A 117,111-nucleotide genomic window follows, 5' to 3' on the forward strand; every position below is an offset into this window, starting at 1 on the left:
CTTTGTAAACAGGACGGAACTGTTCTCACCGACGCGTTCTAGGTCTGACGTTTTGTAGCCGAACTAAAATCACGATGACTTCAAAAATGTCCAAGATTGGTATAAGTCCTAATCTCTTTAGTCAAACAACTACCAACACAAATCTACCTAGATACCGGAACTTCCAATTACTTACCACCAAGGGTGAGTGCAGACAGGCTCATGTCAGTCTTGTAGAAGTACCTTTTACTTAGGAGGTACAAGGTTCATACAATACCTGAGGACACTGATTGTCGACCCATTAAATGCAATTTGTATAACTTTGATATGATTGCATGTCAAGACAATATTATCTGCATACTAAAGATAGAAAAGTCTTTCTCCAAGTAACAAATCTACACCACACCTACCCACTTCCATCAGGTGTTTCCAGTATGCGGTCGATGAGAAAGCTGACTGGATAACCCTGCCTAACCCCACTGCTTAAACGGAGAGATGGTTGTATGCCATCGCTCTGCCTGTGGTGTTGATATATAGAAACTACGAATTGTTCATAAACTTTTCCAACACATCCTTCGACAAAATAGCAGTTATGTCTTGATATCAAGAAACATAACGATCTTTGGTCCTCATGTATGATGCTCTACCATTTGGTGGAAGGTGAACGCATAATCAATACTTCTATGGCTAGAACGCGCGTTCTCCACGCGAATCAATCTCCCTCCGGTTTTGAACTATCTGCAGAATATGATAGGATCTAATAGTTTGGACACGGTTGGAAGTAGATTTATACCGCCTAAAATTGTTGCCTAGATAACGTAGACCCTGTTTATAAATAAGGACTGTCGCTTCATTTTAAGATAATAGCTCCCTAAGTTTGCTATCATCCTTAGGAAGAGTCGGAAGTAAATTGTCTTGGTCAGGTGACTCATTGGGCTTCACAAGTAAAGGTTTCTGTGAACCCCTGTCTCGTTAGCCGGATTGGCTGTAACTGGCCAGGGAGGGCTGAACAAACTGGTTGACGTTGCCGCCACAGTAGATTAGTTGGTTTGTTTCTCGAAGGACCCCGTCCCCTTTGTTAATCAGTGTTCAAGTGAATTAGGTATCATATTCGCGCTGAATAAAAGTATACTCATTATGAAGTACCTGTGTGAATCTACGTCATAGCAGTTACTTGGTCATTTAAGTTATCTCAAACTTACTGCTCATAAGGAATACTCAGGAGTTGTATAATTTATGATACCACAGGCATTTTGTATTTATCGAAAAAGTTCAGAACACATTTCAGAAATAGCTAGGAAAGTTATTTAACCGTGAGTGGTATCTGAAAGGCTGTGGAAACAGCAGTGTTCGTCAGGGCTTATCCACTTCCCCAATTTTACTTTTGTAATAGACATGCTTTTAGATATAACACTTTCATCGTCTGACATTTCTTTAGTTGATCTTCCATCAGGAGATCCACTTGTTGACGCAAGTGATATAGTTCTGTTCGGTGAAGACGCTGACGAAATGTAGTCTTCCGACCACCTTAAGCAGCAATGAAAACATGTTTAAGATGCGATCTACCTATCCAAATGCAAAATGCTACTTCAGGATGAACTTGCGTCAACGCCCAAATTAATAGTAGAGAGTGAAGTGGTCAAACCCACTTACCGCTTCAGTTCTGACATTTGAAGAAATGCCGACTAGCTTTTGTCAACGTGGGTCACCGGTGGTATGGGCGAGATATCCGTCTCACGATCAGTCTGCCTTGTTCTATTTTATGGATGTGTCCACTAAGGATAGAAGATATACGTGGGTTACTGGCATTCGCTCATAGGTGTCGTCGACAAAGTGCTCATGTATTTTGGAACCACGGAGCGAGCAATGTGTAGATTAGGCATAGGGTACTAGGTAAGGACGGCAAATCGATTGAAGGTGATCTTAACGTATCTCCAATAACTGCCTATCTCGACGGGCGATATTGTTTGGTGGAGTAGGCTGAAATGAAGCCAAGAGCGGCAAGACACGGCTTTGGTTAACGAAGTCAACGATAGTTGGACTGAGCAATGATAAGAAGTGTAGGCTACCTCGAATAACATGGCTCAAAATCGTTTGCAATGGTGCACACGAGTACACTCTTTGTCTTTCCCCAAATTCTAAGCTTTTGAATTGCTCATAAATTTTGTTTTTATTCCATTAATTTATATTCTCTCGAATCATATCTTCGATGCTTAATCTTTCCTATTACCACCGATACTATTGCTACCCCTAGTATTACGGGATCTGACCTGACAATTTCATCTCTATGTGCTAACGGGATGTGGGAACTTGGGTCAATGTACATACATACCAGGTTCTATTGTGACTGATTTAGTATTTATTAGTTTTGTTTATCACGTTTAATAAGTCATAATACAGTGCAGGTTATAAGTATGATGGCAATTAATTGTGAACAATAACATTATGTCAGTTATTAAATCAGTCGACATCTTTCCAAAAAAAGTTTCTACGATTATTAAAAGTGTACCTTATGGGTCTTGAATCTTACTAATACCTCCACAATACCAATTTATTGGTAATGAAGCATTGTTGGTGCCATATTGTCAGAATTTATGTACTATAAATGTTTTTAGTTAAGATTTAGTTGTCACGGGTCATATTGCGGGCTAGTTAACTGTCTTCCTAGTTAAAGTGATATGTATGCGATTTGATGAATTGCTTTAAATGGAGCATTTCATTCATAATTTGGTTTTTATAGTTAGGGAGAAGCTAGTTTTTACGGTTTAATAACCTGATTTTAGTGTCAGAAATTCACCTTAAACTGGCTCATGTACAAAATTGTGACTTTCAATCAATTCTCGCATGTTTACTAAGTGTAGTCACTATATTTGCTTCCTCGTTGTCGTCATTTTGGCGTGGAAAATGTTGAGTGAATTAGATAATTTTGAGTGCAGGTGTTTTATAGAAAAACCTATCTACATATTGGTATGCAATAGATTTGGGGTAATTTTTTCAGGTTGAAAGGGAAAAACTGTCACCTTGATGATAGCAGTGAGTTGCCACTTCCTTCAGAAATAATGATTCATTCTGGTTGTCTTGAGATTTGTATCTCTTTCCTTTTGATGACTATATATTTAATCAACCGTTTTTGCCCCACAATAATATACTTCTTTAAGCTCACTTTATTAATGGTGTATTGGCCTGAAAGAGCGGTGAATGACACGCGAAACCTTACTCCTAGTTGCAAACCTGCTGACATACAGTTGTGATTTCAGAAGACTAATAAGATTACGAAAACGCTATCACATTCTTAATGTAGTTTACACTTTTTTAGGACGACACCGTTTTTTCTGTTGTCTTTTCATTTTTATTTGTCTTTTGCGTTCTTTTTTACTTAGCCACACTGGGTAGGTTCCATGTTCATTACACAGTATTTTTGGCAAGCTTTTGGGAACAACTAGAACGTTCAAATAAAGCATATTGTAATCTTACTATCCATGTGATTTGAAGTTGAGTCAACCAACTGTTCGGAAGAGACTGAATTTTCTTCACTTTTCTTGGTAGATTTTATTAACTGATCCTTGATTTTCTTAAAGCTACGTCTACGTCTAATCGCACGAAACCGTCTTTTTGATTTACTTCGAATACTTTTGGTCATTATAAACAGATCCTTTGATTGCCAGGTAGTCCAAAAATGTATGTCACAACTTGAAACGAAGTTTTAGCTTGTTTCCTAGATAATTTGGGTACTATCAAGCTGACTGCGAAGGATAATTAGGTATTGAAATGGTCGGAATGTACTTGTTTAAGACGAATATCTGAAGAGAAAATGTAGAGTAAACTCAGCACATAATACAAAACTGAGATGATGTAACAATCAACAAGAATTGATACAACAATAAAATCAAATCCAGCACAGTTACTTTTCAGAAAAGAATTAAGGATATTTTATGCTTTGTGAAGCATCATGGAAAACATTCATAAGCAAGAACAACGAATATAGGAGTATGTGACAGTGAGAAATGATTGGAGCCGTGAGATAACATTTTTTAAATAGTATTTTTAATTATCTGGTCACATTCGTTTCACTTTAACTGTTTTTTTCTCGCCACAGTTTACATCATTTCTTAAACCCTGACTCGCCCCCAAATGCCCTGGTACGGCCGAGAGTGGGGAGAGTACGCTCTCCTCGAAATGCTCTCACATGGCCACGCGTATTTAGCCTCTGCCAAGGAAGTCCTACTAACTGCCTTCTCTCAGGGGGTGTTGTTTACGAAGATGAGAGGATGAAAAGCGAATGTTCGGCGCTTTAACCGGATCCCAAACCAATGGTGCACATGGGCTCCAGTATCCTGAGGGAACAAATGGCGTACGAACCAATCGTTGGTCACCGACTATCATGGGACTGCATCTCCTTACGACGCCCCACTGCCTTGTGGATCAGACCTATAGGTCGAAGGCTCGGAGCGTGGCCTCCTAGGAAAACCACCTGCTTCGGTTTGGGCACCCGGGCAGTACCACAGCCCTCACAAATATCGAATGAGATTTGTGTGGCGCATATGTATTTGGTGCCTCCTTGTACCAATATCTATGTGTTAAAATAAATAAATAAAACCCTGACTCAGTTAATCTAACTTGAAATATTACATCACTGGTCTAAAACTTCCATATTTAGTAACCCAAAACTTGCTACTCTGTTGAGCTTCAAATTAGCAGTAATGAACGTTTGGCCTAATAGCAGGGGCAAAATTTTAAACCGTCAAACTAGGTTGCAGTAATTTTAGTTATACATTAGTCCTTGAATCTACATAACAAATGTGAATAACCCTAACAATATGAGATAGGCTTTTTGAATGTTCCAATTTTATATACTTAGGTATTAGTGACATTTATCACAGTCCGCACAAAAGAAAGATTATCACGGGAATCAGCATATCTGAAATAAACAAAGCACCCTCTCCCAAATATAATGAGCCTTGAGAATACAGTTTACGTAAGTGACTGGTTTTTTATTTCTACCTTATTTCTCTCAAGTGTCACACTATTTTTGATACTTCTCACAGTGCATATGCACTGGTAAATTACAACAATTAGAAGCCTGTGTCTCTAATAACACGAAACGTAATAAGTTGAAAGAGATCAGTATGGACAGAAACTTATAGAACCACCAAATATATCTTTGAGTGGTGAAAGAAATGGACAATAAATTATAAATATGCGCCTTCATGGATCACCAAGAGCATTTAGTGAATGACTACATTCCAGGAAGTTTTTTCTCCAACAGTTTACTGGTATCAAAATTTATAGGTTTCGTTAGAAGTTCATCTAGTGGTCGGTTTCTAAAATAGTTTTACTCAGAACGCCAATAGATATTCGGGCAGTCGATTTTCCATGAGTTGTTTTCATTAAATTTACTTGTCGTGCAAAATCGATATTAAAATGGTAAATCCGTACATAACAAGCTAACTGACCTTAGTGAAATTTTCAACAAAATTACTTACACCAGGTCAAGTTCAAAGACGGAGAAAACTACTTAAATATTCGGCAATTAATACTTGGTTTCAAGTACATAAGTTTTGTTGGATTAAAATTGACAAAATCCCTTATTCTGGCCAGACAATATATATATATATAATATATAGGTTTGCTGTTAATATATTTAGGCCAGAACTGACCTTAATAGCAATTATAATTCTGTATGTCAGTAACTTGTAGAGACAATATTGATTTGTGCTTTTGAGGACCAAAAATTAAAAACAACAAGTTCCAAATAAATATTCTATACAGTTGGAATCACATCCACAAGATCCATATATACAACTGACCTGCAATTTTATTTAAGTGAGGAACCACCAACTTTTTTTCATTGTAAGGCCCTTGGCTAGAGTCAAGTTACTATGATTCAAGAACGGAAAAAAGGTATATAATGCTTATCATCTAACATTTGAGACAAGACTAGGGTGATGCTGGCCTTAAGCATGCTACGTAACGTACCAAACAAATTTAGCGGTAATAATAGACAAACACAAAACGTTTCAGACAGAAAATGTCTTAACGAACAAAAGGATAAAGTATGATAATGCTCACATTCTGCTTCCCTTAGTACTAACGAAATAAAAGTAAACGTCGAGCTTTGGTTTGTAAAATTCAACACTACATGACACCACTAATCCTTTTGGGTGTAAATTCCGAAACTAACAGTTTCTAACCAGAAAAAATCACACTGAAGTGGTCTTGCTTACAGAGGATTTGATGATACTATTGAGGATGTCACAGGTATTCAGTGTTTGACAACGCTTTTACCAGTAACACCTAATATATTTCGTTCCTACCCAGAGAAATCAAAAGACAGAGTCGAGGAGATCGGAAGAGTATATTTGGCGATAACCAATATATCGGAATTCTCTGATCTAATCTGGCTAGCGACTGCGGTAGATGTTGAGCACGGCGTTACCACACGTGATCTGGTGCGGATGCATGACCGAGCGCCTTCAGCTAGATGAGTCCACTAAAACATCTTGTCAGCATCCAATGTCGAAAACTTACAGAGCTATTTATTTTGGGTATTTATTTACCGCTACAGATCACTCCCCCCTAGTGGGGCAGTGACGACCCTAAGACGTGGCCAGCCAGAAGTTTAAACCCAACGAGTTTGTCGTTGGTAAACACTTCTCTGATAGCTTACTAAGCTTAGCAGCATCTGGTCGTCTTTCCTTACTATATGGGACCGAGGTACAACATAGTAAAAAAGGAAAAAGTTACAACGAAAACTTCGACTCCTCATAAACTTCATCGTTCTTTTCCAGCCGCCCTGGAAAAGAAAAAAGGAAGTGTAAGTGCATGTCGAAATACACTCGTATGTGCGTAAAAACACAATGTCGGCGAAAATATGGAAAATACACTCAAGCACACGTAATAGCGTTAAAAAATGTTTTGTTTTGTTTTTTTTAAATAAAAATAAAAATATATAAGCATATTAAAATTGTCTATTTTTAAAAAATATTATATATCGTAAAAAGAAAGATCGAGATAATATGAAATGTCGAGTAGTGCCTTACGTGCTGTAGTCGTTTAAATGTTCTGGAAATCTTACTCTTCTTCCAGAACGCGGTAATATAAGTTTATTTTCAGATACTGTCGAAGTATCATCGTGCGTGTTGGTTGTCAGATGAGGTATTATGAATGTCAGCGTCATATCACTCGATTGTATCGAAGGAAAATGGACGTAAATAGGATTTCCTTATAAATACACTGCTTTGAGGCGATAGATGCTGGTGCTATCGTTAGTGTCGTTTTTATCGACTATATGGTACTTATATTCACGTTGAAGAACTTTGAAAGGTCCTTCGTACGCTGGTTCGAATGGCCGTGGATGCGAGTCTCGACGAACGAAAACGTGTGTACTATGTCGTAAGTCAGGTTGAACGAAAACATCGGTTGATTGTGGTCGGGTGGAAGCAGGTTTAACTGAACGCATGTTAAGCCTGTTCGTGTAGGAGGTTAAATCCATGTTCATTGAAGAGGATGAAGGATCCACGAATTCTCCTGGAAGTTGAAGTGTTGTTCCATAAACGAGTTGAGCCGCAGTGTATCCAATGTCAGCTTTCACAGCATTGCGAATACCTAGTAAGACAAGTGGAAGAGCGTCGGTCCACTGTGAAACGTTTGCAACTGGTAGTGAAGCTTTTAGTTGTCGGTGAAAACGTTCTACCAACCCGTTCGCTTGTGGATGGTAGGCGGTCGTTCGGAAGCGAGTGATTCCTAAAAGTGTGGTCAGACGTCGGAAAAGATCAGATTCAAACTGACGTCCGCGGTCTGTAGTGATGGTTGAAGGGCAGCCGAAGTTTGCTACCCATCGTTCGACGAAGGCGCGAGCCACTGTTTCAGCAGTGATGTCCTTGATAGGTACTGCTTCTGGCCATCGAGTGAAACGGTCTACGCAGGTTAAGAGGTAAGAGTATCCATTTGAATCTGGTAAAGGTCCTACCAAATCCAGATGAACATGGTCGAAACGAGCATCGGGAGTTTTAAACGAGCCTAAGGGACATTTATTGTGTCTGATAACCTTAGATTTCTGGCAGCTTACACAGGGGCGTGCCCACTCCCTCACGTCTTTATTCATGCCAGGCCAGCAAAACCGATTTGCTATAAGTTTGATGGTTGCACGAACACCTGGATGAGAAAGTTTGTGCAATGTATTAAAGACGTTGCGTCGATAAGGTTTCGGCACGATTGGGCGATCCCTACCTGTAGATGTGTCACAAAGTAAGGTTTCCTTACTCGTTCCCATCTGTTTGATGCGTAGTTTGAGTGTTGTAGATGATAACTCGTGCTGAAGATCAGTGTCTTTTTTAAGCTGGGCGAGTTTAAGAAGATCGATTTCCTGGAAACTGTTCCAGGAAGTTATGCGAGATAAGGCGTCTGCAACTACATTGTTTGCTCCAGAAATGTGTTGAATATCTGAAGTAAACTGCGAAATGTAGTCCGGTTGTCGAGACTCACGTGGTGAGTGCTTGTCTGAAGAGGAGCTCAAAGAGAAAGTAAGAGGTTTATGGTCAGTAAAAAGGGTGAATTCTCGGCCTTTGATATAGTGTTGAGAATGCCGTACAGCACAATACATAGCTAGGAGTTCCCTACCGAATGTGCTGTACCTCGATTCGGTGTCTAGCAACCTTCTAGAGAAAATGCCAAGGGTTGCCAGGAGTTGTTAACCCATTGTTGTTAGACGCCACCGATTGCCGAGTCCAATGCGTCTACTGCGATACTAATGGGTGCTTCAGTGTCCTGATGTGCGAGCAATGTTGCTTTAGCGATCAGTTCCTTAACTGTGGAGAATGCTTTTTGTGCGGTGTCATCCAAAGTGATGGATTTCGCATTTCCACGAAGTTGGTCGGTAAGAGGTTTCATAAGTAGCGTGCATTTAGGTATGAATCGTCTATAGAAACTTACAAGGCCGTTGAATGTTCATAATTGCTTGATCGTGATCGGTTCTGGGTAATCCAGAATGGCGGCAACTTTGGTTCTAAGGGGTCGAATGCCTTGCGAATGTATAGTGTGTTCTAGGAAGTCTAATGAATTAGTTCCGATTTGGCATTTCTGAATGTTCACAGTAATGCCATGTTTTTGTAGTCGATCGAAAACAAGATCCAGATGCTTGAGATGCGATTCTCTGTCCGGACTTGCTATTAGATAGTCGTCAACATACGCATGTACGAAGTTGAGACCTCGAAAAACGTCGTCTATAAACCTTTGGAAGGCTTGTGCAGCGTTTCTTAGACCGAAGGGCATTCGCAAAAATTCGTAAAGTCCGAGGGGAGTTATGATAGCTGTTTTCGGTATGTCGTCAGTGGCCATAGGGATTTGGTTACACGCTTTAACCAAGTCGATATTCTAAAAGACTGTTGTATCTTTCAAAGTAGCTGTCAAATCGTGAAGTGAGGCAACGGTTAACGATCAGGAATGGTTCTCTCATTCAATCGCCGGTAGTCACCAGTTGGACGCCAATCGCTGCTGTCCTTTTTGGGGGCCATGTGCAACGGAGATGCCCATGGGCTGTTTGACGGTCGTATGATCCCTAAGTCTATCATGTGATCGAATTCGTTTTTCGCTAACCTTAGCTTTTCGGGAGCTAGTCGTCGTGCTTTAGAAAATACTGGTGGTCCTGTAGTCGTGATGTGATGTGTAACATTGCTGGTTACACACGGTAATCTCGGTTGCGTTTGTTGTATCCCAGGATACTTATCGAGTAGTGGTTGATAGAGTGGGTCTATCCTATGTTTAATTGTGACTGGGGATAATTTGAAACCAGAAAAGGAAGTTACGCAAACGGACAAATTAGTGTTTCCGTCTACTAGCCTCCGTTTGCGCGTATCGATGATCAGACTATGGTGTTGTAGAAGGTCTATACCAATAATTGGCATAGAAACGTCTGCAACAACGAAGATCCAGTGAATGGGTTTGCGTAAACCCACGTTAAGGTAAACGTACCTTTTGCCATACGTAGCGATCGGTTTTCCGTTTGCCGCCTGTAAGTTTAGGGTCGATTCGTGAAGACGGTCGTTGGAATTCGCTGGGAGAACGCTAACTTCTGCGCCAGTGTCGACGAGGTAGCGAACTCTCGTTGTCACATCTGTGACGTATAACAGACGGCTATGTTCGCCGGCTACGGTTGCCGTTAACGCGTGCCGGCTTGGAAGTTTCCCGAGTTGTTTTTCGAGTCACTCGGTTTCGTGTTGGGAAAATTGCAGGGTTTTCTGCAATTTCTGGAGTACTTTGGGTGTCTGTTCAGTCATGATGAAATATGAAGTACGATAATGAACGAGGGGAAATATATATATATCCAAGAAGAAAGCACGAAAAAAATCACAATGTTTAAAAAATAAGAAATAAGGCAGTGATATATAAAAAAATCCCAAAAAGGAACAGACTCACAGTTGCAATTAGGCGTACCAGATCACGTCGGTCTCACCAATGAGGATGTCACAGGTATTCAGTGTTTGACAACGCTTTTACCAGTAACACCTAATATATTTCGTTCCTACCCAGAGAAATCAAAAGACAGAGTCGAGGAGATCGGAAGAGTATATTTGGCGATAACCAATATATCGGAATTCTCTGATCTAATCTGGCTAGCGACTGCGGTAGATGTTGAGCACGGCGTTACCACACGTGATCTGGTGCGGATGCATGACCGAGCGCCTTCAGCTAGATGAGTCCACTAAAACATCTTGTCAGCATCCAATGTCGAAAACTTACAGAGCTATTTATTTTGGGTATTTACTTACCGCTACACCATCACCGAAGTGTCTTTTAACGAAGTGATTTCAAAACCAATTATTAAGTAAGCTGAGGATATTTGAGTGGAAATATATATTTGAACTAATGTTAGATGCATCGTCCAGTATAACATTTAGACTGGATAGTTATCAGAGATGAGTCCCTTGGTGTATTGAAACGTGATCCGGTGAAGAAATGTGGCGTGGTGCCATCAGTGGTGTTTCTAATATTACTGAAATGTCACACATTAGTTTCGGACACTTACATTATGTAGGTTTGTACATTACCTACTGTCTCAGCTCACTTTTCCCCCTTATAAAATCATATGGACCTTGTGAACTGATAAACAAGGGGTTCAAAACCAAGTAGCTTGTCTTTGCTGAATACCCTGTTGATAGCTTTCTATTCTGAGGAGCACATAAGATATCGTATTACTATTAGTAAGTGCATACTAACAAATAACTAGGTCTTTCAATATCTTCCTGGATTTCTTCAGTTTTTACTAGTCTATTAAGAAGAAATTTAGGTGCCAGTAGAGTTATGGCAACACTCCGACGATCAATGTCAATTGTGGTTCATTTTTATTAGGTTCTTTTATTGACTTATCGAACAGACTACGTTATTCAGGCAGTAGTATCTTTTTTTCTTTTTGCTATTGTGCTCACTATTTTGTCTGTATAAACTTTTACGCTTGATCGTAGGGTAGCCTACGCACATATTTCTCTAACTTAAATGTTGACAGCTTAAATATCGCTCAATAAATAATTCTCTTCCTCATTTGTAGACGTACTTGAATCCTATTAATATCCCTTGCCTTGCTCTGCCTTTATTCGATTTGACTACAAATTTGCCTCTGTATTTGCTCACATATACTTAATCGCCACTCCGCTTCAAATCCGCCCGATGCGCTAGTAGATCTGTGGTCTGAGCTATCCGCAAACAAACTGTAGTTGCTGCTTGTCATTGCCTTTTGATTTCAAACACTGTTGGAATTTATATAATAGCAGTTACGAAGGCGATTGATTAACGAAGCTGAGCCACTACAAGACAAGGTCATGCTTATGCAGGTGTTAGCGATCACTCCGTGAGAAAGATGTTTAAATCCACATATGTTTACAACGATACGGTGTAGATTATACCTGCAAAACGGTTTTACCCGTTTTTTGATATTTTCGATATTTTTACACCTAATCTGCATTAGGTTTTGTGCGAATCCTTTCGTGTTTTACCTCACTTTGATTTCCTCCCAGATGTAGTTTATTTCGGCACGGAATAACATAAATATCCTATTGCACCGAAATTTAAGAACCTTATATATTTTATGAATAGGCCAAATCAGTGATAAAAGAACCGAGACGATCAAGAATACAATTGATCAAGAATTCAGCAGTCAGAATATAAAATTAAACGAAACAAAAAAGAAACAATTGTTGAAATCTCAGTGACGTTAAGGGTTTGGTCAAAATTCACAACCTTAGATAATATAAAACCAATAATTGACAACAAACTCGGTGATGAATGTATTGTAGGTGAATTCAGAGTGAAATACAAGGTCGTTATCTATGAAAAAAAACAAAGAAATACGGGGAATGTGTACACGAAAAAGTTTCCATACACATCAGCATTCATCGACAATACCTCTCTAGCTCCGCCTGAAACACTGGCTACTGCCGGTCCCGAGTCCGGATGAAGTAGGAGGGCTGAACGTGGGTTAGCGACCCCATCCCATAGAAAACCAATTCATTTAAAAGCGCTTGTAGTAGTCGTTGGGTCACGGTTGACTATAATCACCAATGCCGATAGACTATGTGCCAGTTACCAGGTTAGATTCCTCGTAGGGTGAACATCAGAAAGCAGTTGAGGGTTGTTGTTATGATGTATTTGTTGGCGACCTCGTGGTATCGAAATAATACCGAAATCGTGCCAAAATCTACAAGAGAGACTACTGAGCGTACGAGAGTTCGTGCAAGGTCTCAAAAAACGGAAGAGAGTTTTTTGGTACACTTAAACAAACAGGTACAGTAGAACAACCACTGGTACAGTTGGTTATAATAATAATTTTTTCCATCATACCAATCGCGTTCTCTTCACTACACACTAATCAGAAAAAGCAATTCAGACCATTTAAACTTTGCCATGGGAGTCACAAAGCCTTCATTTAGAGGAGTTATGACGCCTCATGATGAAAGCCGAGTTCCTTCGGAAGTCACGAGGCCGATGACCCTTCTGACAACCAAGGAAGCTATCGATTTAGATACATAGGATGCCCGTACAATGTAGGAGACCGGGAGAGTCATACAAACTGCAGAAGAAATGAAAATACATGACCCGAAGGTACTTGGATTCAGTGAAACACATTGGAAGCTGGTTGGACAACAAAGACTAGCTTCAGTGGAATTGCTGTTATACTCCGGCAATGAAGAAGAAAATGCTCCACATACACAAAGAGTTACACTGATGCTTTTCAACCAAGCAGAAATGCACTTATAGGTTGGGAGTCTCATGGAACCAGGATCATCAGAGCCTCCTTCAAAACAAAGAAAGACGGCATTACAACGAAAGTCATCCAATGCTATGCGCCTACCAACGACTACAATAAAGACGTTAAAGGTCAATTCTACGATAGGCTGCAGGCAATTGTCGAGAAATGCCCAACAAAGGGCTTGAGCATTCCGACAGGGGACCTAAATGCCAAGGTTGGGATGGACACCACCAGGTATGAAGAAATAGTTGAGCGACATGGACTAGGAGAAAGGAACGAAAATGATGAGAGATTTGCGAACCCATGTGTCTTCAATAATCTGGTCATAGGCGGAACTATATTCCCACATAAACGCAAACATTAAGCCACATGGACTCTGTAGGATCCAAACCACGTTTGGACTGCTGGACAGCTGCCTGGATAAGTTGGATACGCGCCCTCGCCCGTTTGAAACCAAAACAAGGTAATTGGGTAAGATAGCGGTTCTATAATTTATCATAAATTTAAGTATACATTATTACCTAAACAAATATAACCACACAGCTATCCAACCAATAATTGTTTAATTGATCAAATCTAAACTACAATAAATAAGAAAGTTGATAAAGAATGCAAGAAAATTACCAATCACCACAAATAAATGTTATTCTATCCTGTCTGGATAGATCACGTACAGATTCGTTCAAAAGGTAATAATTGGTCGCTCTATAACACAGAGTGTTTTCAATTCTGGAAGAGTGCTTCAATTCACAACCAAAATGCACAATTCCAGTCAACACAGGTCAAGCAATCAAAAGCAGGAACCAACCAAAATGGCTGCCGCTCAGACTTAGTATAAAGTAAAACAACATAAGTGCAGTTCGGGAAGAAACATGGGGAATTAGTGAAGGTGTGGTAAAAACAAAAACTATAATAAAATACAAATATTAACAATTCAAATGTAATCCAAAAGTTAACAATGTACAACTAAGAAGATCAATAGGAACAAAGTGCAAGTATATACATGGAGGGATTTTCACAAACACACAAGGCATTCAAAATGGATCTTACAGACTCCACCGGATCACACTACACAGGAGCAAATCGACCATATCTGCATCAACAGAAAGTTCAGGAGGATGATGAAGGATGTGAGAACAAAGAGATGAGCTGACATCGTGCCAGATCGTCACTTGCTGGTCGCCAAGATGAAATTGAAACTCAAGAAGCACTGGACAACGAGGCGGACCACATCACAAAAGTTTAATACGGCTTTTCTTCGGGATTTCGACAAACCCAACAAGTTCAAGATAGCCCTCAGCAATAAGTTCCAGACCTTTCATGATCTACTCAATGGAGAAGGAACTACTGTGGAGAGCAACTGGAAGGGGATCAAAGAGGCAATCACTTCAACATGTCATGAGGTCCTGGGTCACAAGAAGCACCATCACAAGGAATGAATCACTGTTGATATACTGGATAAGATTCAAGAAAGGAGGAACAGGAGGACAGTAATCAATACCAGCCGCACATAAACGGAAAAACCAAGGCCCAAACCGAATACACAGAAGTAAACAAGCAAGTGAAGAGGAGCATCAGAACCGACAAACGTAAATATGTGGAAGATTTAGCAACGACGGCAGAAAGGCTGAAAGAGAAGGAAACATGAGACAACTGTATGACACGACAAAGAAACTCTCTGGAAATTATCGTAAATCAGAACGACCAGTGAAAAGCAAGAAAAGCAATATAGTCACCGACATTGCATAACAGCGAAACAGGTGGGTAGAGCACTTCGAGGAACTCTTGAGTCGACCAGCCCCACTAAACTCCCCAACGTCGATGCAGCACCCACAGACCTCCCAATCGATATTGGATTGCCAACAATTGAAGAGATCATCATGACTATCAGACAAATCAAGATCTGCAAAGAAGCGGGTTTAACTGACATTTCAGCAGAGACACTGAAAGCAGACGTAGCAGTAACTGCAAAAATAATCCACATTCTCTTTAGCAAGATATGGGATGAGGAACAAGTACTAGTAGATTGGAAAGAAGGATACATGATCAAGCTACCGAAGAAACGCTATATCAGCAAGTGTGAGAACTAAAGAGGCATCACTCTCCTTTCAATACCAGGAAAAGTCGTCAACAGGGTATTTTTAAACAGAATGAGGAACTCCGTAGACACCCATCTTCGAGACCAACAGGTTGGATTCCATAAGGATAGATCCTGTACAGACCAAATCGCAACACTACGGATCGAATGGATTATGAAGATGTCAACATCTGGGGAGAAGCATGGGATACACTGGACAACTAGGATGCAGTTTGACGATCTAAACTTCACAGATGATATGGCTCTTCTATCGCACACGCAAAAGCAAGTGCAGAAGAAGACGACCAATGTAGCAGCAGCCTCAACAGAAGTAGGTCTCAACATACACAAAGGGAAAAGCAGGATTCTCCGATACAACACAACATGCACCAATCAAATTACACTTGACGGAGAAGCTTTGGAGGATGTAAAAACCTTTGCATACCTCGGCAGCAACATTGATGAGCACAGTTGATCTGATGCAGATGTGAAGGCGCGAATAGGCAAAGCAAGAGCAGCATATCTACAAGTGGTGAACATCTGGAACTCAAAACAACTGTCAACCAACACCAAGGTCAGAATTTTCGATACAAATGCCAAGACAGTTCTACTGTATGGGGCGGAAACCTGGAGAACTACGAAAGCCATCATCCAGAAAATACAAGTGTTTATTAACAGATGTCTACGCAAAATACTTCGGATCCGTTGGCCGGGCACTATCAGCAACAACCTACTGTGGGAGAGAACAAGTCAAGTTTCATTGCAGGAAGAAGCACTGGAGGTGGATAGGAAACAAATTGAGGAAAGCACCCAACTGCATCACAAGACAAGACCTCATTCGCAATCCACATGGCCAATGGAGGAGAGGGAGACCAAAGAACACATTACGTCGAGAAATGGGGACAGATATGAGAAGAATGAACGACAATTGGATTGAAGTAGAAAGGAAGGCCCAGGACAGAGTGGGTTGGAGAATGCTGGGAGTAACAGGTGTTAGTAAGTGGGTAAGTAAGCAAGTGAGTATGCAACAAGACGTCTCTCACTAAGCTCTTTAAATTTCTGGATCCCAAGACAGAGTACTTTTATTGGAGCCGAAATGCCAATAGGAAGGGATATCTCTGATATCACAAAAGATAATTTCCGAGTCATTTAAGATACTATACAGTGTGATCCTGTAATCATGCTGTAATTATGAGTTCTATGTAGCATTACTGCTCACCATTTTTATCCTAGATTTACTTATGCTAAGAGGAATAGAATCCTTAATGATCCGATTATTTTTTCTATACAAGTCATCTTGATGAGTTAAAATATGTGAACAACCTCGTACCTTATTCCAATATTTCATCAATCAATAGTTAATTATGTTTACTATCATCGAACAAATCTTTAAAGTTAAAAATATCATTATTCTCAGCTAGACTGTAGAAGAAATTCTGTGTAAGTCATTATGGTATCATAATTTGGTTATAATTGAGATCAATTTCATTAACAGGAATAAATTCAATTTAATTTGGTTAGATATAGCACGGATATTTAGGATTTGACAACGATTTTATCTGTAGCATCTTTATAATCAAAAGATATCAACCCAATCAGATCAAAAGTCAGGAATGTATATTTACATGGCAAATTAATAATGAATTATAATAAATAAAAGTACTACATAAATTAAGTAGTAGTATAAGTTGTTAACTTTTCTAAATCATTAATTATAATAATAGGTATAAACATATTACAGAATTAATTAATGTACCATCTTCCAAATGAATATTGTTTTACTGGAATTACATATATATATATAGTTTCAAACAAATTCATTTACTATAATATTCCTAAATAACATATAAATGAAAATGTGTAAATAAGGCGACAATTGACATATTCAATATTTTCATATAATCTCATAATAATAATAATAATAATAATAATAATAATAATAATAATAATAATAATAATAATTAATATAAACAAATTGGTCATTTTTAATTGATTAAATTAAAATTTCACATCACATAAAACGCCGGTTAATAAATTTTTAATACTGTTTTGGTTGATATGCCTTTCAATCGAATGGACTTAACTCATAGGAATTAATTTAGATACCTTTGTTAAAAAAATATAATAATAATAATAATAATAAATGATTCACTTGGAATAATGAATAAAAAATTGATTGTAATAATAAGTATACTTATACTAATTCTCAGCTGTTGGTATGTTAAAGTAAGTTAGAATTTATTATTATTTATTATGAATAGTTATATCTTTGATTTAATGATCCTAGTATGATTAAATTACATAACATGATCCCTTTCTTTTTTGAGGGGGGTGGGTGGGTAGTGGTGAAATTCTGTGAAAATTCATTACAAATTACATTATAAACTAATAACTAATAGAGTTTATTTTATAGTTTGTATTACATAATGATCTTAAATAACCGTTGAAAATCAAAGAGTACTATGCAGATGTTTTTCATGCTAATATGGGACTTCTCAACAATGCGCAATTATTACCCTACCAGGATGTCGAACATGGGACATTCAGGTCTTGCAGCAAGTGTTTATTTTCAATCTAGAATCTAATGATTAACATTTATAACTTTAGTCAATTCATGATACTGCGGAGTCATCTACAGGTGCCTACATATTTTTATATTTAAGGAGTGATGTATTATGAGAGAGAAATAGAATGATTCTAAATGATGACATACATTGATACTGTCTAGGGCTCTACAATTCTGTAAATGAAAAATAGATTATAATCATATGTTGGATATATAATTGTAACAAATAATTGCTACAACACGGCAAGCTGCAAGAAGTCAGAAAGGAAACATTTTAATTGAATATCGTATAACAACAATTCAGTATAAACAGTTGCTAACTGATTTAGACTTTGTAATCCATAGGTTGGCTTAAAACAGACTGTTTTTCCAATATTGATCTGGTCAGGATTGTAGTAATTAAACAAAATCGACAACCAAAGGTTAAGTATTTAGTCTGACTTGAGTTTAATGTTTTTTATTTCATTAATTCGTCTCCCTATCTCTTGAAATAAATTAAGTTCAGACGATATAAACTTATTCATTCATTGAAAAAAGTTATTTCAGATAAATGAGCCTATATCTGAACAAAGGAGTTCTAGTGAGAAGCTGTGACCACTTGAGTTCAACCAGTTCTGTTGTGAAGTAGCTACTCACTGAAGACAATGATGGACGGTGGCTTGATTTCGTGGATTGGTTGAAGTTAGACATTAGCACCATTGGATGCTGACTTAGTGGTCTAGGTGTTAAGCGATCGCGCGCGAGACTGATAGGTCCCGGGTTCGAATCTCGACAGGCGGGAAATTGGCTTCACACTTCTGAAGAGTCCTATACTAGGACGAAACGGCCGTCCAGTGCTTTCAGGTCTTTCATGGTGATCTAGCTTTAATCGACTGATGAATTCAACTATTAAAAGAATATTTACTGAATCTGAAACAATAACTAATTACCGTTCTGTTATTTCATATCTATTACATTGTCAGTAAAGTATGTTATAAGTATCTACTATCTTAGTAACATCTTTTGTATAATGTTTTATGGATCAATGAAATTTTCACAATTCTCAAACTTGCTACTTTGATAAATGTCAATAATACCAACTATTAAGTTTATGCTGTGTAATGTAATGGACATATTACCATGAGTAATATTGAAAGGTTTAAATGTTATACTTAAAAGAAGTATAAGTTTTCTTTGGGGATGAAGAATATCGAACCGCAAAGTTCGTTATGTTATTTAGAAGATTTTTAACTTTGATTATTTTATTTTATGGAGATATGTTAAAGAATTCAAATACATACAAGACCTTATAGAAAATTAAGTGACTGAAATTTCTTTAAAGAATCATAATAATGAGACATACAGCTGTCTGTTTATAGTATTTCAACCATAAAATCTTAAAATCAGATGGTTTATTCTAAGTGAAAGCGTAGATATATTGTGATAATTAGTATACATATATATCCTTATGTTATGCGAGTAATCTTCTGAAGTCAGTTTGTACAATGTAGTTCGAAAAAACTAATTTCTAATATCATTAGCTGAATATCATTTTATACAGCAAACGTTTTTTCTATTTTGCTTGGAATACCGAAGAAAAACTCTTAGGTGAGAAATAAATAACTAATGGACTCATTTCAATGTACATCTACGAGCGTAATAAAACCAATTTAATATTATATGAACAAAACTATTCAGTAATTCATTAGTTAATGAAAATCCAGTATCATAGTTCTAAAAGAAACATCAAAATTTAGTTTGTTACTAACTTCCATTTAATGATTGATGGTGGTGTATTTCTGTGAACACTTAATATGTTATGTAATAAACTCATCATTCTACAGTGTTGCTTAATTAAAAAAATAGAGTTGTTTCACTCATATATAAAGGTATTTTAAAAACTTTAATGAAGCATTTACACATTTATGAAATAGAATATACAACAAAAATATCAGATTTCTCTCTAAAAATAATCAAGTAATATTTACATGATGATTTCAAGTTTGGATTAATTGTACAAAGTACTTTTGTAACGTACATCTTTATGGCTTTGCGTATAAATGTACTCTCTCTGTGCATTGATAATATCCTCCATAATAATTTATAAGGATCTGAGTAAAATCAGGTTTTTATGTTTCCTCAGTTATTGGATTCTGTTAATAATAAATATAATATTTTGTTATATCCCAATGAATGGAGAAATTGTATTTCCGACGTTTCGTGACTTGATGCAAGCCACTTCTTCAGAATAAACAAAACAAACAAATTAAATTAACATAAATATAAATAATACAAAGGGAACATACTTGTGTTGATTTAATTAAGTTATTTATTTACCCTGAAGTGGCCTACATTAAGTCACGAAACCCCGGAAATACAATTTTTCTACTCATTCGGATATAACAAAAAAATATGTTTACCATTATCTTTGTACTCATTACTCAATTTATGTGAAAGTATCAAGTTCAACCTTGGCATTGACATCTATTTAGATTTTGTTATTTTATAAAAAAATGTAATTTATAATTTTTATTTCATTTTAGACTGCTTCCATCAAAAATGATGATAGTAATGATGTGGAAACGTCTGAATCTAGTGAAGTTACAAATACTTTAGAATACGAAGGAAAAGAAGATGAAGTAGGTGAACAAGATAAAGTTACAGAAGAAATAGATTTTAATTCAATAGAATTATACAATTCTTCGGGTGAGAGTTTATTGTTTTATTCAATTTAATTAGAAATAACATGTAAATCACTATGTACAATAGGATACCAAGAAATGAACCATAAAACAATCAAATTAAACCGTTATGATGGAAAAAAGGACAGAAACCATACATTTAGCAAATTGATAAATAAAGTAATATACACTAAGAGATACAACTCAAATAATAACACAGTCAAGATAGATTTCATTCATTTCTATTATTCGCCTTGTTGATGTAAAGAATACAGCAGAAAGCTACAGTGGAATTATTGGTGAATGCTGTTCCGAGTAATTCTTGGTAATATATCAATACACAGAGTTTCGGGGCCTTAAAGATTGTAAAATAGGAGTCGTCATGGGCCTTGGGATTCCATCCCATTCTGATTATCTCTCATTTCACTAACCTTTAGCATGAACTAACTACCCGTACTTCTTTTAAAGTTATGGTAACCAAAAGGTTGGCATATATAGAATATGATCATGATATTTAAGCCTATCTTTCAAAATAGTAGAACTATTAAAATTCCCAACTTCATTATGTTCAAATGCATGCTGATAAACCTTAAATATGTATATATTATACGGTTAGATTACTGCTTGTAAGTAGTCCTTTGAGCCCAACCATGATCAAACGCAGAAAGCTCTCAGACATCTTCAGCTTGCAATGAGTAATTTTAATGGCCATAAGGTATGGCTGCTAGCAGAGACACATTTCACAGCCAGATTGCAATTGGAACACCACAAAAGAAAACCAAGATCGATATGAAATAATTTCGAAACTATAAGTATATATTTTGTTTAGGGTTGTTTTTAAAGTATCATTACTGGTGAAATCAATGAGAAACTGTCAGATAGAACAAGTTGTTCTAACCTGACTTCTGGTTTGAAACCATAAAGATAGTACATTGTATCCCCTCATTGTTCAGTAAGTCGTAAATGGCTTAGATTTAGAGAAGCCTTACTATTTTCTACCTGCACTATGTGTGATAATGTCTAAGCAATTGGAATTTAGTAAAAATATGATTCCAGATTCGAACAACAGAGCAGCATCTTCCTAGTAAGTCAGGTACTTGAGAGTGTATGATCAAAGAAGTAAGCAATTTATACATTAAACATAATAGATATATCTTGATTACTGCGTTGTGTAATCTATCTTTTAAGAAAACGTACACAAACAGTTAATCTCGGAAGATTAGAACTCTCATAGCTTACTATATTCTTTCAGGTACCATTTGGTTCTTTAACCAGCATTTCACGAATAACCTAGAGGGAGGACCACAGAAAAAGCTTTTGGTCCCCGTAATAGATAATGTGAAAAATCCGACTGTTCTCTTGGTCCTCACTTCTCAAGGTAGCTAGCAATAGTTTGTACTTCTCTGCTGTTGTTACTCAGGACTAAGTCCTTGGCAAATCTACATATATTACCCTCTGATTACATACTTTTAGTTAAACTATGACTAGCAATGGAATTTATAACAGGTGTTTCGTCCTATTTGGGACTCGTCAGATAGGCAAATTGGCTTCCAGCTGTTGATGTTCACAGTGAGATCCGAACATGTCATCTGTTGCTTTAAACATCAACGGATTATCCACTAAGCCATTGAGTCCAGACGAACTTTGACCTGTTTAACAAGTTTTAAGTTATTAGAAGAAATTTTTGTTTTTCTGTTACCGGTATTTGGGACTTCAGTTGGTCAATGTAATAATAACGATCTAAATTCAGAATAAACCTTTCTTACAGTATTATCTGAGCTGCATTTCGTCAATTTTCTCAATTACAAGTAGTTTGTTGCAAATGAAACCAATGTGAACGATTGACTGAGTGTAAATTTATGCATTTGTTTGAAAATATCTGAATACCATCAATATAAGAAACTATCAAATGTTCTAAACTGACCACTTGGTGTTTGAAAATTAAATACTTAAATTGTTGAACTTCAGTTCTCACATCGCCAAATAATAACGGTTCATTTAACTGGTTTGTTAACATAAAAAGTAATTAAGACTTATTTCTTCTATTTAAAAGGATACAGCCTACTATCAAGTATTATATTAAATGATATTGAGAAATATATTTCATCAATATAAAGCAAACTATGTTTAAACTTTTTATTTAAATTTCAGCTGACGAAGAAACTCAGTTAGAACCATTAAACCAAAATCAGTAAGTTATTTAATGGATTATTGTAATTAAATACTTCAGAAAGTGGCATCAATAAGTTGTAGTGAAGATATTCTTCTCAACAATATAATTCACCGATAACCATTCGGTCGTATTTGTAGTTATTTAATATACACGAATCTAATAATAAATAAATAATAGTCATTTCAACCTTGATCAGTATTCAAAAATGATACCTTCATTTTCTCATCTTATATTAGTCCTAGTAATCACCACATTTTGTCTTAGACGTTATCATCACTCATTTGTTTCTTCTTCACTTTTTCCTTTACTTTTACACATTCATCAAGTGGCGAATTATCCTTCACATTAAACTTGATAACCTCGGGTAAAACTGTATAGCTTGAATAAAAAGGACATCATCGTAAGAAAAGTTTTCTTCGTTGAATTATCTTAATTGTTATATGCAAAGATGGATAGTGGCTAGCAGTGGAATCCAGGATGCGCGTTTCGTCCTATTTGGGACTCGTCAGCTGGATGTACATGCACCTCAGAGTTGATGTTTCCTCTAGGGCTCTAACTCAGTACCATTCGCTTCAAAGGACATCGCGTTATCCACTTGGCTGCTGAGTCCTGATAGCTACTTGCTTGTGAAATGGGGTGGAGTTTAAATCCACCTGGTATTGTTTGTTTGAATCTTCACATTGATGTTTAGGACTGCAATTGATCAGTCACTTATTAGCATATGTACATACTGTGCGTACTGTTTCGATATAGCCTTAATTCACAAGCATTATATGCAAATATGGATAGTGGCTAGGATGCGCGTTTCGTCCTATTTACGCACAGTATGCACATATGCCAATATGTGACTGATCAATTACAGTCCTAAACATCAATGTGAAGATTCAAACAAACAATACCAAGTGTATCCTGATTGTTCCCTAATTTTGCAATGGGTTTCTCCCGTTTTTCTAATGATTCTTATTAATGGCTTGTAGTTTATTCCAGAATGATCATTTCATTCTACTTCTTTTGCCTTTGTTTGAGTATTTTCAAACTGTTAAGACAACTCATGTTGTCTACCTTTGTTCATCAGTTTTGGCTCATCGCTAAGAAGATGATCAAGTAAAAAGACAATAATCATATTGGAGACTCAACAATGAAATGTTTTCACGCTCATTATAATTTATATGAATACAGGTGTATGTCAATGTGAATCTTTGTGGAAAATAAATTATTGCCTCCATTAAAAATACTACAACATAAATCCTAATGCAATAACCAGAACTATGAGTAGAGAAAAGTGTGGCAGTTTAGTAAAAATATAATAGTTTCACTTTTGTGTTTCGTCAAAAATCCCAAGAAAATAATTTAAAAGAGGTTGTATTAACAATAAACTGTTATACCATTTTTGCAACCCATTATAGTCAATAATGATCAGTTATGAAGCTTTACCACTGATAAAACTACCCAAGCTCTTATGAGAAGAAAAATTCAACCACTGTTAACTGGAGAGACTACTATGCTAGGAAAATGATATTAAGTTTGGTTTGATTTTCCATTCGACAAGAAAATATAAACATTAGTTGATTTCACTTGATCTTGATTCCAGCTTATAAACTGTCTCTTGAAGGTTAGGAAAACAACATATTGGACACTACTTCAAGCTCGAAAAAACGGTGGCATAAATTATGAAATCATTTAATCAGAATAGAAAATAATAGAATCATTTGATTGAATATATCATAATTTATTGAAATAGTATTAACCACTAAATACATTGAAAAGAAGCGAAACGCTTTCCACCAATCATTCCGTGTAAACGTAAAGCTATACTTACCCAACATATTTCTTTCATATCCAAAGATAAATCTGCGAAATCAAGTGAATGTATTATAATTTAAGAGAAATTTAATGCCATAAACTAAAGTTGTATTTATAAGATGACCTTTGAGATTATATGACACTTCACAACTTAATACTACATTACATACAATCTTCTAGAATTAGTGAAGAACATTATGAATGATTAGCTCTTTTTCACATGCTAAGTTAACTTGGATTATGTTAATTACTGATGAAAGGAAACAGTCAAAATTATTTATTTTTCATTATTCACGTTTATATTTTAGCACCCTAAAGTTTTCAACACAAATCGGATACTTAAATCGTTATTTATTACTCATTATTTATTACTTGAATAAAGTCTTCGGTGGTTAATATAAGATGTTTAAATGTACTCCTAAAACATTTTATATGGGTTTCAAGAGGTGATTTCAAGGACTATATCTAAAGAACAGAGTTTATTAATCACGCATATATGACGTGAGCAAGATTTCTAGTTTGAAATCGTTGTAGTTGATACGCTTAGTATAACAGTCGAGTTCAAAATGTGGATGATATGTACTACTGAGGCAAAAGGTGATGAGTCATTATTTTATAAATAAATAATATCAAGAATCCATTTCAGAGATTTGGAATGTTAGGCTATTCACCATTTTGAAATTATATCAGTAAATGAAGTCAGTATGAAATGAGAAAAGAATTTATTGAAAACATGTTTCTACGAAAATAACTTTTGGTAGCCATCAGAAACTAGGTGATTGATTCATGAAGATTTTCTGAACTTTTTATGACATAAGTAGATTTAGTCTACGAGTGACATACCTATTAGATATACTGATGATGATATACGGGTTTATAAAAAGCATCTGCTTCTATTAACATTACTTTTGCTTTTAATGAAAGAGACTTGAGGTTAGCTGGAGAAAGTGAACTTCATATTCTGTGTTTAGTTATGACAGATATTGTTATATCTAGAAGGTTTTTCTTGATATACCGCATATAACGTGAGCACCAGAACGCCAGGACCCTTCCAAGTTGCAATGAGAAGACGGAAGACTAATCAAAGGAATATTATTCCCAGGCACTGTCAATTATGGTACGAAATTGTCGGGTATTTATAGTTTTTAGTAAGAATAAAATTATCATTACAGTCCACCAATCAGCATACAGAGGGTTATTAGCATTATCCGATCGGGAAGCTACACGTAGGAATTCTAGAACATTCTTCCAAAAGGAATATCTTCGCCTCCTTCTGAGTCTCCTACAGTTTCCTCGAGTTCACCCGCGGTCCGTCGTCACAGATATACTAATGGAATATAAGTTCGATGGAATTTAAACTTTATAATAGTTAATTCCGGAATTTTTCGCTACAAATGAGAGATTCAATGATAAGTTTTAGAAGCTTTTATGAAGTAAGCATGAATAAAATAGAAATATAAGTCTAGTTTACGTTCGAAGTGTGATAACGTTATTTCCCCTTTACAACTCAAAACTAATGGTACTGACGAAATGGTTGTTAAATGTTAGTTTTTGATAATCTGATTCTTGATTTTAATTCAACATTGTCAAACAATTATTGATGAATATGGTGAAACTTAATGAAGCATTACGTATGTTAGTGGATACACCGTACTCTTAACAAAATATGAGTGCCAAAAATACGAAATGGGAATGAATTTAGATTTTTGGATACCGCTATAAGACCAAATTCACTGTCTGATGAGGTTTTTTTCTAATATCCACATTTTTACGAAATCATATAAGGTTACAGATTGGTCATAATGATGAGCTTTGAATCATTTGAAACCTAGATGTAAATCAACTTATCAGCTATGTTTATTATCTGAAGCTAAACACAACTAATAAGTTAAATATATTTCAAGAAATAAAACATTCTTCCAGCATCTATATTTCTCCTCTCTTTACAGGGTTGAGATTCCAACAAACGACTCGAATGATAATGAAGAAATAATTACTGCTCTACACATCAAATCAAGTAACTTTGAAAATGAAAATGAAATCGTTATTACAGAAAGTAGTGAATCACAACCATTACTAAATACGATAACTGAAGAAATCTTATCTTTGGTTACAACGGATAATAATCTAGATGTTTTAAGTCCAAGTACTGATGATCACATACCTTCCAACCACTCTATTGAAACAGATGAAAGTTTTTATACTGAGTTTATGCTAGAATCAAACGATATTGTCGAAATACCTAGTCAGTCGCAAGAGCACGTTGGTGTAACGGAAGAAATTTTAGGAAACAAAAACGAAACTATTCTGGACAAAATTGAGGAACTTGAAGGCACTGATCAAAAATTAAATCAAACAACCATAGTGCCAGAGGTATTCACTAATGAAATGGAAGTTTCAGCGAATACAGATAAATCATCCTCAGAGTTATCCAAACAAGATATCAAAGTTACTGAAATTTTGACTGATAACATCTCTTTAAGCTCATCATTACAAAATGATACCAATACCAGTGCTCATGAGAAGTTATCTGTAGTAAAATTTGTAAGTATCTCCACCAACCGTCAACCGATTGAACGAGCCTACGAAAGAAATGTATTGATAGGTATGTTTGTCCATCTACTTTCTATAAAACTTAATATTTCAGTTATGTTTTCACTGCTTGTTTTACATTGGAAAATTTATTTTACTTTAGAGGAACATAAACGACTACTTATCCAAATATACTTTCAAACATACTGTTAATTAATGGGACTAATTTAATCATAGGTTCTTCGACACATGAATTTCAAGCATTTTTCGGGTAATATTTCAGAACATATCAATAGATTCCGGATTGCGAATTCCAGTCGAGCTGTTGGTTTTATTAATCTGTGGTGGAACTTCTTAGAGCTGATACCTATTCTTCGTACATCACTCGTCCTGATGACCTTTATTAAGTTACTCTCAACGGTGTATAATTTTCAGAAAAAAAATGAAGCGTTAACTACGATTTGTTATTGTACAGCGTAGATCATAAAGCCACATGTACACGAATCGGATAAGAACAGAAATGTGAATGTGAATGAATGAACTTCAGAAGCACATACATGTAGACAAGTAAATAAAACGTCAAATAACCTAAGTAAATAACAATTATGCTAGTAAGAGAAAAATGTATGTAGGCTCTAATACATGATCAAGCATAGGTGCTCATATAAAAATGATGATAAACATACAAAGATATAGACTGATTTTTACTGACTGAATGACACTGTCTGTTAAATAACTTAAATGGTCTTAATAAAGTTAAATGTATGCGGACTCAAGTAAAAGTGAGATTTTATAAGCCTTCGTAAGTTTTCATCCTTACCAAAGCATTTTAAGAAATCTAATGATTCAGATAGTATCTGTCAGTTGACGTTGAACTGTTGAAGAATTACTGGGTCTGGATATTGGGAATGTAACGTCATACCAAATTATACAAAAAGTGATTTTACTATGAACAGTACTACTGCAGATGATGAAAGTCACCCATACATTTAAGCGCTAAACCACACAAATAATTAATAATTGTTTCATTCTATTTTATACTTTCCCAGAGAATTAGAAGATGGACATTTCTAAAGTTCACAGTTCCGGTGCTTATTCACATCTGATCCCATATCTTAACTCCAAGCAATTTAGAACTTCGAAACCAACTGACTAACCCTAATCTAAATATTATCCTCACTTCTTATTCATAACATGTATATTAGAAGGGATTAACAATTATCTTCCCTAAAATTCCCACTTGTATTATAAATGAAGGATTTCATATCATTTTTTAATGCCACTTACTACAATCAAATGCATTTTTCGTCTAAATCTGAAAGTAATTTCTACTAAAAATAAATGAGCGTTTCTATAAATTGTGACTGACTACCTGAAGGATAGACAGATATATAGATGATCCTATCTTCTAGGTTTAAAGTTTTTAACATTAAACATGAAAGTAGATTATTTTAGACTTTCGTGGATATATAACTTGTTTTGCAGATGTCATCATTACGATAGTATGTACTTGCATTAAGTAAATGAATATTATTAATCACTTTTATAGTCTTAAGCTTGTAGTGTAATTAACACTAACACGTTCACCTGTTTTCTAGTATCTATCTATGAAAACTGCTGATATTCTCTTAGTCATTTTGAAGAAAAGAACGAACCATCGTGTTATTTTACCTTTTCTGATTTACTGCAGTAGTATTTTCAAAAACGTTTCAACTGAATAGTTTACAGATTATCATTCTGTAACAATAACGAAACTCTTTCTGTCATAAAATCGTTCTTTTCGATAATAACTTTATAATGTCTTAACGTTGTACTCTTTGACAAAATTAATTTACTGCATATGAGAATAGGTATTTTTGTCCCAGTTATAATTAAACTGGAATAGCTACCATATTCTAACTAATATCATTTAACTTATCGTTTCTCAAGATGAAATTTATTATTATACAAATAGTTTGTAGCCAAAGGGATTGTGATGAGTTAATCAAATAGAGTTAAACATAATCAAGTCATGACTACAGACAAACGTTCATAATTCGCATGACTAGTGTTCACGAAAATCATATTTCATGAAGAACCAAATATCAGTATTTCATAATAACTACATATCATTATATTATGAGTTGCTAACAGTCGATGCTATCCAGTCATCTACATACCATTAAAATGAAATTATTAATTGACCGACCGAATGAAAATTCCGACAATATTTAAATTGAATTCATGATCTTAAAAAAAAGTTAAGTCAGTCATCATACCAATTGTTCTAATTATATAAACTTAATCATGTGTGATGAACTCTACTATCGTTTATTTTGTAAATTTATCGGCTACATAAAATATTCGTACATATAATTAAGGTTAACTATATTCATAGAACTATATGACCTTGTAATACAATACTATTTCCTATTTAATATCAGATGGGGTTTGTGGATATTATAGTAATTTCAATGGTTAAGATCATGAGCCAGTTGAAGCTAGACCACTATGGAAAACCTGGAAGCACTGGACGGCCATTTCGTCCTCTTGTGGGATTAGTTGAAGTTAGACATTAACACTGTTGGATGCCGGCTCAGTGGTCTAGTGGTTAAGTGCTCGCACGCGGAAGCAGTAGGTCCTGGGTTCGAATCCTGCGGGGGGTGAGGTCTTGGATGCGCACTGCTGAGGAGTCCCGCAATAGGACGAAACGGCCATCCAGTGCTTCCAGGTTTTCCATGGTGGTTTGGCTTCAAATGACCCATGATCTTAACCATTGATATTTCCTATTTGTACGAAATATATGTACGAATAATTTTTCACTGATATTACAGGGTTAATTACAGAGTTCAATAAGAAATGTAACAGCAATTAAGAGTTTATGCATTAAATATATACAAATTTTATTTTAAATTAATTTAATTGTCATAAAGTCTTTTTCTATAAAATAAGGTTTCTCATTATTACCTCAATAGTTTTATATTTATGAATAACTTAAACATGCTGTTGTTAACACGTTATAAGCATAAAGTCATAAGCTCAAAAAAATTTGGAATATGATGTCGGAAAAATGAAACTTTCTTATCAGATATCATCTATAGTTGAAAGATATCTATTTATGGACTGTAAATTAGCAGTTAAATGGTATCAAATTGAATCTAAAACTAGAAATAAACCATTTTATTCTCCAAAGTTTTAAAATATCTAAACTGCTAAAATGAGCACACTTTTATATGCTAAGGCCTTTGTTTTCAACCTTCTTATTGGCCTTATGCTTGTGCTCAAAACGGTCATCAAAATGAAACAGCATAAGTTTCATTTTTGAGTTAGAAAATGTTAGCTGTCATAATTAACGCAACTTTAATTCATAATTGTCTGTCAGTTATACAATGTACTTATGCCAACGAAATGTTCAGTTTAAAAAAACAAACAAAAACTAAATTCTATATTACTAATATATTGTCTAATTATGCGTTAAATATTACTTACTCCATAAAGGACTTTATATATTTTGTGTACAAATAACTAGTAAGCTGTAAGTGATCGATCATAATGACGGGACTTAAATGTTCTTCGTAAACCTCATATTTAACTAATTATCATAGATTTATTATTAACATCACCTTTATTAGTTCTGTTTCTAGGAAATATTATCATTCTAGGCTTTTTAATTTGTTCATTCTTAAAATATCTCACAAATCTAACATATTTAATTATTAGATAAGATTTAACTTAATTCATTTCAATTAAAATTAGATTATTTTATAAACAATTAAAAATTTATTAATTTTTCAATATAAATTCTAATTATCATTTTATCAATTAAACATTGTATCCAAGTAATGAAAAATTAACAAACATACAATTGGCTGTATTGATTCGCATACATTTAATGATAGGACTTAGTAACAGTAATAATTAATTAGGATAATAATAATAATAATAATCAATATCATAATCTTTATAAAATAAACCTAATAGTTCTTAGCCAACCATATAATTGGATTAAACTATGAATATAATAAGAATAAAAATGAATAGATTGTATGATATTATATTATTGCATCTTATAAGAATCACATGGTTAATAAATGGTAAACATTATGATTGAGATATTCGATTTGTATGTTTTGTATTAGGTTTGTTTACAATTGTAATTACATTTATCATGATTTATTTAACCAATAGTATCATTATTAATAGTTGATATTCATTATGCCTAATGTCTACTAATCTTGTAATATGACTGAAGTAATGCAGAATTCGACGAAGTATTATATATATATATATGTGCCTACTGAAGGATTTTATTCTAACCTTTGCTTACTCATTAATTATATAATGAGCTCAAAATGAATACCCAGATATGTTAAGAATCATTAAAGAAACTCGAGTTATTTGACTAAATATAAATTAAAGTTGGTGGCGAGTACATGTTTTATATTTATTTGGATTTATTGATATCATAGATTTATAAACTGTAATTAAAGTATCAACATTTTTTGAGAACGTTATAGGTCTAACACATAGGACTGTGCTATTCATAGTTTAGAATATGTATAAATCCAATTTAAAATTGATTGCTGAATACTTTAACCTATCGAATATTAGTTAAAAACTTTTGAAGCATTATTCTCTATAGTATACCTGAATAATTATAAATCGCATAAATATTAAAATCTTTCAAGTTTAAAAATAAATTGAAAACAGTTCATGGATTTTTGCACGAATATAATTGTAAACGGAGGTAAATCTCACTGGTTCATGTTATGAAAGATAGCCGATGAAGTGCTAGACAGTGAAAATAAACAAAATGATGGTCGACATGTAATACACAATTATATGATGTGCCCAACAAATAGCTGATCACGCATTCGAACCATCAATTCAGTTCCTTGAATAAACTGATATTAAAAGTCAAGAAAACTAGACAATAGGATTGGTTTAGTTTTCAAACAGAATTACTCGATTTTACACAAGACATTGGACAGAAAACAGACGTAGTTAGATAAACAATTTCTAAATAAGCGATCGGTGAATATGAGTTTTCTAGATCACACATCCGTCAGTGGAATTACGAACTGGTTACTAATCTTAATTCTCTTTCATCGTGTCAGTTTACACAGGTTCTAATCAGTTTAATCTGAGAAAAAAATTAGTAAATTTAGCTTTCACACAATGCATCTCGCTTAAATCCAGTTAGACGAGACTGTTTTCTGTTATTCGGTTAATCCTCCTATTTCTTATTGATAAACTAAAAATACTGATTGTACACTAATGTTTGAATTATAAGGTTGTTTGTCATTATCTCCATATGATCCAATGAGATTTATAAGCTACATAGAGAATAAATTCTCTTGTTTAAAGGTATTAAGTTACAGCAGACTATTTAAAACTAACTACATTCAATCATAATATCATGGTCAAAATATTCTTTCAGTTATTAATGAATTTACTCAGTAACTAGTTAATAACCTGTCAAATTTTGATCTTTTTTACTAGTGACTACAGTTATAAGACTCAGATTACCCCGAAAAACATAGATGTATAATTGTCAAATGAAGAATCAATATAATTAACTAAATGAGTTATAAATGCCTGACCTACTCGTCCAATATTTAGTAGTATAAATGTTTTGATCAAAAGTTGTTGCCATTCTGTTGAATTCTATTGTCACATTGTTAATTATTTTCTTTGTTTATAGAGAAATGTTATCAATATCCAAGAATAAAAAATTGTGCTAAACTAACAGATATGGAAATAAAACATCAAGGTGGTTGGTATTACAATCCAACTGAAATGCAATGTCAATATACATCTGATTGTATTATAAATGATAATTATTTCAAAACTAAAAATGAATGCGCTGAAACATGTGAATACTGGAGAGGTATAACTTGGTATATTTAGTTTCTTTTTCCATGATCATATGAAACAGATGCAAATAAATTATAGATAATGTCTTAGAAATTACAGATATCAAGATGCAATAAATTATTATAAAAGAATAGGGATTTATAGATTTTCAATGATATGGTTCATCTGAATATTCAACACAAATGATAATTTCTATCAACTGGATTTTATCATCAATAACCAGACATGCTTAATAAGCTAATAACCATTTTGTTTTCTAATAATTTACTTCATAGCATAGAATGAACGTTAACCTTGTGATAATAATAAACGTCAGTAATTGAAATTGAAAGCAACTGAGATAAGTTCTGGTGGGGTTTATATATATATATATATATATATATATATATATATATATATATATATATGTATATAGACTCCCAGTCATTATAAAGAGCCTATGATAAATGATTATTGTGGAAGTATTTTCTTAATGATATAGGTACTGCTCGATGTCTAGCTCCACCTCAAGCTGGTCATTTTCATTGTTCCGCTGTGAATACGGAAAAGACTATACGACCAATTCTAATGGTTTATTTCGATAAAGTCTCTGGAAAATGTCGCTGGTTTACCTATTATGGATGCGGAGGCAGTGCAAACCGTTTTACATCTATAACAGAATGTGAAGATACTTGTGGAAATAAGATTGCAGATAAAATTGTACTTGGTAAGTTGATATCAGTTAACTTGTGTTTTTAAATAGTTTCATCAAATTTTGTGGAATATATTTTGTAGATGAATAAAGCATTATTAGAATTATTGTAGTTCGAACGTTATAACGCGAACATACAGCTTATAGAAAAAAGATTATTATGATAATAATGTAAGTCTTAAAGACCTCAAGCTTTGTGATATACTGGTATCTTGAAATCATAGTTCACTTTGTTTCACTCAGTAATTTTGAAAGCTGAATTAAGCCCTTATATGCTTGTTCAAAAGTAATATGTGTTCACTTATCATTTATACATGGATTCTCCAGAAATTCAGTATTTGATGTAAAATTACTTACTTTTAAGGGGAACTTTTCAGTCATATTTGATAATTCATAATATAACACGTCAAATATTTAGATGTATCCGTCATACTAAGTTGTAAGATGGTCAAAGATAGATAAATTTCTTCGAAAATGAAGACTTGTATCATATTTACTTGTTTAAGAGAAATTTTAGTAAGGTTATGTTCAAATGGCATGGATTAGTTCTCTCATTCATTATTTTAACTTATTCTTTATCAATTTCTTGAGCAGAAATGTAGCTCTTTTCGTGAACTTACATAGACTAGTGAACCATCGAAAACCAAGAAATCACTAAATATCTATTTTCTTCTAGTTTGAGACTCCACAGGAGAGAGCACTTTCGATCACGTCAACAAGCGCTTCACCCTTTAACAACGGATTTGGAATAAGACAGTTCATATTTTTATGTTTATTCTGATCACTTTTTGTTTTCAGTGGCCAATCAGCTTTGTCAAGTGGCTCCAACAACCCAGTTATTTCCACAATGGTCAAGAATAGAAATGGATACATGGAGTGAAATAGGCCAAGATGGTCAATTTTTTTCTAAAGAAACATCTGAACCGATTCTATTTGACAATCTTACCTATATTGACGCTATGCGCATTGAACCGGAATGCTCAAATGTCGGTCAGCATGAATCACGTTGGTATCTTGATGTTGAAACAAATCAGTGTCAGGAATTTGCATATTCTCACTGTGGTGGGTCTTCAAATAACTTTTTAACACGAGCTGATTGTGAACAATTTTGTGGGGCTGCAAAACCTGATATATCAAGTAAGTGAACCAATAACATTGTGGTGGCCGGTATTCGATATAATCCTTAAACTTCGTATACAGTTCGTCTTGATAATCGTCCTATACAACGCCCCAACTGTATATTAATCAGAAGGCGAATACGAAGTGTTGGTTCCGTTTATTATGGGACCACACACAGATATCCAAAATTACAGATGCGTTAAACAAGCACAGAAGAGTTGTGCCGAAAGGCAAGCGAGCAAGCGAGTGAGTCAGCAAATATGAGTACGAGTAAGCGAGATAGACCAATGAACATGAATAACATGGACATATATATACATAGCGAAATGAATGAATCATCGAATCAATTAAGCGGTTAGTAGAAGGCTAGCAGCGTGAATAAATGCATGGGCGGTAAGAAATGCTCAAGCATACATGTTCATACATTTGCAACAATAATAAAGATACAATGATACAGATACGTTGTTGTTATTGTTGTACGGATGACTCAATTCGTTAGTAAGTTAACGAAATAACTTAATCGAATTAATTGTGGACAAACTCAATTTCACGTGAGCTGTTATAACATCTTTAGATTAAAGGCGGTATCTGGGACTGTTATAATTTCATTTAATTATGTATCTCTTAGTTCAAAAATTTACTTACTGCTACCCCTCGTAAAGCATAAGTCGCCAAACGGCCATCTCCAACCTACCATATACTGGGCTCTTGTTCTCAGACGTTGCCAAGTACCATTCATTCTTCTGATGTCTGTCCCCAATTCCCTATGTAATGTGTTTTTCGATCTACCTCTTTTCGTTTTACTTTGAAGATCTGAAGTTGAGGCTTACCTCGTGATGGAGTTTAATGACGTTCACCTTCAGCATCTTTTTTAATTTCCTACTCAGCCGAAAGTTGGTTTATTCTCTGCCATAGTACGTTTTTGCTGATGGTTTCAGGAAAACGTGTCAAGAGTATCTTGCATAGATAGCTGTTTGTAAACACCTATACCGTTTTGGTCATGGTTGCATTAGTTGTACATGTTTTAACTCCGTACAACAAAACTGTCTTGAGGTATTTTTAGCAGAGTTTCTTTCTGTTGGATGGAATTACTAGCCCCTCCTCCAACCCTTCTCTTTTTATTGGGCTTGAGACCAGCAGTAAACCTAGAAAACCTCCATGAATAGTTTCGTTAAAAACTCGATAAACATTAAATTAAAGGCTGCTTAATACTAATGAGACTGATTAACAATATATTAAGGGGGTTACTACGATTACAGATTCGTCATTTAATATTGGTTAGGAAAGTAATGAATAATAAATTAGGAATCTCTTATCGTAGTAAACCCCTTGATATTTTGTTTACGAATAACTCATTACTATTAGACATCCTATTCTTGCACTTAGTTTAAACAAGAAAATGAATGTCTTTGTTATAAATAAGAGAGAACAATTTGTTTGTATCGCACTGATACCAGTTTATTTATATTCAAAAAGTGTCCAATTGGTTAAATACTGACTAAAACTGTGAAGCAGTTTCAACGTTTACAGTTATCAATCTGAGTAAATAAATAAATTATAAAACAACATTGTGATAAGATCTTGGTAACACAGATATCCTGTGATAATGATTTTAAATATGATTATGAGCTATATGATGTTACCAGTATTCATAGCATATCGTGATACATGTATCACTTTTTATTAGTGAGATAAAAGGTTATAGGAAAGTTCAATTTACTTATATAATCAATTTTCTGTGTTCATTTATGTAAAAGCGTAGATTTGAATATGTATTATTTGAAAGACTATTACATAATGTATAAGTTGCAGCATTTGTCACTAGCAATAGGAAATATATCAAATGTATATGATCGTCTAAAGTATGTTTTTGTAAATGACAACAATGTTTGAAATTAGTACTTAACAAATCGTTTTGTTAGTGTCAGAAGGGGTTTTGTGGAGATTGTAGTAATTCCAATAGTTGAGATCATGAATCAATTGAAGCTAGACTACCATTACAAACCTGGAAGCACTGGACGGCCGTTTCGTCCAATTGTGGGACTCTTTAGTAGTGCTCATCCACAACCCCACCTCGCGGGGTTCGAACCCGGATCAGTGGTCTAGTGGTTAAGCGTTCGCGCACGAGACCGGTAGGTCCTGGGTTCGAATCTCCCGAGGCGAGGTCGTGGATGCCTACTACTGTGGAGTCCCACAGTAGGACGAAAAGGCCGTCCAGGGCTTCCAGGTTTCCCATGGTGGTCTAGATTCAATTGACTCATGATCTCAATTATTGAAATCGTTTGTTATTTATTTATTACAGAAAAACAGTTTAAGATAGGCTTTTTACGCTTAATAATGCCTATGTAAACTATCGGTACTCATCTAAATTAGATAAAGATTGAATTAATAATCTTCATGTATATAATGTACAAATCTTCTTGGAGAACATTATTTAATCTAAAACCCGATTTATGCCGTTGATCTTTTATATATAGTAGTATCATAGGTTTATTTTCAAGCTCAGTATGATGCTCTGTGGATTTTTGAATTTATTTCAAAAATTGATTTTTCCTCAGCCTTCAATTATTTCGTTCGTCTCGTATTATGAACTCGATATATTATAACTTTTTGCATATGCCTTACATTAATAGTATGATTTAATTTAGAAGTACGATAAACGAAACATTCTAAAATGCCATATCTATTCATTTGTACCGTATTTATTGGAAAAACATTACTGTTACATGTGTAAGGCTCATGTTTTAATAAATTTTGGTTAATTTAACTTTTTCATAGTGATTATTTCGACGAAAAAAAACCTGAAAAAATAAAAATAAAAACAAAATTTCTTATTATTTAATAGCTATCTGTAAATTGAAACCTTCATTTGGCGAATGTACCGGATACAAAACTATGTGGTATTATGATCCTAATTGGGTAATGAATATGGATGGACAAGATCATTACTTAATTGGTGGCTGTAGACAGTTCAATTATTCTGGTTGTGGCGGAAATAGTAATCGATTTCCAACTCAAGCTGCATGTGAATTGACATGTCAATTTAATACAAAGGTTGAACTACAAATTAATATTGATCCTGTGGAACAACTGGGTAATGTAACGACACAATCTGAACCTAATCGAAATAACGATAATAATCAGCCAACGATAGTAATCACTGAATCAAACAAAACTATACATAATAATTTGGTCAAAAATATGATAAAGTTAACTTTAATGAATATCGGTAGGTGTTTATCAATTTACACTTCTAATTATGTTACGTTTCAAATGATTATTCATTTATCCGTTTGTTCAGCATTATCACTAGATGGTCATAGACTATAACATAAAATATGGATTAGATAAAACTATTCACTTTATTAAACGAAAGCTGTCCCCTCAAAAAGACAAAACATCCATTTGTAATTTTATCATTATTAATAATGGCTTTATACCTTTGGTACAGTACAGATTTCTCAACACAAAGTATTTCAACAAGTTTCTTTTACAGAAAAAGAAAAAAAGTGAAACTAATAACTGCCTATATATAACTTAAGTAGATAAACTACTTAGGACATAATGAAATGCCTTCTTGGGAATTGAATCTGTATAACTTTTTTCAATTAGAAACATGTTTCAGAATACAAGTTATTGACTAGGTCAATTCTAACAACCTGTTTGTCACATAGCATATTTGCTAGACAAGGCATTGTGGAGCTTTTATACCTTTGATTTCATACATCGATTTGGATGTATTGACGTCTTGTTCTGCCAGAAGACATACGAAGGGAAAGATATGACTGAAATGGATGGTCAGTATTTGATAAGATAACACCTGTCAGGAGGTCGCAAGATTTTAGATGTCTATCTACAAACATATCAGTAATGACCTTAAAAAAATTTACCAAACACCTTGCTAACTGCCTTCAGCACTCTTCGCAATACAGCATACTCTTTTCTCTAAAGTTCGGGAAAGATTGATGAAGAAAAGTAAAGAATATGCAAGAATTGACAAATCGTAAGCGTAAATGTGGAGTAATGACAAAAGCATGCAGCCTCTTTATGTAGTAAGTCAGTCGGAAAACTTTCTTTAATAACGGTGAAACATGAGAAGACTGAGAAAGATCTGAGGAAAAATTTACACCAAGATAAATGACATTTTACACTAGGTTTATCAAAGAATTTCCGACTGTACAAGTTTTATGGGATTCTAACAAGGTGTTTTGGTGCTGTCCATGTCTCAGGCTAAAGTTAACAGTTCAATATTTAACAACAGACCACCATTCAATACGAGACAAGAACTCATCCAATTCAAGGGGATTTAAATAATTTGCCTAGCTGTAATCTAAAGGGATTGGTGACTTGATACATTTAAACTATTCTCATCAATAACTGATACTACAAAAGTTGAGATGAAATGCATTATATTTCCAGCGAAAAGTTATTTTAATTAATTCAGTTATATTATCATATTAAGGGTATTTGTAATAATATGTTAGAAGATATGAGGCGACATGAAGAACAATATATCCAATGGGTTTATATGAAAATAAAATTTATAACAGATGAAAATATAAGTACTATTACTGAACACAAAACTCAAATTTTACTCTGTATGTAAATAAAATAGCTCAGTAGTAGAAGCTCCATCAGCTTGAATATGTCTGTGACACGTTCAAAGTAAATTAGATAATCTATTGTATGTGATTACCGTAAATGTTTTTGACAGATCAAACCTTATAGCATTTGCTACCAAAGTAAAACCGGTCAATTTTTCTTTCTAGCAAATGTAAATTACAATATTCAGTTGATGTGTTAAATAAAGTACTGGTTGTAAGCAATAAAAGTTTCTAAGATATTGAATTAGAAAATACTTTGCACAATAAATGAAGAGAATAAATATTTGCCAAAGAAAATGTTTCAAAAAGTGACAAAGATTAACAAAGGACTAAGCGCTATAAAATATTAGAGATGATAAACGAAATGTTTAAAAGCAAATTACTCCATAGAATGACAAACGCTAATTCTTTTTAACTTGGAAAAGCCACTAATTCCTGTAAATAGACAATTACTACAAATAAGTAGAAACATTCAGAAGATTTGTTTAATGTGAAACTGTGCATATGAAAAATGTATAAAAACATTTATAGATGAGACGTGTATTATTTTTTAGTAACAATGTGGCGTGTGCTACTGATGTCGACAGATATAAGTAGTATGTACCACCAGTCGAAGGTGAAATACCTGGAGGCAGAAGGTTAAGAAGATCGAAGAAAGGAGAGCGAGAATAGAGAATGATTACTATAGAAACGAAGGGACAATCAAGTCTGAGACGATTGATTGGCATTTTGCAAATGAACTATTTATTATATGGTTCTAAGATTTTAATAAAACGTGTAATTTTGTGTTCAAATACATTCGACTGCCCCCACTTGTGTTCTCATTCACTATAACAGATTTTCAGAAATTCGGACGAATTATAATTTTTGGCGCTTAGTCATTTAGGTTAAGAGATACAAGGTATATTTTAACCTGTTGTCTGCAGTACTCACTTTTTCACAAAGCTTTCAGTTCAGTGAAATAAGTCTCAGTAATTTCACATTTTAGAAACTGTTATGTGACACTCGGATTTTCACTTCTACATGAATGGGATGCTAATTTACCTTAGATGAATATCTGCACTAGATTTCCTCCCAGTGTTTATTCTATAGGACTTCAACACAACTCAGATGAAGAACATGTGACTAGTCTGTTTAGAACGTCAATATATTTCCACACCAAGAACCAACAATACGACACAATCCAAGAATAATCAATAATAATAAGGATAGGAGAATATATAACTCATATAAAGCCTGTTAGATCACCTACATGTCTGACTAAGCAAACAGCCAATCATTATCACCCTCGCCCACAGATCAGAAATATGTATAAATAGCATTATCAACTGTTCATGAATAGAATTTATCGTATACGTAGTAATCGTGAATCATTGGCTATGATTTACTATCCCATCCATTTAGTGATTTTGTGACTGGCTAATGTTAGTAGTTTTTCAGGTATAGATTTAAAAACTGGGTCTATATCTGTCTGTTAGCTCATTCTTAGATGATCAAATTTTATGTATAGTGATATTATTAAATATTCAAAGAATTTCTTCAATCCAGAATTTCTGATCTTCCAGTTGAATTATTGTCTACTAGTTTCTATGTGCATTAATGCTGAATTTGTGTCTCAGTATCGTTTAACTATTATTTTGTGTAAAATAATTAAATACAGTTAGGATGACTGTTTTGTTGTGTTTAACGTTAAAAACCGAACTACTTCTATTAACCAACAACTTTCATTCTTAAACTTTCCTATTGATGACGGAAGCAATAGACAGAAACGTTGTTTTCCTTAAAACGTGACGTTATTTAAAACATTGTCAAGTAATCTATAACTGTTTTTCAGTTAACGTTTTATGTGGGCTAAATTTGACAGTGTTGCCTACATATTTTATGTTCGAAATAATTGTTTACAACTTTGAAATCGTTTGTTCATCCCTTAAAAGGAAATTGCATTACAATCAGAATAACTAATAGATGATAACTTATATGATAGTAACTTCTTTGTCTAGGTTGAAAATTATTGCTAAACAATAAGAATTTAGTATCAGAAGGGGTTTTGTGGATATTATATTAATTTTAATAGTTGAGATCATGAGTCACTTAAAACAATGGTGGATGTGTCGCTCGATTTCGTTGATTAGTTGAAGTTAGACATTAACACCGTTGGATGCCGGCTCAGTGGTCTAGAGGTTAAGCATTCGCGTACGAGACCGGTAGGTTCTATGTTGATGCGCACTGCTAAGGAGTCCCACAACAAGACGAAACGACCGTCTAGTACTTCCAGGTTTTCCATGGTGGTCTAGCTTCAATTGACTCATGATCTTAACTAATAAATTAAGAATTTAATATAATTTATTTTATTTTTCATCATAACTTACACTGAGATCTAGCTATGTTTCAATAGTATCATAACCACTTCAATTGATCATGTATTGTTAAATTGACTGTTTATGCAAAAACTGACTAATAAAATATTAGATAAATGTATAATTTAATCTAATAACATTTAAATGTACACAAAATTATTTCATTTCTATACTCAAATCAGTATATTGTTATGTATTATGGAAATTTTTCGCATATTTCCAAGCTATACATTTTGTTGTACAAACAGTTTCTTTCATCATTTGAAGATCAGAAAGCATTTTTAAAAAAAAGTTGATTGTAAACAGAACATGGATACTTGTTGAAACATAAGTCTAAGTTAGTTTTTATCAAGAATCTCTTTAAATCGTCAGAATGACAGTCAGCTAACAAGTGTAATAATAAAAGTGAACTCAAATGGTAAATCTTTTTATCCAAGTTTCAGCTAAAAGATAAATTCATCAGTTTGTAACCAATGTTTTTGAATTAACAAATGATGTTTTCCATAGTAGGAGATTTGTAGCTCAAGTGGATGATTTTGATGGAGTTTTGTTCACTGAGCTGGTTGAAGTAAATATTTTTACTCCAGATTATTTGCAGTATTTAATATTGATAAAAACTAATCTATCTTTTCACATTAATTAGATCTTGAACCCTGTCGGCGACAACCTGTTTTTGGCTTTTGCCGACCATTAAATTGCTCTGAAGAACATCGACGAAATCAGACATGCCACTTTTTAAACTTCCAAAGATGGTTTTTTAATGCTCATACTAGTAATTGTGAAGCATACAGTTACAGTGGATGTGGTGCTTCAGAAAATACATTTGACGATGCTCAAGCTTGTCAGGCGGCATGTAAAGCTAGAATTGTCAGGCCTGATAGTAAGTTCCGTTATATTTTTAGTACAAAAATTAGTCTAATCACGATTATCCCATAAGTTAATTTTCGGTATAATAAACTGCTGTCATTATAAACAATAATGATACCAACAGTATTATTTCATCTAAATAAATAAGGCTAAGGGAACAAATAAAAACTAAGAATAAGATTTAATAACATAGTATATGACAGACGAAAATAAAAGCCGATGTTTTCAGGTCATTAGGATCAATTTTAAACTAGATTATTTAACGTCGGCAACTATATAACATCTAAACAGTCCAGCTCAATAAGAGGGACTGTTTACTATAAAACTAGTTTTTGATAAAAAGAATAAAGGAAATATTTCAACTAGATGCACATCTAAGACGAATTTTGATAAAATCAGTCGTAGTGGATCACTGTAGTTAGTTGCCACAAATGATAGCTCATCATTAGTTTACACTTAATCACGAACATCAAAATATGTCTCTTTCAACTCCTTGATATACTTGTTAATAAATATTTCTTTTCCATTATTAGTATAGATTTAATTAACGTTACAATCGTATTTAATGACTTAGAATAATTTCTATTTGCTATGTTCTATATAATTCAATATTTAGGGGATCAACGTTGCGATTCAAACCCACATATCAAAAAATGTTACACACTATCAGTAAGTGGTAATCAACAGGATGTATCAAGTGAAAAAGATGTCATTGCATTTCATTTTAGTGTGTCCAGTGCTACATGTAAAGCATTTCATTTAAATACAAAACGACCTGGTTGTAGTATGGAACAATACTTTCCAAATGGTTACGATTGTTTACGAGAATGTGTCAAATCTTCACCAAATGAAAAACATTTACAAAGTAAGTTTTATTTATTACTGTATTAAAAAAACCACATAAAATAGCAAAAAAACTTACCAATGGTTACTAATTTCTATCCATATAGTAGCAACGCTACTTCGTTTAATTTAAAGTAGATTGATTATAAGTAAATAAAAAATGTTATCAAAAGAGAAGTACGATTACCTGATAACTCTTTTAAATATTGTTTAGCATAATTTTGATTCAAAATCAAATATATATATCTGAAATTCACATTCAATCCACATCTGACACTAATGATTCGATAAAAGCTTTCTTTCTCAAGCCATTCGTAGATCGCACAACATAAAAAGAAAGTTCATAGACAAATTAGTAGATAAAAAAAATTATATCCAGCGTAAAAATGAAGTTTCTTGAACTGAGATGTTGAAACATTTCAGAGTAAGGCATTAACATTTTGAAATGAACAAATTATTCAATAGTATCTAATAGAATCAGTGTACATTCAAATGTTCTTTTGAAAGCCTACTGATATTGCTGATTGATTTCCAATATTTCCTCGATAGATATCTGAGCTAACAAGGATTAAGTGAGAGTAGCTCAATCAATTCCGAACTGAGCACACAATCCATATTTTTAGAGTTAATACTTTACGTAGTTGATATTTGCAATTTTTTTGTTGGTGCATAAGACGAAGAGAAAATGTAATCCAGATGATATGTCACATTCATAATTAAAGTATGAAACTCTAGCTAGCTAAATAATTCATACTGTCTAGTGGTTAACACTAACATAAGAATAAAGTCCTGAGTTTGTGTTCCAGTCTTCAGATTCAGAAGACATGAAGGACAGTTAACTAAAGCAAAAATAAGTTTAAAAAATTTTCTATCAAGTAATATTATATTACTCATTATAGCAATGTATAACAATTTGTTGCTCAAGTTCTGTTTTCTCAAATTTTCTCGCCTATTTAAGATCGCTGTTTTGCTCGGAAAACTCATGTCATGTGGAACTGCACAGATCAAAGTATTAAAACTTATCGTTGGTCATATCTACCTGAAATTAACCAATGTGTACGTTTTTCTGAATGTACAAATCCCGATCAAATAATTGAACAACCTGGAAATAATTTCGCTTCAAGAAGTGAATGTGAAACTACTTGTATGGCATCTAGTTTTGAAGGTCAGTTGATATTCAAATAAATAAGGTTAAATAAAAGTGTGATAAATGAAGATAAATTATGATCATTTGTTAAGGGTAACCGATTTCCAAGTGTATACGAAATTACCGAGTTGATAGAAAGTCTCGGTAGTCTTGAAGTAACTAGGAAATCAACTCAGTCACAAGAAACCAAAATCCTACGACATTTAAAAACCTTATTTCTAAATATTATCCAAAATTATTCAACATGACTAAGAACAAAAGGATTTTTATCAAAACTGAAAGTCACAAGATCCCGTGAACTCATAGACATAAACTCTGTTGACTTTCTTGAAATATAATACTAATTTCAATGAATTTAGGATATTCACGGTTTCTGAGTAAGTCATTTCTCGATTCATAATATTTTCATATTTAAATGTTCTTTTAGATAATCATGATGACTGCACTACTATAAGTAGTAGGATATTGACTTTCAAATACAAAGTACAGCATTTATAAATCTATATACGTTATAAATTGATGTTTTTTAAAGAAACGAGTACATGTGGTTAACATATTATCTTTATTCATGTAGAAGTTTGTCAACTTCCAAAAGATCCTGGTCCATGTACAAGTTTTCAAACTCGTTATTTTTATGACAGCAATACATCAAAATGTCGAGTATTTTTATACGGAGGTTGTTTAGGCAACTTTAATCGATTTCTTTCGCGAAAAGAATGTGAACTAGCATGTTCTCAATTTTCAACACATATTTTAAGTACATCAAATCATACGAAATCACAACAAAGTTTAGTGGAAGAAACATTAGTTGATTATGATGAATCTCCACCGTTAAGTGCACAGGTATTTGAGAAGATGAAACAAATTACACAACATCATGCAGATCGTTATCGTAAGTTATTTTATGAAATTTCATGTTTACTAAATAATTCTAAGTATGTTGTGTAGTCATTGTGATAATACTTTGAAATCAAAACATAAATCTCAGTAAAGTCACCAGATTATTGTTTTGGATACTATAAAATATATTGAAAATAGAAAAGACATTCATACCATGTGATGGTTCCAAACCATGCAGTCTATTGAATTTAGACAAAACTACTTCATTATCAAACTTATAAACTATCCATCTAGACATTTTGACTCAGAAAAATGGCAATTATTTCTTATTCTATGTTGATTTATTTGTATCATATTTACCTACCAATATGATGGCCCTATTCAATGATGATAAGAGAATCAAGTGATACTCAAACTCTGAATCATTTAATCCAACCCTTCTTGTCCTTCAGAAGGTCCCCTTGAAAGTATTCGTCAGAATACACCAGTTAATATTGGGACAGTTGCTGTTAAGAAATTAAAGAAAAGCTAGCAAGGTTTTAAATCTAATTATTTTGTATCATGCGATTTTGTGAAATTCATTTTAAAATTTTGAATTATCATAACTCTTTCTATCCATCATCTTGGGCCATATTCCTCATCAATAACCTGACTTTCTGTACCTCTGTGATTAAAAAGGTTGTTAAACAGCAAACAATAACGAGCTTAACTCCTATTTCTTATATGAATCTGATTCCAGCAACATTCGCCCAAAAGGATAAGAAACATATGTATCTTCATAAGCAGAGATGAGTGATCGCTAGCAGTGAGATCCAGGACGTACGTTTTGTCCTAGGTGGGACTCTCCAGCGGAATGTACCGGCATCCCAGAGTTGGTGTTTACTCATGGACTCGAACCAAGTACCGTTCGATTCAATTCTGAGTTAAAGACTTTTGATAATACTACTGTCGGTCAAATAAATTCTCAATCTGTAAGGTAACTATGACTGACCAAAAATACTGTTAACCAGAATAAACAAATAACTACGAAGATGACAACTTATCAAAGCGTATTACGTACTGCATTTTTCAAGAATCTTATGTAATATTCGATCATTTTAGGATAATTAAAACCTGATATCTTTTATCACTGAATTACTATTAAGGAAATATTTATTGATGTTTCTGAAAATTAACAGAAAGATCTAATTAGACCAAAATCTTATTTTACCCATCGCCCCCCCCTCAGTTAGAAAAAAATAGCAAAAATAGAGTAATCGAACAAGGAAACTTTTAATAGAATGAACAGATATTAACGGTATCATTTAAATTGTAATACACCATTAGGATTTTTATGTAAAGTTTCGAATAATTATATTCTTATCAGACTTCTATTTAACGGTACCTCATATCTTTCAGTGCAAACTGGAATAGTGAATTGTCAAAACTTATAAACAGTTGATTTAATCAACGGTTAATTGTGTTTATTAATTATGTATGCATATTTAGCTTGGGATATTTGTTTGGATAGTCATAGTTATGGTACATGTTCACTATCCGGTGGTCAATATCAAACAACAAGTGAATACCCTTATGTACCATTAACTCGTTATTATTATGATCGTCGTTTGGGTCACTGTCAACCTTATACATATACCGGTTGTGGTGCCCGTGGAAATCATTTTGACACATTAGAAAAATGTCAAACAGTGTGCGAGAATCGTTTGAAAAATCCAAGTTAGTTATAAATTATATTCATTTGTTTTGTTTATCAACAGTTTTCTTAGGTGTTAACAATCACATCCATCTATGTTAATATAAATCAATTTTATTATTAATCTAAGGACGTTAATGATTGAGCAATCGCTTTCCGATTAGCCGTTAACAAATAGACTATAATTTAGCAAAACGTGAACTTTAACTTTTTAAGTAAACTGACAGCTTCACGAAGCAAAGGGTTAATGTAACTTTTATGAAGAAATGGCGGCAAAAAGTCATGTATTAGTTTTTCATGAATATACTAAACGTTGCTAGCTTCTAGAAACGATCTCTTTTTCGAAGCTATGGAACAAGCAGTAATTAATCTTAAGGTTTACTTCTGAATCACCTATGACAGAAAAATGCACCCCATTCTCTTCAAATCTAATACTGATTCGGTTATTTATTAGCCTTCATACATCACAATTTAACTGAAAGTAGTTTAGTTCAACCAAGGTAAATGTTTCTATTCAATCATCTTTTAAAAGTAAGAGTTATAGGCGTTTTTCAACAATAACGCATAAATTTAGACTAAACAGATTTACAGTATACCTAGTTCATCAATGGTTCATTAATTGATATTGTTAAGTGATGAAAACTATCAGCAAACAGTTACTGTCTACTTATTTTTCAACTTAAGAATCACCATGTTTTGAACAGTGAATAGCACAGAAATTGATATCTCGAAATTTCCTTGGAGGTCTTAACTTTAGGGAATGACCAAATTACAAATAAAGCAGCAATTCACTAATGATCTTCCATGGTGATTAGATCATATAAAAACCCAACCAAATTTTAAGACGTAAAGTACTGAATTTATACTTGCCTTTTAATATTGATGTTTTGGGTTAGATTTTGTTTAGGGTCATTCACACCCACTTCTATCTGTAAATTTATCTATTTCATGATTACTTTTCATCTCGGTTTTTAAGTTTGTTTAGTTTTTTTAGTTAACACCAATAAAGCTACAAATTTCATAGTGAATCATAAATACTAACAGTTCCTAAAGGATAATGAATAAATAAGAATATACAGCTTAAGTAAATGATTTTAAATAAGAAGTTACTTTGCACAATCCATTTGATTTATGACTATCTATTTGAAAAAAAACTTATTACTACCTTTTCTTCTTTTTCTTCCATTTATTACTATTATTAATACTATATACATCGTTACTAGAACCTTACTACGGGTTACTAAGTCAGGACGATGGGTTACATTCTGATTATAAGTAAAAGAATGATGATTATATGAATGTTTTGTATTAAGTTTCCCTATACCAAAATCGAAACAATAAATTTATGTGTAATGACGGTTATCTTAACTTTGTACTATATATTTAATATATTTGATCTGAAATATAGACTTTCCAATTGCATTTCATGTAATGATTGTAGTTTTACGGTTATTTAATAAGTCACTTAGATTACTTTAAGTTAACTATAAATATATAGTTTATAAGAATAGCTAATAAAGTTATTATATGTGAAAATTTTATTTGAAATAATCTCAGCGATTGAAATTTAAAATAGTTCTAACGTTTCGACCAGGATTATTATCCTGAAGAAGTTTAGACAAGTTTGCTGGACGAAACGTTGGAATTATTTTAAAATTCAATCGTTGAGATTAGTTCAATTAAAATTTTTCTATACTCGGAGCCTAGTTTTTGTCAAACTAGTTTTTCTAATATTGACGAATATTTGTTCAAGTTAATAAAGTTGTGTTTTCATGACTTATGCGCAGTTGCAAAGAAATAAGATTTGATTCGATAAATAATGTCAGGTAGTTAAAATAACTTTTTAAATGTAGTAATGGATTGATTATATTTACTAGGAAGAAATAAGTTTATATTGTAACACGCAAAACATGTATTATATAAACTGTGTAATGTAATAAATTATTCATTTTACCATTCACAAATGAGAATGTAAAGAAATTTTTCAGTGAATTCCAGTTAAGTTTCTGACGTTCTTTGAAACTACTTAAATCATGTTTTTTTTAATAGTGGGAGTCAATAGTTCAACTATGAATGGTTTACAGTCAGTGATTAGGATTTTCAAGTAGTATCTGAGACACCATATTTCATTTATTGAAGACTGTTTTAGAATTATTTTAAAATAATGGAAGTGAATGATGTATATTTGATTACGTTTCATCCATTTCATCTATGTATGGTGAATTTTGAATATGATTCTTTCACAATAAACATCTCTGTATAATACGTATATTATGCTGCCTTAAACCATCGTGGAATAATTTTTTTCAGTTAAACGCTATTTTTTCGTCTCTTTTATCGGAACGGTGTACTACAACTTTCCAGTGTTTATATCACAATTAAAATATCAAATAAAGGTATTTTAATTAACGTGAATTAATGTTTATAATTTTATAACACACAAAACAATGATATTCATAAAGGGGATTTTTAGAGATTGTAGTATTTCTACTGTTGAAATCACAAACTGATCGGAGCTAGATCATTACTGAAAACTTTGAAGCATTGGATAGCCGTTTCATCATGATATAGGACTCTTCAGCAGTACGCATCCACGACCTGCACACGGAGAGATAATGAACTAGATTCCACTTAAATAAATTCAATAGTTGATGATAACCTAGTTGATAGATTTTCGATTATCAGGTATCTATTTTAAAAAGTCTGTCTTATTAAATATGGATATGAAATTAATTTATACTAACTAATATCAGAACGCACTTAAACAAATGTTTTTCAATGTTGCAGATTGAAAAAGTTGCAACTCGATGTGTGTGTGTATTTTCCACTCATTTATTTGTTAGAATGATGTACTTTTACAACAGCGTACTGTTAATCTTCATTAACTCGATATTATTTTGATGTAATTATATCACATGTTAATCTGCTGTAATTGAAAAACTTCTAATTTAAATCTTTTAATCATTGTTTCCAAAAGAAACTTTACCTAAATCATAATTGTTCTACTGTCATTTTGAATGTAACCGATAAAAAGATGTAGGGAAATACTTATGGACAAATACCTTAATAAATAGTAAATTGTACTACTATCAATTTATTCCTAACAAATCATTTTCTTAAGTATACAAATTTTATGTTTTTACAACATAAAGTATCCAACTAGATTGATCCAAGATAATACAGTTTTTACAGATAATTAACTACCAACTGAAGTTTATAATAAACTTTGTTTCGCACCGCTGATATTCCAAATATTCGTTAAGTAAATTCTATGTTGAACTGTTTTGATTGATATCTCATAAGAAATAATCTTTGTGACATTCGGATCGAGATTATTTTAAAGCTTCTGTTGTTAGCAGAACATGGGTGAGAACAATCGAATATATTTAACGCAAACTTACAGGACTTGTTAATAAAATCTAACAATCATAAAGTAAATGCTTAATTTGCAAAATGTCCACCAATTGTCTCAAAATGACTCAGACTTCATTATTCTTGGATTTTCATACAAATTGCATTCTGTTTCCATTCTTTACTGTTTGACCCTCTTGTCTCTCTGCTGCCAGACTTTCTGTTCACAACTAACATCATCTACTACTTATGTCAATATAAGTAGCATACATCACACTTCCATCATTGCCTGTTTTTAAGAGCTACCAAGAACTTGACATTTCTTAGCAATATGACAATTACAGATGATTGATCACTCTGAAGGTGAACGAGTCATTCGTGTTTTGGGAGAGCTAGAGTTTACAATACTTAAAGCACTACAACTGACAAACAGATGTTTTACAACATAACAGTTTTAGCAAGATATACATCATGAAAGCTCTTTACGAAACTCAGGACTCTATTAATTGAAAATAGGTATGGTGGTGCCTGACTGCAATAAGACTACCATCAGTGACTAGGTTTACAAAACTTTCAATGTTTTCTAGTTATTTTTTTCAGTTTTTATTGTTCATGTAAATAACTCAGTACTTATTAAAACAGTGTTCACTCTTTTACTGGAAGAAAAGAAGACGTTAGGTTTAGATTAAGTACTCTGAACTGGTTTACCGGATATGCTTTCATTTGCAGCTTCATTATTATTCAAGAAATTATCAGCTTTTTAGATCACAAAGTGCTGGTTTGTTTAAAGTTTTGTATTTGACTAAAGAGATGAATCAAGGCTAGCACTGGAATTCAGGACAAGTATTTTGGCTAACTAGGAACTCATCAGCTAGATTTATGTGCTACCTATTGTTGATGCCCGCATAAAAACTTGAATCCTTTACTTTGCTCTTTAAATAAAAACCCACTATTCACTAAGCTACTTAGTGCAGTTAGTTACTCACCTTTTTAACGAGGATGATATTAATACAGTTTTTAAGAAGGTTTGAGTAGTCCCGTTGTTGATATTGTTGACTACACTTTTCTCAGTGTCGGCTGACAGATGCTTATCCTATGTCAATTGTCTCTATTTAACCACTTTTCACAAGTTGGGTTTTGGCTGGCACTCTAATTCATCTCTTCCAAAATGCGTAAAAATTGTCTGTACCGAAATAATTCTTATAAAACACATATACCAGTTAAGACTGATTAAACTACTCAGGAATATTAATAACGGGATAACTCAAACCTTTCTAATAATGATATTTTTGTATTTGGCTTATCTGTAGATTAAAGATATATAGGGATCATTATCACTTCTATAAATTATACCTGGAATTGATCGCTTTTAAAGCCTAAATTTGAGATGGTAAAGATTTGCAGTTCAGGATGATTTTTGGTGGAGTTTTATTCTCTGAACTGGATGGTTTAGTTGTGGAGCTTTTAACGTTATTCTGAAAGACATCATCAGCATAAAATTCATGTAGATTTGATTTGAGTCTTGGAGATACAATCAAAATGGAAAAGTAGACAATGAGAGGTTAAAGGTCCTCAATAACCAATCAAGAACGAGATCGACAGGAAAAGCTGAGAGTCATATGTGGAAAAATTCGAACACTTCACTTCCACCTGAAGGTTTTACTGATGATGTCGTTCATAATAACGATGAATGCCCCATGACTAAACCATCCTGTTCAGAGAACTAAACTTTATCTAAAAGCTTAAATTTAACTGAGAACTAATGTACAAATAAAACATGAGACCTAATAAATTCGTTCACATGGTAGATAACTTAAATGATTTGAGGCTTCTAAGTAATGACATTTTCCAGAAATATTTGTTATTAAGCAGAGGAAATAAACAAATAGATAGGTTGCCAAACTACTTATTTTTCTCTGGTGCGTTAGACTTGATATAAAGCAAAGTTTCTGCACAGTCGGCTAAGAAAGGTTACTAACTATTCAGCTATTACTAATGATATTTTATTCTGACACGTTTATTCAAAGAGTTTGCCCGCTGCCACTTTGATAAACCAATCACAAAATGTCCTGGAAGTGGAATTCAAGCATGGGCCTATAACCACACCATCGGAGATTGTTATTTCTTTGAAATTTGTGAACCAGACGAAAAAGAAAGCGAATTTCAAATACCTCATAAAAAATTTTCATTTCGTTTGAGAAGAACAAGTCAATGGCTTGGAGTATGGCAAGCAAGGACTGGAAATCTACCTGAAGGTGTTTATGCAACTCGTAGTGCATGTCAGTATCACTGCTTACCAAAACCACCCCGAGGAACAGACACACAAAGTTAGTTTACCAATTGCTTTATAAAGTGATATGATTCATTAAAGAATAATTTATGCGACGTTTAACGTAGAGTATTAAAAGGACTATGTGAGCTTGTTTCAAGTGACATAGATTTTATATGATGACCAATGGTTAGTCAGTTATACAAAGTTAGTATTGCATGATAAATCCGACCACCAAACTTATAAGCTCGAACAACCAACGTCACATAAAACGATTAAAATATACACTGACTGTATTTGGATAGTTACTTTCTAATTTGGCCTAATTCTTAACGGATTTATAGCCAATCTTGAAAAGATACTCCATTGGAGACTAAACGTCTGCATGAATTTCGGGAATCGTCTTATCCAGTATTATTTGTTGTGTAGTTCTAAAAAGCGGAATCAGCCAAACTAACCAAATTTAAAGAATTTTTCAGATAGATAAACAAAGCTTCCAACGTCTTGAAGTAGTTTGTCATGGTTTAATACTAGCAGACAATAAATATTCTTAACCGAACTAGAATTTGTTAAGAATAGTTTAGATTTTAGTGGTACCCTTCCCTTTGACATCAATCAGACCGCACAATGTGGTCGGCGGCGGCGGGCTCGCCACTTTAGTGGGACCCCCTATTTTGTCGTCATTTAGATCGGACGATATTGTTGACGGGCTCCACACTTTAGTGACCCGGGATCTGACTCCAATTTGATTTAAGGAATGATTGTTATTGACATAGATTTTATATGATGACCAATGGTTAGTCAGTTATACAAAGTTAGTATTGCATGATAAATCGACCACCAAACTTATAAGCTCGAACAACCAACGTCACATAAAACGATTAAAATATATGTCGTCTATCCTCGTATATGATCATCGGCTTAAGTCGCGTTAGTCATGACGGAATTAAATAAGTCAAATAACGAGAATAGACTTTTGAATACATATATTTTGTATATAAAGCGAATAGGATAGAGCTAAACGAAACGACGCACAGTGGAAATGACGAGTAAGCCAACTCAATTTAGTTAAGCGTGAATCAATATTTATAGGCACACGAAAGTAGGCAACAGACATGTGATGAATAAGATAACAAGTGTACACACACATAAGCTCATATAAAAACAGTCAAGATTGGTAAGCGAATAATTAACAAGGTCAGAATGTGACTCAGGTAGAATGGGCTGTCCAAAAGCTAGAATAAGGTATGTGGGCTTAACATAATAACCGACACTACAAGATAACCATCAGTTCACCACTTAGTAAATTAAATTGGCATGATACAAATTTTGCATGTAAGAATATGTTTAATAGACAGTGATGTCTTTGAAACATTTCATTTCTATTAGATTTATTCTTGAGAATGATCTTTGGCAATTTACGTTTGTTTGCTTTAAATAGCAAAGCTTATGAGCTAATGATTGATTGTATAGTTCGTTTTCCTGTCTTCAGTAAATTCAGTAAGGATTCAATGAACATGAGTATTAAGCTGTAGGAATAGTTTTGTTTTAATTAACAATTGGTAACGAAAGATCTTCTTGTCTACTTATTTCATTTTGTTTTGGTCTGTAACTTCTCAGAAATCTGTCTATATAGTGCGATATAAACAAACAATACAAACACGGTATGGTAACTTAAATTGGTTATTCCGAACGTTTTTTGAAAAAAGTATACAAGAAGCTCGATGGGAAGTTTTAGTTGACACATTAGACAAGTATGCCAAAAATAACGTTTAATACAGTTAGTTCTTGTTTGTTGTTTACTAGTCGATCAAAATGTTTTCTCAAACAAGGGATAAGTTACCCAATTTTGTCTTCACAATGTGAGTTTATAGATTCAGCTGTTTCCGTAGAAGTGGATATTGTGGATGTACTAGTTCCTCTAAAGCACAAATTCAACATCCCCATTAGTAACTCAGGAAGGATCACTTAAAGTTAGTACACAGTTTCGTATTATTCGTATACTGTGACTATGGGGTGCATTCATTATTCTTACCATTACTATTATCACCAATACTGCTACTACTAAGCATGTCATCAAACATTCGATTTATGACTATCTTTTAATATGGTTGATGTTTAGTGTACATCATTGTAATTGTTAACTAACGCATTACCTTAATATATTTATTGTTCTTCATGCACGAGAATAAATATAACTGTATTTTAAAGTAAAGCCGTAAGAGGATGTGAATTAGAATAATATTCTTCATTTATTAGTTTTTTTTAAAGCTCGAAATCGCTTAATCTTTTTGTCTTTATTTTAGACGTCTGTCATATGAACCCGATTGTAACAGTACCATTTGGCTGCAATGCTATGGTTACTAGATGGTATTTCGAACCTAGAGAAACACAGTGCAGAAGCTATATAACTTGTCCACAATATGGAAATAACTTTCCTAGTCATAAAGCTTGCCAAGATATATGTACACCTGGACATCCTATAGGTTTGTTTTTGTCCTCAGAAGTTGAATAAATTGGTTAATGTTTTTGTATTTAAAACTTTTTTATAAGAAAATAAATTCAATGGTTCATTGAACAACCATGTTTTGAACATTTCGTGTCTATTAACCTTTTACAGACGATCTTACTGATTATCGATATGGGAAAAAGTCAGTCAGTCAGTCAGCTACAACGTAGGACCAGGCACATATATGCATCCGTCCAAGTTGCCATACCTCATTAACACAACAAGATAGACACCGGATTCATAAAAGTAGTTAATTCAGAGGTGGTAATATATAAAAGAAAGATTGCGATAAGGATATAGTACAGGAAGAAAGAATTAGTTAGTAGAAAGAAAGATATGAAGTGATTTTAATCTCTTAGTTTAAGGGAAGACAGAGAGTGTATACACCGACGCCATTGTGATGGATTCTGAGCCATGTCACACACAGTCTCCAACCATTGGTTACGGTAGTCACGCGGACCCCAACCAAGTAGTCTGCATCTACCAACATGGTTCAGACTAGAAGTTAGTGACTCCAAGCACTGATACCACGTTTTGGTTTGGCCGCCCCTAACTTTCTTTCAACCATCTCGAACACCGGTTAGAATTGCACGTTGTGGTAATCGGTGTTCGGGCATACGTAACACGTGGCCCAACCAACTCAGTCGATGAAGATTCACAACCTCATCGACTGATTTATCATCATTCCCTAATACCCTCCGTCTAACCTCACCATTACTTACCCGCTGATCCCAGAAGGCGCCAGCAACATTTCTAAGGCATCTGTGGTCAAATACTAGTAGCTTAAGAGTGTGTTCCACTCTTAATAGCCATGTTTCGCCGCCGCAAATTCTGTTAATAAACGTGTGATGGATGAGTGTTATGAGTTGGACTTCAGAAGAAGTAGATTTTTAAAGATGTATTCAATGAAAACACATTTTAAATAAAACTTACATACCAAATGGTTTTCTATTAACTAGAATAAACGAAAACCAGTGTGTAACTAGACTCTTTTACCATAATTTTTAATATGACTGAAGTTCGATTGAAAATTTAATTCACTATGAAAAAATCCAATGAACCACTGTGAAAATCTCATTATTGGTGAAATCAAACACACTAAGAGTGGATTGGGTTTTATGGAGAAGTATTTAGGTTATGTAAAGTTTCTGACTGACTTCCCCTAAATGAATGATTAAGCTTTATCAAGAAATAATCAGAATTGAAAATTTGGGGGCATTGCATCATGAAGAGTCTGGGTTTTTAATAAAACTATTCCATGTCAAGTGATATTTACACGTTACTGAAAAATTGCTAATTTAAAGATGATTCTCTTCATTGATTAATAGGTCTATGTATGATTTCCATTTGTTCTGAAAGCTATTTTGACTATTAATAGATTGTGAAGCTAATGTAATCAAGATTTAAATACTTGTATAAAAACCTTTTAAATTAATATTTACCAAATGGTAAAATCCATTGTATTTTATGCGCTTGATAAAGTATTTTAACCAAAATAAAACGTAATTGTTTAATCATTTGAAATTTAAGTACTCTGTTTATCGGTTCTACTACCATTAAAGCCAGTTTTGAAATGAAAACAACCATTTTATTTAGGGTATCTATCAAGTCTACTTTAATTGCTACTCTTGGTGTTCATCTAACCGACTTCAAAAACATTTGGAAAATTTATGCTTTACATTTTTAGATGTCTGTCGACTTCCATATGATCATGGTGGATGTTCAAACTTTGAAAAACGATGGTACTATGACATGCATAAACGAATGTGTATGCCTTTTACATACGGTGGATGCTTTGGAAATTCCAATCGTTTTGTAACAAAAGCAGAATGTGAAGGATTTTGCATGGGGAAAGATGTTTGTAGACTACCTTTACAAGCAAGTTTCATCTTCACGTTGTTACAAACTGATTAGTATCTTTATATTTTCAAATTTTATTCACAAATATTTGATTAGAACAGAGATTTCTGCTATTTATTGTAATATCGTTTTTGTAAAATTTATTGGTTATATATCGTAGTTTTCAGAGGGAGTTTATCAACTGCAGTTAATTAGGTTATCATGTTTATAGTAATATTGTAGTGATTTGATTTCTAGCGGTATTTGAACATAGTAAGAAATATGACCGTGCTTATTTATTTATGGAACTTACTATTTGTGTTCACTTGGATCCCATTATTGATGTTCTTACTGAAATATTTATACTGTAGAGGCTAGTTTCCTCTATATCTGACTTCAATGAATGATATGCCGTTAACTGAGTATTTAAGGCAGGCTAAATCTCCTAGTAGAATTCAGAAGCCTGAACACCAGTTGTAGGGATATTTTATTGTTAAAGATAAATAAAATCCGCAAGCGTACAGCGAGCAATCACACTGTGAAACCAAGAGCATGTGTGTGTCTGTGTATGAGTTAAAAGTCCATATATATTTTTGAGTGTTAATCAACTATGGATAAATTACTGATTATCTGTATGTTACAACCAATAGGAGAATAGATTAAGGATTGATGTGTAGACACGCGCTCAATCAAACACACTCTCTCCTTGTTTCACAGTGTGATTGCTCGCTGTACACTTGCGTATTTTATTTATCTTTAACAATAAAATATCCCTACAACTGGTGTTCAGGCTTCTGAATTATCTCGAGTAAATCCATAATTCTACTAGGAGATTTAGCATGCCTTAAATACTCAGTTAACGGGATATCATTTATTGGAGTCAGATATAGAGGAAACTAGCCTCAACAATACTAAGAACGCCATTTTAGGCAATGAGACCACTATCTAGGCATTCATTTGTTAGCGATAACTTACTGTGGTAACTATCAATTATATGACATACATTAGTAATTTCACAATCAAATAGTCGTAAAATAGTTAACAGTGGTGTTTTCATTTAATGGATGTAAAGCTTGTTAACAATTAATTTCTTATATTTCGTAAATAAGTCGATTGTTTACATGAAGAAAACATTTGTAAAATATACTTTTGTCATTTTTTTTCGGAGATATCATTGCTAATTTTTTTTTATATATTTTACTATGTTCAGAAGAATTCTACCGACACAAGTTACCCTCAAAGATTCTATTATGATCATTCTAGAAAACAGTGTCTTCCATTTCGTTTCACTGGTCTACTGGCGCATGGCAACAATTTCCCATCACTTAGTGCCTGTAATGCAACATGTATTTATGTACCAGACATTGAAGTAATTGCCGAAAAAATTATGCTAAGTTCTAATTTAAATACTGATAAAAAATCGGAAGAATCAAGAAAAACATTAATTCAAGCATCATCTATGGAAAATCCTACAAATACGCAACAAATGACAGATGAAAGCACTTCAATAAATGTTCATAGAATACCAAATGATAATAAAAGTATGTATATAGCTGTAAAATATTTTGCATGACTTGCTAAAAAATTTTAATCCTTATGGTTTTAAGCACTTTCGTATGGGTGGCAAAATATAATATAAACTCGTGATATGGTTATATAATAAATAGGTTATATTTTCCCAATCTTGTTTCTTTGTCTAAATGACATCATTCTTTGTTAGTCATTATTGGGATTCGCATGATATTCTGCTGAACATGGCTTATTTATGTTGATTACATAATACCATCAATAAGATGAATTTGTGTTTGGATACTTTATCATTCAACTCAAGTAATATGTAGTTGATAATTGTTTCCATATTAAATTTCAAGTTTATTAATGTATTCGACTAGAGATAAACAAAGTAAAAAGCAGAAAAGTTCATTCAAAAATTAACGTATTTGGTTGTTAAAAAGCAACAATATCTATGAATGATGACTTGTTTGAAATGAATTTCCTTATAGTGTTTAGTGTCAGTAAAACTGACTAGATTTACATACTTGCAGTGGAACTATCAGAATTTGTTCAATTTATCTTAGGTAAAATATGGAAACGCAGATTTTGATGTTTGTAGTGTCGGTTGCTTTTTTAAGTTCATATAGCTTATTCTAGCTTCCGGACAGTTCAATCTATTTATTCTTCTTAAGCCATATTTTTACCTTGTCAGTTATTCGCTTATCAATCTTGACTATTTTTATGTAAGCGTATGTGTGTGGATTTCTTAACCTACTCATCACATGTCTGTAACTTATTTTTGTTCGATTATGAATATTGATTGGCCAAATGGAGTTGGCACACACGCTTTCTTCACTGCGCGTCATTTATCTTCGCTCCCTTCTCTTCGCTATCTTCACTTCGTTCCCCCAATTGTTCGTCTGGATTAACGATTGTATGGAGTATATGTATTCGAAGTGTATTCTCGTACCGGACTTATTCAATTCCGTTATTCACTAACGCGAGTTAAGTCGTTAATTGTAAACAAGGTTTGACGACATGTATATTCCAATAACAATCAGAAACGATCCAAATGATGTCAGATATTAGGTCACTAAATGTTCAGCTTCCGGAAGTTATTCAAAGTCGAACCAATTTTTATGATTATTTAGTAAAAAGTTAAAATCAAAAATCATTATCTTATTTCTGTTGAAAGTTACACATACTTATTAAAAAGATTCTTACATGAAATATTTATGTCCCATATAAATTTACGAAAGAAGTACCTTAATATTGAATGTGTTTAGTGAAATTTACCATGTATACAATTAATTATTTCCAAATTGAATATCTGTTATTCAAAACATTTGCGAAAAATTGTAGATTATTCTTTCTGGTGTGATTTTTTCTTTCATTCAATAACTAATTACCTTAAATTGTTATTATTTCAGTAGTAAAGGTATTAATCAAAGAAATTTTATGCTAAATTACATTTATCTATATAAATAGATTGTGAATAAAAAGTGGAATGTTAAGTAGTTATAGTCTCTTCTATTCTATGGATTGAATGTAGTAAAGATAGTGAATTGTAATAGATTTATGATTACATATTCAATATTGACTTATTGGAGGCATAAAACTAGGTAATTTATCTGTTACCTATTTCTATCGGATAATATATAATCCCTGAGAAAAAAATTTAGTTACCATGATGATTAAATCCCATTCAATTTAATACCTCATTCAAACATGTTGTTACTGAGGTCATGAGATATTAATTTATTAAAATAACACATAGTTATTACACAAACTATAAAGATAAAAATATTTCAATAATCATAGTGTAGTAAACGACAACACAAGTGGGGACAACCAAATGTATTTGAAGACGGAATTACGGAACGTGTTAAAAAAATCTGAGAACCACTCATATACCAAAATGTTAGTCAGTCATCTGATACTTCATTGTTCTTTAGATTCCACAGCAATCATTCTCTGTTCTCGTTCTCGTCTCTTCGGTCTTCTTAACCTTCTGCTTCAAGGCATTTCACTTTCGATTGGTGATACATACTATCTACATCTTTCGACATCAGTAGCATATACCACAATAGAAAAACAGTCTTAGCCTAAAATTACATATTATTGTTATATTTTTAGTCGCTTAAAAATCTTAAACGTCATTTGTTTTCATAACGTTTTTTGTATTCGTTCCAGATATCTTGTCGGAAAAATTTCCATGTTTACCGTTCATAACTAGTAGTCAATATGATAATATGGATAGACAAACATTTTGTAACAGTGAAGATATAATTCATGAATTAGGTTATCGATTTCAAGTAACATCAAGTGTTCAAGCAACGGATGAAATAATTGATGGTATTTGTGTACCCATTCTAGTACCTATTTGTTTAAATGAACCAAAAAGATTGTACGGGCAGTTAAATATATATGAAAGTCAAATGATTGGACGTGTCTTTAAAACTGAAGCAGAATGTGAAGCAACTTGTCTACTTAAAAGTAGATTTAAAAGAAGTATTATTATAAAGGAAAAGTCATTTAACACGACTAAAAATATACATCAATTATTAAGTACCATTTTGGACAGGAAATCTAAATCATTAGGTAAGCTACAGTAATCTATAAATAATACCATATGATTTGAGAAAACCTATCAAAACTGACATTTTTATACATTTAATAAGAAGTTAGCATTTTATCCATTTATATAAACAATAATTGTCTAAGCATTACATCAATGACTTTGTGTTTTTTTCCAGAACAAATATTTAATACTAGTTATGTTTTTGAGATGTTAAGAAAGTCGACATTTTTAGTTTGATGATAAATCTATAACTGAGAGATGAGCTTACTAGAAAGAACTCAATTAAAATATGGATCTGTGAACTGAGCCTTTACATTGAGTAGCGTTTGAGAATCAAAACGGATTTTTCTACTATTATCTATACACTGACAAACACCATAGCATCGCCATACAGAATCTGTCAAAAGTGTTCTAGACTAAAGAGTTTACAATTAAATGAATAACCATCATTATTACTTATTTTTTTCCGTGTTTGGTGATGGAAATCGTTCATTAAGAATGTTTATTTTCAGCCTCATAAAGACTAATGTCTCTTGACAGTCTCAAGCATTCCTCATTCTTTTGTCGCAGAAAGTGACCTTACTGCTAAGCTATTTAGGTCACGATGTACTACCAAAGAAAACGTTTTACGAAAATTATCATGTTTTCTTGTCACTAGTACTGCTGGCATTTTATTCAATACATTTGTGGTTCACCAGGTTAAGTAACTAAACAACGTGATAGGTATGAGTAATAATCAACACAATTATATTTTAAACAAATAATTTCAATTAAAATAACACATTTAGGACCCATCCAGTCATTCTAATTAAATTCAATTTTTTTCTCAAATCACTCGGAAAATGCAGTAAATTACAAACGTTGCTATTAAGGATTCAGTTCATACTGAATAGTAAATCAAGAATTCCATTATTATTTGGTGAGTAATATACAGAATCTTTAATACGAACATCAAGACAATTCTACTCTACGGAGCTGAAACTTGAAGAACTGCCACAATCATAATCAAAAATATATAAGTGATTCTGATTAACCGTCTACACAAGACACTCAATGTCCGTTGGTCGGATACTATCAGCAACAACCTACTGTGTGACAACACAAACCAGCTTCCAATTGGAGAGAAAACTAGGAAAAGACGTTGAAAGTGGATAAGACACACACTGAGGAAATCATCAAACTTCATCACGAAGCAAGCGCTAACTTGGGATCCTGAAGGAAAATGAAAAAGAGGAAGGCCAAAGAACACACTACATCAGGAATTGGAAGCAGACATGAAAAGGATGAATAACATTAGGAAGGAACTAGAAAGAATTGCTCAGGACAGAGTTGGATGGAGAATGCCTGTGCTCCTCCACGAGGAGTAACAGGCATAAGTAAGTAATGTACATTATTGAAGTAGATTTCATCGTACAAAAGTCAAGCCTTTTTGTTGGATGAAAACAAATAATATATATGGTAAGTCGGACAGTGATTATGAAAACAACAATCAAAACGTTCAATTTAACATTTATGGACAACTTCAGAATTAGCGATCTTTAATTATGTTATAAAACATAAAGCAAAGAATTTGTGATTACCTTTGCGATGGTTTTATTAAGTATATCATTATGTCAATCGTTACCTTAGAAATTAGAAAAAGACTTGGAAACGTATCATTATTGTAGTAAACTTTTATACATTAATGGTAAAGTATATTGCAGTTAACCCGCGTCAGTTCAAGATTTTCGATTCACATGAGTGGGCTGAAAAAAACAATACAAGTTATTAACATTTTCGTGAAAAAGAACCATCCGGCTACAGTCCGATGATATCATTTAAAATAATGTATGTTTCTGTTTCACTCAACGACACCAATTCTTAACAGTGAATATCAGCACTAACCTAAAGTATCCAAAAATTTATTTCTGATCAATACATTTATGTTTCCTAAAGAATGGATCGATTGTTTAAGTACAGGATCTTACATTTATCGTAAATAAAGTGAAAATTACTGAACATACATTTCCAGGGACTTTGGTTCTACTGCATCAGTTGATAAAAGTGAATTCACAAAATAAACACTCGTAAATTACAACAAAAGCCATATATATATATTTATTTGCCAGAAAATTATGTTGAATCATCACTACTACTGATAAACAGTAAATGTAAATAAACTGATACTGAATAGACATTTAAACATTGATTACTCTTAAAGTAGTATAAGTGAATTTGAAAAAAAATCAGTGATTGTTTTTGGTTATAGTGATTAGAAAAGTGATTCACTTTGTATACATATTTAAGATTCATGATCTATTAAGTCAAAAACATAAAGTAGAATTATAATATCTTGTATGTTTAGACGTAATGGATATCTTAAATGATTCAGACACTAGTTAATACTAACAACTGATAACATTTCCAGCCAAAGTAAAATAAACTAAATACGTCTGTAAATATAAACAATTAAGCAGGTTTCTACTGAAAATCCAAGGGACTTTTTTACTTTTTTAATATACAAAGCTTCTTTAGATGAAGATCATAGAAAGAAAATAAATTAAAACCCAGGACATAAACTGAAATATTTGTATAAATCTACTCATAAACATTTCAGTTTCAGTTTGGTAAGGACAGGAGGCTTAATGGCCTGTTTTACTCGTGGCAATGAAGGTTTCTCAGTTAATCAAACTTTCTTCAATCACATGTTGAGGTAATGAATTCCACTCGTTGATGATTCGTCGGGAAAGTCGGTAGTCAGCTGACAAGTAATTTGTTCTGGGCTTGTGAAATTTTGTAAGACAAGAAAAATGAGGGCATATCAGGTGAAAATGTATCAAAAAGCAATTTGAAAACTGTAATTAAGTCACTTGTAGTTCTTCGGTATAACAACGGGAATAGGTTTAGCTTGGCTAATCGAGCATCATACAGGAGCTTCGCTATTCTGCAATCAACTCAGTTGCTGTTTTCTGAACCTTTTCCAAAAGCTCACTGTCTTTTTTAAGCAGGGGCTAGCCGTTTGTATTCAGTACTCAAATTTAGGACGCACGAATACTGTATGCAAAGATAAAAAAGTTTTAGCGTCAACATGACTAAAGGCCCTACGTATTGACCATAGGGTTCTTAAACCTCTGACGGCTATGTCTCGGCTAACTATGACCACTAAGTCATTGTGTATCTGGACAACAGATAGCTCAGTGTTATTGATCATGTATATATCCGCACCTTGATAACCAATAGGAATCACAATACACTTGGGATATTTATCAGCAACTGCCAAGTATGAGACCATTCAGACAATTATCCAGGTCATTTTGAAGCTTTAAGTTATCACCGTTACTCTTTATCGCTCTCCATATCTTGCATTGTCAGCATATAGCAAGACCGATGATGATAAAAGACGAGGAAGGTTATTTGCATACAGGAGGAATAAGATTACATTTAACAAAAAATAAGGAAAATATTGCCAATGTACTACCAAGACGCTGGAATTTTAGGTGTATAAAATATTCATTGAATACATCTTCCCAAATTTCTTTTAAATGAAATATTTAAAAAAATGTAGCCATCTAGTTATCAATATGAACTAGAAATATTTCTTCATTTTAGGTATAAACGATATTGAACTCTTAGTTGTTTCATTATCCATGTTCGTTAGTAACAGTTTACTGGAAATGTAACATAAATAGAAAAGTCACACTTTTTATTAAATATCTGTTTTTCTTTATTTGGTTACTGACAAATTTTGGAAATACCTGTAGGTAAATACAACTTAATTGTCACTATAGTTATTCAAATATGACTCAAAACTAAATGGTGATTGGATCGGATTGATTTCAATGAAGTTTCAAAATCCTTGTGATGATTTGACTAAGCTAATTTCAGAAAACAGATGTTACAACTAACCGTACGTTGTTGTGTAAGAGATGATTCAGACTGTTTTGAATAGTTTTTACACAGAGTTTACTTCACGTTGTATTTATTCTTTTGAACTGCTTTACAGAAGTATCTTCAACGTTCCAGGTTAGTGAACACAGTGTCACAGAATATCGCTTATTAAATTCATAAACATACAATAACCATATTAACGAAAAGCTTCAAAGAAATCAAGGATTAATAGTTGACTGAAACTTAATTAACATTTAGACATTAAAATCGTCGCCAAAAATTGAATTCATTTAAAACTTATTGTTATCAATAGTGTAGCAATGAACTTTTACATAGCGTGCACGATATCAATATGTTTTGTTCTAATTTATAAACCCATAGTTTTGAATATTTGCTTTTTATCTTTCCCGTAAGTTGTCAGGATACCTTAATATGCAACACTGTATGTTCGAGCTTCCAACCTTTCATTTTTCAATTGAACAATTTCGATTCTTATTTTCAAACTTTAACAGACAGTGATTTTTGAGACAATTTTTTCTAATAGTCAGCTGTATTTGTGTTAGCTGTAAAAGTACTATAATAAAAATATTTGAAACATTCATGGTATTAAAAGAAACCTATTTCATTTTGTATTCAATTTCATTTAGTCTTTACATCATTGAATAACTGCTTTTAAAGCCAGTTTAGTCAATGAATATACTTTAGTGTCACTGCATTGTTTAGTATATCTTCATTAGTTTTCTGACTAGAAGAACTATTCACTGCCATTCCTTGAAACTCTGTGTTTAGTGAAAATAGTTATGAATTACATTTTTCTAAACCTGTTGAATTAGAACTTAATGTTCGACTTTCAACTTCAAACTAAACCAATTTCAAAGCATTGAAGTATCGAGAGCTGGGTAGATCGACAAATCAAAATTTTATATCAGTCATTATCACAATGATCAGAAACGGTAGAAACAACAGTGTTCATCATTTAGAACGCCATTACATCGGCATACATTGAATAATTTGGAGTGGATAACTACAACGTTTTTAGTATAGTAATCGCAGAGAGGAGATTTAGAACCATTAATCTTTTCCATTACTTACAAATCGTATATCAGTCAATATGTTGGTTGGAGGCGACAGAACTTAAAATAAATGCTATCAATGAAAACGGTTCCCATTATTGAGGTTCATATTTTCCATGTTCTGACGTCTGTTTGAGGACCATCAACAATCAGATAGCTTAAAGTAGCTAATCTTTCTTAATTTTAGGCTTTCTCTACACGACACCTGATGTTCCTAAATAAAAATCTCAGCATGACAAGTGACGTTGGCTGCTGATGTAATAAATTCCTACACTATTTACTATTTCTATGCTCCTCTATACTATCTTCATCTGTTTACTGAAGCATACCGAAAATCGAAAATGAAACAGAGTAATTAAATGTTTTGTAAGGTAATCTTGTCATTGAAATTCAAATACTTTCCTGTAAGTCATGAACTTGAAAGCGGTCAGTCAAAACACATCATACACTTGGAATATATTTATAGACGTAACGTAAAAAGTACTAAACATTGTTGTCAAAACATAGCAAACTTCCGAATTCTATATCAATTCTTAACTATCAGTCCTTTGATCTGCATTCATATTAACGACACCGCTAAAAATTATCAACATCCCATACATTCCAGGATGTTAATGATTATTTTAAAATAAAAGTATATAAGAAATGAAATGTGTAGAAATACTAATTCGACCGAGGTCAATTGAAACTACTTATGTATTTAATTATCTAACCTCATTTTTATTGTAGAGAATATGTGTAGAGGAGCTGATCGGTATCTGTGATTGACTTATATTGTTAAATCAATTTAGACAGACACAACTAGTAAATATTATTTTACGTCATAACAATTCGTACAAATTCGTTAACACCATAAATTACAAGCTTAAAATGGACTAGGCTTTTAAGTATGCAGTAAGAAATCCATTGCGACCACACAAATCTCTATTTGACTTAGTAAATAAAAGTATTAATTTCCTTCCTTCTCTTGAGTGACTATCGACTAACTTGAACGGTGAATAGTTTGTTACCAAATAATACATTATGATGTGTTGTACTACTGTTTAATCAAACTTTGGTTTTCTACATGTCGAAAAATCCCTAATGGCTTTTGTTCTATTCTAACTTGAATCGATAACTTTTAGTTAATAATATTTTTACAATTCTTATGAAGACAATGTCGTATTCTCAGTATTATCCAACTGTTATTGATGGGAGTCTGTCATAGTATTTTTGAACAAGGAGACATAATTGCATCATTTTTTGTGAGATTGTCAGTTTTTAAGAGGAAATACATTATTGAATTACATTATTTTTCGGAATTTTTATCTAAAACGTACTATATTAATACCCTGTTGTACTAAATAGATTTGTCTTACTTCAAGACTCTTCAATAATATGCTTCATGATATTGAAGTAATTGGTAAAGAACTTATTAAATGTATTTTTAAACACTGAAAAGTTTAATTTTCCAAGTTATTTTTCCATTTTACAATAATGTAGTGAAGGAGAACACATGTGAGGACAACCGATTGATTACCTTTAGCATAAAATTGCACAGTTACTTGATAAAATAGAAAAGCCATACTGTAATACTTCATTTGCAAAATGTTCATTAATTGTCTCGGACTTAATTGTTCCTGCATTTCCATAACAATTGCTTTCTGTTCCCGTTCTTCCCTCCTCCGTCTTCTCAACCTTTTGCTGCCAGACATTCTGTTTCTGACTAGCATTATATACTACTTATGTCGACATAAGTAGCACACAGAATACTTTCTCTGACTATTCACAAATCTTATATTTTGCTTGTAACTGAGACATAACTGAATATATCTTCTGGTTATATATATATATATATATATATATATATATATATATATATACATATATATATATATATATATATCATGAAAAAGTATATTTAACTTTAACAAGAAATAAAATTCCTTTCTTTTGTTGAAGGTGACTTAAATGGTTTAGTTTATCCAACATTAAACTACAAGATGATAACAAACAAGCGGTAAGTTAAACTTTAACAAAAGAATATAAATTTCTCATAAATTGTTATTTGATTTAAGAATTCGTATTCTTTTATCTTCTACAGTTTAATAAGTATCCCTTTTGATAAATTTTATAAATGGGAATTAATGCAATGTAGACTAGATATGTTACATTTTAAGAAAATGGGTGTGCAAATGTGGCGTATACTTATACATTTTTATCGTAATAGAAAATCAAACTATTCCTAATAAAGAATACAACCGTTTTTGATGAAAGCCATCTTTACTGACTTGTACAGTCACTTGAATTTCTTCGAAATTTAACAAACGTGCCAATGCAACTTCGATTTTGTGAAAATAGCTTACTCACTGGAAAATCAGATGGGAATCTGAGACAGCAGCCAGGTGAAAGTTAGTTCTAACTATTTAACCTCATACAGGAATAACTTAGTGACTGTGATATATGAATAAATATGTTGAGTCTTATATACGAATGAAGATGAATAGCAGTATGAATAAACCAAAGTTGTAGCGTTTATATAATATATATTCTGTGGTTAACACAGTCCACAAGTCAAGTAGTAATTATGAAGTATTTACTTCCTTCTAATATTTTCAGTAAACAGTTTAGGATTATTTGTATTCATTTTTAGATACAACAAGATATTCCATGCTGTCACACACTTTTTCAACCAGTCAAATTTTAAGAAAACTTTGACATTAGAAGTGTTAGAAAATGAACAAATTAAACTCCCATGTTGGGTCGTATCTCAAAACAAACCATATGTTCAATGGATTCATATACTATCAGGAAAAAGGTTAGCTTTGTCAGCGAACTATGTTGATGAATTGTGTTTGTAATTTTAGATTACTGATTCGTAATTTGATTCATCATGTAAAACTACCAGTATAAGTATTTCAACATTTGGTGTGTCAAAGCATATTTCTATGTTAAAATATGATTAGTTTCGACATCTTGATAGTTTTTTTAATTTTTATTACTAAAAATTCCTGTGCTATACAACACAATAATGAAGAATTAATGGAGTTCTGAGGGACTATCAAACGCTAAAAATCATTTAAACCAGCAGTTGTACGTTGCCAGCATCAGTCTGCTTCCAAAAGATAGTCTACAAAAATACTTTGACTTTAAATCATCATTGGATGAGAGACAAATTTGTCGGTAAAAACAATTGTTGAAGATATTGTATTATGTTGAAGGGTGTAATACTTTACTGAACATACCTCACCTTTAGCATTTATATTCAAGTGATCCAAGTTGGAGTAGACAAAGTGGACACTAAACTTACAACGCATACCATATGAGTTCATAAATATCAGGTTAATTAGATATTAAATTTATCGTAATTTAGTCATAGTATTCTATAATACGAGTCGATCATTCTAATATTTTATACATGTTAAATTTATTTGGCTCGAATAGCGTTTAAATAAAGAGAATGTGTTTCAACCTTCATGCCATAATATACTATCAAGTTATTGTTAATATAAATCAGTATAATGTTGTTAGTAACGTTTAGTAAACTTATAAGGACAAATTGGAAGCATAGTTTAACCTGTTATTTTCAAGCAAATTACAAGGACAATAGATAGGCATATATATTAAATTTTATTCTGCAACTAAGGTAACGATGAAAATACAATGGTCTACGTAGCCATATTGCCTATTATCTAAACATTTTTACTGATCGCCTGGCTGTAGATGATTATTATGTTGACACAAATTCGTTTCAATAGAGGATCACTTACCTAAGATAGTAAATCTGAACAGGTTTATCCTCTCCTTTATAATCAGTGGACATTACTTAAATACTATACAGAAATATCTGGTTCTCGGCACGAAAATGCACTTTTCTGTAAGACTGTTTTTAGCTGGTTTACATGACAATCATTCTCTCGACACTTTTGAAGGAACAAATCACGACGTTCTGAAATGTTTTTTTCTACAACACTTGGTTTATTAATTATTTGCAGTTTCTTGAACTCAACGACTTTAATATGAAAGTTTTACTCGATAAAATGTAGTCTTACATTACACAAATCTTTCTATAAAGTAATTTTACATTATAAACAAGTCGTAAACGGTTCCCATAATCCAGGAGTATAATTCACAATCATATACTGTTTAGTCATAATCGTTTGAAAGTATTTTTTCAACAAACATTAATATAAACCTTCCCTAATAGTTCAAGGGTAAACAAATTAAAATGTCGTCTGATTCAAAGATGCGTTTTCTACGCTAAGGCTAACTTCAATATTTCTATCAAATTTTTAGGTATCCAGTGACAGTTCATCATCATTCTAAAGATAAAAATATTTGGATATCACATTTATTACTACAAAATACTAAAAATCAGTTGCATACAGGAGGGTGGGTTTGCGAAGCTTCCGATTTAGAAACTACAGACTATGCAAAAGCTACTATGATTTTAAATGTAGTTTCCATACAACCAAATAAAATACTTACTATGAGTTCTCAAAATGCAGTATCGTTACATGATACGATCATGGTACCGAAGGATGGATTGGTGTTTCTCAGTTGTCCCCACAATCAGTATTTAGGCGACACTATATGGAAGAAAAATAAGTAAGTATTTACCTACAATTTCACATTAACTTACACGTTAACTCATGCTTACTTCTTATTCAATGTAATTTAAGGAATTTTTAAGCTATACTGGTAGGGGGATTTTGAAGATTTTTTAACTTCAGCTGAAGTTAAATAGACATTTATTGAAAATCAGAAAGTCGTATACAGATATTTGCCCTGGTATGGAACACCTCACTAATACGCGTTAGTGATGACATATGTATTAAATTCAGGACTATTGGTACCATTTCAACAGGTTAGGCTTTAGACTACAAACCAGTGGTCTAAATGTTTAGATTTTATTATTCCTCGATATTGCGCAAGCATCGTTCAACGTCATTAATGGGCGACTGCTTCATATTCGGCATAGCTGAACTTCAATGTTCCCTAGGTATTTGAGAATTGCTTTTCACAGTCAGTTATAAAGTTTTAATAAATACTCAGTTACGATATTTAGTTTAAAGTGAATGTTTTTCACAGAAGACAGTTGATGTTCTGATTTTACCATCTATAATTCAGAGATAAATTTATAAGAATCGAGATTATTAATTCTCCTATCATTTAGATATTGTTCAAATGATTTATATCGCTAGTTAACGAAATTTCTTTATATTTCTTACTTTAGAGAAGAGATTTTTCAGGCAACTTCTGAATATCTGATAATTGAACAGGCAAATCCTGAAATTCACACAGGAATCTGGATTTGTGGTATTAATTATGATAACACTTTTATTGAACTATATAAATTCAACATATCTGTAGGTTATCCACCAGAACTTCAAAAAACTAACACCAATTCATTTGAGGATATTTCTCTACATTCACTTACCTGTCCAATAAATACACAAGGCGAACCGGCAGGATATATTACGTGGTTTGAATGTGAGCATATGAATAATTGCTATCCTTTGAGAACTGAATTATATTCTTCTATGTTAAATCAATCAAATCTTATTATGTGTCGTATTGGAAATATCTGGGGGATGGATGAAATTTATTTTAATCTAACTTCTTGATAGATATATATCCATATATATTTAATTAGTGTATATGTATTATCTTATTCAGTCAATCAATTTATTTACATATTTAATCTTTTAATTGTTTTTCCTAAATATATTATGTTACATTACATTTAAATAAACAAATTAGATTATCTCTTTTACTGTTGTGCATATTTTCAGCTTTAAGTTACGTTGGTGAGATACTTTTACAAATGTATGTTAAATGCTCATTTGCAATCAGTAATTTTGGTCATTATCGAATGAAATAGACCAAGAACTTTGCTAAGATTCTATGTGACGTCCATGATCATCAACATATTGATAATTGAATTAGGCTATTAAAAGTGTTACTACTGTCTAAAATAATTTCATCATACAATCTGTTAAATATATTTGTTAAAAAATGTTTCATTAAAATCAATTGGGTTTGATTAAAATGTAGTAGAATCATTGACTAACTTCAGACTAATAGTTTATACTAGCGTAGTTCATTATTGAGTACAGAGTTCTTAATAATCATTTGTAATTTATATTGGGAATAAAGAATATAAGGCTAAAAGAGAAAAAGATACAAAGCCGAGAGCATCTTTATAAAATGTAAATCTAAGCAAAACATATCAATATACCTTATACTATATCTTTCCATAGGCTACTTATTCAAAATAATCTCTGGAAATCACAGCTGTTTCAAGGTTTTGTTGATGTACATAGCTCAAGTGTGAGATCTATTACTTATTGTAATTAGTTTTTTTCGTATTCTATTGAAATTACTACAAATAATGTGAAAGAAATACTTAACTGTCAAGATGAAAAAACATGTATCACTGAGGTCAGTATGCAATTACTAATGTAACTGAATATATCTTTGCATCTGTATCAAATCATCCACTTATGCCTTCTATTGATTTCGCACGTCGTTTTCGACAGAATAATATCAAGTTATTCAAAAACCTATCATTAGTATTATAGTATAGCAGATGTTCTTTTGTATGATAGAATATTTGACGAGAACTCAGATGTACAAAGTTACTCTCACAAACATTAAAAAGAAGTTTGAAAGTTGTGGAGATGATAGGTTATACGTTGTCGTCAAACTATTTACTCTGGATTTGTAGAAGGTCAAAATTTTCAAAGAAAATATAATTAAAACATGCTTTTCATCGAAATTCAAAATAAACTTCAAATGTAGATTTTCAACTAGTTCAAAAATACATAGGATACCCGATGTTATGCTAACTAAACGTAATATGTGCTAATCACTGAATATAGTTTGTTATGCAAAAGTTTCATCTACTCTATGTATTTACTAGTTTAATAATCTAGTCAACAATTAATTTTTCTTTAGATGTCCGGCTAACGTTTTTTGGCAAGCTCTTGCCATTTATTATTACACAACTCTTTTGGTTAAGCTGCTAATTTTTAACACAAACATCAGTTGTGCGGAAAAAATGTTGAATTGGTGTCAAATGAGAGTCGCTATTTGTGATTTGTTAATAATAATAATAGAGCCAGTGAAAGCCTGATAAGTTTCATCCAAAAGAATATATTTTCTCACCATAAAATGTAGATAAAACGTTCCAGGATAGCTTGATCTTTCCCACTCATGTTTTATTGATTTATGATTTCCTGAATAGATTAAATGAAGACCCAATAGAAATGTAACTGGTTTGAATTTTACCAGTTTTTTTCATTACAAAATAATAACAAGACCAAGTTATTCACATAATTTGTTTGTCGTGTTTCGTAGTTTACATCTATTTAATTGAATACAGTAACGTGTTCTATTATACCATTGTAAGTTATCTTATAGATGAATTATAGGAATACTGATTAGTTGAACATTCTTAAATCAGAAATGGTATTTAGTAAATTCTGTCACAAACCTAACCTTCATATATGATAAATATGTGCATAAAATGAAATCGCTGAAACACTATTTTCAGTTATAATGAAGTTCGTTTATCTTTTTTGGATAGTTGATGTTGTGTTTTTTGTAACTTAGTGTTGTTTATCCTGAAGTTAAGTACAACTAATATTATAATTCGTAAACATTTCAAATAGTCATGTGTATAATGATTTTAATTTTATCTCAGTATATAAATGTATGTGGCATTATACATAATTGTAAAATAAATAAGACTTGAATTCACGCGGTATTGTTTACATGAATCTTCACACTGATGTTTAGTACTGCACTTGGTCAATCTCTTATTGGTATATGTACATACTGTGCGTATTGTCTCGATATAGCCTTAATTCACAAGCATTCTAAGCAAAGATAGATATTGGCCAACACTGGAATACAGGACGCGCGTTTTGTCTTATTCGAGATTCGTCAGCTCCATGTACCTGTATCACAGAGTTGATATTCATTCTAGAACTCGAACCCAATAGCGTTCACTTCAAACGTCATCGTGTTATCCACTTAGCTACTGACTTGTTTACTTGTATTTTTAGAAGTACGAAAAGTGTCTGTTAGTTAGGGTCTTAGCATTCAACTGTATGAGTTACCGATAATGTTAGTACAGCATATTACTTAAACTAATACTGGGTATATATATATATGAGATAGTTCTATTATATTAGGGATAAATATGCTGGATTAATTCTTTGAATTTACCATACTACACAACATTACAAATTACCAGTATCTTATTACACGCATATGATTTTCACTATATCCTTGTTATTTTGAATACTTTCACTAAAATACTGAAAAAACTTCCTAAAATGTTAGAAATTCAATGAATATCTTCAAAGAAGTATTTTATCATTACAACAAACTACTTGTGATCAACCTTAACTAATGACATATATATTCAGTATAAAACTTAGTATTATATTGATGATAATACTTTTTTCCTTCTATTTTTTTCCATGAATGAAAATAAATTCAAAGACAAACGGTTAAATAAATATTGTAACAGAATAAATGGAACATTTTAAATATGTCATATTGTTCAAAATTGAAGTAGATATTTGTTTTAATGTTATTCACAATTAGTTTCAATTCAATACTGATTATAATCGTTGTGTTATAATGGAATAAATATGTTTAGATTCCATTATTTGAAAGATTATCAAGCATATATATATATATATATATATATATATATATATATATATAAAAATGCCTGTGTGTTCCTTTGTAAATCTAAAAACCCATGAACAAATAAATGTAATGGGTTGAATTTCATTAACTACATAATTGCAAGAATAAGCAGAAGCTATTAATTCAAATAATGAATCAGTTAATTTTAATAATAGTTGAAAAATCGTTTGTTTGTTTTTTAGTATTTCATATCAATATCACTCGCGAGCACTATATGATAGTTTAACTAAATGCTTGAAATTAAATATGATCATAAGATACTACTGAAAAGTAAATGATAAAGAACGAGAAAACAACAAGAAAGATCGAAGATAAGAGAAGCTTGATATAAATATAAATACACGATGATAATGTCAATTCCTTTGTGTAGAATGTTATAGTTAGTCTTCTATGATTGTTTGTTGTTTTTAAATGCACAATGTATCGAAGTTTGACTGTTTGTAATTGATGTTATGTAGTAAATAAACGTTTGTAAATAGAATAATTTACTTCATATCAACTTTAAATATGATAGTCAATGTACTCCATTGATATCTAAATGAGTTAGTGCACTGAAGTTTTTCGCGCCAAAATTAGGCTACATCATTTTGATGACCACCATTTACCAAAGGCTACAAATTTCAAAATATTAGTTTTAGAATATTAAAATACATATAAACAGAGAAAACATTAAGTGTTTAAGTGAACTGGGCTTCATATTAATTTCCACTTTATATAAAAATAATATATTAAGTGTTTCTTAATGTGGTCTATTGATAAAATGAAGGATTACAATTGTGGTTATTTCAAATTTAAGCGAAGAACTATATTCGACCTAGTAACTTTATTTATATTTGTAGAGTTATTTGTCTACTGTTGTTATCTAAACTGAAACAATTAAATATTATGATAAGAAACGATTGAGATTGATTAAATAAATAGCCGTTACTATAGCTTTCATCTTTCCTTAAAATAGTGCATTACATAGTGGTAGCATATGATTGGTTTATACTGGCACTATTGATCAGCTTGAACGAAATGGGTCAATATTGAAGTGCTCACTTTCTTCACCAGACTTTGCTAAGTTACTCTGGGAGGTGTTTACAAGCACGAAAATGTAAACTTTTAGAACGTCGATCAATATAACTTGTTAAACGCATTCCCTCTGAATTTTAGGCCCACGAACAGGGATTTGTTATTCACCGTTTGTATTTCGCCTATTCTCACCTTCGTGATCATATATTTAATTATAAACTTTCTAGGGTATCCTTTCTCCAACTATATCCGTAGAACATATAGTCCCTATTCGGTAACTAAGAGTTCTGATCACGTTTCTTTTGTACTGTAGAAGTACGAAGCTAAGGAAATATATGTACAACGCTGTCTAGGTATTTTTTTCTGTTTGAATTCTTTTTTACTGATTTATCCGATCTCTTAGTTAAGAGAACTTTTAGAAAGGCTATTCTACCGTTACTCTCTTCCTCAGATGTAAACTCAATGGTTAGATGTACTTCGTTAAGCTGCCTAAGAGCCTCTTGCTGTGATGTATTGTCCTTAAAAAGGATGAATGTATCATTTATATATCGAAAGTAAAATGCCAATTTTTGAATGATCCATATGAATGGATTATTTTCTAATTTGACTGGAAAAATGTCAGCTAATATAAGGCTCAATGGTGAGCCCAATGTAACATCATCCGTTTGTCTATAAATTTCTCCGTTGAACTTGAGATTCACACTCATTTTGAATTTCAGTAATAACGATTTTACGACATTGATATGAACTGCAGTTTCAATTCCATTTTCATTGTTCACATATATCTTCTATCGTCTCTGTGAGTGGAACAATGCACTTTGCCCTTAACCTGGTCATTTTTTTTGGATTATTAATTTGGATATATAATTGTAGAACCTGAAGAGAATTTATCAAAAACAATATTCTTCCTTTAAATATTAGTCTTTTAATTTGATCTTAATTGTTAAAAAGATCTGTGAAACAGTATGTGATGTATCTTTTTAAAGAATTCTAAATTATCTTATTAGAAGTTTATTTTCCCATAGTCCTCATTTTAGATATCCATTTGACTTTCTAGTTGCTATCCACAAATGTTCATTCGAACATTTTCGCATACATAACAAAAGGTATCTATTTAGTTAATCCACTAGTGAATAGAAACCAAAAACTAGTTTAACATTTAAAATATTTCAATTTTTTTCACAGAATAATATTGCCTTAAGATACTTTTTTCTTTTTTCAATTCAATGAAACTTTATATTCGTTCAGTTGATTAAATATTATTTTACTGAACACTCATAGTAACATACGTCTACAAATGGGTTACGGACATTGCTGTGTGAGTCCAAACTTTGATTACATTTTGTAACGAATATTTGAAATTTTTTTGTATGGATATACAAATGTACATACTGCTTAATGACCAGTGAAAATCAAGTGTTAAAATATCTTGAACACCTGGTTACTGTTGTTGATAAAATGTAATCAAGTACCTCTGTATCATTTGTTTATTTACATGTTACATTTATGGGATGGGATTTCAAAGAACAATTATTGTCATACCAAAACTTACTGCATCATTCAAAATATGATAAAACATCCATTGATTATGCAGTATTATTTGATGAAAACAATTAGATTATCAAGATCCTGTTCCGTGTATTAAAATGACACACTATTGGTACATCCCTGGTTTACTCAAGTATATAGATATGGAAATCTTCAGTTATAAAGCTGAATATTTTTATTAATTTTTCCTACTATTTTAAGTTGGATTGAATTAATTTACAGTGACAAATTCATTAACCTTATTAAATTGGTGCAGTTCATATACGTATTTTATAGATTTTTTTGAAAATACATTTTCTGATCACGCGCTGATCATTTGTTTCCCCCTGGCTGTTTCTCCATCAAATCATTGAGTAGATTCTTCTAAATCAACTACTAAACAGAATTCAGTTCACCTGCCTTGAAACTCTGTAGAGGTTGTTCTTTTGTCCTCTTTTTAATTCTTAGTTGGTTAGAGTACTTTGGATCATAACGTACGCTTTACGTATTCAAGAATATCAGGAGTATTTTACAAATTACTAGTATATATTTGGAAACTTTTCAATTGACTGAAAGAAATGAGAATAATCAAAGCCTAACGATAAGTATTTCTTGAGTAAACCGTACATCTATCAGTATTACCGAAAATTATTCGAAATAATTAATTATTTTTCACAACATTCTCTATCAAAAAATTAAACTTACTCTTTTGACTTCAGACTTTTTTAAATTTAAAGCAAGTTGATCCAACATCTTTTCTGCTTCAATTACTTCTGGTGAACGATACATACGTGCTTTCATTTCAGAACCTAAAATCAAAATGAAATAGTAAATATTTTTACGTATAAATCTGATAATCGTTCTTTTCAAGAGCATAAATGATTTTCAATAACTGATATGTGTTCTTGAAGTTAAGATTTGGATATGTCTTTTCACACTTAAGGTTTAGAACTTTTGATCAATTTCAAATTTGAATCGTACCCTTGACGTACAAGTATGTAATCTTTGATCTCGAAAATTCTTTATGTGCACACCATGGAACTCAATATAATGTTTGTATGTCCAAGTATGGCACCAAGTTATAAGAAATTACATAGAATTTTAAAAATTCATCAATTAAGATACTTTAAAGCAACATATCTAGTACTTGACTTAATGATTACATCAATGTTATTAAATGGACAAATGAATTCCAAAAACTGTAATATTTTCCGATTGAACATACTCATAACATGACAAATAATTGGATTTAGAATAAACTAAAATAAAGCATAATTCAAAGTTTAATAACACTCACCTCTTTCCATTTCCATAATTGTTTGTGCAGATGGTTTAGTTCTTGTTAAAGCTTTGTTTAATTCTGGAGAACAGTCTACTTTACGTAATCCAACCATCTTTTTGTATGGATTTTCTGAAAGTTTCATATAAAATGAAATTAAAAGATTAAAATTTGTTTATGGCTTATAAATTTCTGAAAATATTCTAGCTTATCTAGAACACGTAATAATCAAACAAACGACTATATAAATAACCATACCAAATTTAGTATACAAGATTGTTAAGGATACAGTCTAAGCAACATCTGGTTCTATTGATTAAACAGTGTGATTTTGGTGGAATGAGTTGTTGGTACAGTGAGTATCCATTGCCTTCAGACCAATGCAGAAACGATTACAATTAAAAACCTCCTTATCTGGGTAAAAAAACTTCAGAAACAAAAATATTCTTCAATATTGCTACCAAATAAAATCACATAGCTTCAAGAACTATTGAAAAGTAATCAAGAGACTAGTGATGCTAGACTAGAACTATTTTAATTTTTCAAATTATATACATGTTATCAGTTTAACTGGAAATGCTCGCTGACTTCCAGATCAAACCAGTGGTGTTAGCAAACATATAAAAGCATGTAAAATTATACAATGATTCGATAAAATTCACATCATTTTTAAAGTTAGGGTCGTTAGGCTCAGAATTGCAATCATGCTAAAAATCTTTATATATTTCATACAAAACTTTCAGTGTTTGAGGATCTTTGCAAACATAGAATAAACTTTTGACGTTAATGTGTTGTGGTTATTATTCCATTTTGATATCTTCAGAATTTAAAGTGTTTTAAATTAAAGCAACTAATTATTTCATTCACTATGTTTTCTGTTTAGATCATGAACTGACTGAAGTTAGACCAACATTGAAAACCTGTAAACACTGGACGGCCGTTTCGTCCTATTAAGGGACTACTCAGCAGTGCGCATGCACGATCCCGCTCGCAAGATTCGAACCCAGATACCTGTCTCTACTCGACACAGGTTAGCTCCACTGATCTACCTCAGTACAACGGAAGGTGGTCACGCAATTTCGTGGATTGCATTGCTGAGTGGTCCCGCAATAGGACGAAACGGCCAATCAGTACTTCCAGGTTTTCAATGGTGGTCTAGCATCAATTAGTTCATGATCTCAATCAAAAACTTAATAATCTCCACAACCTTATATTGAACATTATATTTTCTAGTTGGAACAATTTAATCACATGGCAAATTCTTTTATTAGTCACATGTCTAATTTGTTTTAATGATGTAAATGATTATTGAATGTTTATGAATGTACTTCACAACTTTAATACTTTTCAGAAGTGGGATTAAATTTACCAATAAAATACATTTCCTAAAAACCTTAACCTATTAATTCTTTGAACAACAGTTAGTAACCTACAACTGTATAAACTGAAATGTTAATCAGTTATTTACCCAAGTATTAACTTAAGTGCGCTTGATATCATGTGCAAATAAATGTGTTTTCATTTAAAATAAAAAACAAGTAAATACAAAACAAACATATGTTATATACATTGGGTTGGTTGTTGATATAATTAAAATTACTTGCCACACTTCTATGTTTCTACGACTCTTTGAATTTATAGAAATAATCACTACCTGGAGAGTGTACAGTTAATAGATAAATCTTTTTTTTGTTATCTATGATTTATAAATATCTCACTAATGTTTAATTTTATTTATCAAATGGACCTATGTTACTGATATGGTACTGAATCCTTAGTCTTTCAAGCTATTTATGAATAATATTTATCTTATTCACTAAGATGAGTTCATGAGAAGCTCTTGATGAGACCGAATCACTAATTGTTTGCTTTTCATTTACAGTTAGGTATTACACACTGGTCATCATTAAGTGTGAATATGATTACTACAATAAATTTCAGTATTGTCATTGAACAATGACAGTGAGTGGTATTTTAATGGCCCGTGGATCTGACTCCAAGAAGATCGTAATGAATGTTTGTTATCGCCTATCCTCGCATATAATCATCGACTTAAATCGCGTTAATCAATAACGGAATTGAGTAAGTCGAATAACGAGAATGGACTTTTGAGTACATATATTTCCTATATGGAGCGAATGGCATAGAGAGAAGTGAATAAATAACAAGGTCAGAATGTGACTCAAGTAGAATGGGCTGTCCGAAGGCTAGAATAAGGTATATGGGCTTAACGTAATAACCGGCACTACATTATAACTCACTTTGCTTTAATTCATAACTTGACTAAACATTTTTATTACTGATGATAAAACTGAGCATCCAGGTTGCCGTTTAATTAGTAAGTGATTTTGCAACTATTATGTTAGTGATCTTTATTTGAATTTATCTTTAAATTGACTCAAGGCCTAGTCTCCTAGCTCACGAAATCGAAGATAAAGGATTTTCGTCCCTAGTAATAGATCTGCTTATAGATTTGAGGTAATGTTAGATTTTCGAGAAATAATTTATTTCAACAATATTTACTGTAATAGTATTATAAAATTGGTACTTTCTCGAAGAATATGCATCAACTTTCCTACATGTACTTACTACCTCCATATTCACTTTGAATAAGAAATAATGTAATATTTTGCTTATATGTCTTTGTGCATCAAGTAAAAACCATAAAAATGCATTACAAAAATATGTATACGTTTAGTTCACTAAACTTAATTATTCGATTACCTGGTTTAACATGTTTTAAATCCGGTCTGAAATCTTCTGCTAATAAAACGGTGAGAATGGTCTCAGCTTCAGCTTTGCCTAATTGATTTTGTGCAATAACGTGTAATTTATTAGTTCCTTGCAAAGCAGGACAACGACTCATTTCTAGATAGTTTATTGCACCATCACTATAAATTTTTGTAATTGAATCCTAAAAGAAACAATGATAAATTTTGATCAGAAGTATATTTGATATAAGCATTAGGTAGTCTTCATACTTTTCATGTTATACGGAAGCTAGGTTTATAGATTTTAGACAATCTAGTTAAATTGTTCCCAGAGTCAAAACTGTTTCGAAGATAAATTTCCTATAGATATGTAATATCCCTGTGTAAAGTTTTCAGGTTAGTAGTTTCTAATTTCGTCCTCATATTCTACAAAATCTTGGTTTGTTTGTCTGACAAAACGTGTTGTTCTGATGCTCTTTTGTTAAGTTGGAGAGTTAGATCAATATGTTAAGATATCTGTATGCGTATCAATTTATCAAGGGTTCATTGAGAATATTAAAAGAAATCAATAACACAATAGTAGTTGCTGATTAATCATTTTATGTGTTATAGTTGTTACATAAAACTAGAAATGTTTATTAACTTGTGTTTTTACTCTCTCTTGCAACTGAAATTACCAAAATATTATTAAAACTCCCAGATATTTGGTGAATAAGTTATGTGTCATGTTTGCAATCACTTTAGGACGTTACTCATTTTCAGTACATCTAGATGTAGTAACCAATATGAAAATATTATTTTTTCAAGAGAATGTTAGTTAGCAGCTCAAAATCAACTAAGCCCCAATAACCAATTTTTTACCCACACGCGTCATCACCAATTATATTAAAACACTATAACTCTTAATATTTTACATAACATTAGAACTGATTTATCTGCGTTAAATTTATGTCACTAGGTAGTATTGGAATCAAATTAAATTGCCAATTCATAAAACGTACTTGTTCAATTGGTTCATCATTCAGATACCAAGTCAATTGTGGTGTTGGCTTGCCACTAACACGTACCAAAAATTTAACTGGAGAACCTTCACCTATTGTAGCAGGTTGAGGCTTTACGTCAAAGTTGGGAGCTGAATCAACTTCTTCATCTTCTATGTACCTGTATTCATCTCCATCTCTGAAAAAGTCATTTAAAGCTGTTAAATATTTCACTTTACTTAATAACGCATGAAGTATATAGTTAAATTTTATGAGATGAAGAAAAGTCATATGGAAAAATCAAATTTTCTATACTCTTACGGCTGGTCGACTTCTTCAATAGCCTTTATTAGATTGTAACCTTCTGAACCTTGTAGGAGATTGCTGTGTGTGATTACAGATGCACTAGGATTACATCTAATAAAGAAAAACAAATGAAAACCCTAGTTATGTAGATCACATAAAGGATTCGTAGTTTTCTATGTTTACAATATATGATTTATAAAACTGGATCATTTAAAAGTGTGCAATATCAGGAATACATTAAATCAATATGGCCTATTAACACTATATAAGTAATTATAAGTAGTTCAAATATATGCAAAAATCTAACGTGCAGTCTTGACGAGATTTTGATATTAGACTACTATAAAATCATTGATTGTCTTGCTTAAATAACATAATGTTCTTTTTTGACTGTAACATATATTCCACTAATCTCTTTGTGAAGTCCACATTATACAAAGTAATTGGTCAGTCTTATTTACGGTTTGAGCCTACAATTTGTTCATATCTGGCCATACATAAATCAGAATAAAATATTTGTCATCTAAAATTTTGTTTATCACTAAATTTACATTTATCAGATATCTTACTTATTTTAAGTCACAAATAATTGAGTAGTTTCTATGTAAAAGACCACAGAAAATGAAAATGTATTCAACATTATGAATTACATGTGGATTAGGTCTATTGACTTAATATTCAACAATGAATTATAAGTTTTCTCTTTTTTCGTGTGTGTACAAAGCAATTAACCTTAAATCATCAGGAAAACATTTACGGTCGACAACATAAATAATGTTTGCATTACGCATTTGTATACCATGTAATTAACCTTAAATATACATTAACAAATTCTGGTTTTTCGATAAAATTAATGGTAGGGAGATAAATTTCAGCTATATTCTATTTCGAATAAATCACAATAGTACTATTTTTGTTGATGATTATAACTTAATATCAGTGTGTAGTGATAAAAAAATAACATTGAAATCTAATTAAGGATTATTGATTTCATATACACGTGCTTTATGCTCGTCATGAAGAGGTTACACAACCATGTATCGTTATCAATTATAGCATACAATCTAGTGTTGTGATCTTTCCATCAAGTCAATGGCCTTTTTACATTTCTTCACGCGATTAAGCCTTATATATATATATATATATATATATATATATATATATATATATATATATATATGGAGCGCTTTGGTGATAAATTCGTGAAAAACATTCTTACATCTGAATTTCATGTTTATAACTAAATATCTTTTCTTCAAAATGTTCTAGATAACTACGTGCCTGAGCTATAAATTATGACATATTTATAATTAAATAAGAAAGATTAGTTCAGTGAAGAGTTCTCTTTTCGGCGAATTCATTTTCAAAGCTGTACAATCGCAAATATATATACTTATTTTTTCAGTATTATTATCATTCTGAAAAAATAAGCATATATATATTTGCGATTGTACAGCTTTGAAAATGAATTCGCCGAAAAGAGAACTCTTCACTGAACTAATCTTTCTTATTTAATGTCTTAATGGATGTATTCCGTATTTATAATTCATGGGTTCAGAAGTTGATTAAACATAGCACTAGATTTTTTCTTTTAACCAAAAATTCAATAAATATTTGCAGCAACTAGTCTTAAAACAATAACTTTCTTTAATATTTTCAGTTTTAACTATTTTCAGATATTTTTCTAACTGAAAAATACAGCTGATGCTTTTAGGAACGTAAGCTGGCTTCTTTTTTTAAAAAAAACTCTTAATGGTTTGTTTATATGGTACCGTGAGAATAACGTAGAATTTCAGTTTCCCAAAAAATTATAATCGTCTTACTTAATATTTAAAAATAAAACAAGCTACTTTCAATATTGTGCAGTACATGACCTATGTTATAAATCACCTCATTTCAGAAATCTCGGTTTATTAAATGATCATTCTTTTGATACAAAGACCTATATGATGAATCCATTTTGTAATTGTTTATCATTAGAATGATTCTAAAACTAATTACTAATATCATTTTTTTTAAATGGGTATACTTGGATACTTTTAACGTAAGCTTGTGAATGCTTATTGATTTTGTGCAAAATATTTATTCTTTCATTGTCCAAATATCATGAATTATCTAATTTGTAGTTGTATAGTTTGAAAGTTTAGGTGTATATGCTCTAAAATGTGTGTGTGTGTTTGTATGTGTATAACTGTGTAATCGCTTCAAATCCAGATAGGTATTTAGATGGTTAAAAAGAGAGAGAAGAAGAGGAAATTTCTAAAATGAACTTGTCCCTAATGTAGAATACCATATTGACATTATAACAAAGACGATGAAAATAAAATAGGAAAATTTAAACAGTGCAAAAATGTAATCATCTTATAAATGTTATGAATAATTTTGGAGAATTTCCCTGTCTTACGAATAGTGCTGATACAGAAATTTTTATTTGATGAAAAAAGGATAAAAACCAGTGAAATAGTACATAAATGGTGTTATGGACAAAATATTTAAAGTTTCCTCTAATCTAGATAATTATTCATATATTTTTGAACTAAGACAACGTATATTAATGGTCTCATTAATAGCTCATTCATAAACATCATAATAACTGACAGGAATATACATCTGTCAAATAAACGAGAAATGCTAGAGATTTTGGAATTTATGTATAAGGACGACTGACACGAATTTGAAGGAATTAACTTTTACTTCCGGACATATCTAAACCTAGCCTCAATGATTTTATGGACGGTTTCTCTGTTTTTTATCTGTTCACATAGACTTATCACATCATTATAAATTCATAAATATATTGTCAGTGTTTAAATATCCTTTTGATGCTTATGGATGATACTGGATAAAATAATTTCATTAGAAAATTCCACCTACATATAGTGATGATTGTATAACTTGAATTATCAAAATATTTAAGTCAGCCAATGATATTCGTGATTGTCGCTAGAATAGTCATAAAATTTAGAATACACAAATCAACTACTGATACGTATGTCAGTATGTCAAAAATATTAATTCTTTTCTCAAGTGAAAGACGATAAATCCTCCTACATTGTTCAACTCCATATTATCTAAAAAATAACAATATGGTTAACGTATATTTACATAAGTTTGGCGAAAATACAAGAAGCAGATTTTCACTTAAGATACTCTAAACATAATTTGTGCAGACAAATGTCTAAAAACTAATACCTATGAGATCTTAAGTTAAGATTAAAAATTTTAACCAGTGTTTATAACTTATAATATTTCTTTCTCTTTATGATAATCAATAATCATGTCGGAAGATATATAATTTTGCTCATTACACTGACAAATGATCTATACAAAATTCAGTGTGAGCTTTTTCTTAAGCATTTACATTCAGTTTCATTGACCAATGTATAAATTTCAAATAATGAACTCTTATATTCAGTTGGTATTGTTTACTTGAATCTTCACATTGATGTTTAGGAATTTAATTGATCAGCCTCTTATTGACATATGTGCATACTGTGCTCATTGCCTCAATATTGCTTTAATTCACAAGCATTCTAAGCAAAGGTGGGTGGTGGCTATCAGTGGAATCTAGGACGCGCGTTTCGTTCTATTTGAGATGCATCTACATCTCAGAGTTGATGTTCACTCCTGGATACGACTGCTAGCCACTATCCATATTTGCATATAATACTTGTGAATTAAGGTAATATCGAGGCAATCCTCACAGTATGCACATATGCCAATATGATCAATTTCAATCATAAACAACGATGGAAAAATTCAAGTAAACAATAGCAAGTGAATTTGAACTTGACCCCATCGCACAAACAAGTGCTTATCAGGACTCAGCAGTTAAGTTGATAACGCGATGTCGTTTGAAGCGAACGGTACTGGTTTCGAGTCCCAGAGTGATCATCAAGTCTGAGGTGCAGGTACATCCAGCTGACGAGCCCCAAAAGATTGCACTGCTAGCCACTTTCCATCTATGCTTAGAATAACTTTTAGGTATATATTTCATCGAATAAAAGTTTTTACATAAATCACAAATGTGGTTCTTTCCGAGTAATCATGTAGTTTGTAATTTTAGTTCCATAACATTCTTAGTTACAAAAAAATGATGCTCATGTTATAAAGTTAGAATTGTATTTCATGATTCGTTTCGGTATCAAAATTTATTGATAATAATCTGCAAAATCAGTTGTATTCAGTTCACCATGTTTCTAAATCATCAAAACTATACTTTCTCACTACAATATTTTATGAAGCTATCTTGTCACATATATAACCACATTTAAGCATTTAAAAAGCTGATAAATGTTTATTAAACTAAAAATATACCTCTTGAGAATGAAATTTCATTTTAATAGACAAGTTAAAGGCAACTTACAAAACTTGTACATGATTACTTTCCACTTGACCAGCTTTGTTTTCTACCCGACACCAATATTCACCGCTATCTTCAGGAATAGTATACAACAAATCTAGTATGGCTAGTCCTCTTTCATAAGCAACTTTGAATCTTGTTCCACTTGTTAATAAATTACCACTTTTAAACCTAAAATGATTTATAGATTATTGTATCTTAGTATATATAGTTAGATATACAAAAAATGTCATAGTAGTCTATAGACTAAATAAAGCTTAAGTGGTAGTTCATATTTTGTTTGTCAGAAATGTATTTCATGTATAAATGTCACATACTTTGAAAAACAAAAAAGAATTATTACACGTAATGATTTGAAATCTCTTTTCATACGACACTCATTTATTATATCACTATACTGCAATGTTGGGTAGCAGTGATTTAATCTAATAAAGCTGATATATTTAAGAATAACCGAAATATGGCAAACTGTGTCGAATCATTGTTAAATGAAAATGAAAAATAAACTATTACTCTGAATGTTTATAAAATATTTAGTTTACCTAGGAATAGTAAAGAAATTATTATGTTAATGTCTTAAGAAATAACATGAGATATAGTTTGACAGTGCAATCTTTCTTTTTAATATGAATGATACCACAGTGGCTATTTTAAAAATTGTTAAGGAATATACCAAGCTAATGAATGACTTAAAATGATCAATGAGATTTTTCCAAACTATGAATGATAAGGACATATAAACGATCAGTTTAATGAATTTATGTTTGTTTGCTCTTCCTGAAAGTTATGACACAACTATGTGTGTTATTTATCATGAAAAAATTGAAGCTAAGTATGTTACATATATTTGAGTTCAGTACAATAAATCACCAAAGACAAAATAGTTAAAGCAAAGTAATAATAAAACAGACTAACCATTCAACAATAAGTGAAGGATCAGCAGCCGGTTCTACTTGAACATCAAAGTGAATAGCAGTCCCTTCCTCAATTTCACCAACTAATTGTGGTTGTTGAATAATAACAGGTGCTTCATGTGGACTGTCGTCTTCCCACACGGTACCACGTGGTGCATGTAGATTTGCTTCTATGGCTTCGATCGCTAGTAGACCTTTAAAAAAAATAAAACTTGAAATTACCACAATTCCTCAGCATCTTATTTGTATGACTTGTACACCAGATAGATAACTTACCTTTTTCTTTGTCACCTGGAAGTTGACTTGCAGCGATTATACTTCCAGTAGCTTCACATAATAAATTTGAAGGACCACAATCAGCTGATCCATATTCTGTAGAAACATGACAAGTGTATGCACCTGTGTCGTTCGGTTGAGCATAATGAATTTTCAAACTGGCTATTCCAAGTTCTAATCTTCCTGTGATTCGAGAACCTTATTTAAAAAAAGATTTGAAAATTCGATTATTCCACTAAGTAGTGTTAACAACCATTTATTTGGTTTTAAAACTAAATAAGAATAAGCCAATACATAGTTATTTCCATGACCATAGAGACTGTAGTGTCAGTTACTTATTCTAGCTTCTGGACAGGCCAGTTTATTCATACTTCTTGAGTCACGTTTTGATCTTGTTAATTATTGACTTATCAACCTTGACTGTTTTTATATGAGCGTATGTGTGTACACTTCTTATCCTATTCATCACATGCCTGTAACATATTTTTATCTGGCTATAAATATTGATTAACGCTTGACTAATAGAGAATTGGCTTAAACGCCATCTCCGCTGCACGTCATTTTGCTTCGTTCACTTGTCTTTGCTTCGTTCTTCTAATTGTTTGTTCAAATAAATAAGTGTACAAAATATATACATTCAAAAAAACATTCTCGTATTTGCTTTATTTAATTTCATTATTTACTAACGCGATTCAAGTCGATAATTATATACGAGGTTAGGTGATGTGTGTACTTCAATAACAATCAGCATAGAATCCAATTGGAGTCAGATCCTGGGCCTCAAAAAGACTATTTGAATTGTCAACAATGTGCATGTATTAAATTAATTACTTTTCAACGAAAAATAGAATGTAAATTCATTCTAACTGTTCTTTACTCTGAACGTTTTTTATTCAAATCTTGTTTTGACATAAATCAAATTAGTAGTTATTCAGAATTGCTACTTAAATTACTTAATAAGTCATGCAACTCAATACTCGTTACTGTACATGAAAATGGAATAAAGTTATTACCGCTTAAGATTTTGTACAATTTTTCTCAAATCAATCAGTTAAATAAAGAAATGGATATGTCATCAGATCAATAATAAATCCATACTGCCGATTGTTCACATTATGTAAATGATGCTATTCAATGACTGATTATATTGTATTCTTCTATTATCTATCCCTTAAAAACTAGAAATAGTGAGCTTGTTATAACTTGTGGTCCTGTGCCCTATTAATATGTAATGTAATGATACCACCAATTAGAGAAGAGTGATTTGTTGACCGGACCAACGACACATAAATGCCATACGAGCAGCCTACAGTCTTTATCGGTCCTTTTTCCTGCCTAGCTCTGCCAGTTAAGTCCAGAACACCAATCTCAGCCCCCGCGATATGAATCATGTATTTCAAACATACTGGGTTTATATACAAACTAAACAGACCACATTGTATCATAAAATAGAAAATAATATTTGTATAAGATCTAGCCGGAAGTGGTTATAAATGTTGGGGACTGTAATTAATAGACTGGGCATAACTCAAGAACGGTAAATCGCAAAGTAATAGTCTGTGGCTCAAAATAAAGCCTACAATAAGAGGCATATGATTGTGTATAGTTTAGCTACTTAACAATTATACTATATATATAGTCTTATTAGTCCATAAATAGTTCTCAAGAGTTACCATTCACAATTCTCGTCGGTACATTACAGAGAGGAATTGCTAGACAATTGTATTTTACTTCATTTTGTTATAGTTTGTAAATGAAACGATTGAACTACATTTATTTATTGTGTTTGGCTACCAATATGACTAACGATTTTATATCACTAACAGATTAATATGAAAACAGTCATGAAAAATAAACTGTTATATTTATAAGTATCATTACCAAGGTTTGACTTCAAATACCATTGATCATTAGGTGGATTATTAATAATAATAAATAATAATGAATTTTTATTCCTATTTTTATTGATTTTTATAAGATTGCAATATTCAATAAATGAAGTTAAGCATTAGTATGATAGTTACTAAGAAACAAATTGAATATTATGAAATATATTTATAATTGACTTTTTACCCATTGCTCAATTTATTCCAAACTATCAAGTCCAACCTTGCTTGGCATTGATGCCTATAAACTTATTAATATGAAAGATCTATTACATATAATGATGACAGTTGTGTCGTGTTCACTAAGCCTTGAAAAACATAATTCCTTAATTCATAGAGGCGTAATGCGTTGAATAACCTTTATGGAATATATATGTCTAATTCCTGTTGATTTTAAGTCATTAGTTTGTAAATGTAGAATTATACGTTTATCGATTAATTATTATTGTTACAATCTAAAGTAAAGGTACTTGTTTTGCTTGTTGGGTGATAAAAATATTTCTATGTCAGTTATCTGAATACTTGGTCTGCTTTAACGATTCGTTGAAATCTTACACTTTCGAGAATTTTCTCAAAATTTTGTATTAATTTTTATTGAGTATATGATGGATTGGCGACTGAATGTTAGGAAGGTTTGCTGAACATGCTGTATACTATTATTGTTGTTGCTAATAAACTACTAGGTAAATACAAAATACAGTTTACAACTAATAATCACTTTTTAAGTGTTATCTTACACTATTAATTTTTGAAATTATATCAACATAAAATAAGAACGGCTTTAAGTGATTATTTATATCCATTTATTAACCATTTGCTCTAAGAAAGCACCGTGTGACTAAAACATTAACAATAACCATGATAAGATCTATCCTCATTGTGTACGAAGATGTACACGTTACTTTCCATAAATCGTGTCTTCAAAATCAGTTTATGTGTTAAAAATAGGTATTATGTTCAATATAGGCTAAGTATAATGTAGTAAATCAGTTTAATAATACTAAATCAGGTTACATGAAATTTTCTTTTTAAATTATTTACCTGTTTTAACAACCTGACCATCACGTTTCCACTCGATAACCAAACGATCTCCGTTTCCACAATCAACAGGTACAGAAAAAATTACAGGTTCATCTTCACTAACTTCGACTGAAGAAGGCTCTAAATTCGCTTTGAAAGATGGTGGTATACCCTGAACAGTTGAGTTGATCATGCTAAAATAAAGTTTTATTTTGGTAAGAATGATTCTCGTCTATTAATTTAAGCTGAGGGAAAATATCAACTGTTTATAATGGACTTAACTACAGAACATACTATTTTAAATGTTAAAATCCATTCAATTAGATTTGTATCTTTAGATTTAAATCTAAAGGTAGCTGTAAGTTTTGAAATTTTAAGTGATAATTTATAATGGTATTTTAGAAAACGCTGTACATCAAAAAATGTGACCAGCTATTTCACTAAGCTTTGAAAGCTTTCGATAGTTCATAGATTTCATTTGAAAGAAATGTCGTATATTCTTAGATGCTTTATAATGATTTCTATGCTATAAATCATGTTCAATTAGCCTACAATATACTTAAGTACTTAACAGTATTGCTTCAACATGAAGCAAACAGTGCCTAGCTTTGATTACCCTGAATATGAAGGTTGCTTATTCCTCATGACCCTCGTACTTAAAAGAATGGTTTTCCATAAGATCGATTTTATATTAAGGTTCATTTTCAGTGAGCACTTATCACTAGAACAACTACTAAGAAGTAACTTTCTCTATCTAACACCATTTAACAAATGCAAAATAAAATGATAAATAATGTAAGATGAATGGTACATACTAATCGTAATCCTCGCCAGGTTCCTCTAGCTGTTTCAAATGATTTATAGATTGTTGATCCAGAATCGACTTGGTAACAATTCGTTCTTCTGGTTGGCATCTAAGTGTAAAGGCAAAGAGTGAAATAACGAATAACGCAATGCAATTTATTCATGAAATTTAAAATTTCGTGTGCCAGGTTTTCAGTCATATTGTCAACTGGATCTACATATAATTTCACTGTATTCAAAGCTGAAGTAAACAAAGCATGATTCACAAGCGCAGTCTATGAATTAAATATCAGGTAATGAAACAGATTTATTGGTTCAAAAAATAATTTCATTTGGTTATTTTTTCTTTTAAAACCTTCTCTAAACGAATGTATTTTTTTCAAGAAGATTTTCAGTCAGGTTCTCAAAAGAGTCAATGTTTGTGACTTCAGTATTAAGTAGGAAAGTTCCCCTATTTTCGAGGAAATTTTCTTGAAATTCCAATGCGGGTTTGTTGAAGACCATTCGAACTCATAGAATCTAGATCCCGAACATTCGGCCGATTGCCTAAGGACATAAATTATTGCTTTAATCTAAGATAAATTATCTTTTATTCAAAGCAAACACAATAATGCTATATGATGTTCTTCAGTCAATTATTTTCTGAAGTAAAATGATTGAAATTTATAGAAACAATGAAAATAGATCAAATTAGAAGTTGGAATCCGTTGAAGACTAGAAATAAATATGATTGAATTAAATAATTACCTCAGTTCCACAGGTTGGCTCTCCGTATGGCCAAGCGCATTTGTAGCTACACAAACATACAACCCACTATCTTCGGCTAAACAGTATCCGATTTCCAGAACGATTAAACCTCTGTCAAGGACAGCGTTAAAACGGCTTCCTGTACAAATAAACAAAGATCATTAAATGATATATATCTGGGTTCATTAAATAATAAAATCCTTGAATTTTCATTATCACTAGTTAAATTTATCTTTCATGAATCATCATACTTAACAAAAGAAGTACCTGTACCAACTGGTTGTCCATCTTTCATCCAATCAACTTGTAGTGTTGAATCACTTGTTGTATTTAAATATGCTTCTATTCTGACAGGTTCTCCTTCAAGAACATCACTACTACTAATCACCGGTTGTTGAGTAAAATGTGGTGCACTCTTTGGCTGACTTCTCTGATCACGTTCATATTCTTTTGTAGGTGCACTAGTTGCTTGGTAGAGATCAGCAGACTGTACATCTATGTGATCTTGACTTGGATCAATTTCAGGTATTACACTACAAAAAGTATTAAAAGATTAATTGATAACTGCATAAAGCGTCATAACATTACATGATATTAAAAGATTAACGTTACCCATCATGATAAACATAGGTTTATCGTTAAATGTTCCATATTAATTCATTGTTTGAAAAGTAAGATATACCGAAACCCTGTGGAACCTACTAATCCGAAGAAAAACATTGAAAATGCTTTGTTGCATTAAATATGGTGCATGTAAGTTATCTCAGTATGTATTTTTAGAATATCATTACAATCACACAATCAATATTCTTCTAAAGAAGAAGCTGGCATATTTATTAAGTGTTCAGGGATGTTTCGCGTGATGGAACAGACAAGCATCATAACATTAAACAGTCTGAAGATAATATTCTTTATGTATCAAAGATGTAAATTGATAATTAATAATTCTGGAACATTCATTTAATCAAGTCATTGTTTTATTTCAGACTACTCTGTCGTTAACAGTGAACTATTTTGTCAGCCATTTTCCTTAAAGGTCGTTTTAAACATTAGTTAGTAAAAATCAATACATACTGGGTTCTTATTGTCCCAAATAGATGTTTGATACTACTCTAATCTATTTAAACATGAGTTTTGTTAATATATTCAACATACACAAAGGGAAAAGCAAGATTCTCCGATACAACACAGCTTGCAACAATCGAATCACATTTCACGGAGAAGATTTGAAAGATGTAAAAGCCTTTACATGTCTGTCCAGCATCCTTGATGAACACGGTGGATCTGATGCAGATGTGAAGGTGCGGACCGGAAAAGCAAGAGCAGCATATCTACAATTGAAAAAGATCTGAAACTCAAAACAACTGCCGACCAACACCAAGGTCAGAATTTTCAGTACAGATGTCAAGACAGTTCTACTGTATGGGACAGAAACTTGAAGAACTACGAAAGCCAGAAGATACAAGTGTTTATTGACAGCTGTCTACACAAAATACTTCGGATCTGTTGGTCAGACACTATAAGCAACAACCTACTCTGGGAGACAACAAACCAGATCCCAGCGGAGGAAGAAATCAGGAAGAAGTGCTGGAAGTGGATAGGATACACATTGAGGAAAGTACCCAGCTGCGCCACAAGACAAGCCTCCAATTGGAATCCCCAAGGCCAAAGAAGGAGAGGAATACCAAAGAACACATTACGCCGAGAAATGGAGGCAGACATGGGGAGAGTAAACAACAATTGGATAGAAGTAGAAAAAAGTTCCAGAACAGAGTGGGTTGGAGAATACTGGTCAGCGGTCTATGCTCGATTGGGAGTAACAGGCGTAAATACGTAAGTTTCCTAATATATACGTGCACAATCACGTCACTCTTGGACATCAGAATCCTTGTATTCAACTGATGCATCTGACATTTAAGAGGATTATTTAATGTATCGTATATTGATGAACGTGTCTATATTATTACTTGAATATGAAGCATATGGTTTGCTAATGGATAGTTTGATATTCTATTGAAAAGAGATTCTTATAATGTCTTGATTAGAAACTGACTTCCACTTTTTTTAGCCTGAAATCTAAACCAAACCAAAGATTTCAGAACTTTTCATGTTCTTTTTTGTTATTTGTAGTTTATACAAAAAGATTGAGGAAACTAAGTTCTTCAGACAACAAATAATCCATAAGGATAAAATATTTCATGTTTTAATTTTTTGTTGACCTGACAATATGTTTGTAGGTCATTTATGTTAAAAACAAGTATCGGATGACTCATTAGAATTTATGTCACTATTCATGCCGACATTAGATATTTGTTTTAAACATAAAGATGTGCTTGTGTAAGTAAAAGCATGTTAATCAATAATTGTATAGTAGTTTCGTGTTCTTGCGAAATACAAATACAAACGTCAATCATCACGGCTTAATATATCACTTGTTTCCTATACAGTATGGTCAGATCATAATGACCAGTAGCCCCCAAATACCCTGATACGACCGAAGGTGGGGAGAGTTAGCTCTCCCTCTAGAAGTGCTCACATATGGCCACGCGAGGGCGCTGTTTCCGAAATTGAGAGGACGAAAAGCGAATATCCGATGCTTGAACCGGGTTCGTGGACACAGAGAGTCCACTTAGAGGAATTGGAAAAACCGCATTCCAAACCAATGGTGCACATGGGTTCCAGTATCCTGAAGAAACAAATGGCGTATGAACCAATCGTTGGTCACCGACTATCATGGGACTGCATCTTCTTACAATGCTCTACTGCCTTGTGGATCAGACCTTTAGGTTAAAGGCTCCGGGTGTGGCCCCCTAAGAAAACCACCTATTTCGGTCTGGGCACCCGGTCAGTATCACAGCCCGTACACAAACCAAGTGACTTGTGCGGCACATATGTATTCGGTGTCCCTTTGTGCCAATGTTTATGTGTTCAAACAAATAAAATTAAATAGTGACCAGTACCATTTGCTAGTCTTGACTCGAGATTACATATTATGTAATATGGTGGCTGAACTATAAAATAGGAGGACATATTTTGTTTTTCGATGCTGAAAGCTTTGCAACTAGGCTTCATGCTTAGCGACGGCTCTTAGGAACACTGGTCTGCAATCATGTGGATAATAGCTCTTTGATGAAGGGCTATCTGGCTTGGTTAAACAATTTAATCAGAGAATTTTCAGTTGAAGTAAGAGAATACGAAGTCTATTCGTTTGTGTTGATTTAATTATGCTTAGAACTTTTGATTGATAAATATTTTTTTGGAAACTGACAGTGATAGTTAGTACATTAACATAAACTACCTCTTTTATTAGAATAGCAAGAAAATATACAGCAGATAGTATTAGAATTATTTCTAAACTCATATTGACTACTTTATTCTGTTTACTGTCATACGGTAACATTTGTAACTTGCAGTTATTCTTTGAAACTTGGTCATATAAGATTTTTAGGATATATTACTTATCACAAATGGTAGGGTCTACAATTCGAGTATTCAGTATAGGGTTTTGTGTAGTTTACACAGTTTCATACATTTTAATTCACCTCATGAAGTAATGTCAGTTAGACGACCACTAAAATCCTGGAACCATTAGATGGTCGTTTCATCCTAGTATGATGCTCTTCAAAGGACCTCCAGTCTCTCACGAGCTTCTAGACCTCTGAGGTGGAATCCGACGGTGTCAATGTCTAACTTACACTAATTTGCGATATTATGCAGCCATCTTTCATAGCCTGTGGTGGATAGCCACTTGCTTATGTAATGGGGTGAAGTTTAAATTCAATTGGACTCAGTAGCTAAGCGGATAACGCGAAGGCGTTTGAAGCGAACGGTACTGGGTTCGAGTCCCAAGTTGAACATTAACTCTGAGATGCAGGTACATCGAGCTGGCGAGTCCCAAATAGGACGAAACGCGCATCCTGGATTCCACTGGTAGCCACCACCCACCTTTGCTTAGAATGCTTGTGAACTAAAGGAATATCGAGGCAATACGCACAGTATGCACATATGTCAATAAGAGACTGATCAATTACAATCCTAAACATCAATGTGAAGATTCAAGTAAACAATACCAAGTGAATTCAAACTGCTGAATTTTATCCGGAATTTCCTTTTCGTTAAATAATAAAATTCCTAACAACGAACTTTTGGCACAGTTGATTAAAATTTCACACAATGATGACTAAACTAACTTGATAGTGACGTTGCGAAAAACGGAGAGTCGAAACATAAAGCTAACATATGAGAGTTCTGAAAAGAAGAAACTACTAATAAGGACCACATATCATGGAGAAAATTATTTACATTATAGAATATTTTCCACTTCGTAACGGCATCACATTTAGAATGCGGTTTGATTAATAATTTTTCAGAAAGACTAGTTGTTGCATCCATATTACTGATTCTCTTAGCCTATTTTGCGCGTAGGCACAAGCTAAACTTCAGTAATGAATGATCTCTTGGTCGAAATGTAGTGTGTATGCTCACAGCAGCTAAGTTATTTCAGATGGACCTTTCGACTATTCCTAAGTACCCTTAACCGTTGCTTCTCGAAAATCGGATTAATTTTTAGCCGGGTGAATGAAAGACGAGATTACAATTGAAATTATACGATTAACTTGAATCTTAAACAACTAAACAGAGAGTTCAAATGACTGACAACAACGTAAACTCTAAATATTCTACAATACATAGGACAAGAGTAAAATGTTTACAGTTGTAAATGCGCTCCAAAATTAAAAGTTACTTCTTAATACATTTATGCGTTTGGTTTATTGAAATTGTACTATCGTTGCATAATGATCATAAAAACTGTTATACAAACTGCTCACTAAAAGTGAACATTGATAAAAATTTGAACAAACTCTGATATATTTGTTATTCTTACTTTACAGGAACTGCCTCACTTTGAGCATGGCCATATGGATTTGAAATGACACAAAAATAAGTACCACTATCCTCTGGAATTGTATAGATGACATCTAGTGATGCTAAACCACGCTCACACATTGTATTGTAACGAGAGCCTTGATAAATTAAATATAAAATATGATTTTATATTAAAATAACTGACCAGTATAAAGAAATACCTTGTTTTTTCTACATGTTATCATCATCCATTAAAACAAATTAACTATTGACCAAGATGATGAATATCTTATTATTCTAAAACATAATAGTATCACCAACCAATATTGTACTATAGTAAGAGAGGACGGAGTGAGGAAATAAGTTAATGCACTTATATGTAGCTACAACAAACAACATCAACTAAACTCGGCAATCACTAGCTGATAGTACAGTATTTGATTACGCTTTATTAAGAGATTTAAAATACCCTTCTTTATCAAATGACCATTCTTTGTAGGGATCAACACTAAATAAGTAAAGACTGACCATTGGGTACCACAAAATAATTACGAAGATATGGTAAAACAGTTGAAATTAATAAATTGACAAATTGTTGTGCACCGAATAGTTAGTGATCATACAATCAAACAGATAACTCACATTTTAAAAAATATGAATTACTTAATGAAGTTCCTAACCGCTTCTATCCATCAAAAGATAGATCTCATCAACTATCGAATATGATACTTTCTATTCCATAAATTGCTTAACATCTGGTATACAGTATCAACGTAAGTATGAAATAAATGTGGATGAAAACGAAACGAGATATGGACACTTTTTCACAAAGAAATACTCATTTGGATGATGCCTACAATATTTCTTCAATTTACGTAGAAAATTCCATCTACACTTTTGAAAAGACGTTATCTCATAAGTCATAGATAAAAAGACTTTTCATTAACCTAATCAATTACGTTTTATTTATTGCCTTACAGATATTGAGAGCATACAACTTTCTCAGTAGTTATTATGATGATAATTGCATAGAATTTGAATTAAGTTATGCGTTTTTAAATACCTGATATCGGAATGATGACAGGTTCGCAAAAAAAACAAAGTAAAATATACAGTAAGGTGTACTTTTTTCATAAGTCAACCACTAATCAAAGTCATATCATGTTTATTCCTAAGTACAATGAAAAGGAACTACATGAGTCGATACTGAAGTACGAAGTGAACTAAGGCACCTCCTATATCAAATTAAAGTCTGAAGTTTTTTTGACTGAAGTGAAAAAATTTTTCGATTTTTTAAATGTTGTTTAATTTAAGATATCAACAACATGTGACAAATTATTAAGCTTCAATATTCGACTATAAAATTCAGATCCTCAAGTTACAGTTTTTTTGTATATAAAACACGTTATTGATCTTGTTATGAAAGGTTAATCGCTAATTATTGCACATTTGATCACACTTGTGACGCCAGTATCTTGACCTTCATATAAATCTAATCCAGAAAAGTTTCAATTTTGACCACTCATAATGTACCATGCCTCTAGTTTCATCTATCTACATTGCTTCAGGTACATTTATAATTAGATACTTGTGGTTCGGTATTTTTCATTTCGGTATTTGAATAAGTTTTATGACTATTTTTTAAGACTACATTTTTTTATTTCTCCGTACGTTAGACATGCAATTTCTTATTTTTTAGACATATTTTGGTAACCTGAAATATTGAATCAATCACAAATTGTATCCAGCGCGATGTAGATTATTAATTGAGATCATGAACCGATCAATATTAGACCACCATTGGAAACCTGAAAGTTCTGGATGGCCGTTTCATCCTATGGTGGGACTCTTCAGGAGTGAGCACCCACGATCCTTCATGCGCGGTTCGAATCCAGGACCTTCGGTTTCTGAAGTCTGAGGTGGACTCCAATGTTATTGATGTCTAGATGATGATTAGCCCTGGATACTATTTCTTTACATTTTTAAAGCCCGCTATTAAATAAGTGACTAGTCATATGGTTAAGAATAATGGGAAGAATTTTTCAACAGAAATATATCAATAGTTCGTTCACAGTTATATAATATACCCTTGTGGGTCAGGGTAATTTCACATTGGTTTTCAGGAGAACCAGACACCATCCGAACTTTCACGTAAAAACCCAAACAGTACAGCTCAACCCCGTTTAGAAGGGGAACCAGACACCGTACAGGCTATAACGCTACAATCTGAATAGTACAGCTCAATCCTCTGGCGCAATCACACAGGTCCCAAGCACCCTGGTGGACCATTCGCACCATTCATATACACATTCACATCACATGTATAGTTATTCCGATCAATTATCGCGTGAATCAATTATGCACAGCACGAGCAGGCCAAAATTGACCTATTCCGCTTACACGACAGTCAAACTCGTTAATGTTAGCAATGGCGGCATGCCTTACAATGTCCCAATGACAATGGCCCTCGGGAACACTGAAAAGCAACCACCAGTATGAATGAAATCGGTTAACCAGCAAATCAGTTATTTGCATGAACAGTCAGCAAAACTTGCCAAAGCAATGCCGAACCGTCCACAATAACAATGGCGAACCTCCAGCCTCATATAAGACTTTCAGCTCTATATAGCCATATAGCTTATACTGCATACAACACATGTATAGGGTAGTAAGCGAAATAGCCCAGCCTGAAGTGTTAGGGCTTAAATAACGCTTAAAACCCACTGTCTGATGTCGAAATACTATAACTAGACCACCAAGATAATTTTTATCGCATTTGCGAAATTTCCATTTTTCCGACTTTTCAGACCCTGAGTTAGGGGTAGTATCCCTATCAATAGTTCGTACGAAATAATATTTAAAAAAGACACTTGATTCTAATATTTATGATAATTTAATCATAATTACTCACCTGCGCTTAAGGCAACGCCATCTTTAAACCACTGTACTTGTAAATCACCTGGAGGAGCTATTCGTAATTCTAAATGAACAGGTTCTCCTTCTGGTACTTCACCACCGCCAGATAATGGACCTAAGATTTGTGGGGGATTTCCAGGAGTAGATGCTTGGTAAGCAGTGGCCGGCATAGCGACAGTTGACATGATATTGTTAATAATAAATTTCAGAATGCAAGTTCAACTATTAACTAAGAAAGAAATCCACAAGTATGGTGTATAATTCGGTGATGTTTTCGGCCTGCAATTTTATTAAATGAAATTTAATTATTTCAGTCAGCCAATCTGATGACGGTATTTTACTTCGGAAAAAAGGCACAAAATGAATTTCACAATAAATTTACACATCGCCATATGATATTACAATTGTATGTGTGCATATTAAGGCAAAATAAGTCATATAGAATACCTGCTTATTTTAGTAATAAGAAGAGGTAGACTATATAATCAAAATTCATCTCATTGTCTGTGTGTGTCAAGCTATCTATGTGTTTACATTGGCCCAGTACAAATAGGGAGATTGGTCAAAACCTCGTAATCGATACTGTGTGCATTGAGTGTCAAAGAATAATAGTAAAAGAAAGTAGGAGGTTAAATTTTGGAAATTTTATGAAACATTACTTTATAGGCAGTTGTAATTAAGCTTACAAAACATATTTAAATATCATGGCATTTCCTTATTTCATTTGGAAGATAAGTAATTAATAAGTTTTATCCAAACAACTATGTTTGTTGAAGTGTAGAAATGACGGTAAAATAAACAGGCTGATCTTATTTTGAAATAGAATTTTGGTTACATCACATTAGTTCATTGGTTGATTTATTTAGATGATTATCCAGCATTTTGGACCATATAATTTACCCTAGGAGTTTTCTTAAAATGTATTATACATTTGATTGTTCAATAATCCCATGAAATATGGCCAACCAGACGAACGTCATAGTGAGAAACAGAATCAAAACAATTATTGTTAACTTCCTCTTGCTTCAATATCAATTTCTTGTAATTCTGACATTTTTCTTCTAAACTACATAAATTTCAAGTGGTATTTTTGAACTCTTCAAACCCCTACAAAGAGATTAGGTCACTGCAATAGGTTGGAAACTTTAATCAAGAATACAATTCTGTAATTCACATCGTTTAGTAGGTTGTGCTGGTTATGTTTAATGTTACTAATCCATACTAAACGGTAATCAGCTTAATATTACCTAATAAGCTTGATCATCAATAATTCAGGAGAATGAGAACAATACTGGCTACCTGGTCACGAGATTTTTACCAAATAAGTGAACTTAATCTGGGATTTCATGAAAATAACTAAAAGTAAAGTGATACTTTAGCATAAAAGAAAATCCGCAATTAGATGTAATAAAAAAATACACATTCAGTAACCCAATAACTCTCAACATTAGCCTAACTAGTAGTGGATGTGTTACAGGCGCTATTCAACACAAAGTAACATTTCCTGGATAATCAAAATAATCATTTTTGACGTGTCACAATAACGCGAAATTCGTATAAACATTCAAACAATATTCAGTGCGGCTCTATTGATCAACATTAATAATGCTACAGTATCTTGTAGAGCTTAGAAACCATTTAAACTCTGTCCTCCGAGTTGAAGGAAGAATTACCACGCCTCATGATGAAAGCCCACATTCTTCAGTGGTTATGATACTGACGCCTACTCTAACAACCAGAACAACAATTCTTATAGGTACATGGAATGTTCGAACAATGTGGGATACTGAGAAGACTAGTCAAATAGCAACGGAAATGAGAAGATAAAACTTTGCAGTTCTCGAAATCAGCGAAACCCATTGGACTCAAGCGGGATAGCAAAGGCTGGATATGAGAGAGATGCTTCCATACTCCGGCCACGTAGAGAAAAATGCTCCACACACTCAGAGAGTTGCTGTGATGCTATCCGAAGAAGCATGAACTGCACTTATAGGATGAGAATCTCATGAATCCAGAATCATCAAAGCATCATTAAAAAAAGTAAGGAATCACAATGAATATTATCCAGTGTTAAGGACCCACCATTGATAGCAATGATGATGATAAAGATCAGTTCAACTTGAGGCTGCAATCAATCATAGCGAAGTGCCCAAGAAAGGACTTCACCATTCTGATGGGAGATCTAACGCCAAAGTCGGAGTAGACAACACCGAATATGAAGATACCATGGGACGACATGGAACGAGAGATTTTCAAATCTATGTGTATTCAGCAAATTGGTTATAGGTGGTACAACATTATCACACAAATAAATACACAAAGCTACATCGGTATCACCGGACCGCACCATTGAGAGTCAGATAGATCATATTCGCATCAGTAAAAAATTCAGAAGGTCAATGGAAGACGTGAGAACCAGGAGAGGAGCTGACATAGCTTCGGATTACCACCTGAGGGTTGCCAAGATGAAACTGAAGGTAAAAAAAATCATCGGACAACCGGAAAAACAGCACTACAACGGTTCAATAGAGCTTTCCTTCGAGATACTAACAAACTCAACCGATTTAAGATAGCTCTCAGTAACAGGTTCCAAGCCTTACAGCATCTACTGAAAGAGGAAGAAACTACTGTGGAGGACAACTGGAAAGCGATCCAAAAAGCACTAACGTCAATGTGTCAGGAGGTTCTGATCCTCAAGATGCATCATCATAAGGAATGGATCTCCATAGAAACACTGGACAATATCGAAGAAAGCAAGAACAAGAAGGCAGCAATTAACAACAGCCGAACACGAACAGAGAAAGTAAAGGCACAAGCTAAGTACACAGAGGCAAACGAACAAGTGAAGAAGAGCATTAAAGCCGACGAGCAGAAATACGTAGAAGACATAGCAACGACGGCGGATAAAGCTGCAGGAGAAGGAAATATGAATTAGCTTTATGATACAACGAAGAAACTAGAAGGGAGACATAGTAAACCAGAGAGATCGGTGAAGGACTAAGAAGGCAGGCCAATCACTGAAATTTAAGAACGGAAGAACAGATGGGTAGAGTACTCTGAGGAACTCTTGAATAGATCAGCTCCAGTGAATCCACCGGACATCGAAGCAGCACTCACAGACCTTCCTATGGCTGTCACATCATAAACGATGGGATAAATCAGGATGGCTATCAGACACATCAAGAGTGTAAAAGCAGTAGGACCTGAAAAATACCTTCTGAGGCCCTGAAGTCAAACATAGAGGTAATTGCAAAAATACTCCGAGGTCTATTCAGGAAGATTTGGGAGGAAGAACAAGTGCCGCTGACAGACTGGAAAGAAGGATAACTCATTAAATCTACCAAAAAAAAGAGATGTGAGCAAATGTCATAACTGTACGATCATCACAATACTGTCAGTACCAGGAAAGGTTTTTAACAGAGTGTTGCTGAACCGGATGAAAGACTCAGTAGACGCCCAACTTCGACATCAACAGACTGAATCCTGTAACAGTCGGTCGTGCAAAGATCAAATCGTGACACAACAGACCATCGTTGAACAACCAATCGAATAGAACTCGTCACTATACATCAACTTCATTGGCTGTGAGAAGGCATTTGACAGTGTGGACATGAGAAAATCATGGAATCTTCTTCGATACTATGGAGTACCTAAGAAAATCGTCAACATCATCCTGAATTCATACGACTACATTGAAAAATGGTGCATAGAGGACAGTTAACAGGTGCATTTCATGTAAGGACCAGAGTCAGATGAAGTTGCCTACTATCCTCCTTTCTCTTTCTCCTGGTGGTTGACTGGATTATGAAGACCTCAACAACTCAGGGGTAGCACGGAATAGAATGGAAAGCTTGCATGCAACTAGACAATTCGCACTTCACAGATGACCTAGCTCTTCTATCCTGCACACAACAACAAATGCAGGTCAATACAACCAGTGTAACAGCAGTCTCTGCATCAGTAGGCCTCAACAAACACAAAGGAGAAAGTAAGGTCCTCAAGCACAACACAAGAACACCAACCCAATTGCACTTGACGGAGAAGCTGTAGAAGTGAAAAGTTTCGCGTATCTGAGTGGCATCATTGATGAACGTGGATGATCTGATGAAGATGTAAAAGCTATAATTGACAAAGCAAGAGCCGCATTCCTACAATTGAAGAATATATGGAACTCAAAACAACTTCCAACCAATATCAAAGTCAGAATCTTCAATACGTACGTCAAGACATCTCTAATGTACAGATCTGAAATGTGGAGAACTACTATAACCATCACCAAAAAGGTACAAGTATTTATAAGTAGTTGTCTATACAAGATAATCAATGTCCGTTGACCGGATTCCATCAGCAACAGTCTAGTATAGGCGAGAACAAACCAGCTTCCAGTTGAAGAGAAAATTAGGGAACGATATTGGAAGTGAATAGGATATACATTGAGGAAATCACCAAACTGAACGACTAGGCAAGCGCTAACTTTGAATCCTGACGTGAAGCGGAATAGCGGAAGGCACACTACGTCAGGAAATGGAAGCAGATATGTAAAGGATGAATAGCAACTGGAACGAACTAGAAAGGACTGCCCAGGACAACGTTGGATGGAAAGTGGTGATGGGCGGCCCGTGCTTCTCCACGAGGAGTAACAGGCGTAAGTAAATAGTAAACAATGTTCTTTATTTAATCATCAGAAACTTGATAATTTTGTACATTCTACTTCTAATCATAAAGTGGACTTCAGTATTCAGATGTCAATTCTCAGTTAAATTGTTATTTATTTTGATTTATTATATATTTATTAAATCACTGATAATCTATAATAAATTACATTATGATAATTATAAAATTTCAAGAAATCCCATTGATGATTTAAAATGTTTGATATATGAAATTCTATCAGCTGTCTGATAGATAAACATGTATCTAATGTTGTGCAACAAATGCTTAAAATGAGCATAAATGGATAGTGCTCAAATCAATTTACTTGTATTTCCAGTACGTAGATAACAATGTCATTAATATATTAGATAAAAGATCTACATATTATACCTCTTGAAGTTTACATGACACTTAAAGCCCTTGAAATAATTTTATGTTATATGTAGGTAAAATTTTTGTTAGTAATATCAGTGCTTGTATACGTAACAAAATGAGTGAAGCTGAAATTTTACACCATTAGATTCTTATTAATTTACTTAAAATCAATTTAATTCATTTTCTGTTCTATTACCTGTGTAAAAAAAAACATAGTTGCGTGAAACATTAACTAATTCAATATCATATGTATGAACTACTGAAATACTGTTAAAAAATACAGGTTATTTCAAAATACTTATAATAATCCCATCTGCAAATACTTAGAAAGGTTTAGTTAGCTTTTTATTTCAATATATGTGTAAAGGTTTGTTTAAAGACCTGTACTACATAAAAGCATATACTTGTAGGAGTCATCTTCAACAGTTTAAACAATTGAAAAATTTCAAACTAAATGTAAGGGAAGTGTATAAAGGGCTCTAATTTATGAACGAACCAATTAGATTTAGGATAACGGGTCTTGGATTTTGATCCGAAACTCATTCATCCATTTGACTAAATAGCATTTTGGCATTTTGACTGATGTTAGTTCGTGATATAAATCATAAATCTAGTTTCCAACCCTAACCAACAACTGTAAATCATAATTCTAATTCCTCACACTGCTTTATAACCCTCATTTAATTCCAGTTGGTAGGTTAGCATTCTCAAGATCACTTTAGCATTGCTCAAAGGTCGTCCATAAATTATAGTCTCATTACACTTTTGTACTATGTAGCATTTATTATTATACTTTTATGTTTTCTTTTGTTATCTCCCTCTGAGTTTATGCATATATTGAAGCATTTTTATCAGGTTGTTAGTAATTTTATCGCATACATCAATCTAGTCACTTTGTGGTTAATTTTGCCTTCAGATTATTTTTTATCTCATATTGAAACAGTTATAATTTACTTTAAACAACAAAGACTGTTTATTTGCTTAAATACAACCATTCGACAATAATTTGCTTCTTACATTGACAGACGGCTACGTCATCAGTTTAAAATTTTCAGTATCACAATTAAGTACGATTTTTAAATCTATTTACCCAATTGACTTTATTACATATTTCGACACTCTAGTTCATCATCACCTATTTATATTATTAACATAACCACTGCTCCATGCAAGTTAATACTTGACAATAGCTGAATAATTACCTTTCTTATAACTTCTAGAATAATAAATAAACAATGACAATATCGCTTGATTTTATGCAAAAAAAGGAAATGTCAACAAAGCAACAACAATCTATACAAAATAACTAAATATTATTCCTCTAATATTATCTTATCGATTTAGGAAACAAATTCTTCAAAAATGTGTACATAAATTATTACAAATTTTCGATCAATATACATGTATCCATACAGACACAGTACAGGAAATAATATTGATCGAAATGATCTGTCCCAGTTTATTGTTTTACTTTTTTTGTTGTTCTTGTTGTTAAAATATACAAATGATTCATCGTCTAACTATGTAAATATTAGTGAAATACAAAATACATTTTTATGATAAAGTCTTTTTACTAATATACACAAGCACAGATATTTAGAATAAAGAACAAATAGCATAATGTCAACTTGGTAATAACAAATGAGAAATACAATAATTTTTTGTTTGTTTATTTTTGAGAAAATGTCATAAAACATTTTTAGGCTTAATTCAACAGTGTTTGATGTAAGAAAACAAAAACTATTTGCACTAACAGCACATAATATCATTTATTCATATTGATGTATACTATAGAGACACATGAAATTCACCCACCTACACTTGTCCACTAATACATCAGTATATATTACAGTATGTAATATACGTAAAAAGAAATAATGGGTATTCTAATAAAGATACTACCATGTTAGATATGTAATTTATCATGGCATTGACTCTTGGTTCTTTGAATCAATAGAATAATGTTTAATTCTATTCTTAGTATAAAGAAAAACTGCCAATAATTTGTTGTAATCGTTTCTAATTGTTTAAGAGGAATTCAATTCATCTGATTACTACAAATGAATGTAACTTAAATGAAATGAAAATAAAGCGCGCTTATTAATTAACAAATAATAGTCTATTAGAAACAGATATTTAATGTGAAACTAATCGCTAAATTTATATGGGATTATGATTTATTCAGTGTAGTACATATCATTCCAATAACTATTCATAGCACTTAAGCAAATATTTATCAATATTTCATTATACTACTAATAACCAAAGTAGTGGTATGAATTTGCTTACGGAAATGATCATTTATTAATCAAGAATAAATGATTATGTTAAACCTTATTAAAGATATTTCTAAAGAGAAAGGAAGGAATGAGACTATTCACAGTATGAGCTGTTAATAATTACCACCATATTATCGCGTTCTGCCTTTAATCGTTGTTTATCGGATGACTTATGCAGTGCTTCTTTGTTTTATACCCTTTATTATGAAGTAACGTACGTACATATAAAATCGTCTCAAAAATCTATTTATATTCGTGGAACTGCCGTTAGATAAGAATATTATTAACCGACTTAATAATCCAGGCAAGCTACAGTCTACATACTAATTCATGTCGATAATTAAAATAACCCATTGTGTCAGTGAATAAAAATAAAGAGAATTCAGATAGGAAAATTTTCTATATACATATATCTAAATACGAATGTACAGCTTAAGTAAATGATTTCTTCGAAAACAAAATCTTCGCTGAATTCTCTCTATTTTATTTATGTCGATTAATTTAAAACTAGACGGTAAACATGACGATGGAGACTCAGTCAGTCACTCATGATCAGTAAAGAGCCTGACAAAAATAAGCATTATCCTACGTTCCCTTACCTTATCACTACTAAAAGGTGAAATCAACAAACTCAAGAGCAAAAGAGTTGTCAGTGATTATGAGAAAGATTAAGTAATTAAAATAACCCATAGTGTCACTGAATAAGAAAAAGAGAATTCAGAGAAGAAGATTTTCTTTCCGACGAAATCATTTACTTAAGCTGTACATTCGTATATATATTATCTGACCCATAAACTATTTTCTTCCTTACCCCTTGATTAGTACGTAACCTCATTTGTTATTTATCCTCCAGTCGAATTTTTAAATATAATTTTTTCTGTCCTCCTATAGACATACATTTTCTATACAACTATATATATGAATGTACAGTTTAAGTAAATGATTTCGTTGAAAAGAAAACTTTCTTCGCTGAATTCTCTTTTGCTTATTTAAGGATTAAGTACTGAAGAATACTGTCCAAAAAAGGAATGAGTTCATGAAGTAAAATTTTAAAATAGTTCTGAAGATCAATACTTACGAAAAAATACAGAGTGTATACATCTCTTCCACAGCAACTGCTTCTGATCCGCACATAATACATCTCGAAACATTGATTCAAGTTGTCTTGCATGCTCTAACCAGATAGCTTGCATGTACTACTAGGATTCAATCCAAAAGTCAGTGAATTCATTGACTGGCGCTTTGATTCTCAGTTTTGTCTTAGACTTTTCCTACTTCAGGTAACGTTAGAGTTTGAAGTATTCTGATATATGTTAATATGTCATAATCAATTCATCAATGACAATTGGGTCGCATTGTTTATTACTTATTTATTTATTTGAACACATAGATAATGGTACAAGAAAGCACCAGATAAATATGCGCCACACAAATCCCATTTGATATGTGTGAGGGCTGTGATACTGACCGGGTGCCCAAACCGAAACAGGTGGTTTTCTTAGGGGGCCACACCCAGAGCCTTTAACCTAAAGGTCTGATCCACAAGGCAGTAGAGCATCGTAAGGAGGTGCAGTCCCATGATAGTCGGTGACCAACGATTGGTTCATACGCCATTTGTTTCTTCAGGATACTGGAGCCCATGTGCACCATTGGTTTGGAATGCGGTTTTTCCAATTCCTCTAAGTGGACTCTCTGTGTCCACGAACCCGGTTCAAGCATCGGATATTCGCTTTTCATCCTCTCAATTTCGTAAACATCCCTGTCACGAGAAGGCGATGAGTAAGACTTCCCTGGCCATGTGTGAGCATTTCGAGAGGGAGAGCGCACTCTCCCCATCCTCGGCCGTACCAGGGCATTTGTCATACGTTATCTATTAATGTTCAAAGTCATTTAGTAGAATCAATAAACAGGGCTGATGAAATATATCTAAAAAGAGAGCTTTTAATGACTGAACACATATTCTTAAGATCAGTTTTTTCCACTGTTTTGGATTGAATATGTTTATCAACTTACAAAAGTTGTAATCATAATCTTTTTAGAAAAAATCATCACACAGTCACTTTCACTTTAAAATACTTATGTAAAGAGATTAAAAATGGAGACTGAACTTATATTTTTGTCAGGAAATATACTCTGTTAACAGTGCAGAAAGAAATATTTTTAAGTGATTCATGATTTATAGCAACAACTGTACACCTATCAATAAACGCTGTCAACACCAAATTTTGAATAGCTCTAAACCTCTTCATAAAACTAACTCTGAAGTTTATACGAATTCGTTAAAACAATTTTTGGAAAACTCTACATTCAAGTCTAGAATTCATATCATGTTCAGCTATGGACATTGTTATTCAGTTTTGGAATAATGTATACTAACATACATTTCATAATGTCGAAAATAAATATTTTAGTAGTCGAGATCATGAGTCATTTGAAGCTAGACCACCACGGAAAATCTGGAAGCACTAGACGGCCGTTTTGACCTATTGTGGGACTTCTCAGCAGTGTGCATCCACGACCCCACCTCGCGGGATTCAAACCCAGGATTTCCGGTCTCTCATGCGAGCAATTAACCACTAGACCACTGAGCCGGCATCCAACAGTGTTAATGTCTAACTTCAACTAATCCGCGGAAATGGGCGACACATCCACTATTGCTATCAGTGAGTTACTATCTCACAACTGACCTGGTTGAACTTCACAATAGTACGAAACGGCCGTTCAGTGCTTCCAGGTTTTCCATGATTGTCTAGCTTCGATTGACTCGTGATTACAACTACTAAAGTTACTACAATCTCCGCAAAACCCCTTCCCAAAATAAATATCTTTATTGAATGCCTTAAGTGAATATATTTAACAGTGTATTGACCAGTTGAATTTATCAAAATGCCTTTTTTATCTTCTTTGAATTCCAAAGAATAAGTAATCGGTATACACTTCAATTGCTACATATATTTTCTCACTATATATCCATCTAGGAAATTATACTGAGTATTTAGTAAATTTACTAAATATTTGTATCGATTGTTCTATTAAGACAATATCTATGTTAAAAGAGTAAATAATATTGATTTAAGCAGGATGAATCTATAATTGATAATTTTTAACTAATATTGATTTACTATACATAATTGATCAATACAGTACAGTTAAAAAGTTTCATTGCAAGATTTATCATTCTACGGTCACAAAAAAACTTTTTGATTCATGCAATTTTATGTCAAGGAGCTTTGAAGTAATGCACAACTGAGTCACCCAACAATGATTATGTACTACCCAATGATATGAAAAGGAATTTGGGTCATTGTCAACACGTGATACAAACATATGAAGAAATAAACAATTCATTACGATAAACAAAATTTGTTATGTCACAATATTCACTCGTTGATATGATAATATTTTCCTACCTAATAGCAGCATTTATCTAGAATCCATAATCAAGTAAATATTTTACAAACAAAACACAATAGTACCTCTGATAAACTTTTGTTGATCAAAGCTAGACTTAATGTTTTGTTACTATATTTAGCATTTTATTATAAAGAAAGATTCTAGAAAGTATCATAGTGACCATTATCAACCAGGAAAAAATGACCATAACATAAACAGATAACAACTTTTTTAGTTTAATCATAACATATAAGAATAATATTTCTATAAACAAACTAATAGTTCACACTATCACTCAATGAATATTTTATTAAAATACTATTTTCTATGTATTTTCATAGATGTAGAAATGGTTTTGTAGTTGATTGACTGTTTTCCTTTTCTCAGATACATTGTAATAAACTTATGAGAAAAATAAATAAACAACCATATGGTGATCTGTACATTTATATGTCATTGGAATTATATTGATGGAATGAAATTTCTCTAATATAATTAATGAAATATTTTCATTAATTTATCTATTACATTCATTTTTTTTGTTGCCTCAAATCCTGATCTATGAAATGATCATTTTAAAGTAGAAGAAAGTGGACTTTTATTATGTTTTATTTCTCTGAATGCAGTAGTTGAACATAACCAAATAATGGCTTTTCACGAAACCTTTTAAACGTACTTTTAATCTATTGGTGTTTAAAGATTGAGTAACTTTATGTTATCTCTCAGATTATGTGTTATGAGATGAAAGAAGGAAATCTTGACAAATGAATTTCCCCATTATTCTCATGCATTAAATAAAAATACTTCTTTAGCACTATAAAAATTACTTTTATGATCTGAGATCAATATTTACATTTAGTTGTTGTCAACAACTAAACTGAATAAACGTTTGAACAGAAAAAAATATTCAGGTCTTCTAGAAAATGTAAGTTTCAGTTATGTAATATAATTTTATGCGCTTTACTAATTAACAAAAAATTAGTTTTCAATGGATCTCTCTAATGACCAATTTCTTTATATGATGACATTCCACTAATTAAATGACTGTAACATAGAAAAATAGAAAATCAAGATTAGCAAAATATATTCAAAGCAAAAAAGAAATCTGTTAACAAGTAATCATAATAGATACTCATAAACTCTTAGTTAACTTGTATACACACTTTGAATTATTATTACATCATTAAAGTGGATATATATATCAGTAATGGTAATATTTCTAATTCTAATTCTAATTTTAAACTATCCCCTTATCCTAATAATTCAAACAAACAATGATAAATATTTTGTACATCATTTTCATTTAAAATATCTAAGAAACAAATAAATAAAAATAGTGTTTACTTGGTATCTCTTAGTAACGGTGTAGAGGAATAACAGCTACTTATTAACTACCATATAATTATATAGACTACTAGGTCATAGTAAACAGAATTTTTAAAAAAAGGCAATGATAAATGTATTGAAATAATCATTTACTTTAACGAATAAATTTTAAGTTTATTATTCAAAACATTATATTATAGTATTAAAAGGTAATAATCTTAAATTTACTTTCTCTCTTTCTCTCACTCACTCTCATTCTCAAACATACATACATACACACTTTTTCTCTCTATTTCTACAGTTCATTTCTTTCAGGTCTGTTTACCATGTTTAAACACGAAATACGTTACAAGTATCCATTTAACTAACCAAAATAAAGACAAATGTAGATTGAACATGCGTGCTTATATACGTTTAACTTTTGCCATTTTCTTCGTTTCTTTCTTCATTCAGTTTCATAATAAAGGAATTTTAGGCCACATAGAATAATAACTAATTTCAAGTTAGTAGTATCATTCACATGTATGGAATTATCAGTAGAAATAGTTAAAATAGTAGAGCATGATATAGCCATTAAAAAAATAGTAGGCTTTAGAGAATACTAGGAACCATTAATGACTACAACAGTGTTAAACGTCTATTATTTTCGTTATTATGAATGGCACTACTTCCAATTAGAGCTTCAAAAATGTTCCATTGAATTATGTACCATTTATAGCATTTATTAGTTCAAGAAAATAATAAGAAAAAACTTACGAAATGCGATAAACTTATTTCATTAATACTTCATGGCTATCTTTAGTATTCTGTCCATAATTGAACGATTTTATTGTTTAACAGAAAGACATAAATTAGTCTAATCATATTGACATTAAACTAATAATATAAGTTTCCTAAAACAGCTTGTAGGTTAAAACATAAAATTTTGCTAATTGAAAATGGAATTCCTAGAAGTTTATTGTACAATAAGTCAAAACTGGTAGAAATGATTGGATTTATTAGCAGAATAAGCTGATGTGAACTTATTTTAAAGAAACGTTGGCTGTAAATCAAAAAATTCTTAAAAAAATCGGAAGATGATGTGATCAATACAAAACAAGTAATCATCTGTTTTATTATTCGTAGTAACATAGGATCAAAATAATGACTTATATTTTTTGTTTGAGCGGGTGATCTTCTTGAATATCTGGGCTACCTGCTCCTACCATTCAGATATTTTAACAAGTTATGTGTTTCCTTATTTGTTTTAACGGATCATTATGTCAGTTAATTGCCTATCCTATTCAGACGCATTTACGAAAAGTTTACGGCCTTTCACTGTACAAGTTACGAAAATTTACAACCGGAGACATCGTGATGGTTGGTAATGTGCACTGAAAAGAATGAATATTATTCCGATGTCGACTTCTGAAATGCTAATAACTAACTGGTGATCACTCAATATTTGTCGTCAATATCGATTAAAAAAAGAAACGGATACTCGCTGAAATACTTTGTGCTGAGAATTATATATTATACCAAAAATATAATATTAAATAAAGCTAACAATAACAATAGTAAATTCAGAAATCAAGATCAGTTAACATTCGCTTTATCAGCACTTTTATGAAGGATACTTTGTTCAGTATTTAAATCACTTGATAATGAAAAACTTATAACAAAATGAAAATGTGGTGATCGGTAAAGAAAATTTAATGGAACCTCAGCGTTTTTCAATACCGATTATATCTGAAACTTAATTTGAAGTTGAATCACTGCTTCACATAGCTCTGGAACTAAAAACATCTATATTTTGTCATGACCAACGCATAAGAAAATGGACACTATTGTGATAAATATTTTGTTTTGGATGGTTATTAATTTCATTTATGTGGGTCTCAGACCATTGTAATATAATAATAACTAATCGACAATTCAATGAGTTTCTTAGTAAATGTTGTAGAAATAATGAGAATTCTTTTATAATGACTTGATCAAAAACTCGAACATTTACTGAATCGCTGTATGAATGAACTTTGTAGCATATACCACTTGTTTTACGATACAAAGCGTCGATTAGAAACTTGAAAGGCTCAAAAGATAAGTAAAATCACCATTTCTATTTAAATTTCACAATTACTTTAAGAGTACATTCCTGTTTGTGACAATCATTATGCTCCATGGCTAATAGAGGTATTATAACTTCAAGGTCATTTTCAGCGTTACACATGATAGGTGATACAGCGTAGTTACACTATATCATCATCACTTACGAACAACTGAAGACCATCTATTTATAATCTGTTTACAATGTATCTCACAGACCAGGTATACAGCTATTTTACTGTCACTGTGATATATTTGGTCTAATAAAACAGTGAAAATTAGCGATTTCAGCCTAACTAAAATTTGAATGAATACTGCTCTACTTTTAAATCTAAACACTGCCATAAGTAATAGTACGATTGTACGTTCATTTAAATCTACTTTGAAAACCTTCGAATTTTGTGTCGTTCACTTGAAAATGCTAATTCGTTTGACACCTCAACGAACAAACATCAACAATATTCCGTCTTTTCTTTCATTCTTCCTATAAAAATATTATTTCCTATATTTCAACTTACATTTTATTTATTATTCTCAAATTTTTACTTTTTTTCACTTTCACAAAATGTTTTGTGTTATAAAACTACACAGACGTGTAAAGACAAAGACTATCATATCATTGTTCTCATATTTTTAATCAACTCGTAAAACGTTTTTCACGTGAAACCATACAAACCTGTGTATAGTGCATAATATCCCAAAAATGTAGAAATTGCATTCGAAGATAAACGATATGGCATTAGAAAACACTACGGTTGTGAACTGTTTACCAGCTATTAAAATGAGAAAAATAATTCTTTAGACTGTATTCAAAAGAAGAGGTTTTAAGAGAAATCCCTTTAATTATCCTGAAAACAAATTATTGATCATTAGAAAAATAATACATTCGACTTCATGTCGCTTGAAATTGCTGAAGTTTGGATGATCATATTCTTCACCACGTTTTATGAAGAAATCAATAATAGTTAATTCGTCCTTTTTCAATTACTTCTACAATTTTGTTTAATATCGGTAGACTAACACAACTAACCATTTATGGTTTACCTGAATTTTATGTAAGTGTCAAGTCACCAACCTCCAAATGGTATGTGATTTCTGCATTTACTTAGGTTATTAGTTAATAATCTTTAGTAGCTTGTAATTTTCATTTTCGAAACACAAATGCAATGAACCTTTGTGCATGGAATGCTTCCTAAAAAACAATATGTGAAATGATTGATTTGAATCTTTTTTTAATCCTCCGCTTGGAATATTACTAAGTAAAGCAACTTCATTTTTCATAGTTTCCCACATGTTAAAACGAATCATCCAGATAAGAGAAAGTTGGTTTGTTCCAGAATAAAAATGATATTTCACTGGCCTGATATTTTGACCTACAATAATTAATTATCATAGATGATATGAAGTATTTTAAAAATTACAATTAGTTTTCCTTCATGAACGACGAATGAAGGCATCTGTACGTTCTATTTATTCTCACTTTCAATAATCTACCTTAATCAACTAGATAACAAGTTAATACAAGTTCTGATGATGTTGTTTAGAAGTAAAATAAAAGGCCCCTGACAAAACTACACAGCTCAGAGAACAAAACTCCACCTAAATCATCCACCTGATCTATATATCTTATCCACTATCTCAACATATATCTTGATGATATTCAAATGTGTATTAGACATTCAGATACTGAATCAATAGCTTGAATAAGTATGACGATTAGTATTATATAGTAAGTGTGTTTAACTATTTAACTGGTTTCTAGCCCTACGACGGTTCCTGAAGTATGAACATAGTTAAGATAAAATAGCAGTAATTTATGACTCTGGTACTTATATGCATTTTTAACTTGGCTGATGTAAATTTCATGAAATCCAACAACAAATCCAAAACGAATTATGGACAAAATATGCTGTAATTTAAGAAATAAACCTTAGTGATTTGATTACCATAATAGGTTGCCTGAAATACTAATAACATAAATTTATAGAAAACATTAATGCATAGTATCATGCAAATTCTTTAGACAGATATCCAATGGATATAAACTACATTAATTACAATTTAGTTGAAGGGCACAAAGAAATCCCAGTCGAAAAGAACTAGCTGATAAATATTTTGCTTATGAAAAGAATATTTTCATTTAGGTCGTTTGGGTTCAGTTTCACTATCGGCGTGAAAAAAAATCTAAGTCAATCTTCAACATATTGTCATTAGTATCAAATTAAATAGACCTTCACTCACTAACGAATTTATGTCCTCAGGAGATGTGATATTTTCATTGCGACACTATTAGATTATTTTGTTGTAAGAACATGTAATGAGACTATAATTTGTGGACAACCTTTAGGCGGTGCTAAAGTAACCCTGAGAAATGTCACCTAATTACCGAGGTCAAAAGAGGGTTGTAGATTAGTGTGACGAATTAGGATTAAGAGATAGAAGTTAGACTTCGGAATTAGAGTAAGGATTTCCATTACGAAATGACATAAACTATAATGACGAAATCCCATTTAACCATATAAATGGACGAAATTCGCACCAAAATCCAATACGTTCTATCTTCAATTTCATTGGTTCATTCATTGATTACAATCTTGTTAAATATGCTTTACACTTCCAAAATAAATTGTTGTTGTCACCTTTTGTAAATAAATA

General features: G+C 32.4%; 3 protein-coding genes across 3 annotated transcripts; 1 reads left to right on the forward strand and 2 right to left on the reverse strand.

Moving 5' to 3' along the window:
* Positions 1–2,635: 2,635 nt before the first annotated feature.
* Positions 2,636–5,960, reverse strand: MS3_00001421 (uncharacterized protein). Its single transcript, XM_051208877.1, has 4 exons — positions 5,819–5,960; positions 5,637–5,786; positions 3,454–3,779; positions 2,636–3,418 (listed from the first exon to the last, which is right to left on the reverse strand). The coding sequence occupies exons 3-4, from the start codon at positions 3,617–3,619 to the stop codon at positions 3,282–3,284; spliced, it is 303 nt and encodes a 100-aa protein (XP_051074282.1). The 5' UTR covers positions 3,620–3,779; positions 5,637–5,786; positions 5,819–5,960; the 3' UTR covers positions 2,636–3,281.
* Positions 5,961–17,297: 11,337 nt separating this feature from the next.
* On the forward strand, positions 17,298–58,663 carry TFPI2 (Tissue factor pathway inhibitor 2). Its single transcript, XM_051208878.1, has 18 exons — positions 17,298–17,522; positions 20,385–20,547; positions 22,674–22,713; positions 26,448–27,103; positions 32,714–32,899; positions 33,368–33,592; positions 34,376–34,714; positions 37,542–37,925; positions 39,855–40,740; positions 42,301–42,537; positions 43,141–43,389; positions 44,326–44,532; positions 45,089–45,406; positions 46,843–47,070; positions 52,426–52,725; positions 54,974–55,153; positions 56,864–57,054; positions 58,226–58,663. The coding sequence occupies exons 1-9, from the start codon at positions 17,457–17,459 to the stop codon at positions 39,941–39,943; spliced, it is 2,148 nt and encodes a 715-aa protein (XP_051074283.1). The 5' UTR covers positions 17,298–17,456; the 3' UTR covers positions 39,944–40,740; positions 42,301–42,537; positions 43,141–43,389; positions 44,326–44,532; positions 45,089–45,406; positions 46,843–47,070; positions 52,426–52,725; positions 54,974–55,153; positions 56,864–57,054; positions 58,226–58,663.
* A 14,970-nt stretch (positions 58,664–73,633) lies between these two features.
* MS3_00001423 (uncharacterized protein) lies at positions 73,634–100,931 on the reverse strand. Its single transcript, XM_051208879.1, has 15 exons — positions 100,341–100,931; positions 97,449–97,587; positions 92,831–93,096; positions 92,564–92,702; positions 91,828–91,926; positions 91,034–91,206; positions 88,107–88,304; positions 87,832–88,024; positions 86,920–87,087; positions 82,569–82,664; positions 82,269–82,446; positions 81,281–81,470; positions 78,575–78,688; positions 77,983–78,086; positions 73,634–75,347 (listed from the first exon to the last, which is right to left on the reverse strand). The coding sequence occupies exons 1-15, from the start codon at positions 100,528–100,530 to the stop codon at positions 75,309–75,311; spliced, it is 2,286 nt and encodes a 761-aa protein (XP_051074284.1). The 5' UTR covers positions 100,531–100,931; the 3' UTR covers positions 73,634–75,308.
* Positions 100,932–117,111: the final 16,180 nt, after the last annotated feature.

This window comes from Schistosoma haematobium, chromosome 1 (genome assembly GCF_000699445.3).
Source record: "Schistosoma haematobium chromosome 1, whole genome shotgun sequence".
NCBI classification, from domain to species: domain Eukaryota; kingdom Metazoa; phylum Platyhelminthes; class Trematoda; order Strigeidida; family Schistosomatidae; genus Schistosoma; species Schistosoma haematobium.

What these genes read in the sequence shown, in the direction of transcription:
- MS3_00001421 (XM_051208877.1), bottom strand. Translation starts at nt 3,619, where the DNA reads ATGACCAAAAGTATTCGAAGTAAATCAAAAAGACGGTTTCGTGCGATT. An exon ending in AACTTCAAATCACATGGATA is followed by an intron (nt 3,419 to 3,453) that starts GTAAGATTACAA and finishes TGAACGTTCTAG; the next exon opens with TTGTTCCCAAAAGCTTGCCA.
- TFPI2 (XM_051208878.1), top strand. Translation starts at nt 17,457, where the DNA reads ATGAATAAAAAATTGATTGTAATAATAAGTATACTTATACTAATTCTC. An exon ending in CGAAAGAAATGTATTGATAG is followed by an intron (nt 27,104 to 32,713) that starts GTATGTTTGTCC and finishes CTTTGTTTATAG; the next exon opens with AGAAATGTTATCAATATCCA. An exon ending in TGCAGATAAAATTGTACTTG is followed by an intron (nt 33,593 to 34,375) that starts GTAAGTTGATAT and finishes TTTTGTTTTCAG; the next exon opens with TGGCCAATCAGCTTTGTCAA.
- MS3_00001423 (XM_051208879.1), bottom strand. Translation starts at nt 100,530, where the DNA reads ATGTCAACTGTCGCTATGCCGGCCACTGCTTACCAAGCATCTACTCCT. An exon ending in TGGCGTTGCCTTAAGCGCAG is followed by an intron (nt 97,588 to 100,340) that starts GTGAGTAATTAT and finishes TAATTTATCAAG; the next exon opens with GCTCTCGTTACAATACAATG. An exon ending in CCTTCACTTATTGTTGAATG is followed by an intron (nt 87,088 to 87,831) that starts GTTAGTCTGTTT and finishes AAATCATTTTAG; the next exon opens with GTTTAAAAGTGGTAATTTAT.